General features: G+C 42.7%; 4 protein-coding genes and 1 long non-coding RNA gene across 12 annotated transcripts; 1 reads left to right on the forward strand and 4 right to left on the reverse strand.

Moving 5' to 3' along the window:
* Window positions 1–10,681: 10,681 nt before the first annotated feature.
* On the reverse strand, window positions 10,682–40,165 carry LOC110525604 (GTPase-activating protein and VPS9 domain-containing protein 1). 7 transcript variants are annotated; one of them, XM_036979728.1, is made up of 28 exons: window positions 39,972–40,165; window positions 34,470–34,681; window positions 33,705–33,972; window positions 32,921–33,496; window positions 32,692–32,775; window positions 32,429–32,563; window positions 31,641–31,830; window positions 30,923–30,997; window positions 28,650–28,807; window positions 28,330–28,459; window positions 27,969–28,094; window positions 25,406–25,579; window positions 22,665–22,802; window positions 21,317–21,451; window positions 20,553–20,663; window positions 20,115–20,195; window positions 19,097–19,443; window positions 18,816–18,903; window positions 17,155–17,226; window positions 16,914–17,033; window positions 16,705–16,834; window positions 16,397–16,509; window positions 15,908–16,067; window positions 15,427–15,614; window positions 15,029–15,242; window positions 14,740–14,812; window positions 14,423–14,620; window positions 10,682–14,056 (listed from the first exon to the last, which is right to left on the reverse strand). In XM_036979728.1, the coding sequence occupies exons 2-28, from the start codon at window positions 34,649–34,651 to the stop codon at window positions 13,916–13,918; spliced, it is 4,407 nt and encodes a 1,468-aa protein (XP_036835623.1). In that variant the 5' UTR covers window positions 34,652–34,681; window positions 39,972–40,165; the 3' UTR covers window positions 10,682–13,915. The 7 variants fall into 7 exon arrangements, with proteins under 7 accessions (XP_036835623.1, XP_036835625.1, XP_036835624.1 ...); XM_036979730.1 differs by lacking the exon at window positions 39,972–40,165 and adding an exon at window positions 39,700–39,921 and having other exon boundaries at window positions 21,317–21,448; XM_036979729.1 differs by lacking the exon at window positions 39,972–40,165 and adding an exon at window positions 39,700–39,920 and having other exon boundaries at window positions 28,650–28,804.
* Window positions 40,166–47,888: 7,723 nt separating this feature from the next.
* On the reverse strand, window positions 47,889–59,298 carry LOC110525606 (apical junction component 1 homolog). Its single transcript, XM_021605884.2, has 2 exons — window positions 59,116–59,298; window positions 47,889–53,104 (listed from the first exon to the last, which is right to left on the reverse strand). The coding sequence occupies exon 2, from the start codon at window positions 53,048–53,050 to the stop codon at window positions 49,784–49,786; it is 3,267 nt and encodes a 1,088-aa protein (XP_021461559.2). The 5' UTR covers window positions 53,051–53,104; window positions 59,116–59,298; the 3' UTR covers window positions 47,889–49,783.
* A 10,519-nt stretch (window positions 59,299–69,817) lies between these two features.
* Window positions 69,818–93,446, reverse strand: LOC110525607 (synapsin-1). Of its 2 annotated transcripts, none has more exons than XM_021605885.2 (13): window positions 92,577–93,446; window positions 89,846–89,903; window positions 88,611–88,702; window positions 87,820–87,976; window positions 87,614–87,703; window positions 85,502–85,564; window positions 85,237–85,379; window positions 84,990–85,064; window positions 84,800–84,902; window positions 79,749–79,898; window positions 79,510–79,579; window positions 78,775–79,366; window positions 69,818–73,308 (listed from the first exon to the last, which is right to left on the reverse strand). In XM_021605885.2, the coding sequence occupies exons 1-13, from the start codon at window positions 92,900–92,902 to the stop codon at window positions 73,173–73,175; spliced, it is 2,055 nt and encodes a 684-aa protein (XP_021461560.1). In that variant the 5' UTR covers window positions 92,903–93,446; the 3' UTR covers window positions 69,818–73,172. The 2 variants fall into 2 exon arrangements, with proteins under 2 accessions (XP_021461560.1, XP_021461561.1); XM_021605886.2 differs by having other exon boundaries at window positions 69,818–73,270; window positions 92,577–93,445.
* Window positions 93,447–106,208: 12,762 nt separating this feature from the next.
* LOC110525608 lies at window positions 106,209–110,963 on the reverse strand. Its single transcript, XR_002473782.2, has 3 exons — window positions 109,966–110,963; window positions 108,911–109,637; window positions 106,209–106,835 (listed from the first exon to the last, which is right to left on the reverse strand). It is a non-coding gene; the product is annotated as an uncharacterized LOC110525608 (long non-coding RNA).
* Window positions 110,964–115,299: 4,336 nt separating this feature from the next.
* Window positions 115,300–121,304, forward strand: LOC110525609 (transcription cofactor vestigial-like protein 4). Its single transcript, XM_021605887.2, has 5 exons — window positions 115,300–115,809; window positions 117,757–117,880; window positions 118,002–118,272; window positions 120,031–120,118; window positions 120,236–121,304. The coding sequence occupies exons 1-5, from the start codon at window positions 115,743–115,745 to the stop codon at window positions 120,544–120,546; spliced, it is 861 nt and encodes a 286-aa protein (XP_021461562.1). The 5' UTR covers window positions 115,300–115,742; the 3' UTR covers window positions 120,547–121,304.
* The last annotated feature ends 592 nt before the right edge of the window (window positions 121,305–121,896 follow it).

The following is a 121,896-nucleotide window of genomic DNA, read 5'->3' on the forward strand; positions in this document are numbered from 1 at the left end:
CCAAATGGAGGGCTAGGGAGAGCTTTGTATGCGTCTCTGTGTGTGGAGTAAAGGTGGTCTAGAGTTGTTCAGAGCTCCGGTGCACAACTGAGCAAGAGGACAAGTACATTAGAGTGTCTAGTTTGAGAAACAGATGCCTCACAAGTCCTCAACTGGCAGCTTCATTAAATAGTACCCACAAAACACCAGTCTCAATGTCAACAGTGAAAAGGCAACTCCGGGATACTGGCCTTCTAGGCAGAGTTGCAAAAAAAAGCCATATCTCAGACTGGCCAATAAAAAGAAAAGATTAAGATGGGCAAAAGAACACAGACACTGGACAGAGGAACTCTGCCTAGAGGGCAAGCATCCCGGAGTTGCCTCTTCACTGTTGATGTTGAGACTGGTGTTTTGCGGGTACTATTTAACCTTGGCACATGGATCCTGCTAGCGGGATCAAAATCGACAACATCCGGTGAAGCTGGAGAGCGCCAAATCCAAATGACAAAATTGTAATAATAAACATTCATGAACATTCAAGTGTTCTACATCATTTAAAAGTTTAACTTCTTGTTAATCCAACCGCTTTGTCAGATTTCAAAAAGGCTTTACAGCGAAAGCATACCATGCGATTATCTGAGGACAGCGCCCCACACAAAAATACTTTTCCAAACCAGCACAGGCGTCACAAAAGTAACAAATGGCGATAAAATAAATCACTTACCTTTGCAGATTTCCCTCTGTTTGCAATCCCAAGGGTACCAGCTACACAACAAATTGTTGTTTTGTTTGATAAAGTCCTTATTTATATCCCAAAAATGTCTGTGCGCTCGATTCAGTAATTCACTCATCCAATATGCATACAAACGAATCCAAAAAGTTACCAGTAATGTTCGTCCAAACACGTCAAACAATGTTTCTAATTAATCCTCAGGTACTCTAATATCTAAATAAATGATCCAATTTAAGACGGAGAATAGTATGTTCAATAGGGAAGATAAATAACGAACAGCGCGCACCTCATTCATGCGCGCAACAAGACTACATTTCTAATGAGACACCTTTGCAAAACTACAACTACTCAATCATTTTTCAAAAAACAAGCCTGAAACCCTTTCTAAAGACTGTTGACATCTAGTGGAAGCCATGGGAACTGCAATCTGGGAGTTATTTATTTGTATATCCCATAGACAAGTATTGAAATGGACTGTGACCTCAGAAAAACATTTTCCGGATGGTTTTTCCTCAGGTATTCGCCTGCCATATCAGTTCTGTTATACTCACAGACATTATTTTAACAATTTTAGACACGTCAGAGTGTTTTCTATCCAATGCTACCAATTATATGCATATCCTAGCTGAGTAACAGGCAGTTTACTTTGGGCATGTCATTCATCCAAACTTCCGAACACTGCCCCCTAGCCCTAAGAGGTTTTAATAAAGCTGTTAGTTGAGGTCTGTTTCTCAAACTAGAAACTCTAATGTACTTGTCCTCTTGCTTCTCTCCAATGACAGATCACTCCTGAAATGTGGCTTGAACCCTTACAAGATGAAGACATGACATGACATCTTCCGTTCACTTGATGTCAATGATAGGACAGCTCACTTTTAGATCAGGCATGTTGCCAGCCAGTCCACCCCGGGTCATGAGAGCCAGTCGTCGTCTCATACCAGAGGCCAATGACACAGACAACACCCAGAAAAGCCCATCACCTGTTGCTTATGGACAGCATAACCAAAGCAGGTCACACAAGTACAGGGGCAGTACCCAAGCCCTCCTCGGTGAGTGTGGGTGAGGTGATCATCTAACCAATTTGATGCTCCCAGTCAAGTACGTGCTCCAGCTCTGAACTTATCTATGATATCCAACCTGACAGAGATCAACATAATCAGTAGCAGCATCACATGCTCTGTCAGATCATACTCACTCTGAGGGCCAGTCATTGTCACTATGTCCTGCTGGACAGCATGTGTGCCGCAGTAGCTGATGTTTTTGTGTAAATGATTCAGTTAAAAATAGTATGTGGCACTTAGGAAGATAATGACAGTATTGTGGGACCATGCCTAGTTTCTGTAACTGATTAATGGTACAGTATGTAAAAAAATAAGTATCACTTTTTGACTGAACACACACACACACACACACACGTCATGTGTTCCCTTCCCTTGTTTTTCCCCCAATTGGAAACTCCCCTTGGCTGGTCTCCTTGGAGACAGGAGTTGTCCCAGGTCTGCCACACCTGAGCCTGATCAACTAACAAGCTATCTGGGCACCTTAAAAAGAAGCTTCCAGTTCACTCTGGAGTTGCTAGAGGAAGACCACATTAAAACGGCTGTCATCAGCGCCACACGGCGATGACTTTGCAACCAAAGGGTACTCATGCATGTGAGCGTGGTCGAATACGTCTGCTCAGAATGGCTCCCTGCTCATGCATGTCTTCTTCTCCCCCCTCTGTCGCCTGCACTGGACTGGACCATTGGCTGGATGCCACAGATGCTTTATGACAATCGACGATGAGGAACGACTGCCAACTGAATACCGACGAACAAACAAAACAACTGCAGATGAGAGACAAGGGTGGTGGTGGTGGCCATTTTAACAACCCTCCAGCAACATGGACTATCTCTGGGACTGAATGTATGGTTGGTGTGAACCCAGACATGTGTTACATTACAAACCCTTAACCTTACATTTGTCTGTGTTGGCCTGGGATCCAAAGAAACTGGTTTTTGACACACATTATTCACAACTGTATATTGTTACAAACGGGGTTTTCTCAAACATCAGTTCAATTAATTTAGAAGGATCAGAAATGTATGCTTCAGGAAATGCCTTGTGGTCTCTCTCTCCAGGGGATTTTTGTCTCCCTAACTATGCTGCTTAATTGCAAGAACAAAGGAAAGTGCCTGTACAGTAATGGCAGCACCTTACTGTTGCCATTTATGTGAATGCTATGTATGAAAAAGAGATTTGTGCACCTTTTAACTGTCAAGTCCAAAGGGTAATTTTATTTGTTTTCATTAACATAATGCTGGCTAAGCGCATCTAATTCTTGTTTCCATGGGTGATTACACATGCATAGAAAGCTTGCTTAAGAAACTAAGTTAAGTGCAACTTTGAACTTGCCCTATGCTCTAACCACACGGACAGCTGTACTTGACACAATTCCTAATACTATTCAGTGCACAAAGGAACCTACACTACATGACAAAGTATGTGAACACCTGCTCGTTGAACATCTCATTCCAAAATGATGCAACCCCCTTCGCTGTGATAACAGCCTCCACTCTTCTGGGAAGGTGGTCCACTAGATGTTGGAACATTGCTGCAGGGACTTACTTCCATTCAGCCACGAGCATTAGTGAGGCCGGGCACTGATATTGGGCGATTAGGCCTGGCTCAAAGACGGCATTTAAATTCATCCCAAAGGTGTTCGATGGGGTTGAGGTCAGGGCTCTGAAGGCCAGTCAAGTTTTTCCACAACGATCATGACAAACCATTTCTGTATTGACCTCGCTTGGTGCACGGGGGCATTGTCATGCTGAAACAGGAAAGGGAATAACCCCAAACTGTTGCCACAAAGTTGGAAGCACAGAATAGTCTAGAAAGTAATAAGATTTCCCTTCACTGGAACTAAGGGGCCTAGCACAAACCATGAAAAACAGACCCAGATCTTTTTTCCTCTTCCACCAAACTTTACAGTTGGCACTAGGATTTGGGCAGGTAGTGTTCTCCTGGCAATGGCCAAACCCAGATTTGTCTGTCTAACTGCCAGATGGTGAATCACTCCAGAGAGTCCAACGCGAGATTTACACCACTCCAGCCAATGCTTGGCATTGCGCATAGTGATCTTAGGCTTGTGTGTGGCTGCTCGCCATAGAAACCCATTTCATGAAGCTCCCAACAAACAGTTATTGTGTTGACGTTGCTTCAAGAGGCATTTTGGAACTCTGTAGTGAGTTTTTGCAACCGAGGACAGAATTTTTATGTGCTTCAGCACGGGGCGGTCCCATTCTGTGAGCTTGTTTGGCCTACCATTTCGCGTCTGAGCCTCTCTTGCTCCAGACATTTCCACTTCACAATAATGGCACTTAAAGTTGACCAGGCAGCTCTAGCAGGGTAGAAAACTGACTTGTTGGAAAGGTGGCATCCTATGACACTGCCACATTAAATCCCTGAGTTCTTCAGTATGGGCCATTCTACTGCCAATGTTTGTCTATGGAGATTGCATGGCTGTGTGCTCAATTTTATACACCTGTCAGCAACTATTGTGGCTGAAATGGCCAAATCCACTAATTTGAAGCGGGTGTCCACATACTTTTGTGTGTGTGTGTGTGTGTATCAGACATTGAATTTCTAAGTTATATAGGCTACAGCTTTATTTAAACATGAACTTGAACAACTCAAATACTATACAACTAACAACAACTAACAACTATACAACTAACAACAAATACTATACATTTTAATTATTTTCTTGATCATGTTGAAATAAATTTAAAATATTATGCCTCAATACCACAGGTTCTTTCATGATTTAGTAGTGAAATAGTATGTACCATGATTGAGTCTATTGACATGAGTGCTGAGCTTTCAACGGTATCCACATCACTAAGGCTCTATCATGGTCCATGCATACACATTGGTCTCGTCACACACACACATAACATGCACACACATGCATACTGACGCCACACAATTTCACCCTCAGCACATATTGTACGCTGCTGCTACTGACTATGATCTATCCTGTTGCCTAGTCACTTACCCCTGCCTATATGTACAGTACATAGATACCTCAATTACCTCGTACCCCTGCACATCGACTCAGTACGGGTATTCTCTGTATATAGCCATGTTATTTTCTACTCCCTATATACAGTATAGCCATGTTATTTTCTACTCCCTGTATACAGTATAGCCATGTTATTTTCTACTCCCTATATACAGTATAGCCATGTTATTTTCTACTCCCTATATACAGTATAGCCATGTTATTTTCTACTCCCTATATACAGTATAGCCATGTTATTTTTACTTATTTGATTATTTATTCACTGTGCATTTTTATTCCTTGTGTCACTATTTCTATATTTATTTTTTAAACATAATCTTTAACTCTGCATTGTTGGAAATGGACCCATAAGTAAGCATTTCACTGTTAGTCTACACTGGTTATCTACAAAGCATGTGACAAATAACATTTGATTTGATTTTATCATACCAGTGGGAGATCTCCATCACATTGCCGATACATTCCCAGTCTGTATATTTTGGGTGGGAATTATCTCAGAGAAGAAAGCTGAGTTTTATTATTTATGTCTGTTATCACCCCAGGCACAGAGACTGTATCCTCCTGAGTTTTAATCTGCTTGTCTCCAAGCATCCTCCTGGCTATTTCATTTAGGTTTTAATGTGTATTTGACATATTGACATCTAGGTTCCCCTTTCATTTAATTGATTTGCCGCTGCCTTTTGCTGTTTTCTCCTCAGTGAAAGGATTCCTCATGATCACCTGCCTACTTCTCATAGTGGGCATATTGCTTATTCAATTTCTCTTCACTACATCTCCAGATGTAGAAGCTAGTTTAGTATTAGAAAAGAGGGGATGAAAAGCTTGCATACAGGGTTTTGAACATTTTAACAAAAATATTAATGGCTACCATTTTGAAACCACACACACACTGTCCAATTTCCAATTTATTTGGACAGTGGTGTGCTATGATTTAAAAAAAATATAGAAATGTAAACTTCTGGAGTTAGATGGGGAGTTTCGCAATGCCACCGTCGACCGTTTGACCATTTGAATGCTTGAATGAAAAGTAGTTAGGAATATGGGAGACTTGCGAGACCGTGTCGACAACAAATGTAGACCTATGTGTATGCAAATGATTATTGATTATGTCTGTTCACCCAGTAATTTAAATGTACTGCTTGTGATGGTAATATGCATTAATTTGAAAATACTGTGGCGATTTTTGTGAGAGTGCAACGCTAATGGTGAGTTACCCAAATGAATGGGGACGCACACCTTTCATTATTACTATTAGATTAGGTGGCGCCAATTGATGGATTCACTTGTGACCAAACTAAAAGCCTTTCTGCGGTTCACATCAATTTGGTTTAAGACCAAATACAGGTTTTAATGTTATGGACACTTACTAAGTAGTTTTTTGTCTTTGTCGGTAGTCCATTACTTGTAATAAGTTTTCTTCTATCCTTAGGGACTTTGATAGAATCTTGAATAATTAGGCTACAAAAAAAAAAAACATTGGGCTACACAACAAAAGTAATGTTTTGTTTGTTTAATAAATGAAACCTATAAGTAGAGACAATAATATTAGTAGTAGTAATAAGAGGATTTCCAAATTTAGTTTAACTTTATAACACTTTTTTTATCCATGGTTTTTGTTTATTATTTTATATATATATATATATGTGTATAATCCTCATTCACTCTCAAGGATATAATTTACATTAACTAACATTCATGTGTCCATAGACTTTTAATGTGGTAATGTTCCATAGGTCTCTGGTGTTCTTTGTCTAAGCTCAGCTCAGGAGACCGTCGTCAAGAATGATGCGTCTGCCATCTGCAGGAGAGCGACGGCACGCCACATTAAATGGCCATTCCATTGGCCAGAGCCAACACATTCATGTAGCTCTGATTTATAGCATATTACACTGTGATAATAAAATATTTTCTTTGATACAGCTTCACGGCTATATGCACCTCTACTTTTCAGATTATTGATTTACCACGTCGTTAAAAGGCAAGTGCAGTAAGCATGTCCAGTATACAGTAAGAAAACATCCATTGCCCTAAGATCCCATAGTTTGGGTAGGCCTAATTTCCATTACAAAAGGTAAATGAGCACAGTGGATGCCTACAATACAGCATAAATGTGTCTGTCTTTCTCAAAGAGTGACTGGTGAGATATACTATTGATACCAAGCAAGTTGTAAAAGAAATAATCAAAAAGAGAGTCAGAATTAACCCTGATCAGAGTTCACTGTGTTCAGAGCTGCATGACAGACACTATTGAGCTAGGTAGCTAGCATTAGCTAGACTAGGGGTTAAGGTTAGGAGTCAGGTTAAAGAGTTATGGGAACAGTTAGCTAAAAGGGTTAAGGTTAGGGGAAGGGTTAGCTAACATGCTAAGTAGTTGCAAACTGGTGAAAAAGTAGGAAGTGGTTGAAAAGTTGCTAATTAGCTAAAATTGTCCATGATGAGATTTGAACCTGCAACCTCTGGGTTGCTGGACGTTCACATTATTAGCCCACCCGTTCACTCCAACCAACCACTGTACTTTTGTTTTTTCATTAAGTAACCATCTGTCTTATGTAACCATACCTAACATACACTGCTCAAAAAAATAAAGGGAACACTTAAACAACACAATGTAACTCCAAGTCAATCACACTTCTGTGAAATCAAACTGTCCACATAGGAAGCAACACTGATTGACAAATTTCACATGCTGTTGTGCAAATCGAATAGACAACAGGTGGAAATTATAGGCAATTAGCAAGACACCCCCAAAATAGTAGTTGTTCTGCAGGTGATAACCACACACCACTTCTCAGTTCCTATGCTTCCTGGCTGATGTTTTGGTCACTTTTGAATGCTGGCGGTGCTTTCACTCTAGTGGTAGCATGAGACAGAGTCTACAACCCACACAAGTGGCTCAGGGAGTGCAGCTCATCCAGGATGACACATCAATGCGAGCTGTGGCAAGAAGGTTTGCTGTGTCTGTCAGCGTAGTGTCCAGAGCATGGAGGCGCTACCAGGAGACAGGCCAGTATATCAGGAGACGTGGAGGAGGCCGTAGGAGGGCAACAACCCAGCAGCAGGACCGCTACCTCCGCCTTTGTGCAAGGAGGAGCAGGAGGAGCACTGCCAGAGCCCTGCAAAATGACCTCCAGCAGGCCACAAATGTGCATGTGTCTGCTCAAACGGTCAGAAACAGACTCCATGAGGGTGGTATGAGGGTCCGACGTCCACAGGTGGGGTTTGTGCTTACAGCCCAACACCGTGCAGGACGTTTGGCATTTGCCAGAGAACACCAAGATTGGCAAATTCGCCACTGGCGCCCTGTGCTCTTCACAGATGAAAGCAGGTTCACACTGAGCACATATAACAGACGTGAAAGTCTGGAGACGCCGTGGAGAACGTTCTGCTGCCTGCAACATCCTCCAGCATGACCGGTTTGGCGGTGGGTCAGTCATGGTGTGGGGTGGCATTTCTTTGGGGGGCCGCACAGCCCTCCATGTGCTCGCCAGAGGTAGCCTGACTGCCATTAGGTACCGAGATGAGATCCTCAGACCCCTTGTGAGACCATATGCTGGTGCGGTTGGCCCTGGGTTCCTCCTAATGCAAGACAATGCTAGACCTCATGTGGCTGGAGTGTGTCAGCAGTTCCTGCAAGAGGAAGGCATTGATGCTATGGACTGGCCCACCCGTTCCCCAGACCTGAATCCAATTGAGCACATCTGGGACATCATGTCTCGCTCCATCCACCAATGCCACGTTGCACCACAGACTGTCCAGGAGTTGGCGGATGCTTTAGTCCAGGACTGGGTGGAGATCCATCAGGAGACCATCCGCCACCTCATCAGGAGCATGCCCAGGTGTTGTAGGGAGGTCATACAGGCACGTGGAGGCCACACACACTACTGAGCCTCATTTTGACTTGTTTTAAGGACATTACATCAAAGTTGGATCAGCCTGTAGTGTGGTTTTCCACTTTGAGTGTGACTCCAGTGTGATTTTGTTGTCAGCACATTCAACTATGTAAAGAAAAAAGTATTTAATAAGAATATTTCATTAATTCAGATCTAGGATGTGTTATTTTAGTGTTCCCTTTATTTTTTTGAGTAGTGTATATTAATTTGAGTGTCCTGGATTTACATTTACTATGTTACGTCTCGTCCTTGAGACCAGGCTGGCTCTTTCCATGACAGACTGACCAGGTGAATCCAGGTGAAATCTATTATCCCTTATTGATGTTAAATCCACTTCAATCAGTGTAGATGAAGGGGAGGTGACAGGTTCAAGAAGTATTGTTAAGCCTTGAGACATGGATTGTGTGTGTGCCATTTAGAGGGTGAATGGGCAAGACAAAATACTTAAGTGTCTTTGAAAGGGGAATGGTAGTAGGTCAGGCACACCAGTTAAAGTGTCAAGAACTGCAACGTTGCTGTGTTTATGAAGCATGGTCCACCACCCAAAGGATATCCAGCCAACTTGACACAACTGTGTGTTGGAGTCAACATGGGCCAGCATCCCTGTGGAAAGCATTTGACACCTTGTTGAGTCCATACCCCAACGAATTGAGGCTGTTCTGAGGGCAAAAGGAAGGTCTTCCTAATGTTTTGTACGCTCTGTGTAGATTAATACATTCTGGTAATCAAATTTCAAATATATTTATCAAGCCATTTTTTACATCAGCAGATGTCACAAAGTGCTTATACAGAAACCAGCCTAAAACCCCAAACAGCATGCAATGCAGATGTAGAAGCACGGTCGTTAGGAAAACTCCATAGAAAGGCAGGAACACCGGAAGAAATCTAGAGAGGAACCAGGCTCTGAGGGGTGGCCAGTCCTCTTCTGGCTGTGCCGGGTGGAGATTATATGTACATGGCCATTAAGGCCAGATTGTTCTTCAAAATGTTCAAATGTTTATTGATGACCGGCGGGGTCAAATAATAATCACAGTGGTTATAGAGAGTGCAACTGGTCAGCATCTCAGGATTGTTTTCTATAGACCTAACACATTTAGCATTTAACTACTCAAGGTAATATAGTGGAGCGAGTGAGGGGAGATATATGGCATTCCACAGTTCCCCTAGTAGTCATGCACAAGCACCGCTGGACTGATCATCTGTTATTCCAGAGCCATCTGGGCCAGGCTCCAGGGCTGTTTATATCCTCATGCAACAATCTGACATCAATGTGAAACAAGAGTTGCGTCAGAGAAGCCAAGTCCACATTTTCTCCACTTCATCCCTCAAATAATAAAACAGCAAGCATTTTTTGCATCAAACTTTAACAAAAATATAGTATATAATGAAACGTAGCTGTTGCCCATACAGCCAGAGAGCTGTGTAATGCAGGATATGATCACATTGGGATCATGGGCAAGCAGTGATTGGGGAAACAAAGACCTCATTCTCAATGTATCGGAAATCAACCATGTATCACAAACAAAAAGACTCTAAACCAGGCCAATTTTGCCATTGGTTAATTAATCCAACTAATTAACTGCACAGAACATTTGAATTTAAATTAACAATTGAGAGATATTATCAGGAGATGCAAGCCACTCCGAGGACTTTTTTTTGTAAGAAAGATTACTATTAGAGAAGGCTGTGTGTGAAGCGACGCTTTTAGATGAGAAATCTCCAATTACAAATCTGCCGTACACTTGTCAGCAGTAATTAAATGTTTGGTTAGACGTTGCTATGTGGCGCTGCCGAGATAGGATGATCTTGCTCTGTTGCCCTCTCCAACAATTATGTTCCATGCAAAAATACGGTCAACATGCACCATTTATTGTGCAGCCTGAATGTCAGAATTTCTCTGAAGCTAAATCTGAATTACAAAGCCACAGAATATGAAACAAAAAAAACGAGACTACAACATCCCTCCATTAGAGCCTTCACACATTTTTGCATGCAAACAAATAACAGGATACTGAGTAACAGAAAAATGACTGTTTAATAGTTTAAGAAGTATATAATACATTAATCACATTAAAGACAGATCGCCTACCCCTCTGCATATGTCATAATTGTGCAAGCTTACAAATGTCAAATGTATTATTCTGCCTAAGCTTTGAAGACCAGATTTCATAGACAAGTGTCTCTTTGTCCACCAACGGTCTACTTGTACAATCAATGCTAAATCAGGCTATAGTACAGACTTCTTCTCAATGTTAGGATGTGTACTTGAACTTCACAATAAGAGGTATTCTGTCACTGTGTATGAACAGTATCACTCAGGTCAGACACTAAGGCTGGTTGTATTATTTTTTTTTAGCTATTAAAAAGAGTCACTGATATGTATAAGGGAACATTGAAACACTATTCAGGTCCAGATTGTTTCACATTTGGTCTGTACTGTACAGTACCTCTAAAGTGACACCACAAACACTTATAGATACAGTCTATCTGCATTTGGTGACATAGTACATGGTGTGTTTTCAAACAGGTTAGACAACAGTATCATCTATTTAGCAGAGGTGTATTTAAAACGGTAGATGCTGTACACACATATTCCTCAAAAACCAGGAAGAGAAGTCCGGGAATGGGGAGAAAACAAACATATCCCACCTTTAGAGATTGCTTATAAATGTGTGTCCTTATGACTAACAGTAAGACCTAGCTAAACTACCCATATAATCACCTCAATTAGAGTATTTTAATGTCAGAGGCATTAGTTCAAATGAGTGCAACTCATTACTAAAGAGCAGGGAAGTAGAAAACATGTCAAATGTTCTGCTTGTAGAATGTAGGGCTCAAGCGTCGCTAACCCCGTACAAAAACTCAAGAGTAATTTAGCTCTGAACTTTTAAAAATAAATGACATCAGGGTCACAGACTCAAAAGAAAACCAAGCCTCATTCTTCTCAACCCTTTCATACCTGGCCTGAGTTGGAAAATAGAAGTATTTATAGAGATTTTTTTTACCAGCAAGGACTACCTGCTCGTGTAGTACTGTAGCTACAGTAAGAAGACCATCCTATAAGACAGTGCAAGAGGAGACGGAGCAGATGCACTCGTTTAACAGACCAACCTCTCACACATTCAACATACGCCCTCTTACGCCCATCACAGCCTTTTTCCAGCGGTCAGTAACATGTCAGTATTCTGATTGTTTGTTCTTTTTGTTGTGCTGTCTATTCATGTGATATGAAAGCAGTCATTTAACACATCAAATAAGACAAAACACTTGGCACAATACTAAGCGCGCAAACAGTGTGTTCCTTCTTTTGTAGCTGCAATGAAAACAGAACAGGAGTTTGAGTTTTGATGACTTTGGCTGCAAGTGATTTTTAAAGTTTTTTTCCCCCTTCTTTTTTTTTAAACCTTTATTTAACTAGGCACGTCAGTTAAGAACAAATTCTTATTTACAATGCCGGCCTACACCGGCCACACCCTAACAACGCTAGGCCAATTGTGCGCCGCCCTATGGGACTCCCAATCATGGCCGGATGTGATACAGCCTGGAATTGGACCAGGGTCTGTAGTGACACCTCTAGCACTGAGATGCAGTGCTTTAGACCACTGACACTCGGGAGCCCCTGACACAGAACAGGCAGAGGAGCAACATGCCTGTAAGTGGAAGAAAATTATGAAACTGGAATATCCCTGCGCTCTAAAATTGTATAATAAATAAAATAATCCACGCGAGCATATGCGTGAAGAGTCCCTTTCTTGATCATGTGAGGTAGAGCTAATCCAATCACTAGTCTGTCTGCTCTATGCTGAAACATACATGCATTCAACTACAGAAATACCTAACTTTATTCGCTTGGAAATGCTTTACTACCTTGAATACTAAAGGTTACTTTGACCCGCCTAAAATAAAAATATTACATACTAGTATGCTTCATTGTAGCAGGGGAAGATGCTATAGAAGCCCCTTGAACAGTGAATACCTGTTCCATTATTCTTTCTATCCAACCAATGTTAAAGACTTGTGCCCAAAAATAAATTGCAGGTTCATTGGTTCTAACTGAGGTAGAATCTTGGATATTCAAGGGCATAACGGTAATGGGAAGGAAATGAGTGCAAAGGGAATTAACTGAAACAACCAGCGGTGCTCCACACACTGCCTGTCCTCCTCAGAGGTCACTCCCAGCATAGAGGTTGGACAGAGGTTTCTTAAAAAGAGGCTGTGGGGCTCATTGGTGATAATGGGGTGGGAGAGTAATGCCAATCGTTTATGGAAAATAAAGAGCAGAACCCTCATACTCAAGAATATATAGAAAATGAATAGACTTACACAAAACGCCCCTCAAGGCACTCATTTTCAGTATTTCCAAATAAGCAGTGCTACTGATATCTCATCCTGGGGGCTTTTCAGTCCAAGGACAACACTGCTCCTTGTCCTAACACTATATATTTTTTTGTTTTTTGTTTTTTGTTTAAAAGCATTAAATAGAATGAAATAAATACATACATTTTATTTCATATATAAATATGTGGTCCCTTGTGTCAAAATTGCCACATAAAAATAAGTATTTAGGAAAGGATGAACTGAAATGACTACATTTGTTTACATTTGATGAAAAAAAAGTTACCCTATTATCAATGTGGTAGCGTTAAAAATAGAAACATTAGTATATTGGATTGATCTTATAATGTATTGAGTCACGAATACTCAGTATCTATTGAGTTTTGTGATTCCCCAGGATACAATGCATAAGCATAAGTATTTCAGGGGAAAGATTGCACAATTTAACAAGGAAGAACTTCCATCACCTACTTGAAATCCCCTTCCACTACATTTATCTGAGATCATCTCTAGGAAACATGGTTCCCTTTCATCTGATTAGAAGCTTTATCAGTAAATTTAACATCAGAATCATAACTTAAGATAGAACACTTTGGATACAGACCCCCACACCTCACCATGACTAAGGAGACCCAAAAGATGAAAGGAAAAAACACCTAATTAGTTTAAGTTCAAAGTTAACATCTGCCATTTTTCCAAGGCCTTTTTCTCTACTGTAAAACCTGGATTTTGCCAGCTTAATAATCATATATACTCTCAGTCTCTGACTATGTACAGCTATACAAACAGACAGCAGACAGGGTGTGGTCCTGGTGGCTGTGGGGAGCAGAGAGAGAGGGAGCAGTTGGTTGGGAAGTCTCCCAGTCCAGTCTCCTTCACCACGGTCTGCCCATACAGGTGGCTGTTCGTTCTGCTTCACTTGCGATCGTCGATGGTCTTAATGAATTCCACTGCCGCGGTGAACTGCATCCACCAATAGCACTCCTCCCCACTCAGCCGGCTGGCGTAGAAATTATTGATGTACTGAATAGTGGACAGCAGGCAAGGCGGGTTTGCCTGGAGGGAGGGGGCTCACATTAACCACGGAGAGAGCCACACGTCCGCCATGTATAATACCGTAATGCCGTATGTAAATATGTCCATACAAGTTATCATACAGCAAGATCTTTATGCTACTACACATTTACTATGCAGTTGTCTAGGTGAGAAGGAATTGTCAGAAGTTCTGCTAAGGATTCAGTTTTACATTCTGCATTTTAGGGAGATGAGGGTCATACTTCAGGCAAAGCCTATCATTTTAATAACCATGTTTGTGAAATTAAAGATGTGGTTTAATGAGGTATCAATTTTCATTATCTAAAGTGAATATGTTGTTGTAAACATCTCAGAGTAACTTTATATCAGTTTGCGATGGATGCTCACCTTTATCAGGACAAAGACGAGCACAGGGACAAAATCGTCAGCTCCAGGGACAGAGTCCTCGTTGGCCAGACTCAGGAGATTCATGATGGTGGAACACATGCGTAAAATACATTGCACTTTGTCCCGAGGGGTCTTGTAGGCACTGATGGTCCGGATCTCTGACTGGGCAGACGGCCAGGGAGCCTCCCTCGCATACACCTGGAGCCACACAGGAAAAAGCATCCAGCATGTCAAATCTGTAAGAGCTCCAAAACATCAACACAAAACATCTCAGACTTTGACGGACAGTTGGGGGATACAAATCTGTGGGGCATTACCTCTGGGATTTGAAGAGCTTTGTGATTCGCTGTCACCACTTTTGAGAGACGTGCTATGTGTTCCTGAAGAAGCCTAGAGGGGGAAACATGGATGTAGAGAGCAATAGACACATAACATAGCAATACAGGGTATTGGTTATTCAAATATGTCAAAGATACTGCTGCTACAGTAGCATCAGAGGAGGAGGAGAGGATTCTGGGTCATTTGATAGCGTCAGGGGTTGCAGCTACACCGAGGCTGGGGCTGTGTGACGGAGGTGAGGTGGCGGCGGCGGTCACCGTTACTCACTGGTCTCTCAGGATGTCCCCGTCCTGGTTGGGGTAGAAGGCCAGCTTGAAGATGCGGTTCATGACGCTGCGCTCGATGGCCATCTGGGCATCCTGCAGCTGATCCTCGCTGGCGTACTGCCAGATGGCATCATGGGCCATGGCCCCGTACAGGTAGCGCAGGAAGTCCTCCACCGCCGCCGTCTTGTCGTCTGACGCTGTGCACCCCTGGAAGGCTGGGGGGGGGGGTTACAGATTGACTCACTGCAGTTTGGTGCAGGTAGTTAGGTTGAATATTAGTGTCTGTATTTTGAATTCCACTCTATGGCCATTCAGCAGACAATCAACTAGCAGAGACAACATGAGTAGATTAATGGTTACAATATCACAGTGATTGTGTCCGTAATAAGCGGCAAAGACCTTTGATGAAGTCCAGGGACTTCGCCTCCATGTGTTCCAGTAGGAGGCGAACACAGACTGTGGTGAAGTAGCGGTTAGCTACCTCCTTGTCCCTCAGCACCCTCTGCAGCAGCCTCTCCAGGTGGGCATGGGATGTCTGCAGACCCTGCCGACACCGCGTCAGATAAGCTATGTAGGGTGCCCGCTTCCTACCGGAGGGTACAACGGACACACACACACAGGCATTATGGATTATGCTTATTAACAGTTGTGTTCAGTGACAAAATTGTTGATCTGAGATAATACCAGTGAAATAAGACAGTACACGCAACATTCATTGATAGTCTACCAAAATGTTTCTTTTATCCTTTCAAATTACATACACACAGGTATTTCAAACAAAACAACACAACCAACTATGCCACAGAACTACGTCCTTGCAGTAGAAGAGGTGAATGTGCAGTGGTCCTTCGGCAGCATGTCTGTCTTCCTCCATAGTTACCTGTAATCCTCAGCAATGGCAGCCAGCAGCTTCTTGCAGGTGCGTGCGTCGAAGCGGCTGACGCAGCGCGTGGTCTCCTGGATCTGGGCCATCTGGTTCTTATCCTGCAGGTTGATGGCCTCCGCCAGCTGGACCTTCAGGAAGCACACGATCTCGTTGTCTGGGAAGGAGACGGGAGGGAGATGGCGGTGGGTCAGATACGCAGGCCCCTCAGTGGGAGAAGGGCTACTGCTGTAATCAGATCAGCCTTCCCTGCTCCCCCCTGACATGCGGATGTGACTGATGACTACAGAAGCTTGTCTCTTATGGATTTCAAATGTAATAATTTCAAAGGATTTCACTTTCTATTGTGTGTGGCCGTGCCCTGATGGTAAACGTGTAGTGGGATGGCTTACTTACAGGAATGAATGTGGTCAGATATAATATGAACAGTGATGATAGAATGTGCAAAACAGATTTAGTGATTTTTTACAGTAGCTCGTCTGGTACCTTCAAAGTCTGTGTGGTCAGGCAGCCCATTGCGTGTGGTGGCAGGAGCCATGAGAGGGAAGGCCACAGACTCTGCTGAACACAAGGCCAGCCTCAACTTCTTCTTTGCATCACTGCAAAATATGAGTAAAAAAAAATAGCCAAATGTAGATTTGGTTTGACAGTCTTATCACTCTGTCTTTTGCCTCTGAAGCACTTCTGGCTAATTAAGCATCACATGAAATCTGATGCATAAACAAAGATCTTATTATTACTATTATCAAAATCCTAGCTGTGTAATTCCTGTGAGTTGGTGAGCGTTGGCTGACCTGAATGAGAACTTGTTGGAATCGTGTTGCTGGGCTGTCTGGCTGGCTGAGTCTGGCAGGTCGTCTGTGGACATGTTCTGCAGAGCTTCGTCTCTGGGGGAGTTGTGCACACACTCCTCTCCACACAACTCTGTGTACAACACATTCACACGCTCAAATTGATTTAACGTGTGTGTGAGTGGGTGTACCTGAGCGAGAAAGACACTGACCTGTGGCGTCGTAGGCTGCAGCAGTGGCTCCTTCACTGGGACTGGTCCTCTTGATGTTCCTGTACTTGTCAAGGATGTCTTCTGCTGCCTGGGCCTGGGAGTTCCTGGACAGAGGGTCGTCTGACACACACAGGAGACACCACAGGCACATTTGGATTAAACCCACCATGGGAAACATGCCCAATTCCTTTCCCCGTGATTCAGCCATATCTGAGTGCAATGACAGTAAATCAGGACAGACCTTGTGGGACACGTTCATGGCCCATATTGTCTTTCTCCTGCTTGTCCCTTTTCCGTAAGGCTGCTATCGGAGCTGTGGAGAGGGCATAATGAGTGAGCTAGGAGAAGTGCAGCTACGCTCTCCTCTCACCATCTCTGGACCACAGTCCCATCATGACTCACTTCACACAGCAGTGTTTCATGACAGCATGTGTTTATACAAGGTATTTTCTGACTAACAATGCAGAGGAGAGATGCATACCGTAGCATAGCATCATATCACTGAACAAAACGAAGGAGATTTATCCATCTTTTTACTGCATGAAAATAGCAAAGGAAAAGAGTGGTAAATAAAACCAACATGGCTGAAATAATACGACTGCCAGACCGCAATGGAGAAATAAGATCATAGATATATACACATGATAAAATATCAATATATACAGTAAGTGTATATATATTTGTACAAATAAGCAGGTGAGGCTCATCCTAATAACGTGTCAACTAGACAAACGGGATGTGTCCAGATAACAGACGTATCCTACAGGACTGATATTTAAAGGGAAAGAATGTGAAGAGGACTAGCAATGATTAGACTAAATGGGTTGTCATTCTGCACGCTCCAATAACATTGGCTCACAATGTTGTATCGCAAACAGTACAGTGCAAAAAGAAAAATGGAGACAACCAAAACAAATGCATGAATGCTGAGCCAGAGACATCAACTCAGGTGGCACCATGTCACATCACAGCTTTATCACAAAGGGCCACGTCTACAAGCCTCATGACCTACAGAACTCAGGCACTGACTTCAGAGCCGCTAGCTCAATGGTGACAGTTACAGTGTCGGGACGTGTTACCTGGGACTTCACTCTCAGCCGTCCAATACAGCACTGTGTGAGGAACACAACAGACAAGGTTGGCCTTTCACACACTCAAGTCTGCCTGGCTGCCACTCTGTGTGAGGGGCTACACATCACCATGGTATTCACAGCACAGCAGCAGCAAGGCCAACAGCAGGGCCTTTATGTGGACTTCACAGGTTTACACTTCTCTTTGCAGATCTGGCTTTATTAATACAACTTCAATGTTCACTAAAGGAACATCATTATCTAAAAGAGTAATAGGCAGTCATCTCTTGTAGGCACAGCTCATTATTTCCCTGACACTTCCATGAGAGATGGTTTTGGAGTTTAACTGCAACAAGAGATGTGTAATCTATCCGCGGTGATGACAGCGAGGTCTATGTAATGACCATTAGGCTGGGGATGACAGGACTGCTTGGAGGGGTACCACCGCACAATCTACACCTGCTCAAGCCCCTCACATTAATGATTAGTTTCACAAACTAAAAATAAATCTAGCGCAAGTGAGACGTGAGGAAAAGACATGTCTGGTGTAACTTTCAACAACAAACAGTATTTGAAGTGGAGAGATCACGCATCATCACTCCCTTTCTCACATTACAAACAGTACAGGTCTGAAACACTCCATTTTCTAGAACAGATGTGATTAAGAGAAGATCGTGAAAGAGTGAAAATAATGTACGATACATAGGAACCATGCAATTCTCTAACGAATTGTAACAATTTTCAACCCACTAAAAGCATTTTTTGCAACAGACAGCATGCCAAAATGACACAGTGATGGAGGGGAAAGAGAGTAGTTGAAGTGACACTTTACCTTTGGGAATGGCTGACTGAAAGCGTTTCTTCCACCACGGTCTGTTGCGATCAGACTTTTCCTCATCACTGTCCTTTCTCTCCTCAACCTTTGGGAAAACAGACATTCAAGTATGTTTTAGAATCCGTAGTGACATACTGTACAGTAGGACAGGAAAGAAAGGCTTGCAGTAGAGTTCAAACTTAGACTATTGCTATAGAGCAGTAGGTCTAAAACTAGGCTTGGAGAGCAGCATACAGGACTAACGCGCGACACAGGCAGCGATGACCAGCAGCTCTCACCTCCCCTTTCAGGGAGTCCTTGCTAGGAGACGAGAACGGCCCCATAAAGAAGGCCCCGGCATGATCCCGCTCCTCGGCTGCAGCCCTGCGGTTCAGGCCCGGGTCGCTGGTGGGTCGGCGGCCTGGGCACACAATGTCAGAGCTGCGGCTGCGTACCAGCCTGTCTGTGTAGGAGTGGCGCTGCTTGGTGTGCTCCAGCTCGGCTTGGGCCAGGCAGTGGGGCGTGAACAGGGAGTAGCGGGGCTCCTGGCCCAGGGCACAGGTCTCTGGGATGGGAGGGTCAGGGGGAGGATGAAGGGGCCTGGCGTAGTGCACCTTGGGCCTCACAATGGTACCAGTGGAGGAATCTGTGGTGGGGGAAAACATGGCTTAGTTTGGTTATACAGCTTTATACATAGGGGTGTATCACACTCTCTCTATTACCCAGATTGTCCAGAAACAAAAGAAAAGCAATACAATTAGAAAGTAAGGGACAGTGCTAGAGAGAGGTTGGTGGGAGACAAGCCCTAGGTGTGGGTAGGCCACCTGTTCCAAGGGTAGATTGTCTCTCCTGAAAAGCTTCCAATGGCAGCCTGGTGCCATGAGCACAGTGGGACAAGGGGACTGTGCCAAAGTGCCTGGGGTGAGGTCTCTCAACCTGTCATCCCTTCACCTTGCCACAGACACACAGCCCTGCCACAGCTCCCCTCCCTCTCCAGCCATCTCCTCCTCCACTCACAACAACACTGAGCAAGACAGGGCCACAATTTACCAAGCGCAGAGAGAACAAAGAGCAAACCACAATGGAAATATTATACACCAAATTAGCTAATTGAAATGACATTCCCACACAGTAGACATTTTTATTGCACTAATGTTTTGTCCAGTAATTGGGGCGAGACTCTTTGGTTCATTTCTCAGAGCTCAAGCTGTTCTGTGAGCCCATGCCATTAGACACGACTTAATGATGCTCATTTCCGGGTTTGATTGGACACTCGACACAGCAAAGACCCCAGAGCATAGTGGAAGCAGAAATTACCTTCGCCGGAAGAGAGGGGATCAAACATGGCCAGTAAGGAGTCAGCCTGAGAGGGCGGAGAGGCCAAACTGTGATGTGCTCCTGAAACAACAAGCGGGGAAATAGAGAATTATGAATGACATTCATACACTAAACAGAGAGCCACTTTCTGCTATAATTGGTCATGTCACTGAAAAACGCATGGGCTATTCTGTGCTTCGTATTATACAAAGAAAGCCATCATCATGTACCTACACTTTGTATTTGAGAAATATAGTCTAAACATCTTATATGAAAACATAGCAGAAAGACTCCAACAGGGTCAGCAGCATTCTAGTGTAGTGGAGAGGTTGTGGCAGCTCAGCTGTAGAGCAGACAGGGATTGATAGGTCTTGCTGATGACAGTGTAGTGATGGCACAGCCAGGCCAGGGTTGAGGTGACTCTTCCCGCTCTCCTACCGTGGGATGACTCCTCCCCATCTGGACTGGTCACAGAGTCCTTCCCCCCAAAGTCCGAGCTGCACTCTGACCGCAGGTCCTCTGTCTTGTTGGGGATGTCTTCTGATGTCGCTGCAGAAGAAAAAATGTCTGTTCAAAAGTCTGTCATCCAGGAGATGTTTACATTTGGTGGAAGACTTGGTTTTGCTGACTAGCTCCTTTTCTGAGAGATTGAATGTGTGATATTTGAAAGGTAGCAGCATGACACCATACACACTGTATTGAGAGGATATGCCGAACAATCCCACTGGGACCTCTAAATATGGTAGCGGGAGATCCCATGGGTGGGATGGTGACACAAATAGCAGCAGCAAGAGTGATAATTAGACAGAGCCTATCCATCGGCCAGGCCCCTCTGGGACATGTTCCTATAGGGGCTCAGCCATGGGCACTAGCCCAGTCCTCTTAATCTGGGATGCTACGCCAAACATGTCAGCATGGCTTGTTCACCTGAGCTACCAGTACAGAGTGCCAGGGTTAACCTCTGTGCCCTTGCCAAACTCTCACACCAACCTGATTGTCCTGACTATTTAGCATTATTTGACGGTTTTCCTACTAACACAGACAACTCCCAACGTGGTTTTAAACTAGCCTGCATGTATTCTATGTAACTGACCAGCTAGGTTGCTTTTACTTGATTTCGCACTGTGTGTTTTATATGTAATGAAACCTGATGTATAGGGTGTAACCTCACAGCTTCAATGAGTGACATATTCGCAGGGTACCTGAGACAACGCTGAGCCCTGGGGTGCTGGGCCGAGAGCTGACCTCTCTGACCTCTGTGTCATCGGAGGTGCTGCCCACCCCGGAGCAGCTCTCTAGCTCCTGTAGACGCTCCTCCTGCTTCAGGTCTGGGGCTTCTGGAGGGGATTATGGGGAGACACACACACACACACACACACACATCCCGTTATAGTCATTGTGGTTTGTTCTTGCATACAGTAGGCAGCCTAAAATAGGCCTATGAATGCCAATGTAGACCTTGCTGTATGTTTGCTCTCCCTTCTCTGGGAGGACAAAGTAATAGCAAAGAAAAGCTCATATGCACGAAAGAAAACAAACCATTTACAACTGACAAAGAGAAAAACAGAAAGTCCAGCCCATTTTGTGGCTGCCCAATGGAGCTGTTCAGCTTAACCCAGAGGCTCCATAGTAACAGCCGTAGTCATTTGCATGCTCATTAGTAATAATGTGCTAGTGAAGTGCTCTTTGGAGTGCAGTTTTCTGCTGCCTAGCCATGAAACAAGCGCTCAACTCCAGGTGAGCATCAGATAGCCCTATTACAGAGGAGAACAGGGGCAGCAAACGGAACAAAAAGCAATCAAGACACTCATGCATGTCAATTTAACACTGCACATATTGCAATGGTGCACTTCAATTAACAGAGTCCGGGCTTTCCCAAGAAACCCTAGTTATGCTTTTATTAGCACTCAATTGATATTCATGAAACACTGACTTTCTAGGGGATTTACGTAATCTAACAAGGTTTAACCTGGTTTTTAACTAAATAACAGACAGTGCAAGATTGATATGATTCCTGCTGTTCATCATAAGGTATGGTTTGTAACTGCTGCAATGGGACCACATTCACACTGTGCTGGAACTGCTCAGCACATGTCCATACATAGAACATGGTCCGAAGAGGGTTGCAAAGCCTACAGATTTGTGAGAGGATGTCGCCAGCAGATAACAGCACTCGTTGCACATTTCCTCATGACTGTTCCTTCACTACAGGTGCAAACACACCTGGAGGTTCCTCTGGGGAAGCCCAGAGCTGCCTTATACTGTCACAGGCAGATGTGCCCTGATAGACAGGCTAGTGCACACAAACATGACAGATTGCACCCACTTCCTTGATTTGGAACTGGGGGACACCACACCTGGCATGTCCGCCCACACACAGAGATTCATACCGTGCACACACCTACTGGAGTGACTCATGCAGATGCAGCGCATGGAGGAAGACAAGAAAATGAATATACATAGAAACTCATGGAAAATGTGTAGAAAGTTGTGAAATAGACAGGAGACAGCATTCAGCCCCTATAATCCCCTTCTCCACACTGAACCCACCTGAGTCGCTGGGCAGGACCTCCACACTCCAGGCCTCGCTGGTGGTCTCGGAGATGGTGGATCCATATGGGTCTAGCAGCACTGAACCAGAGCCTGGTAGACACAGCAGGCTGCCCAGCATGTTCTCTACAGCCGCCCCTGAGAACACACGCAGACAGACAGAGAGAGAAAGCCTGGGGTCACGGGCATTTCATGCTGGGCCCAAAGGTATGCGCACACGCACACACACACAAACTGTGCCAAAGGTCAAAGGTTAATGGTAATATCTCACCCCACCGCCGCCCCCTGAGCCATGACTTTGAGCTGTTGATTAAGCCGGGCATTACTCACAACCAAATTACCCCTCACCCCCAACCCTCCCACAAAGTCCTCCACACGACATCCCTCCATTTCCATTTGGGATGCTGCGGCAGGTTAACAAGGCGGAAGAATGCGGAGGAGGGGAAAGAGCTAGCAGGTGTGAGTGGGAGTATGGTGGCCGGGGTGCGGATCATGAGTCGACCCGTGGCACCCACACTCCCAGGTACGCCATGTTTCCACTTCACAGCACACACACAGGCGCACGTGCGTGACAGTGCCCAGGCAACAGTCTGCAGGGCGGGGGCAGGGCCCTTCCTTGCGGCAGGAGAGCTCTACCCTGCTGTCCATGTTTACAGTCTTCAAGGTAGAGGCGCAGAGCACTTGTCTTTCAGGTGGATGATTAAATGAGTGGCACAACAAGAAGTGAAACAATTAGAATGTCTGCCTCATTATCATGGTAATCTTATCAGTGGGATAATGAGGTATTAATGGATATTTAATGTGCATCTCATAACCCAATCCCTTGGAGAAAACACATAAGGAAACCGTTGTAAATTCACTTAATGATGGAAAAGTCCCCCAACACCATATTCCGAGCAATGAAAAATGGTGGATGCAAATGAGAAGGAACCAAGGTCAATAAGACTGCAGAGACTGAGTGAATATATATGAGCGAGAGAGAGAGCGAGCTTTGCATGGAATAAAATGAAAAATTCTGATGTCTTAAGGCGTCAGCATGCTTCAGTTCAGCTGGTGCCAAGCTGAACTTGGCGAACCGAACAAGTGTGCTCGCAAACTCCCTTAAAAAGACCTTCTCTTGAAAACGAGAAAAAAAGCAGCAATAGTACTGTTTGGCCATCGGGACGCCGTAGCCACTCTCCAAAATAGTCAGAACTAATCTAAGTCAAGAAATCTGTCATTAATTGACATTTTTGCCAAATAAATCTTATTTGCATGATTTTACATCTAACTAAGATATTCAGTGCATTATTGTTCAACGAAAAAAAATGTGCATGAAAAAAAATGTGCATGAAAACATGTCGTCTCTCATTGAATGACAATACTTTATTTAAGAACCCCTACTGTTGACCAATCACCGATGAAGGGGCATAGACTTCGACCTTCAGCTTGCCTCCAGAAATGTTTTGGTGTACACAACCAACCCCCCCCAAAAAAACTCACCGAAGTCCAAAACGTCACAAAATGTCATCATAATATTTGCACGAATTCTACCGAACTGTTTCGGCTGGGATGTATGCGGACGCCATTAGAGAACATTAAAAAGGTACTCCTTACTTTAAAGAATTAGCTAAATAAAATGGGATACTCCAGAATAAATGTGACTTTAGGCTATATTGAGTGGAACTATTAAAAAAGAAAAAGTTAGAAATACAAGCTAGATGAATAGCCGATAATGAGCTGCACACATGAACTCATACTTTGATTGAAATCATGCATCGATGCTTCAATGGAAACATTCTAGTTATGCACAAGGATCTGAAGTTGGGATTCAGCCCGAAGTGCCCATTTTCTACCCACATATAACCATCTACCCATAGCTAAACTTAAAAAGGGCATTCAAGAGAGTGACCTCAATCAAGAACACACCCATCACTCGAAAAAAGTAAATTAAGAAATAGCAATGAAAAATCTGTCGTCCTTCCCTGAGCAAGGCACAACTGACTAGGTATCCTCACTTTCTCTTTCCTTTCAAAATGCCTCCGATAAAATGCAATTGCGTTCGTTGTCCGTAGCCTGTTGTGAGGCCGGTTGGATGTACTGCCAAATTCTCTAAAATGACATTTGAGGCAGCTTATGGTAGAGAAATTCATGTTAAATTCTCTGGAAATAACTTGTGGACATTCCTGCAGTTAGCATTCCAATTGGACGCTCCCTCAAAACATCTGTGGCACTGTGTTGTGTGACAAAACTGCACATCTCACAGTGGCCTTTTTTCCCCAGCACAATGGGTACCTGTGTAATGATCATGCTGTTTAATCAGTTTTTTGATATGCCACACCAGTCAGGTGAATGGATTATCTTGGCCAAAGAGAAATGCTCACTAACAGGGAGGCCCTTACTACACTGAACAATAAATAAAATAAATCATATAAATAAATAAATATATAAATAAATAAAACACACACATGGCATATGTTGGAACTCCTTCAAGACTGTTGGAAAAGCATTCCAGGTGAACCTGGTTGATAGAATACCAAGAGTGTGCAAAGCTGTCATCAAGGCAAAGGGTGGCTACTTTGAAGAATCTCAAATATAAAATAGATTGATTTGTTTAAAACTTTGTTTACTTCATAATTCCATAAGTGTTATTTCATAGTTTTGATGTCTTCATTATTATTCTACAATGTAGAAAGCAGTAAATAATAAAAACCCTAGAATGAGTCGGTGTACAAACTTTTGACTGGTACTGTATGTCTTACCAGCTATTTCCTGCAGTCTATCTTCGTCCATGTTGGGGTCAAAGTCGCTGCCCAGCACGTCTGTGCTCCAGGTCTCACTCACAGTCTCAGAGATATCCCGGTCATCCGTCAGGCCCATCATGTCTCGTATCTCAAACTTCCTCAGTTTGTCATCCAGGTTGTCCTGAGTGGTGGCTGGGGGTTAAAAATAGACAAAGTTATCACAGCTCAATTTAACAATCCCTGACATTGATATACACTACCGGTCAAAAGTATTAGAACACCTACTCATTCAAGGGTTTTTCTTTATTTTTATGATTTTCTATGCTGTACATCAAAATAATGAAATAACACATACGAAAACATGTAGTAACCACAAAAAAAAAAGTCTCCAATCAAAATATATTTTATATTCTTCAAAATAGCCACCCTTTGCCATGATGACAGCTTTGCACTCTTGGCACGCTCTCAACCAGCTTCATGAGGAACTTCTTTCCTTCTTCATGCATTTGAGCCAATCAGTTGTGTTGTGACAAGGTGGGGGGTGGGGGGGAAACAGCTCAAATAAGCAAAGAGAAACAACAGTCTATCACTACTTTAAGACATGAAGATCAGTCAACGCGGAAAATTAAGAACTTTGAACGTTTCTTCAAGTGCAGTTGTAGTAAGGACCTCTGGGGGGGGTGTATATGTATGTATGTATGTATGTATGTATGTATGTATGTATGTATGTATGTATGTGTATATAAACTCAGCAAAAAAAAGAAACGTCCTCTCACTGTCAACTGTGTTTATTTTCAGTAAACTTAACATGGGAAAGAAGATTCAACAGACAAACTGAACACGTTCTACAGACATGTGACTAACAGAAATTGAATAATGTGTCCCTGAACAAAGGGGGGGGGGGGGGGGGGGGGTCAAAATCAAAAGTAACAGTCAGTGTCTGGTGTGGCCACCAGCTGCATTAAGTACTGCAGTGCATCTCCTCCTCATGGACTGCACCAGATTTGCCAGTTCTTGCTGTGAGATATTACCCCACTCTTCCACCAAGGCACCTGCAAGTTCCCGGACATTTCTGGGGGGGGGGGGGGGGGGAATCGTACAGAACGAGCAGTATGGCTGGTGGCATTGTCATGATGGAGGGTCATGTCAGGATGAGCCTGCAGGAAGGGTCCCACGAGGGAGGAGGATGTCTTCCCTGTAACGCACGGCGTTGAGATTGCCTGCAATGACAACAAGCTCAGTCCGATGATGCTGTGACACACCACCCCAGACCATGACGGACCCTCCACCTCCAAAATCGATCCCGCTCCAGAGTACAGGGATCGGTGTAACGCTCATTCCTTTGACGATAAACGCAAATCCAACCATCACCCCTGGTGAGACAAAACCGCGACTCGTCAGTGAAGAGCACTTTTTGCCTGTCCTGTCCAGCGACAGTGGGGTTGTGCCCATAGGCGACGTTGTTGCCGGTGATGTCTGGTGAGGACCTGCCTTTCAACTGGCCTACAAGCCCTCAGTCCAGCCTCTCTCAGCCTATTGCAGACAGTCTGAGCATTGATGGAGGGATTGTGTGTTCCTGGTGTAACTCGGGCAGTTGTTGTTGCCATTCTGTACCTGTCCCACAGGTGTGATGTTCGGATGTGCCGATCCTGTGCAGGTGGTGTTACACGTGGTCTGCCACTGCGAGGACGATCAGCTGTCCATCCTGTCTCCCTGTAGCGCTGTCTTAGGCGTCTCACAGTAAGGACATTGCAATTTATTGCCCTGGCCACATCTGCAGTCCTCATGCCTCCTTGCAGCATGCCTAAGACACGTTCACGCAGATGAGCAGGGACTCTGGGCATATTTCTTTTGGTGTTTTTCAGAGTCAGTAGAAAGGCCTCTTTAGTGTCCTAAATTTTCATAACTGTGACCCTAATTGCATACCGTCTGTAAGCTGTTAGTGTCTTAACGACCGTTCCACAGGTGCATGTTCATTAATTATTCATGGTTCATTGAACAAACATGGGAAACAGTGTTTAAACCCTTTACAATGAAGATCTGTGAAGTTATTTGGATTTTTACAAATTATCTTTGAGAGGGGACTTTTCTTTTTTTGCAGATAGACAGAGGTCCTTACAACACTGAACACAAATATAAATGCAACATGTGAAGTGTTGGTTCCATGTTTCATGAACTGAAATAAAAGATCCCAGAAATGTTCCACACACATAAAAAGTTTCTCTCAAATTTGTTCACATTCATGTTAGTGAGCATTTATCTTTGGCCAAGATAATCCATTCACCTGACTGGTGTGGCATATCAAGAAACTGATTAAACAGCATGATCATTAGACAGGTGCACCTTGTGCTGGGGACAATAAAAGGCCACTCTAAAATGTGTAATTTTGTCACAACAATGCCACAGATGCCACAGTGCAATTGGCATGCTGACTCCAGGAATGTCCACCAGAGCTGTTGCCAGATAATTGAATGTTCATTTCTCTACCATAAGCCAAAGCAAAACAAATAAATAAACTGGAATGAGTAGGGTTTCTAAAACTTTTGACCGGTAGTGTAGCTGATGATTTCTCACAACACACCATGTTCATGCTCCAGCAGTTGTAGAGCCTCCACCCCATTGCTCCCTGATGGCCCAGCTCCCAGCTCTGACACAGACTCTCCCTCCAGGTCCAGAGACGACACAGAGTTAGACCGGTTGGACGGACCTGTGCAAAGAAAACAATTACAATGTGACATCTCTAACTACAATGCATCAGATTACAAAGTCCTCTTCTGAATCCTATTTTTGTGGTACATTAACAGTTACTGTGGTTTACAAAAGATACACTGTAATAACATCTATTATAAACTAAATTCCATGGTCAAACATTGAACACATTCTGTTGTGTTGCTGTAGTAACTACTGAGTTAGCAAGGCATGTGGGCTGTTAGCACACTGACCCTCTGAGATGCCCTCCAGGTTGTCACTACAGAGGGAGAAACGCAGGGTTTTGTCTGGTTTGCAATGGTGCTTGGTGTCGTCTGCAGGAGTGTACCCTTGTGCTCCATCAGTCTGCTGCACGGTCAACACCTGAGAGAGAACAGCACTGGTTACTGCCACCCTGGCTCTTGATATGGGCTTCCAATAATGACAAATACATCTGTTACTTAAAAGTATATATAAAAGTAACTGATCTTTGATTTCCACGATTGTGCGGAACTGTATTACAGCACATCTCCCTAATAAACTAATCTTCATGATCAAGGCTCCTTGTAGTTACCTCATTCTCTGACATCATGCCGGGGATGGTCTGCGGGCTGCTTCCGAGTGAGATCACCAGCACCTCTTCTGGCATCACCTCCTGCAGGGATTCCATGGAGCTGGCCTCTGCTTCCCCCTGCTGGGCCAGCTCAGTACGGCTGCGACTGCGGGAGGCTGCTGGGGGAGCAGGAAGACAGACGGGATGAGGCTAACTAAATAAGAGATTCAGGGTTAGCAGGGGACGAGTTACTCTAATATTTCATTAACAGAAATTCAGAGTGCGCAAAAGACTGGGATCGGTCTCAATTATAACAAAAGCAAAAAGTAGGCAATATACTATCTATACAACAACCGAACGTACAGACTCACCTACCTACACACAACTACATACAGACTGCTTTGCTAGTTAGATTACCTGTAAGTTGCTCCCAACCTGTTAGTTGCTCCCAGCCTTTCAGTTTTGCATTGTGAAAGAAGTATTGCAGTGAACAGAAATATTGGACTAATGAATATCTCACATTTAATCATTAAATCAATGAATCTCTCCTAATAGAGACTGAATATTTTGCTAGGCCCTGCTTAGATAACCTGTGCTGTATAACCCGTGCAGTGTAATACAGGTCAATGACTGCATCCAATCAGGTTCACAAAACATAAGTGCATGCCAAACACAATGAAGCAGTCACACTCATCACAATCTGCACATGGCATGCATACCATTCTAATGACCGACCTGATGGACTTCTACAGGATGACAATCTGTTCCTACATTGTGCTCTGTGTGGTTTTTTATTTATTTTATTTCATCTTTACTTAACCAGGTAGGCCAGTTGAGAACAAGTTCTCATTTACAAATGTGACCTGGCCAAGATAAAGCAAAACAGTGCGACAAAAACAACACATGGGATAAACAAATGTACAGTCAATAACACAATAAAATATATATATATATATATATATATATATATATATATATGTACAGTGTGTGCAAATGTAGTAAGGTTAGGGAGGTAAGGCAATAAATAGGCCAAAGTGGGGAAATAATTACAATGTAGCATTAACACTGAAGTGATAGATGTGCAAGTAGAGATAATGGAGTGCAAAAGAGCAACAACAAAAAATAACAATATGGGGATGAGGTAGTTGGGTGTGCTATTTACAGAAGTGCTGTGTACAGGCGCAGTGATCGGTAAGCTGTTCTGACAGCTGATGCTTACAGTTAGAGAGGGAGATGTAAGTTTCCAGCTTAAGTGATTTTTGCAATTCGTTAAAGTCATTGGCAGCAGAGAACTGGAAGGAAAGGCGGCCAAAGTAAGTGTTGGCTTTGGGGATGACCAGTGAAATATACCTGCTGGAGCGCGTGCTACGGGTGGGTGTTGTCACGGTGACCAGTGAGCTGAAATAAGGCGGGGCTTTACCTAGCAAAGACTTATAGATGACCTGAAGCCAGTGGGTTTGGCTACGAATATGTAGCGAGGTACAGTTAACGAGAGCATACAGGTCGCAGTGGTGGGTAGTATATGGGGCTTTGGTGACAAAACCGATGGCACTGTGATAAACTGCATCCAGTTTGCTGAGTAAAGTGCTGGGGGCTAGTCAGTTTTACGAGGGTATGTTTGGCAGCATGAGTGAAGGAGGCTTTGTCTGCAAAATAGGAAGCTGATTCTAGATGTAATTTTGGATTGGAGATGCTTGATGTGAGTCTGGAAGGATTGTTTACAGTCTAACCAGACACCTAGGTATTTGTAGTTGTCCACATATTCTAAGTCAGAACCGTCCAGAGAAGTGATGCTAGGCGGGCGAGCAGGTGCGGGCAGCAATCGGTTGAAGAGCATGCATTTAGTTTTACTAGCATTTAAGAGCAGTTGGAGGCCACAGAAGGAGTGTTGTATGGCATTGAAGCTTGTTTGGAGGTTTGTTAAGTGTCCAAGGAAGGGACAGATGTAAACAGAATGGTTATGGTGCAAGATCTTCAAACAGAGGGATGCACGATCCCAACATCAGCAACTTCAATATCTCTTTAGCCAAAAGCAAGTGTCTGAAAACATTCAGCAAACAACCGGGTATAAACGATGTTAACAAGACGAAAGCACAGGGCGAAGCAGGCATGGTCAAAACAACATGGACAAGAGCACATCTAGCGCTATCTGGTGGTGAAGCAGTGGGACTGCAGCTACATGGCTAAAAGCATGGCTGTTACTGTATGTTTATGACTGGCAGTGGTACATGACTGGCAGTGGTACAAACACACTTTAGTTCTAGTCAGCCTCACAGGGCTGCCAGGCTACCCACCAAAAGGTGTAACTAATGGAATGTGTGCAGACAGGGTGGTGGTTGTGGAATCCCAGGATGTTGCTAACTGTTGTCCTGATCGTTCATAGGCAGCAAAGGAGGAAGGAAGAAGGTTGAGGGTGAAAGAGCATACAGGGCAAATATTTAGTAGCAACAGTATAAAACAGTTTAAAATCTGACTAAAAGGTTCATATTTTAGGGCAGCTTGAAGTGGCTTGTTTCATGGCAGAGGATGTTGTGCCCTCACATTTAATGAATGTATTTCTAATGGAGGAAGGTATACATTTCTCCATCTATACCAATTAAAAAGGGTTCATTTATATTTGGTCATTTAATTGGTTGTCATTTCTGGAATTGAGCTCCAATCTAGAAGCTGCTAATTACCTGTAGAACAGTCCGGGAACCTCATTAGCTTCCTACATAACAGGGGATTTCTAAGGCAGCCATTACAACTCTAGCAACCTGGTTATTTATTATCATGAATGAAACAACCTATAGTTTGTACATAAATACAGCAAGGCTGGTTTCAGTGAAGATTCAAACTGAACTCTCCAACTGGTGCCATCAGTTACAGCAAAATACACTATTGAAAAGACATCCTATAATGGGAATGACAAGTACTGGAGATGAACAGCATACATCATTAAGCAGTATGTAATTATATCTGTCAGAGAGCCAGTGGCTGCACATGTACAGTAACAATAGCTGAGGTAGGTACCTAAGTTCCTGTTCTTCTTGTTGGCAGGGGTGGTGGTTGGGGAAAGCTGGGGGGTGTTGGAGGGGGTGAGCTCCAGACTGTTGCTCTTCACTGTGCGGGACTGGGGCACGTTGGCCATTAGGGTCTCCAGGAGTATGTGCTCCTCCTCCCGGAGGTAGTCCCCTGCCATCACACTCCGTACAAAGTCCACCTGAACACCATACGATTGATTTACTTCATTTAATACTCTCACATCCTAGTCTCTATGTGGAACCTAATTATGATGTTTTTAATAATGCATGAATAGCTAAGCTGGAGGAGAACTTATGCCACAGGTGATAAGTACAGGGCTCTGCTTTACAATTAAACTATAAGTGGTGCTTGAGACATGCTAATGTGCAGAATACAGCTAGAGTAATTGTTGATTATTGCACTGTTATAAGGAAAGGTTCCTGTAACTCCAGGAATATGTGAGACTATTTTGTATACTTGAGTATGGTATATCCCAGTTAGGGTTCCTGGTTATTCCCTCCTGATTCTTGGAATTTTACAAACAGGATTTCTGGAAAACCTGTAACTTTTGGGATAGTTACCAGAATTTTGTAACCCTAATACCAGTCCTTAAAACATAACAGCACTCTCAACAACCTGTGTGAAATGTCTCTTTCTGCTCTGACAAGTTTGGGCATGTCATGTAAATTTTCTGTAACATAGGAATCTCTACTGTTGCCTGTATAAAACATGGGGGTATACAATTCTTAGGCTAGGCTAACTATATAACAGTCAGACTCTGGGCTTCAGCAGCGTACCAGGCAGAGCAGCTGACTGTGTGTCATGTACGCCACAGTCCTGCTGAGGCCTTCAAGTAGGTTCATGGAGGACATGGGCGGCGTCTCCACAGCTCTCCCTCCGATTACCACATCCAGGAAGGCAGATACGCAGCTCTGAGGTGACACAACCAGACAGTCAACTTCAATAATAAGGCAAGAAGCAAAACAAGTATTCAGAATGTAATTAAAGCTACCCCATGGGCAAACCGGTCCATATTAAGATGTGTGTTTGAGGATATTACCTTATCGAACTTGGCCAAACTGTTTTTTCTCCTGGGGTCGCCATCACCGTCAGCCATTGCCAACTGTTGAAGAAGCTGCCCTACCTAGAGGACAAAGATAATGATTAGAATACATACAAAGGTAACAATATTTTGTCTTGTTATCTAACAGTTAAAACAAGATTTGTACTCTAAGCTGTCAATATAAAGACTAGTGTGGATGTATGAGTCTGTTGGCTCCTCCACTGACCTGCATGAGGTTGAAGCGAGCCACCTCGTTGATAGGGGCGTCTGAGATGATGCCGTACTGCTCAGGGTTGACTATGGCTGGGCAGATGAAGCAGGTGAGCAGCAGGTCCGTGCACATGGTCCGCACCTCGCCCACCTCCAGCCTCTCCACACACGACAGAGTCTTGTACATCTGAGACACAATCCAGCGCAGGTTGTGGGGGAAGCAGTAGGTGTTCTGCTTCAGGTAGCCGATGAACTTGTTGACCAGGGTCACCAGCTTGGCCTCATTGGCCTCCACAGCAGCCGCCACCTTCTGCCTGTAGCCCTCCGAGCCCTTCTCCCCAAACAGGCGCTCCTGCTGCGCCGGCGTGAAGCGCTCTGTCACCTTGGAGGGGTCCGTCTCCAGGTGGTCCTCGTCCTCCACCAGCAGCTGCATGATGGGCTCATGGAGGGTGGCGGTGAGGAAGAGCTTGGCGGAGTACAGCCCCTCAGAGAAGAGCTTGAAGAGGATGCTGAAGGCACACGTTCCTCGCCGCAGCAGCCGCCGAGGGTTGTCGCTCTCCTTCAGCTCAAACTCCACCAAGTATCGCAGGACCTGGAATTTATAGAAACAGCAGCACTGTTACCATCAGTTTTAGCAGTGCAGAGGTTAGAAACTAACTGCCTGATCACACTGCCTATGGGGATCTGTAATAGTAACATGTGGCTGCTTGGACTTTGTGAGTGCAACTGGCTATTGGCTGCGTGTGAACAGCATGTTTATAGTGTAAGTGTATAAATCAGAAGAGGTCTGGGCTGCTCACCTGCAACAGGTAGCTCTCATCCTCCTGCATGATACAGTTGCCATAGAGTGAGGTGAAGACAGTGTAAATGACCCCCTGTGTGTGCTCCTGGTTCAGCCTCTCCCCAGCCACCAGGCAGGAGGCCACCAGCCGTGGATTCTCCCGCACCCGGCCCAGGAACTCCCCATAGATGCTCTCCTGGAATCCCAGAGTCTTGTAACCATCCAGGAACTGTGTGTCCTCCAGCACTTTGGCATGCTGGCAGCATTCGGCCGGGGAAGCCTCAGCACTGTAGGAAAGAGAGCTTTAATTACAAGAGCAGAAGGCTCCACAAACCAGGAGCTGGAATTAGGCAATAGCGGGCCACAATGTTGATTAGTGGTTGGAGTGACATGTAATTGTATGACATTCTTGCTGATCACGGGACTCCTCTTATTCCTTGCAATTTCCCTTTTGACCTGCTAAACTAAATAATACTCAGCTGGGTCTGGCATGCACCATGTTTGTATTTGGCAGGATCTACCATAAACAAGATGATCACATCAGGAAGATAAGACAGTTAACACTGTGGAATCCTACTTCGGGACTACTAAGTTACTAGTTCATTAAAAGGTCACTTGGTGGTCACACATATACATGTACAATTTAAAATGCAGGACAATGGGCAGGACAATTTAAATTGCCCATTAATTGAGAGTTCCTATTAGAACTGTTTCTATTCTACAATTGGATCAGTGTCAATTAAGTGCACTGGTGTAACAGTAGCTGTGGAGGCACCATGCTGACCTGGTGAGGATGAGCCGGTCGAGGTTGATCCTCTGCTGCTTGGTGATCCAGGCAGCACGGTACAGCCTCTCAGCAGTCTTCAGCACGTCCCCATTGAGCCGCTGGATCAGCTGCTTCTCTGAGGCCACATACAGCCGCTCCTGCTTCAGGTGATGGGCCAGAGTGTGGATGTCTGGCTTCATCCTTACCAGCTCACACAGAAAGGCAAAGGACTGCAGAAGAGTGAGAGAAGAGAGGGATCAGTCACACTGGGAGAATGAGTCCTAGACATTCAGGGCAGAGCTACATACAGGGCCGTTTTGGAGTAGATTTATAAGCGTGGACAATGTAGCATTTCTATATCTGAGAGGAATTCAGATGAAGAGCCGGAAAGAACCCTGTGGATGCATAGCTGGCAGATAGCTGGCAGAATCCTAGCTCACACACGGACAGAGGAATTGGATTGTCAGTAGTCAAGAGAAGGTAGAAACACTACTTCCACTGGCTGAGAATGACAGCAAAGAGAGAAGAGGGGTGTGGGGGGTGGCTTCAAGCCATCTTCAGCAGCTGGCCCCATACTGGGACAGCCTTTAAAGAATTAACTCCTACTCTCACACACACAAGTGTTTGGTAGTATTATTCATAGCACAAAAGAATATGCAAATCCCTTTTTCTTCACACACATACACAAACCAGAAAGAACACATTAAATTTAAATGATTTCCTGGAGTATTCTATGACACAAAAGGCTCTTTGTGGATGGCTGCTCCCGAGGAAAACAGACAAGATTGTAAGGCTGGGAGGCCCGTGAAAACGGCCCAGAGAACCCTGCCTCAGACAGAAGGCTACGGCTATCAGAGGACACAGCCTGTTAGCTAGTAACAAGTGCAAATGCTTGATACTATTAAACAGAATCAATTAATGTGGTTTGAGGCATAAATAGTGGAGGCTTAGAAGCATTTATTTTAAACATGTCAAATAAGCAAGGTTATCATCATGGGTAATACACAAGGCAGTCTGTTTCTTTAGTATGCTAAATCCAATGATGGACAGGCCACTGTGGAGTTTTCTAGAAACATGAACACTGTGGGATCTCTGCTAAATCAAATTCTGTCAAATGTATATAAGGTTAATCAATAGATTATTGAACGACTAGTATACTTGCCCATGAGATGATGCATGTGCCGTATTCTCTTGAGAGAGAGGACTACATTTGTCATAGTCCTGCGGGGAAGAGAAAGGGTGTAGGCCTAGGGCAGACAGACAGGTGGTACTGTAGGAACTGTGGCCTGGTACTGGTATTAAAGCCATTTCTGCGTTAGAGATTTGTTGAGTAGACCTACAGTGCATTCGGAAAGTATTCAGAACCCTTGACTTTATCCAAACTTACGTTACAGCCTTCATCTAAATGTATTAAAAATAAGAACCTGAAAAATCACATTTATATAAGCATTCAGACCCTTTACTCAGTACTTTGTTGAAGCACGTTTGGCAGCTTCGAGAATGACGCTACAAGCTGGGCACACCTGTATTTGGGGAGTTTCTCCCATTCTTCTCTGCAGATCTTCTCGGTCAGGTTGGATGGGGAGCATTGCTGCACAGCTATTTTCAGGTCTTCCCAGGGATGTTCGATCAGGTTCAAGTCCGGGCTCTGGCTGGGCCTCTCAAGGACACTCAGAGACTTGTCCCGAAGCCACTACTGTGTTGTCTTGGCTGTGTGCTTAGGGTCGTCGTCCTGTTGGAAGGTGCACCTTTGTCCCAGTCTGATGTCCTGAACGCTCTGGATTAGGTTATCAAATATCTCTGTACTTTGCTCCGTTCATCTTTCTCTCGATCCTGACTAGTCTCCCAGTCCCTGCCGCTGAAAATCAACCCGACATCATGATCCTGCTGCCACCACCACCATGCTTCACTGTAGAGATGGTGCCATATTTCCTCCAGACTTGACATTCATACCAAAGAGTTCAACCCTGATTTCAGCAGACCAGAAAATCTTGTTTCTCATGGCCAAAGTCCTTTAGGTGCCTTTTTGGCAAACTCGGGCTGTCATGAGGCTTTTACTGAGGAGTGGCTCCCGCCTACCACAAAGGCCTGATTAGTGGAGTGCTGCAGAGATGGTTGTCCTTCTGGAAGGTTCTCCCATCTCCGCAGAGGAACTCTGGAGCTCTGTCAGAGTGACCAATCGTGTTCTTGGTCACCTCCCTGACCAAGGCCCTTCTGCTCAGATTGCTCAGTTTGACCAGGCAGCCATCTCTAGGAAGTGTCGCACTTGAGCTCAATTTCAAGTCTCATAGCAAAGGGTCTGAATAGTTATGTAAATAAGGAATTCCTATTTTAATAAATGTGCAAAAAAAATCTAAAAACCTGTTTTCGCTTCGTCATTATAGGGTTGTGTGTGTAGATTGAGAAAAATTGTATCCATTTTAGAATAAGGCTTTAACGTAACAGAATGTGGAAAAAGTCAAGGGGTCTGAATACTTCCCAAATGCGCTGTACCCAATGAGTAAGTAATGGAAAAGGAAGGGGAACTTGAAAGCAGAAGAACACTAGGTGGTGGGGAAAGGCGCAGGTTGGAATCTGTGAGACAGAATGACTGTAGTTACAGGTAGGTAGGCAGGCTAGAAATATAATTCTCAGTCCAAAGCCACCCCAACCCTCTATACATCATCCTTAGGCTCAGAACAAGGACCATCCATCTGATCAAAACACCATAACAGCACCTGAACCAGTGATGTAGAGTCGTGGTGTTTAGAACACAACCCAAACATTCCCTCAGTTGAACATACAACACAAGCCAAGAGAACAAAGCACTTTCTAAAGGCACTGGAAACTCAGCCAAGGTCCCTTTTTCACTTCCCCTCCACATCACATCAGATCAAGTAGGACTGTATGCATGAGTAAGTTACCAACTCCAGTACACCATAATCTATGGTCCCCGCCACACCACTGCTGAGCCGCAGCATCTCCCTTTGAAACTCGTCAGGCCTCCTTCCATTGGACTGCAGACATTTACCAGCTCCTGTGTGCAATGCCTTGGGTTGCACACTGCATCTCCCTACAATCACCTCCTCTAAGAATGAGCTCACAACAGAGACACAGCAAAACTCTACCTAGCCTATTCCAGCAATCTGGGCCCACCACTCCCCATATCCAATTGACAACATAGGACAGTCATATATTCTGTATTAGATGATTAGGAAACTAAAAATATGAAATTAAAACCAGGGTGAGCAGGGTAGCTGAGAGTGTACTGCAGTCAGAACAGAGATCTGATAAAAATGGCTACATCACAGAAGCTCAGGCATACAGCACTCTTTCACTCATGAGATCCCCACAGAGGTTGTCTGTCACATCTAGTAGGCCTAGGCCTATGTCTGTCCTACAACAAGTTTCATTATTGAGCAAAGCCTCCTGCATATGTCCCTGTTTAACAGTACATGTGCCATACACACAATATACTCAACTGCTGTACCCTTAGGAGGCTCAGCATGTTTATGTTCAGATTATTGATTCTGGGATGGAGAGGTAGAGGGAATCACACTGACACTGGTGTCTCCCTGGCCACTGAGAAGAGGGGCAATGTTGGGGGAGAATATGCTGTGTGGCATTACAAGCCCAATTGATGTTTTCAGTGAGTAGTTTCACTTTGAGAGTAATTTCAATGCTTGGCTAGCTCTTCTGCTTTCCCAACCATGTTCAGAATAATCCAGTGCAGTACTGTCATAAATACCTAGAAACTTAAATTAGGCTATCTGAGCCCAGAGATGACAAATTAGTAAATGCTTCCTCTTACAAACACCATAACCAAGGTAAGTAGGTAAGAGGAGTGCTGGCAGGAAATATTTAGAGACTTCAAGTTCAAAGGTGGGAGCAAAGGAGTAGCATCCAAATACAGGAAAAGGAGAAATGATATAGGCCTAAAACAACACCTTTACTGACATATTCATGCTCCAAATTCTATTTAGCAAAATGTAGTTTGAAATGCTGCCTGCCAGGAAGACAAAGCCTGGCAGTGCACTTCAACGCTGAATGAAACATCCTCTGGAGTGTTCAACTTCCTAACTTCTGACCTTGCCGAAACACTAGTATTAGTATTGCATGGGCAGAGGCAGTTGAGATTAAATGGAACCAGAATTATATCCAATTTCTGGTAGATCACTACAACTAAATAATAAATTAAAGAAGCTAGGAGCACACTTCTTATTTGCAGGGATTGGGGTGTATGTGTGTTTTGGCTCAAACAATGAACCTAATCAAAATGTCAAGTGCATCCCTGAATCAACATAAATAGTGACCATCCGGTTTTAAAAAAAAGACTGAGCCCCTCTTGATACACACATGCCTTTTTCTATGGTTCATCATACTGCACTACATTCATGGCCCCTGCAGTGGGTGGGGCTCAACTGTACACCTAACTAAGGGATCGGGTGGGTAATGAAAGGGGTGACCACCGTTTGTGTGCCAGCCATGCAGCTGTCTGAAGAGAGAAAAAACTGTAGTTGCCCAGCAGCCCAGAACCATATAACAACCCCTCTTTGTCATCCTTAACTTGGAAAATAGCTACAGACCATTTCGGAATTTCTAATTTAAAATATCTATATGATAGCTGACATTGAGGTAGTTACAAACTAGCCAGTCCTATGATTTGTCAAGGCCCTAGCTTGTTCACTCTGGTGCAGCATTTGCAAGCATTATGATAACAAGCGATAGTAGCTGTTTACAACAGCCCGACCGTACCACCTAGTTAACGTTAGTTGTTGTAAACAGCTAGTTTTCTATCATGATGCTGGCAAACCTTAGTAGTGAGATAGCAAGCATTGGTTAGGTAGGTAGCTATCTAATTATTAGCGTTATATCCTAAACAACAAAATATCAAGCTATTGAAGAGAGAATGGCTAACGCGCTAGCTATCAACAACGATAGCTAGCTAACGTTATCTAGTTAGGGTAACTAACGTTAGCGACCTAACGTAAGTTAGCTAACCTTAAATGTTGGCAGTACTAGTACTGTACGAGCCAAACATCGAGTTACTGTGGGACAATTTTATGGGAATACCTACGCCAATGTTGCCGTGGTAGGCCAGTTGCAGCAGCAAACCGGTACAATCACAGAGGACCGACCGTTCGTGTTCAAACATCAAGAAGTAGCTAACAGCTACTACTAGCTAGCCTGCTATCTGTGCAAACTAGCATGGAGGCGGCCTGCGAGGAAAACATGCAAACATAACTATAACACTAATTCAATGACTTACCAAACAAGTTGATTAGTATAACAGTTGTTTACGGATTCCCAATAACCGTGAAATAATTGCAGTAAGCAATAATTCGTTAGCTCAATACGTCTATCCCACAGCGTTTCTGAACTCCCTCTTTCGGGTTACAGCGCTTGCTAACGTTAGCTGTCATAATGAGAAGACGCGCTCCACCCGCATGCGCACTGGGCATAGAATGCTCTTGGACGCGGTCAGCGCTTTCTTGCGTCCTTGGAATGTCTCTACCCTAAAACCTTAACCTTAACCCTTACCTTAACTCTTTTACATTTCAACTTCAATGAGGGTGACGTCCGAGTTTGGACTTCCCAATGATGCCGTTTAGACGTTTTCCTCTTGGAGACTCAAGGCTGTTGAGGTCAGAAATAATTTAAGAAATTAGCAGGTCAACTCTATTTGATCTGTATGAATGCCCATTACATACTTTGCCCGTGAGTTGTGGGCCATGCGGTGCATTCTGGGTAATTCTGGGACAAGGTAACCAGGGCCTTTTCTCATTTAGAAAAGTCTGTTCTTCACTCTCTCTCCTTTGTCTGCTCTCTTCCATGACCTGGAAACCAATAAGTAGTCAAGGAGATATCAATTCTTTAGTAGGCAAAATGAAGTGTCCTCCCCTCCTCGATAGCCACCTTTCAAATACATTACGTATTTGATACCATTCCATTGATTCCGCTCCAGCCATTACCACAAGCCCATCCTCCCCAATTAAGGTGTCACCAACCTCCTGTGATCCTACATGAGTCTGCAGAAAAGTTTTGAAATCAGCCACACCCCCATTAAATTAGTTTTTGTTTTGTCGGAGTAGAAAAGCATGCACGTTTCAAAACAATATGCTAATTATCAATGTATCTATAAAATGTTTTGCACAACTAACTTAGTTAGTTTTTATCACTTTACACACTTATTTTGAGATCCCTGTAAACATCATTTGCCTGATGACGTACGGGTGGAGTAGATTTCATACAAGCACATTTTCGTCCACATTCCCTCTCCTCACCGCCTCTTGTCGATAACCTTTGACCTTCTTTAAAAAAGGAGGCGAGAGAAGACAGAGGATGCAGGAGTTGAGCAAACCCATAGAGAAAATGCCCATGACAGGAAACTTATGGGGGGTGATAAAGGCCATATTTAAGCCTCGTGAAGCTTCTCATACCTCTCACGAAGTCACCTAATGTCTTCCTAACTCCATAAAATACCGCCATGAATTAACATTGTTAATGGAGACAAGTTTTTTTCTAAGGCGTCAAACTGCCGACGAGTTCACGTCACTTGACACGTACACGTCATGTAGACGTAGCGTTCACGTCGTGTAACGTGGCACTGACACGTCATGTGTCAGTTTGCTTATAAGTTTATTATGTTTAGTTTATTATTAAAGATCTCACCATGAACGCCTTACAGACGTCGACATGTACATGATTTTGTAAAAAAATATATTTAATTGCCAGAGTAATCAATTCAATTTCATTTGTCGATTTAGCTAAAATAGGCTTATCTCCTCAATACAAAATATATTAGGCTAGTTGATATCGCAGCCAGCCACCATTACTGTGTAGTTACTGTATGCCTCTTTCTCACATCAATACAGCCACAGGGGCTTCTTTGTTGGAGATAGCCCTATTCAGAAATAAGAGGTAACCTAGGTCTCTAGTGGCACATTCAAAAGAACTCGTAATTCGGCAATCTCTGACTTTCGACTTCAGTGTGTTCAAGACAACTGGAAACAACTGGCGGGGGGGCAATTCAGTAAGCCTCTATTACGATTTTTTTTAAACACGTGTACCTCATTAGTAAACCCTTGTGGTTGAATATATACAGTGGGGGGGGGGGGGGGGGGGGGGGGGGAGTATTTAGTCAGTCACCAATTGTGCAAGTTCTCCCACTTAAAAAGATGAGAGAGGCCTGTAATTTTCACCATAGGTACACTTCAACTATGACAGACAAAATTAGATTTTTTTTTTTTAATCACAATGAATTTCTTTGCAAATTATGGTGGAAAATAAGTATTTGGTCAATAACAAAAGCTTATCTCAATACTTTGTTATATACCCTTTGTTGACAATGACAGAGGTCAAACGTTTTCTATAAGTCTTCACAAGGTTTTCACACACTGTTGCTGGTATTTTGGCCCATTCCTCCATGCATATCTCCTCTAGAGCAGTGATGTTTTGGGGCTGTTGCTGGGCAACACGGACTTTCAACTCCCTCCAAAGATTTTCTATGGGGCTGAGATCTGGAGACTGGCTAGGCCACTCCAGGACCTTGAAATGCTTCTTACGAAGCCACTCCTTCGTTGCCTGGGCGGTGTGTTTGGGATCATTGTCATGCTGAAAGACCCAGCCACGTTTCATCTTCAATGCCCTTGCTGATGGAAGGAGGTTTTCACTCAAAATCTCACGATACATGGCCCCATTCATTATTTTATTTACACGGATCAGTCGTCCTGGTCCCTTTGCAGAAAAACATCCCCAAAGCATGATATTTCCACCCCCATGCTTCACAGTAGGTATGGTGTTCTTTGGATGCAACTCAGCATTCTTTGTCCTCCAAACACGACGAGTTGAGTTTTTACCAAAAAGTTCTATTTTGGTTTCATCTGACCATATGACATTCTCCCAATCTTCTTCTGGATCATCCAAATGCTCTCTAGCAAACTTCAGATGGGCCTGGACATGTACTGGCTTAAGCAGGGGGACACGTCTGGCACTGCAGGATTTGAGTCCCTGGCGGCGTAGTGTGTTACTGATGGTAGGCTTTGTTACTTTGGTCCCAGCTCTCTGCAGGTCATTCACTAGGTCCCCGTGTGGTTCTGGGATTTTTGCTCACCGTTCTTATGATCATTTTGACCCCACGGGGTGAGATCTTGCGTGGAGCCCCAGATCGAGGGAGATTATCAGTGGTCTTGTATGTCTTCCATTTCCTAATAATTGCTCCCACAGTTGATTTCTTCAAACCAAGCGGCTTACCTATTGCAGATTCAGTCTTCCCAGCCTGGTGCAGGTCTACAATTTTGTTTCTGGTGTCCTTTGACAGCTCTTTGCTTAGGTGACCAAATATTTATTTTCCACCATCATTTGTAAATAAATTCATTAAAAATCCTACAATGTGATTTTCTGGATTTTTTTTCTCATTTTGTCTGTCATAGTTGAAGTGTACCTATGATGAAAATTATTACTTTTTAATTGGGAGAACTTGCACAATTGGTGGCAGACCAAATACTTTTTTGCCCCACTGTATGTAGTGTAGGTCCTAGGATACAACAACGAATAATGTTGAACTAACAAATACCATCAAGGGATACCTTACAATTTACAATAATGAACACCTTGTGAAACAGCTGTGAAAACCAACCTGCCAATATTAAAGATTGAAATATATAAACTTAGATATTTGTTTTGGTACAGGTGTGTCAATTTACTTTCAATTTACTTTCACAGATTTTCTCTACACTCACATAGCAATAATAGCCTGAAATACTTAACTCTGGTGGGTGGAGTCCAGGCACTGCTGCTCTGTTTGCTCTGAGTGTTTGCAACGCTAGTGTTTTTAGTTCATTTGTGTATCTCACATTATGTGCCCAGTATGATAGAGCAAGAACATTTCTAATACATTTCTCATTTCTGATAATGACAACAGTAGCTGTAGATGATGTAATGACTTCAGGTGGATTCATTTCTGGGTGTTAGGCAGAATCCTTAAGTCCTGGAGAACAAGAGCAAAGTAAAGGGAACAGGGCATGAGACAGAGAAGTAAACAAGCAAACACACAGGTTACAGGTTGATCAGGTTGATATGTAAAAATACAGTTATTGAATTATTGAATTTAAATGTTTGACTAGACATGCAATATTGTTAATGTCAGATAGATAATAAAGGATACCCGTCTGTAATTTTTTATGTCAGTGGGGTGGATGAGGGAGGTAAGGGATGGTCCCTGGAAAAGATGAGAGAGGTGAGTAGTGAGCGAAACTCTGGGGTGGTGTCATAACCACTTGAGTCATACACCTTAACAGTACCTACCTGGCCTCAGAGGTTACTCATTGTGACCCAGCAGTTAGCCTTGAGATTGACTATTTGGAGAACCCCTTGGCCAGTGTTGGTACTGTTGACAGCATGACGATGCCGCACACTGCGAGGAGGCAAATGCAAATAGTTATCAGAGATTTTAATATTCACCTTAACGGATGGTGGCCCCAGCTAGGAGCAAAAGAGCAGCATAGTTTCCCAGGTCTCGCCTTGCTTTCGTCCTTCTTCCAAACCAAATAATTTGCCCGCATGTCAAAGCTCTTGGTTCTCTTACATATTTCTTTGAGGGCCAGAAAATAAATTAACAGTGGACAATAGTTTTTACCTGATCAAAAACCTTGCAGTGGACTTTCATTAACACGCAGGAGTCACGCAGATGTTAGTAAGGCGTTGGTATCACAATTTTTTTAAATGTATTTTATTTCACCTTTATTTAACCAGGTAGGCAAGTTGAGAACAAGTTCTAATTTACAATTGCGACCTGGCCAAGATAAAGTAAAGCAGTTCGACACATACAACAACACAGAGTTACACATGGAGAAAAACAAACATACAGTCAATAATACAGTAGAAAAATAAGTCGATATACAATGTGAGCAAATGAGGTGAGACAAGGGAGGTAAAGGCAAAAAATGCCATGGTGGCGAAGTAAATACAATATAGCAAGTAAAACACTGGAATGGTAGATTTGCAGTGGAAGAATGTGCAAGGTAGAGATAGAAATAACGGGGTGCAATTGAGGAAAATAAATAAATAAATACAGTAGAGTAGAGGTAGTTGTTTGGGCTAAATTATAGATGGGCTATGTACAGGTGCAGTAATATGTGAGCTTCTCTGACAGCTGGTGCTTAAAGCTAGTGAGGGAGATAAGTGTTTCCAGTTTCAGAGATTTTTGTAGTTTGTTCCAGTCATTGGCAGCAGAGAACTGGAAGGAGAGGCGGCCAAAGGAAGAATTGGTTTTGGGGGTGACCAGAGAGATATACCTGCTGGAGCGCGTGCTACAGGTGGGTGCTGCTATGGTGACCAGCGAGCTGAGATGAGGCGGGACTTTACCTAGCAGTGTCTTGGAGATGACCTGGAGCCAGTGGGTTTGGCGACGAGTATGAAGCGAGATCCAGCCAAAGAGAGTGTACAGGTCGCAGTGGTGGGTAGTACATGGGGCTTTGGTGACGAAACGGATGAAACTGTGATAGACTGCATCCAATTTACGTAATTTTATGACTGCATCCAATTTATGATATTTTGTAAATGACATCGCCAAAGTCGAGGATCAGTAGGATGGTCAGTTTTACAAGGGTATGTTTGGCAGCATGAGTGAAGGATGCTTTATTGCGAAATAGGAAGCCAATTCTAGATTTAACTTTGGATTTGAGATGTTTGATGTGAGTCTGGAAAGAGAGTTTACAGTCTAACCAGACACCTAGGAATTTGTAGTTGTCCACATATTCTAAGTCAGAACCGTCCAGAGTAGTGATGCTGGGCGGGCGGGCAGGTGCAGGCAGCGATCGGTTGAAGAGCATGCATTTAGTTTTACTTGTATTTAAGAGCAGTTGGAGGCCATGGAAGGAGAGTTGTATGGCATTGAAGCTTCATCTGGAGGGTTGTTAACACAGTGTCCAAAGAAGGGCCAGAAATGTACAGAATGGTGTCGTCTGCGTAGAGGTGGATCAGAGACTCACAAGCAGCAAGTGCGACATCATTGATGTATACAGAGAAGAGAGTCGGCCCAAGAATTGAACCCCGTGGCACCCCATAGAGACTGCCAGAGGCCCGGACAACAGGCCCTCCGATTTGACACACTGAAGCCTATCAGAGAAGTAGTTGGTGAACCAGGTGAGGCAATCATTTGAGAAACCAAGGCTATCGAGTCTACCGATGAGGATGTGGTGTCGAAAGCCGGTGGTGACAGAGTTTCCTATCCTCAGTGCTGTGGGCAGCTGGGAGGAGGTGTTCTTATTCTCCATGGACTTCATAGAGTCCCAGAACGTTTTGAGTTTGTGTTGTGTTGCTTTTCTACCTGCCTGTGTATATTGGTTTTCAGCTTCCCTGAAAAGTTGCATATCACGGGGGCTGTTCAATGCTAATGCAGAACGCATAGGATGTTTTTGTCTTGGTTAAGGGCAGTCAGGTCTGGAGAGAACCAAGGGCTATATCTGTGGAATGGGGCATGCTTATTTAAGATGGTGAGGAAGGCATTTAAAAAAAAAACAGGCATCCTCTGACGGGAGTTAACGTAACATGTTAACGTAACATGCAGGTGACATGCAGACGTTAGTAAGGCAGCCACACAGTGGTACAGTTTCCTGGGCTTAATTATGGCCATTATCACCCCCCATAGAGACTCCTTCAAGGGGTTAATGGGAGTGAATTGAGCGCTCGCTCAAAAATCCAACATTAGAATGAATTACGTGAACAACAAGGACAACATTACTTATAATTTCCGAGATCTTAGATATTTTACTTGTTATTTGTAATATCGTATCGTTTTGAAATCGTGACAAAGCGTACTTTTGAGGAAAATAAGCACTACCCTGTCTTTTTACAAGGGATTTCGTGACGATTAGTTTAGCAACCGCGTGACCTGATTGGTCGACAGTCTGCTGGGTTGGCCGTTATACATTTCTACATTCATTGACTAATGAGATACCTATCTCCTTATTTCTTAAAGTATTAATGTTAAAGTGAGTCCCTAAAAGTTTCATCTCAAGGCTAAGGCTGGAGAAGCAGAATCTAGAAAATCTTTGTTTATGACAAGCACACCTCATTTATTTATGTTTTTTCACTGTATATATGTTGGAGGCATCTCTATGGTTCAAATTATGTATACTCCTTGCACAATTAAATAAAGGGGCCAATTGCCTAGTCTAGTCCACCATCTATCTCTCTCTCTCTCTCTCTCTCTCTCTCTCTCTCTCTCTCTCTCTCTCTCTCTCTCTCTCTCTCTCTCTCCCTCTCGCTCTCTCTCTGTTGTGTGTTAATTGACAAAATAGACACGTTTACTTTCTTAATTATGACTGAGAGAATAACTATGATCATAATTTCTCCTGATGCGTTCTGCAGGCAATCTTGACTCAGAGTGAAATATGGGTGTGAAAGAAATGTAATATTTCCCCCCCACCTTGTTGAGAACTCCCCTGGGACACCCTCAAGGACCCATAGGGGACCCTGGACTCCAATTTGGGCCATAGTTGCAGTCTGTGAAGTTCATAAACAATCTGTTTTCAAATGTTAGGATAATAGACCTAGAGTGGCAAAGATACCTCCTGGAGAAAATATAGTGTGTATCTAGTCATAGAATATTTCTCAATATAGACTGAGTATGAATAAAACAGATTTGTAGGCTATAAGCTACAAACTTTGTTTTCAAATAATATGAAGGGACAGTTTTTGACTTTTCTGATTTGCCACTTTAGCAATGTCTAGATTTCATCAATAGGTGGTGCTCAAGTTCTACAATTTCATATACACTCTTCAAAATGGCTTTCCTACAGGTTTTTCTCTCCATCCAGCTCCATTTGTATAGAAAAACAAAGATACAGCACTCTCTAACATAATAATATTGAGATGTCTATTTTAGGAGCAGCAGTAGTGCTGTAGTGCTGGTTTCTCACATGTGCCTGCATATTGCAGGGTGATGCACTATCGTGATGGGATAGTGTCTGTTGGCAAATTCAGTCACTATCAACATTTAAGTAATATTGAGATACCATTTAAATGATTATCTACATTGTCTTGGTCTGTTTAATGGGCTGTAGGCTTTCTGGAGTTCTAGCTTGCAGTGCAGAGAATGTTCTTTAACGTGTCATGGCTGATTTGATTTACAGTTTGTCAATGCATCAGTTAGACGAGGATGTTCAATTTATTCAGTCTTCAAGTAATTCCGACTGTCCTTCAGGGCTATCTGATAGAAGTGTGAATAACTACAGACTTTCCATATACATAGTGTTTATTTTGGTCCTAAATTGTAAGACCAACAAAAATAAAGGGGAAAGACTAAATACCAAGTTGTTAATGTGTCCTTCAACTTAGTCTATGTATCACATTGTATGATCATTGTTTTTAGTGATTTGTACAGTTTACTCGAGAGCCTTGATATGTCTGAATATAAGGCTCTGCATGGTTTACTCTAGAAGAGAAATGCAAAGAGAAAGGTCAATCTTTATTTTCGGTTTATTATACATGGGTTATAAACGTCACAAATAGAAAATTGGGTGACATCTTGCAGGAGGAAAAAATAGCAACTTTAGATTTGTCAGGCTCTATCAATGGAAACATAACATGCTTGTTTCAGTGCTGTGTAGATGCATTAGGAGACATTCTGTATAATGTATGTTCAAGTGCAAAAGAAGCTCATAGCAGCTCAAAGCTCCAACTTATCATTACCAATATGTCCTGTTTAAATGTTAAGTTGCTCTTTTGTTTCTTCTTTTTATTGCATTTGTGTGTTCATTTACAGGTATGAAATACATTGGGCGGAATAGGATATTAATAGATATTCTTCAACAAATGTGTTAGTTAAAACATTTTTTCATCAACCAAAAATAGTAGTACTAATATTTCATATATCTTCGAAAATAATATTCAATTCCCAAGCATTGAATGTCAGTTTATTATAACCATTGTCAGTCTTATCATGAGCATAATCAATATTAAAATACCTGAATATAAATAACGTGCTTTAGGCAAAATAAATGTTCATTTGCAATGTCAAGCAAATGCACCACATTAATTTACAGTCAAGAGTCAAGCCTTACAAAACAAATCCACACATTGCTTTCTGTCAAATGCATTTTCTACTGAAGGCCACTATCAAACAAGTTATCAAGCGTGTTACAATGAATTTAGCAGTGTAGAATCAGTACAAAATCTAAACAAAGTGATGAAAGAGGGTGCAATTCAAATGCCTGAAACAAAATCAACAACTGGGAAACTCAAGGGGTGAGAGGATTCAGAGCCTAGATGTAGACACCTGATTTTTTTTATCCATATGTAGCCATAATGAAAGTATTATTATCAGCAGTGATATTAAGAGTATTAACTAAGATTTCTACCCAGACCCTGGCACAACACAGCAATTTCAAGAGATTCTTGATATTCAAATTAGAATCATTTCTGGATATATTGAAGCATCTGCAGAAATACAACGGTCAGTATTTTAAAAATATATTCCAGCTGCTGAGAAAAGCTTCAACAAGTAGAACACTAGTGGAGATTATGCTTTGAAGCTTTAATCTAGTTTACTTTAGAAATGCTCTTAATAGTAGTGCCTCCCTCAGTTATATTCAGTTATATTTTTTATTATTTGTGCTTGTTCCAACCCAGTTCATATGGTATCAACACAGACAGTACCTTGTCTAAACAGGGATTAAAACTAAATAATGACTTGTAAATACAGTATGACCATTTTACATGCAGATCAAACTATTTCAGTGTAACAGGATCAAAACAATGCTACTTCAACCAAAAACGACAATGATAAAGTGTTACATTATAGTTTGTTTGTGTGTGCAACATCAGTCAACCTTTCCTGCACATTGTTTGCATGAATCACTTCTAAATGATATCTAATTCTTAGTGATTCATATGCAAACATTACTACTGGTAGTCTTATTAAAGGGATACTTCAGGATTTTGGCAATTAAGCCCTTTTTCTACTTCCCCAGAGTCAGATGAACTCATGGATACCATTTCTATGTCTCTGCATCCAGTTTGAAGGAAGTTAGAGGTAGTTTCGCGAGCCAATGCTAACTAACGTTAGCACGAAGAGTGGAAGTCTATGGTATCTACTAGCATGCTGGCAGTTACCATAGACATCCAGTCATTGCGCTAACGCTAGTTAGTAATTGTGCTAGTTAGAGACATAAAATAGTATCCACGAGTTCATGTGATAATGGGGAAATAGATAAAGGGCTTCACTGCTAAAATCCTGAAGTATCCCTTTAACAATCTTCCTTTCTGATGTAAAATACATCATAAATATCTGTTAAATCACATGTACATACATGTACATATAGGTGACATCAGAGGTGCACAGGTCAGTACTATATAATATCATCCAGGAGATGGGGGGTACCCACCCAGTCTAGCGTTCTGGGATCAGAAGCAGCCATGATCATACACATGAACTGCTTCCCTGTTCTCTTATCTATGGGGTAAATGGTAGTGGGCGTGAATCTCTTGTTGCTCTCCACAAATTCACAGAGTTGACGGTATATTTTGGGATACTCATGACGCAGGAAGACTCCCCTGGTCCTGAGCTCACGTTGGATATTGATAAAGCAGATCTCTCTGGCTTTCATACCCTCCTTTCCCTCTTTGTCAATATCAGGTGTGCCTGGTGGCGGGGTGAGAATGAGTGTCTCCATGTCACTTTCCTTCTTGAAGACCTTTTTATCTGGGCTGGAGGAGGCCAACGAAATCTTTGCATATTTTCGGACTGTTGGTGTTTGGACTCTTGGTGAAGGTCTGTTAGGCACTAGTTCACCAACAGCTATGGATACATTCAAGAGAAAACATTCATTGGGGTCATACTCATTGCCAGCCTGCTGCAGGTCCTTACAGTAATCCCCCAGGTTGTCTTTGAAGCTGTCCAGCTCTCTTAGAGACAGATATGTTGGGGACATGACAAGGCTCTCAAGCCCAACCTTCAGGAAGTTGTCAGCAGTCCCTGGGCTAGCAAAGCCCAGGAAAAGAATGCCTCTCCCTCTGGAAAGGTAGCCAGCTTTGGCAATGCGAGAGAAGGCTTTATGGATCTCAGATTTCTCTCTGCAGTACTTCAGCATGTGCCTGCACACACTACTGATACGCCCATATAGACAGTTCTCTTTATGGCTGTCCCAGTCATCCCGACGGCAGTTCCGGGAGCAGTAGAAGGTGTAGCAACTATGACAGGATTTGAAGTAAAGACAGGCATTGAACAGGGTCTCTGTCCGCTTGCACTTCTTGTTGGCACACATCATGGTGTCATCGTCGTCTGTGCTGTGGTCTGGGGAGATCTCCTCTGGACTCCTTTGTATGCTCTGTAAGCCATCACACCCACTGTCTGGGTCTTTGATTGTGTCAGGGCTGGTTTTAGTGGAGGCGATTGGTGAGCTCAGAGTTCCTAGACTCTCTAGGCCTCCTAGACTCTCTAGGCCTGAAGATATTAGCTTTCCTTTTTCATCATCCTCACTAATCAACTGTTTTAGTTGGTCCATTAGATCCTGACTAGGCCGCCTGCTGGTCGAGGGTTTGTAGTCAGTGACAAGATCAGCTAGCAGCTCGTCCAGTTGCTCTAGGCTCTGCTGCAGGGAATAATCTTTGTGTTGTCTGTCTTTGGTCAGCTCCGCTGACTCAGATGGCTGCTCTTGATGACGAAGAACATTTAGAGTTGGCACCTTTTCACAATCCAGTGCATCCCAGGTGGCTGAACGCACATCTTGCAGTTTGTGGTTGCGTGCGCGTATGTCATTGTCGGTTATCGTGATCTCAGGAGTTACAAACCATAGCCCAGCCTTAGTGTTCCTTCCAGGATTGTTTGGACCTTTCTCTAAGGAGTTTTCAGAGAGGGACAGGGCAGCATAGCGCCTTGGTGAACTAGATAGATTGAGTATAACTGGCTTTGGTGTATCATTAGGAAACAGAGCATGTCTCCCCTGGTATAACAGATTATCATAGCTGCGTCCACACGGCACTGCTTGCTCCCTGTCATGACGAGGATAAAGAATATTGTCCCAGGACTTTGAGTGTTTTCTGACTTCTGCTCCCAGTCTGTTTGGCTCCACATAACTGTTTTCAAACCAGGGGGACATTACTGGCTCTTGTCTTACTCTCTGTGGTGTCAGCTGAGTGGACTGGTTAGAGTATCCAGATATACTTGAACAATACCAGTCATCTGCATAGGCCTGGGACATTTGTGTACGTCGACGGCCCTCCGTGTGATATGCCCTGTAAGGAATATACTGTTCTGCTGGAGGGTTGTACGGCTTGCTGTATAACATCCTGGAGCCATTAGACTGACAGGGATAGCCCCTGGGTTCTTCCCCATAGTATGCTCTTGCCTGTTGTGTTTGAGCAAAGTATGGCCCTGCCTCGCTTGTGGAGTAAGGTCTGGTATAGACAGCCTGCACAGGGTCTCTGCTGGACATGTGTTGCTCTGTGTAATATGGCCGGACTGGGAGAGTGTGAACCCAGCGAGTCCGTGGATCATGCACATACTGACCATTAAGAGTACTGTCTTGGCTGGTGAGGCTGGAATTATCATCCTGATAGTACGCTCTAGCAGAGGGGTGGACAGGGTATCTGGTCGGATCCTCAGTGTAGAAGAATTTAGTGGGTATATTGGGGTTTGAAAGAGTCCTCTGCTCCCTTGACAAGTATTCCCTTGGCATTATAGTGGAGGGCACCCTTCGCATGTCTACTGGCTGGATGTAGCTGGGGGGCCCGCAGGTAGTGTACTGATATGTTTGTCGATAATCGCCACTGTAACAGTCGTTTGGTGTGGGTGTCCGTACCTGCCGTGGCACAGACAGACCTCTGCTTTGACTGAAGTAGGAGTATCTCTGCCAGGGATGTTCAGTCCTCATGCTCTGAGACCTCCTGGATGTGTGCTGCAGGACCGCTGCATCTGGCTTGATATCCACACGACACCTGACATGAGGAGTGATGGCTGGCTCATCCTGTTTACTCTCCTCAGAGAAACAGTCTGAGACGTAGAGGGGAGAGTGTGGTTGCAGTTTTATAGGGTGTACCTCGTTCGAAAAAGCCTGGTTAGAGGAGTAAGAGTCCCGGTGTGGTTCAGATGTCCTTAGAGGGGCGTCTGGTACAGCCTGTGGGACACCTCGTCCTCTCCTGGTTACCGGTGAAGAGACTGACATGGGCACAGGGGTAAGGGTGGTCTTGACTCTGGGAGCACTTTTTGATCTTGTCCTTTTCTTTGAATCTGACCTCGTGGTGGTTTTGTCTGGGTTGGCATGCTGTGGTGGGGGTAGTCTAATGTTGAACAGATCAGGGGACGAGAAACGGAGGTGTCCTGGATGATCCAGGCCATTCCAGGTCACCTCTTTATGCATCCTCTGATGCTCAGTCCTCTTGTAAGGATACTCCATTGAGGCAGAAACGGGCTGTGGGTCGTCCAATGACTCAAGGTAGTCAAAGCTACGGCAGTGTCTTTTGTTAATGGTTTCCGTGTGTCGCTCCAGTTTGTCAATCATTTGCGAGTCACATTGTTGGAAGGGGCTGAGCGAAATGGAGTGCCCAGTGATGGGATTTAGTTTGATGTCCCGACACAGAGTAGATACCAGTATATCAGGGGGATCTGTGCGTGTCATCTTATAGGGACTCCTCCGATCTCCCCATTCAGATTGATTCAAGATCAATATGGCCTGAGAAAAGAAAGAGAAAAGCATTTTATATCCATATTAAAACATACACAGAAGTGGTTTTACACAGACATTAACATGTTATGATGACAGAGATTAACAAAATAAATAATCAAATGATTATTTAATTCAGCACTTTTATCTTCCATACGGTAGGCCTATTTCATTCCAGATCCAATGAAAAGAAGGAAAAGTTCACATCTAGTAAAGCATCTTAAACTTGAAGCCTGTAATCTGTGGATTTTCACACAGCTTGAGAAGAAACAGATGAAGGATTTAATTGTATCATGTTGCGGTGTGCTTTTCTGCAGTGTCCCGCACAAGGTTGTTCTAATTTTAGGAGAGTGGGAAATCTCGATTTTACTGCCCATCATATTGCCAAGATGCTTTACACAGCATCTAAATCTAAGACTAATATCTTGGACAAGATCAACACTTGAGAAACATACTCTTAGAAGTACGTGCTATCTAGAACCTAAAAGGGTTCTTCATCTGTCCCCATAGGAGAACCCTTTGAAGAACACTATTTGGATCCAGCTAGAACCCTTTGGTTCCAGGTAGAACCCTTTTGGGTTCCATGTAAAAGCCTTTCCATCAAGGGTTTTACATGGAACCCAAAAGAGTTCTACCTGGAACCAAAAAGGGTTCTATCTGGAACCAAAAAGTGTTCTCTTATGTGAACAACCGAAGAACCCCTTCGGAACCCGCTTTTCTAAGAGTGTACTAATATAGACAAGGCCCAAAAATTGACATTTAAATAGAGAGAAACAATTAAAGTAACAAATACTGAAACTGTGGATGTTCCCCTCAAAAAAAGAACTGCATTTCTAAGAGGTCGTAAATTATCAGTATTGTATTGTAATGGCAAATCAGACTTAGTCTTAGTGGGATCTTACATACAAAGTCTGGTCATGAAAATAGTGCAAAACTGTATCTGTACAGATATCTGTATCTGTAATCATTCACTCTAGAGAAAAAGAGTCACTAAACCATAATTCAATGGTTTGTTTCAAGCACTTTGGGAATGATTGTGTAAGGATCCAAACCAACAGTAGCCTGCAAAAGTATTCACCCCCTTGGCATTTTTCCCATTTTGTTGCCTTACAACCTGGAATTAAAATAGATTTTTGGGAGTTTTGTATCATTTGATTTACACAACATGCCTACCACTTTGAAGATGCAAAATATTTTTTATTGTGAAGCAAACAAGAAATATGACAAAAAAACAGAAAACTTGAGCGTGCATAACTATTCACGCCCATGAAAGTCAATACTTTGTAGAGACACCTTTTGCAGCAATTACAGCTGCAAGTCTCTTGGGGTATGTCTCTATAAGCTTGGCACATCTAGCCACTGGGATTTCTGCCCATTCTTCAAGGCAAAACTGCTCCAGCTCCTTCAAGTTGGATGGGTTCCGCTGGTGTACAGCAATCTTTAAGTCATACCACAGATTCTCAATTGGACTGAGGTCTGGGCTTTGACTAGGCCATTCCAAGACATTTAAATGCTTCCTCTTAAACCACTTGAGTCTTGCTTTATCAGTATGCTTAGGGTCATTGTCCTGCTGGAAGGTGAACCTCTGTCCCAGTCTCAAATCTCTAGAAGACTGAAACAGGTTTCCCTCAAGAATTTCCCTGTATTTAGCACCATCCATCATTACTTCAATTCTGACCAGTTTCCCAGACCCTGCCAATGATAAACATCCCCACAGCATGATGCTGCCACCACCATGCTTCATTGTGGGGATGGTATTCTCAGGGTGATGAGAGGTGTTGGGTTTGCACCAGACATAGCGCTTTCCTTGATGGCCAACAAGCTACATTTTTGTCTCGTCTAACCAGAGTAATTTCTTCCATATTTTTTTTTACACCTTTATTTTACTAGGCAAGTCAGTTAAGAACACTTCTTATTTTCAATGACAGCCTAGTGGGCAAACTGCCTTGTTCAGGGGCAGAATGACAGATTTGTACCTTGTCAGCTCGGGGATTCGATCTTGCAACCTTTTGGTAACTAGTCCAACACTCTAACCACTAGGCTACGCTGCCACCCCACATGCCTTTTGGCGAACACCAAACGTGTTTGCATATTTCTTTCTTTAAACAATGGCTTTTTTTGTGGCCACTCTTCCATAAAGCCCAGCTCTGTGGAGTGTACAGCTTAAAGTGGTCCTATGGACAGATACTCCAATCTCCGCTGTGGAGGTTTGCAGCTCCTTCAGGGTTATCTTTGGTCTCTTTGTTGCGTCTCTGATTAATGCCCTCCTTGCCTGGGCCATGATTTTTGGTGGGCGGCCATCTTTATTTAACTAATTATGCGACTTCTGAAGGTAATTGGTTGCACCAGATCTTATTTAGGGGCTTCATAGCAAAGGGGGTGAATAGATTGGCACGCAACACTTTTCAGTTTTAAAACATATATTTTATCTTTGAAACAAGTTATTTTTTTCATTGCACTTCACCAATTTTGACTATTTTGTGTATGTCCATTACATTAAATTAAATTTCAGCTTGTAATACAACAAAATGGAAAATGTATATATGTAACAATCGACGCCGGAGATGACAAGCAGGTACGGGGAGTCAAAGTGTATTCAGGAACAGACAGGTAACAAAACAGGAACAGCGTCAGCACACGGGTAAATAACGACAAATGACAATTAATGCTGAAGCAGAGAACAGTGCGGGGAACCAGACAGATATAGTTAAGGTAATGACAGAGGTGATTGAGTCCAGGTGAGTCCAATAATTGCTGAAGCGCATGGCGGGGGGATGGCAGGTGTGTGTAACGATGGTGGCAGGAGTGCATAATGCTGGGGAGCCTGGCGCCTTTGAGCACCAGGGAGGGGGAGCGGGAGCAGGTGTGACAGTACCCCCCCTCTAGGGGTGCCACCTGGCGTCCCACCTGGGCGAGTCTGACGTGCCGGCTGAGGCACGGGCGCTGAACAAGCCGGCTGGGTGTAAACTCCCGACGAACCGGCAGAGGCATGGGAGCCTGGCGAGCCGGCTGAGGCATAGGAGCCCGACGATCCGGCTGGGGCGTGAAAGCCTGTCGATCCTGCTGAGGCGTGGGAGCCCGGTGATCCGGCGGAGGCGTAGCAGCCTGATGAGCTGGCTAGGCGTAAAAATCTGACGATCCGGCTGAGGCCCGATGTGGGATGGATGGCTTCGAGCCAACCGAGGCAAGAACATCTCGCACCAGCTAGGGCGACAGCTCGACGAGCTGGCTTAGACACCCCCTGTTCCATCGGCAGCACTCCCCGATGCTTCGTATGAAGGCTTCAGCATTCTGTAACAACCGACGCCGGAGATGAGAAGCAGATACGGAGAGTCAATATTTATTCAGGAACAGACAGATAACAAAAGAGGAACAGCGTCAGCACACAGGTAAACAACTACAAATTACAATTAATGCTGAAGAAGGGAACAGAGCGGGGAACCAGACAGATATAGGAGAGGTAATGACAGAGGTGATTGAGTCCAGGTGAGTCCAATAATCGCTGATGCACGTGACGGGGGAAGGCAGGTGTGCGTAATGCTGGGGAGCCTGGCACCTTCGAGCGCCAGTGAGGGGGAGCGGGAGCAGTCGTGACAATATATACAAAAAGTATAACAGTGACTGGCAACTCCTCAGTAAATAACTCCCTTTCCATTGATTGTAGACAACAGTCAATCCCCTCCCACCCAAAAATAAAGGCTATATAAGATGCCAATGGTTTGTTTTCAAGAGTCAAGATCACTGACTCTTTGTTTCACACAATAAATAGATTTTCAACAGAATAGATTCAGTGGAATAGTGGCTTTCAGTATACACAGAGTATTTCACAAGTACATAGCTTGCTATTCATATCTTATACAACAGTACATTGTAATAAACAAAGGGGTATAGTTGACCACTATTTATATGAAGAAATGGAATATAAATAATGTGTCTCTGTTTAAAACCAAGAATAAGGGAGTATCTGAGTATCCATGTTTCAAATAGTGCAAACATTTCAATATTTTTGCACATAGACCTTGCTTGCAATGCTTTTTCGTTTGACTTTTAAAGCATATTTTCATGACAGAGAGACAAACATAGAGGCTCCCTTGTTGGCTCTCGCCCATGAGCTAACCCTGAGATACCATCTGTTCATCCTGAGGAGAGAGGTCTGACCCCGTCTCCACAACACACCTAAATATAATCTACACACAGCCATCATAACCTTACCAGACCTACAGATACTATTAAATAATGTACCATGGTTACAGTCACTGACTCATCTTGTAATTGCAATTTTCAAACCCGATTTCAACATACAGCAAATATGTCCTTTTTTAATATTACACCATATAACACAATTGGTAACTAACAACCTGGTATCAAACTATTTAAATGGTGTGTTTGTTTAAATTAATGTCAACAATATCATTATTGGATTATTATTATGTTACTACTATTTTACAATGTTATTTCTAAGGAAATACACAGTAAATATTGTGGCAGACTGTAAGATGAAGCATAACCAAATATTATTTGACAAGATAAATGTTTTTAATTATGGCTATTTATTTTTCATTACATTGGTCGCTGTCTAATTGATGGCCACCACTGAAATGCCACTGAAGCATGAATATTCTCTAATCAATCTGACATCTGTGTAAGCCATGCTACCCAAAATAGCAAAGATGCTGGAATTAATTAATAATATACAGTATTACTCAGAAAGTGGGTAAATTGACAACACTGACATTGAAGTGCAGACGTATGTGTGTTTGTGTGTGTATGTGTGTGTGTGTGTGTGTGTGTGTGTGTGTGTGTGTACAATCATACCCTCTTTCCACCATTATGCAATCCATAATAATCCATATCGCCCAACAAAACAAAGTCGCCTGATTTGCTCTCATGCTAATAAAGGCATTGAATGTCCTTTTAGATGGTAAGTCATCAGTGACAGCATTTTTTAAATAAACGGTCACAGAGGATGCAGATTTATTGCCTTGGTACTGTATGTCCTTTGGTTAAAGAAGGCTATTTATCCTGAGGCTAATAAAATAAGAAAACACACCTTTGAGCTAAACTATGGTGGATCTCTGAAATGTGTAACTTTTTGTCTCTTCTGATGTTGCTGAAATAAAGGATATCAGAATTAACATTATATGGCTGAATCGTGATAGCCCTACTCTGTTCGCATTGTCTCATTTGAAAATTAGGAAATCATTGCAATCTGGAGAAAATAGCCATTTACCTGACAGTAATGTCTTCAGTATACAGAGTAGGCGACAGACATCGTTTATTTGGTTTATGCATAGGCCTATACACAATATAATACTTGCCCATGATTATGTAGGCCTATATAATCGATGGAAGAGAAAAATATATATATTTTTCCATAGGCTACAGAAGTGCATCAGGGGCAAGCAAGCGGGACCACTTTCACTTTAACACTGTAAACTATTACAAATAACATTGGCTACACTCACATACCACATGCCATGTCGCCTGGATACACTCAGCACACACTGAAACATTCAAATAGGCTAGTTTTCAATAGATGTTCGACGGGCCAGTTATGCACTCTCTCTACGTGAAACGAATCCAACTTAACCTACATAGGCAACCTGTCCGTGTCGCAAATTGTCAAATTCCCTCAAAACAATAATAAGAAAGTAAACAGTTTATCCACAGAAACAACTGTTGGGAAAATGCATTGATACAATAGGTCTAATATGCGCTATTGTAACAGTGTCATGATTGGATCCGATGTCTGCATTTGAAAGGACAGTGATCATTGAGATTTTCTATTTTCAAAGGTGTGATTTTGGCACACCAAGATCTGAAGCACACTTTGTCCTCGTTTATTGATGCGGCACGGCATTGCTGACCCAATGTATTTGAGCATCGAAGACATCATCGGAGGAGAGGTAATCACACGCTCAAATAGACCAAAATGTTGTGTCCGTACTCAGAGGAAAAAAGGAGAATTTTGAAACCCGTCCTTTCATTCCATCATCAAATAGGAGTGGATATCATCTTACCCTTCACGCCAATGATCCGCTTCCATCATATGTAGGCTACATGATCAATCCTTAGCTCCTGTTAGGTGCAGTTTTACTACATGTCTTATACAGTCTTTATAACAATCATGCCATCTTCGCATTTAGTGCTACATGTTGTCCACAACACAGTCAACAGTGATTTAGTGCGCCCTCATGGTTTATCTGAAGCATTCGTAGCAATAAGGGGGTGTGTCTGAGTCTGCGCTTATGGGTATTAAATGACGCACTCGCGTGCATTAGCATGTGAGTTTGTATGCTTGCGTGCTGACGAGCGTTTATGAGGGACTTTGTCGTGTTTATTAAATACATGTCTCTGAGGAGAATTGCATACTATCTGTGTTCATGAAAGTAGCTGCAGACACAAAAATTAAGGGTAATTTTTCATCACTGTTCATATGGGAAGATAATTCCCCAATCATTTTCGCTGAGCTCTCACAGGTATCCTGTCAATGAAAATTAACTCTTCATTATTTGCTTAATTTATTATTAATAATTAATTTATTAAACTGACATTATTTCCTAATCAAAATGTACTATGTGATATGAGGCATGGCAGCATGTTCAAATGTACACCTAAAAAGCTCCCTGCTGTGTTCACACAAGTTCTTCACTCATTTTGTCACATATGATTAACTCACAATAGTCTCTTGCACAACAGTAGAAAGACTACTGATGATAAAATGGTGGATACATGTCAAAAGTATTTGGGGCTCTTCAGTGAAGTAAAAAACAAGATAGCAAAGCAAAATCTCTGAAACAGTGACCTCTCATCAGCACAGGGTAATGACTCCAGCTCCCCGCACCTGCTCCTCAATCTCACCTAGACACAGTTTCTGCATTAGTTGAATTGATGATGGTGACAGCACAATGTGGGCCCCAAAGCAGTAGTCACCAGCTGCTGCAGTAAACCTGCTTACTAAAGCAGTCTTACACAGAGAGAGGAGAGAAACAAGGTACAGATAGTGCTCACGAAGATTGAAATGATGGCCTCTACATCTCTTTGGACATATAACATACAGTACAGCACCAGACCAGACCAGTTTCCCATAGCAGTAGAATAGGGAGCATTAACACTGTACTTGCATTTCTTCTCATGCCTGAGCTTACAGTTCTATTGGCAGAACAAAAACAAATCCTATTGGTGAGCCAGACTCCTCCATCTGTCTCATTCCACATGCATAGTACCAGTTAAAAGTTTGGACATACCTACTCATTCAATGACTTTTCTTTATTTTTACTATTTTCTACATTGTAGAATAATAGTTAAGACATCTATACTACTAAATAACATATATGGAATCATGTAGTAACCAAAAAAGTGGTAAACAAATCAAAATATATTTTATATTTGAGATTCTTCAAAGTAGCCACTCTTTGCCTTGATGACAGCTTTGCACACTCCTGGCATTCTCTTAACCAGCTTCACCTGGAATGCTTTTCCAACAATCTTGAAGTCGTTCCCACATATGCTGAGCACTTGTTGGCTGATTTTCCTTCACTCTGCGGTCCAACTCATCCCAAACCATCTCAACTGGGTTAAGGTTGAGTGAATGTGGAGGCCAGGTCATCTGATGCAGCAATCCATCACTGTCCTTCTTGGTGAAATAGCCCTTACACAGCCTGGATGTGTGTTGGGTCATTGTCCTGTTGAAAATTATATTTTTAGACACATTAGACCAAAGGACAGATTTCCACCGGTTTAATGTCCATTGCTCTTGTTTCTTGGCCCAAGCAAGTCTCTTCTTATTATTGGTGTCCTTTGCAGAAATTGAACCATGAAGGCCTGATTCACGTAGTCTCCGCTGAACAGCTGATGCTGAGATGTGTCTGCTACTTGAACTCTGTGAAGCTTTTATTTGGGCTGCAATTTCTGAGGTTGGTAACTCTAATGAACTTATCCTCTGCAGCAGAGATAACTCTGGGTCTTCCTTTGCTGTGGTGGTCCTCACGAGAGCCAGTTTCATCATTGCGCATTATGGTTTTTGCAACTGCACTTGAAGAAACTTTCAAAGTTATTGACATTTTCCGGATTGATTGACCATGTCTTAAAGTAATGATGGACTGTCGTTTCTCTTTGCTTATTTGAGCTGTTCTTGCCATAATATGGACTTGGTCTTTTACCAAATAGGGCTATCTTCTGTATACCACCCCTACCTTGCCACAACACAACTGATTGGCTCAAACGCATTAAGAAGGAAAGAAATTCCACAAATGAACTTTTAATAAGGCACACCTGTTAATTGAAATGCATTCCAGGTGACTACCTGATGAAGCTGGTTGAGAGAATGCCAAGAATGTACAAAGCTGTCATCAAGGCTAAGGGTGGGTACTTTGAAGAATCTCAAATATAAAATATATTTTGATTTGTTTAAGACTTTTTTGGTTACTACATGATTCCATATGTGTTATTTCATCGGTGTCACGCCCTGACGTGACAATCGATTTGATGTTTTCACTATTATTCTACAATGTAGTATAAAAAAAATTACAACTAAAGAAAAACCTTGGAATGAGAAGGTGTGTCCAAACTTTTTACTGATACTGTATAAGATATGATTTAGAATGATAGCACTGAGAATCTCACTCTGTGATGTGTTTTAGCATCCAATATCCCTGAGAGTGGGATCTAACGGCGCATGGTTGACTCACCTTCTCCTGCCCCACACTCTGGCATCAGATACTCTCAGCTGTTTGTTAGTAGGCAATAATATCTATCAGCTGTGATAAGAGGTGTCTCTGCCTCTTCAGGAGGCCCTTGGGGGAGGAAATCAATGTCCTTGTGTTAATTAGAGCCCCCTGCCAAAGGGATCAATCAGACTAACACCATATAGTAGCAAAATGGAACTGCAAAAAGAGCTTGACTCCTGTCCTCTGTATGTAAACTGGGTCTTGACTTAACTACTTTCAACCTATGCTCTCCAAAGAGCCAAATTGCCAAAGTCATCGAGGAAACCTTTATATAAGTCTCTGAGTTGATTATGTGCTGCTGGTGGATGAATGGCCCCCAACATGAACATGTTGATAAGTCTCTGTGTTTCTTATGTAAGAGGGTTAGTTATGTTTCCACTTGCCTCTGCAGAAATGTATATTTGATGTTTAGCTATTCCTATTGGTTGGATGAATTTACATATCAATAAGGTGTTAGGCCATTGGTTACATTTGCAGATAGGGGAGATGGTGATCATCAAATCTTCCCAGTATAACATTGATATGCAAGCGTTAGGTCACGTTCTGAAATACTATATTCTATTTTGATATTTACAATGTGTACGAGTTCATTATGTACATTTCCTTATATGTATACAGTATATGTGTACAGTACCTGTTAGATATCGAGGGCATCCTGGAATGTGCAATTGTATGTTATTGCTGTAAGAGCGAGATAGCTATCATGCTCGAGATGTGACGGTCATATTAGTCCCTGCTAATTCACTGTTTTTTCTATGCTAATCACGAAACTTCCTTGTGTCTATCATCAGATACAGTGTACTTACGTTTATTGTATTTTGTACTATCTCTGTCTGTAAAGGGGTGCGTAACTGGTGGCAGGGAAGTCAGACGCAGGAGAGCAGAACTAGGTAGTAGCCGGAACAGTTTAATCCAAAAACCAACGGCATAAAAATACAACAGAATATGGGTACAAAAAACCCGACGCGCACCAGTAAACAAGAGCACAAGCACTTACAACAAACAGTTCCACACAAAGACATGGGGGAACAGAGGGTTAAATACACAACAAATAATGAGGGAAATGGAAACTAGGTGTGTTGGAAAACAAGACAAAACAAATGGAAAATGAAAAGTGGATCGACGATGGCTAGAAGACCGGTGACGCCAACCGCCGAACGCTGCCCGAACAAGGAGAGGAAACGACTTCGGTGGAAGTCGTGACACTGTCAATGTTATGATATTGTCTGATATTGACATGTAAGCGACAAATTATTAATCTACAGCCATCAACATACAGTTGTCCTGCACATCTAATGTGCTCCCTTGTGTCTATCGTCAGAAAATAAACTACCGATCAACTGGGACCGCCACATCTGTTACACTGGTGTCGAGACCAGCCTTCTTGTCTTTGTGGGACATCTGTTACACTGGTGTCGAGACCAGTCTTCTTGTCTTCGTGGGACATCTGTTACACTGGTGTCGAGACCAGCCTTCTTGTCTTCGTGGGACATCTGTTACACTTACATTTTTATTTCTATATCCACCATAGATTGTTATACAATTATATAAGAGACAGCAGCTCTGAAAGACATTCAGACCTATTCTTTACAACATTGCCAGCCAATAATAGAAGATTCAGCAGCCCATCAAAAGTTAAGTCTTTCACCTTGGAGTAAAAATAAAGGAAAAAGGAAAATACGTTAGAGGGGGTTGTTGGGGGTAAATGTAAGCCTATGTGCTTGTAAAAAAATTTATGCAGTTTGAATGTTTCAAGGGAAATTCTCCAGGGAATCTCAAGATGTTGTGTGTGCTCCCCTTGGTGGTTAATATTTTACATACAGATCACAGTCTTGGGTCTTGAATTATGTTTGGATTTTTTTTATTACTGTATGTGTGCTATCTAACAGTTCTTACAGTCCATGAAAGTTCATTATAACATATGTAGATGTTTTAAATCAGGCCAGGCTTTACCCTAAGCTGAGACTCTAGGGATTGAGTGAAGAACAGTGTTGTGAATCTGAGGAATCCTTTGGAGAGTCTTTCTTTAAATCCATTGGTCAAGACTGGGATGATTAAAAAGTCAACAAATTAAACTAAACTACTCTAAGGCCCATATATCCATCAGCTTTTCCCAAACAGACCTGAGCAACCACGCTGCAATGGGGCACCAGCCTCTTGGCTCAAATGATCCATGAGTATGCGATGAGGATTTAGACAAGTGCAGTAGTGTTAAGTCTTCTGACTAATAGGGATCTGAAGCCCCCACCCTGACACAGAATGTGGTCAGGCCTGGAGGGGAGTGAGCCAGGCTGGCTCATATGCAGACAGGATGATTGGGCTTTTTCATGAGTGACAAACATTATAAACTATTAAATCCCCTGAGCTGCTGACTCTTTGACATCTTTGTATCTTTTATCCTCATCACCCTGAATTTTCTTAGGCATTTCGTATGGTGTAGCAGAGATGTTCTTATGTATCCCTAATTGAAGCATATCCCTAATTGAAGCAGTTTGAAGTGCTATTGAGTATCACAGTGAGTATCACAGTATTACACATGCATTCACAACATAGGCTACATGTTAACATCAACGACAGTTGGTTTATTGCATTTATGTTTTGTAGTTTTGAGAGATATACAGTATATACCAAGAAACTGTACAGTCATAAACAAATGCATGAAGCTAGTTAACAGTTGGGAGCAGTATCCATGGTAACCCATATTGAGTAGGAGCAAAATAAAAGGCTGAATTGATTTCAAAGGGAATGAAGTAAAGTGCTGATGGGAGCTGCCCATAGAGACCATCAAAATCTACTTCAGAATCCGGAGATGAATGAAGGTGAAAATTGGTTGTAAATATGAAACAGTCTGTGAGTGGATCCAGGGGGTAAAGCGTTCTACCAACATTTTGAATGCAATGAGGTAAACAAAATCCAATCACTTCCCAATCCATTCCATATTATCAAGAGGGATCAATGAGAGGTTTATATTATGCCGGATGCTGTGCAATAAGGGGAATAATATGGAACCATACGGTATACTTCCAAACTGGATGAAGCCTACCAACCAGACCCTTAGAGCAGATCCTCAAAGCAGTCTGTAGGGCATACTGTACACTGCTCGTATTGTCAATTCTTATATAATGTAAGAATAGACAATACTATCTGCTACTGTGTTCGGCAAACAGTAACTCTTCTCTGCTAGTCTCCTGAGCGGCAGAGAGACATCCTGGGGAGCGGTTTAATTAAATCTGTGCCACACACTTCAGTCTCTCATTCTTCATCATCTGTCGTGTTGGCCAGGGAGACTGAGTGGGCTTAGACCATGAGTGTAAATATGACCCAGGCCATCATTTGAAGACTACCCGTGTAAACTTCTGACTTCTAGAAAATGATGTATGTAATTAGAGCTTTTAGAGGACACGTAGTCATTTGTTAATTTATTGATTGATTTTTGAAGAGTAAGGATGTCAATGGGAGGTCATTCATGCCGTGCTGTTAAAAAGGCCTAACATGACTTGACAGACAACAAATCTTCAGTGCTTCAGTTAATAGCTTTCTAATTATGCTTTGGCTCTGCCGTCCACAATAGGACAGCTCCCATCAGTGCTAAAACCACCTCAACAAAGGATTGTACAAGCCTAAGATAGGCCTACATGGTTGAAGAAAGTAAAAAGCAATCACAACTTATGAGATCAAAAAAATATATATTTTCACAGCTGACAAAATATGCAATCACTCTACTTGCAAAATACTATCACATCTCCAGATTTACTTTCAGTGTTTTTATTTCAACAATAACTGAGTTAAACCATGACAGCTAATCTCCCTAAATACAACCGTGAATACTTCGTAGCTTTGACTGAATTTCTAATTTCATTACTGTAAAGTCTTGTAAATATCCTAAGGTCTCAAAACATGCCCAGCCGTCAGTCATTCCCTAATGTGATATGTCAGCTGATGAGCTGTGCTGTTTGAGGTTGTCATTTTCCATTCTTATCATGTGAATCCTGCTAATTATTGTGTCTGTCTGGGTTTCAGAGACAGTCAGAACCAGATGCACCTGTGCCCACAGCATCTCAGGGCTGTTTAAGTAGGTCAGCTCTAGAAATATCTCTGTTCAGTGAGAGAAAGAGACATCACGGACCCCATCTCTGCCATCTCCCTCGCTCCCAGTCGGTGACAATGCAAGGCTAATGTTATCACAAAGATGCCTCAATCCTTTATTCATCTCCAGCAAGATAATGAGAGCTGAACTCATTAAGGACATTTCCCTCGATACTGCATGGCAGACTAACAGTACCAGTCAGGGCTTGTGTGGAGCTGTAGACCTGAACTACTTCCGAAAAGCTTTTAAATAGGTTTTCTGTACTTGCTCCCTGAACTAATACACAAAGTTGCAGTGGATTTTGTCATATTAGAACACTTTTCTTCCTTCTGACAGATTGACAACATCTCATATGTCACTGTCATCATGGGGTTGTCAGTGGCTGTCAGTGCGATTCTCATGTCATATCAACTCGCGACGTGGCTGGGTAGCAGTAAATGACACTAAGCCATTTGTATGCCAGGAGATCCGGGAGTGATTTCGTGCAAGTACATCACTGTCTAGAAGGTCTCTATTGGTCATCCGATATTTATGAAAATGTATGGTCAGGTTGAAAACAGCTGCACTCTTAAAATCTAGATAAGAAATGCAGGCAGACATAGCTTTAAATTCAAGTGTGACCTTTCAGAACATTTAGCAGCGTTGAAACCATATAACATCCTGTGCAAATTGGATTGTGCACTCCAGACACAGTAGAGTATAATGACAACTTTCTGGAGAAACTGGGAAAGTGATCGACTGCAAATAAAATATCGAACTCTTCTCCCTCACTCATCCTTCGCTAAGTATGTCCTTCTGCTGTTTGGCCAACTATGGAGTTTTGACAGTGCTCAGGGACTTTTCTTTTACAAGACAGCTGTGCAACACATCCATGCTCAGTGCAGTCAAATACGTGATTTTCCTGTGTTTTCTATACACTGAGTGTACAAAACATTATGAACACCTGCTCTTTCCATGACATACAGTGCCTTGCGAAAGTATTCGGCCCCCTTGAACTTTGCGACCTTTTGCCACATTTCAGGCTTCAAACATAAAGATATAAAACTGTATTTTTTTGTGAAGAATCAACAACAAGTGGGACACAATCATGAAGTGGAACGGCATTTATTGGATATTTCAAACTTTTTTAACAAATCAAAAACTGAAAAATTGGGCGTGCAAAATTATTCAGCCCCCTTAAGTTAATACTTTGTAGCGCCACCTTTTGCTGCGATTACAGCTGTAAGTCGCTTGGAGTATGTCTCTATCAGTTTTGCACATCGAGAGACTGAAATTTTTTCCCATTCCTCCTTGCAAAACAGCTCGAGCTCAGTGAGGTTGGATGGAGAGCATTTGTGAACAGCAGTTTTCAGTTCTTTCCACAGATTCTCGATTGGATTCAGGTCTGGACTTTGACTTGGCCATTCTAACACCTGGATATGTTTATTTTTGAACCATTCCATTGTAGATTTTGCTTTATGTTTTGGATCATTGTCTTGTTGGAAGACAAATCTCCGTCCCAGCCTCAGGTCTTTTGCAGACTCCATCAGGTTTTCTTCCAGTATGGTCCTGTATTTGGCTCCATCCATCTTCCCATCAATTTTAACCATCTTCCCTGTCCCTGCTGAAGAAAAGCAGGCCCAAACCATGATGCTGCCACCACCATGTTTGACAGTGGGGATGGTGTGTTCAGGGTGATGAGCTGTGTTGCTTTTACGCCAAACATAACGTTTTGCATTGTTGCCAAAAAGTTCAATTTTGGTTTCATCTGACCAGAGCACCTTCTTCCACATGTTTGGTGTGTCTCCCAGGTGGCTTGTGGCAAACTTTAAACAACACTTTTTTATGGATATCATTAAGAAATGGCTTTCTTCTTGCCACTCTTCCATAAAGGCCAGATTTGTGCAATATACAACTGATTGTTGTCCTATGGACAGAGTCTCCCACCTCAGCTGTAGATCTCTACGCCCAATTTTTCAGTTTTTGATTTGTTAAAAAAGTTTGAAATATCCAATAAATGTCGTTCCACTTCATGATTGTGTCCCACTTGTTGTTGATTCTTCACAAAAAAATACAGTTTTATATCTTTATGTTTGAAGCCTGAAATGTGGCAGAAGATCGCAAAGTTCAAGGGGGCCGAATACTTTCGCAAGGCACTGTAGACTGACCAGACGAATCCAGTTTCCCCCTCCTCACTCAGACAACTCCCCGACAGTTCTAGCAACATTCTTGCTTGAGATATGGCTCTTTGCTAAGAAACTCTTTTGTTTTCAATTAAAATGGTGAAAAAAATCACAGTAAGGTACTTAATTGTTACCCATAAATAATTTGATATTGAGATAAAAACAGCTGCATTGGACCTTTAACAACCTTTTCTTCAGGCCAAGTCACAGCAAGAGAACTCTAGGGAGGCAGCAGATATTTGGGTGCAAAACCAATACTGGCACTCTTTGTGTTAGTTTATATTCTCAGAGAGCATACTTAGATTATTCATACACAAAATAAAGCTAGAAACAGACAAGCAAACAAAACAAATGTTGGGCTATGAAGCAAATCCTTTGACGAAAGTAAAGAGACCAAGATGGGGAAGGAGTAGTAACAGTTTCCTCTGTATCTCTTTGGCTGGATGGGGTAGATACTGCCTTTGTCTGGTACAATAGTTCCAACACAATAGTTCCAACAGTGACAAGTAGTTTCTATTAACTTTACAGGGCTTGTGTGTTTGGCTGTTGTACTGTATATAAACCTTGAATGAACACATTTGTTGCACAAAAAATAAGATTAAAAAAAGGCTTGATCATCTTTGGATATTTTATATGCGTGCTCTGTTTAAATTAATGGGATCACTTCAACATTGCCATTTGTGTGTAGTATTTTGTAGTAATGCTGGCAGTAAATCTTATTCACCGGATTTTTCCACCTCATGCCATGTTCATTATCCCTTTTGCATAGCTGGCATATAATGCATGAAAGTAGGTACAATCTTAAAAGATTACCAGACATTTCTAATCTACTCTGTCGCACTTTTGTTACTGCCACGGCTCACTTGAAAAATTATGTAAATCTCAATGTGACTACTCTGACTTCTCAATCCTTTTAAGGTTGCTCACACCTGTTGTATAATTAGGGCCCTGTGTTCTGTAGAATCATGTGACCATTTTATCCTGTTTAAGCCTTACACAGAAACAAGAATTATACAAGAAAGTTAAGCAATTGTCTGAGGATGGTGCTGGACTATCTGACATAAAATGAAAAGGGTTCAAATCCTTTTCATGTCACATGTCACATGATCACGCACAACACCGGGCCCTAGGTATAATATGCTGTATCTCTGTAGCTCTTATTACATGTTCTCCAAGCATTAAAACATTATATCTGTCCTTAAAACAATATGATAACAAAGACATCCGAAAATACACCAATAATTTAGGTCACTCCCCTCTACAGTATCCCAAGTTAGGATCTCATGTTGGTGCATTGGTTGCTAGATCGAATCCCGAGCTGACAAGGTAAAATCTGTCGTTCTGCCCCTGAACAAGGCACTTAACTCACTGTTCCTAGGCTGACATTGAAAATAAGAATTTGTTCTTAACTGACTTGCCTAGTTAAATAAAGGTCAAATAAAATAATACAAATTGGTGGTTGTGATGTGATAAAGTTCACAGTAAAGTGGCCTTTGAGTCTCCAACTAGTTGGTCAGACTTTAACCCTGCACCACCTTGTGGTCACATTGGTAGAGCTAAACCTTATTACACCAATAAAGCATGATATGACAGTCGTTCGACTGAATAGCTCTTCTACAACTCCACAGAGGAAATGAGCCATTGGCCATTCACAGTTTTCCACTGAGCTTGCTGTTATCATGTCTACTCAGAATGTTATTTTTGATCATCATTTGAACATTATGAAGAAAATGGTTCCTCATTGTTTACGAATGGTCTTGAACTTTATTGAATATGTGCACATGTTGATAGCATAATTATGAAGGTACATTGCAAATAACATCAAAATAACATCACATATACTTTTCTACATTTATTTGAATACTCCACAATGATTTACAATATATGTAATATTTATACTTTTTGTCTATTTTAGATACATATAGGTTTCTTGTTTTATACATCTGGGAGGCATCAATATTGACCATCAATTTCACAGAAATTCATAGTGCAGATAACAAAATAAATAAATAATCACATCTGCATTTAGGAAAACTACTTAAGCAAAGAAAAAAGGCATACAAATTGTAAACATACATTCAAATCTATCCATCAAAAGAATGTAAACAAAATACAATTTTTAACCCATGTCTATGAATATCAACAAACAGGATTCATATAGATTGATTCAATTATGATGACACTCCAATGTATACTCCACCGGAGGATTTGAACTCCAAACACAGCTAAGATGTTCTCTGATGGATGTTCTCTGTTACAGGCAGTAGCAGAGAGCCGAGTAAAACAATACAAATGTATACCAATCACGTGTTCATCCAGACAAGTCATTTTTTTGTAGCAGGTATCATTTGAGGCTTCTCTGATCCATTCATTCAATGGTATACCCTGACAATTATGTTTGCTGAGTTATGATTTCCATTGAGTCCCATGATAAGATGTGTAATATACATTTTCAAACGTAGACAACATGTAATCCTGAATACAAGAGAAACTAAGATACAAAAAAGATTTTTCAAAAAGTAGAAATAATGCATAATTCATGATAGTGAATGCCAGTACTGAAAAAGGGCTTACAAATTATATAAATGCCAAAAATCCAAAACCAAAATCCACAAGTATTCATTGCACAAAATATCAACAAGCACAGCGTGACAAACGTGACAAATCTGCATCATTCATAGGTCACGATCTGTACAACACTTCTATTTGGTTTTACAAAACAACATTTACACGTTTATGCACCACTTATCACAAGGGTTCACTGTGGATACACTAAGGGTCGATGCGTAGAGGAAGCAGACGGGTTCTGTAGGGAGATTGGGACTTTTCCGAATTAGCTCCAAAAAACAGATGGCCTGGAACACACTCTTTTTGGAAGACATATTCAGTGCCCTAGAAACAGAAGGTTTCAGCTTTGGGCTCAGGGAATATCTAGGGATTGTTTTCTGACCAATGATCAAAGGGGTAAAAAGTATTACATGTAGAAAACCAAACAGAAGTATACTGCAGTGGTACTGTATATCCCACAGGGGACATACCAGTACATTTATTTTACACTGCCTACATGACCCATGGTACATTCCTTGGCTGAGCATTTACTTGGACTAGGTCCCTTGCTCACAAGCTGTGACCCTGCTGGGAGCCAGGGGACAGACAGGATAGGCACCCAAACTCTCCACTCACAGAAACAGCAGCATCCCAGGCCCTTGTGATGGCAGGTAAAATAGAGCACTGAGATGGCTGTGTCTCTACAATCTGACATTAAAATCTCAAAAATATCGCTTGACTCATGTCTTCAAGTATGATTTTGTTATATTTCATGTGCAAATACATTTGAAAGAACAAATACATTCTACCTCAATAAACACACATGCTTTCATTTGCAGTGCTCATCATCCTCATTTCAGTGCAACGTTTGGAAGACCTGACCCCTGACACCAGTGTGTCACTTACCAGGACATCCCTGAGACAATACTATCTGACTGAACTTTGTGCCTGTGTAAGGCATGTTTTCCAAATTGAGAGCTATTGAGATTTTGTCTTAATCTAACAGAAGAAGGGAGAGGGAGGCAGCAACGGCATTCTCACAAAAACAACACATACTTTTGTTATGCTAATTACGCTAGCTAATTACATGTGACAACACGGTTACAAGCGGCGATGTGAGTGATTGAAATTGCAACCATATCTCCTTTATTGACATGCATCTAAAAAAAAATCATAATTTAGAATGAATGAGCAACTCAAACAGCTGTGGTGTTGCTTTACTGTAACACTGAACTGACCTACTGTAGTGTGAACAACACTGTGCCGACAAGTTTAATTTAGCGATGGATCATTTCAGAGCCAACCAAAACTTGGTCAAATGTGTCACTATGATCTGACAGTAACAGAAAAGTGTGAACACTATCATGACGATTACCAGTGTATTGTTTCCAGTATACTAGCATAAAAGCAATTTCAAATGATCAAATCGTGACCAAGTACATATCTCCCAATACATAAAAACTGTAGCAACATAGGCCACCTACTGAAATTTAATATATAATAACACCATTTAAAAAGGGACTGATGATTGATGGGGTAAGAATCTTCACCCTTACTTTTATCTGAAATTTAAACACACGTGCAACAACAAGAGAAGTGAATGTGTACTGTATGTGTGTGTGTTTGTAGGAATCATTTGGAATGTGAAGGTGATGGGGAATGTTTCAGACTGAGAGCAACAAACCTCCCACTGGGCACATCTAGTTTTGATTTTCATTTGGTCGAGTTTTAAAAAAAAATACATGTAATTGGATTTAAGTTCAAAGTTGGGTGAAAGAAGACAAAATGCCCTTACATTGATGACTTTTTTGCAAATCCAATCAGTTTTCCACATTGATTCAACATCATCTCGTAGATTTTTCTGGTTGAAATAAAGTGGAAACAACATGATTTGACCAGTTTTTGTCCAGTGGGCTATCTATATTATATTCTATGTGTGGTCTTCAAATGTACAGATGTAGGATCTTAATTTGATCACTCTTTTGTTGTGGAGAATTTTCCTGCACCACAGGAAATGCAGATGAGCTTTGTGATTTAAATAAATGCACTGAAAACCCACACTAACACACGGTTTTTAATATTTGACATTTATTTAACCTTTATTTAACTAGGCATGTCAGTTAAGAACAAATTCTTATTTACAATGACGGCCTACACCTGCCAAACCTGGATGACGCTGGGCCAATTGTGCGCCGCCCCATGGGACTCCCAATCACGGCCGGTTGTGATACAGCCTGGGTTATATTAACAGTATTGCACTTTTCACATAGCCTAATTTTGGCCAGCTTAACCATCGATCAAGCAATATTATGGATTTAATGTAAAAATCCTTTTGCTGCACGATTATTTTTCTACGACAATACTGGTCAAATTAAGATCCTATGTCTGTATAGGCAGTAGATGTTTTATATGTGCATTTTCACATCAATGTACATCAATATCCATGATAGGGAGGTGTTAGTTCTATTGGTCCATTGTGTGTTGGGGAGGGGAAGAGGGAGGGACTGCCTTTCAGTCTGTCTGTCGGCGTAGGAGGGGGCTTACTCCATCTCTCAGTCTGAGAAGAGACTAGCAAAAGACTTGCGTAGGTTGCGTATGGTCTCAGCCTTCACCTCATCCTGGCTAAGGCTGGCCCGTGGCGTTGGAGTTTCTGGAATGTTGAAGGCATTGGTAAGAGACTGGGATTTGCTATAAAGAGAGGAAATGGCAATAGAGGAGAGGAAGAGGCTATTAAAGTCATGCAGCAAACCCATGTAATGGTAAGAAGTGTAGGGTGTAATGGTAAGAAGTGTAGAGCATGGCTGGAGAAAGAAAGAGAGAGACCATACATAGGGGATACACAGAGTTCCTTCAGTATGTATGGACATTCCTTACATAACTGATTCAGTGCACTGACCAGCTCAACTTTATATTTATACTGAATGATTGATCTGGATGCAAAGGCATGCTTTTTAATCATCCCCCATCCCTCCCGACTAGTGTTCCTAGTTCCATGTTCTGGACTCGACGGCACAAAGATAAATTCATTGAAGAAATTGCTTGCAGTTGTCTTTCAGTCAGTCAACTTGGTTACAACATACTATGGCGAGTCGCACTCTCACGACTTCAGTTGGAGGAGCTACAATCCACGCCAGATTGGAAGCCCTGTCTTCCACAGGTGATACATGTGAGGTTCGGATTCATTCCTTCAGTTATTCCACTATTTACCTCAGTGTGAACAGGAACAATTCACGCTACTAAAACAAACACGAGACTATCTTGGAACACGAGACTGTCTTGAGTCACGTCAACTAAACTGTCTGTTAATGGTAGAGCGTGCTCACCCCCTGCATGTTGTGTGCTGAAGTTTGTACTTTGTTCTCATAAGTTTCCTAATCACAAACAATGAATTATTCTTCAAATGGATTAGCCTGGCTATAGCAATAACTAACTACTAACAAGCCGGGTTCGCGACCATGCCCCAGTATATTAATGTTTGTTGTCTTGTATGTCTCGGCTCGGTGCATGCTCAGGATGCTCTCGCTTAAATCAGTTTGTGTGCGAGACTAAGAGACAGCTGCCACTGTTCCCCAACTAGTCCATGGCTCAGGTTCTCTTGACAATCATGTAGCATTCCTTACAGAGCTTGGTGTTTCCAATAGTGACTTCCTTCCTCTTCCTCTGTCAATGTTTAAAGGGACATTTAAAAAAAAGTTCTACTTCATATTCAGCATCTCCAGCACCAGTAAACAAGAAAGAGGAAGATAAGTGTTTCCAATGACATCGTCAACCAATTAGTAGACAATTAGTTAGCAATGCCTACGCATAATTGGTTAAAAATCACACAATACACACCAATGATGTCATTGGAAACACGTATTTCTTCCTCTCTTTTTTACTACAAAACATACATTACCGGTCAAAAGTTTTAGAACACCTACTCAATCAAGGGTTTTTCTTTATTTTTTACTATTTTCATCAAAACTATGAAATAAGACATATGGAATCATGTAGTAACCACAAAAAGAGTTAAACAAATCAAAATACATTATATATTTGAGGTTCTTCAAATAGCCATCCTTTGGCAAACTACCTGCCCTCCAGGACATCTACACCACTCGATGTCACAGGAAGGCCAAAAAGATAATCAAGGACAACAACCACCCGAGCCATTGCCTGTTCACCCCGTTAACATGCAGAAGGCGAGGTGAGTACAGGTGCATCAAAGCTGGGACCGAGAGACTGAAAAACAGCTTCTATCTCAAGGCCATCAGACTGTTAAACAGTCATCACTAACATTGAGTGGCTGCTGCTAACATACTGACTCAACTCCAGCCACTTTAATAATGGAAAAATTTATCATTAGCCACTTTAAACAATGCCACTTAATATAATGTTTACATACCCTACATTACTCATCTCATATGTATATACCGTACTCTATACCATCTACTGCATCTTTGCCTATGCTGTTCGGCCAGCGCTCATCCATATATTTATATGTACATATTCTTATTTATTCCTTTACACTTGTGTGTATAAGGTAGTTGTTGTGAAATTGTTAGATTACTTGTTAGATATTACTACATGGTCATAACTAGAAGCACAAGCATTTCCCTACACTCGCATTAACATCTGCTAACCATGTGTATGTGACCAATACAATTTGATTTGATTTGCCTTAATGACAGCTTTGCACACTCTTGGCATTCTCTCAACCAGCTTAATGAGGTAGTCACCTGGAATGCATTTCAATTAACAGGTGTGCCTTCTTAAAAGTTAATTTGTGGAATTTCTTTCCTTCCTAATGCGTTTTAGCCAATCAGTTGTGTTGTGACACGGTAGGGGTGGTATACAGAACATAGCACTATTTGGTAAAAGACCATACTATGGAAAGAACAGCTCAAACAAGCAGATAGAAACGACAGTCCATCATTACTTTAAGACTTGAAGGTCAGTCAATCCGGAAAATGTCAAGAACTGAAAGTTTCTTCAAGTGCAGTCGTAAAAACCATCAAGCGCTATGATGAAACTGGCTCTCATGAGGACCGCCACAGGAATGGAAGACCTAGAGTTACCAGCCTCAGAAATGCACAGTGATGTCTATTTTTCTCGATGAGGGACCCGTGCCCTGTTGGGAATGGACGCTCTGGCGCACCAGTGTCTTCGGACCCTCCTTTACACGTTCTGCCAGTTGTTCTGATTCAGCCCACGCTGGAGAGGGTGTGCCAGGGGGGCTTACTGTTGGTTCTTGTGGCTCCTCGTTGGCCCAGCCTTTGTTCGTGGAGATCATTTGCCTTTTAGGCAGGGAACTGTGGCAACTCCCGTTGCGTAGCAACCTGTTGTCCCAGGCACACGGGCCGGTTTGGAATGCAAGGACGGAGATTTAGTTCCTATGGGCCTGGCCTCTGAGAGGGCCGATCTGATGGCGAGAGGTTTACCTCTGAATGTTATTTAGACCATTCAGTCCGCAAGGGTGCCCTCTACAAGAGGGTTGTATACGTATAAGTGGTTGAGCTCTGGTGCCAAGATAAAGGGCTGGTTCCTTTTCAGTGCGGGCATTCTTTTATTTTTTCATTTTACCCCGTTTTCTCCCTAATTACGTGGTATCCAATTGTTTTAGTAGCTACTATCTTGCCTCATCGCTACAACTCCCGTACGGGCTCGGGAGAGACGAAGGTTGAAAGTCATGCGTCCTCCGATACACAACCCAACCAAGCCGCATTGCTTCTTAACACAGCGAGCATCCAACCCAGAAGCCAGCCGCACCAATGTGTCGGAGGAAACACCGTGCACCTGGCAACCTTGGTTAGCGCGCACTGCGCCCGGCCCGCCACAGGTGTCGCTGGTGCGCGAAGAGACAAGGATATCCCTACCGGCCAACCCCTCCCTTACCCGGACGACGCTAGGCCAATTGTGCGTCGCCCCACGGACCTCCCGGTCACGACAGAGCCTGGGCGCAAACCCAGAGTCTCTGGTGGCACAGCTGGCGCTGCAGTACAGCGCCCTTTAACCACTGCGCCACCCAGGAGGCCCAGTGCAGGCATTCTCCACTTTAAACGTGTACATGGCCGCTATCCCTGATTGTGCGGTTCCTGGAAAGTGTACTTTTTGGGGGCTTGACGCTGGTTTTGGAGGCAACCCCTTTGAGCCTCTGGAGTCAATGGATCTGAAGATCCTCTCCCACAAAACCTCCCTGCTCATGGCTTTTGCATTAGCTAAACATGTTGAGGACCTCCACGCGTTATCCTTCCTGTACTCAATTCACCCAGTGCGACTCTACGGTGATGTTATGTCCAAATACGTCCTTCGCCCTGAAAGTCATGACTGTGTCCTACAGGTCCTTAGCTTTGAGCAATTTCCATTTTCGCCTCCTCCTTTTGCTTCTGAAGAGCAACAGCGGTTACATGCCGTGTGTCCGGTGCAAGCTTTTCCCATGTACATTGAACTGACCTGGGAAATCCGGTTATGTGACCAGCTTTTTGTCTGTTTGCTAATCCAGCTCAAAGCAGGACGCTCTCAAAGCAGTGTCTCTTCCAGTGGATTGCGGAGGCTATCACGTTGGCATATAGCAGAAAGTGGTAAGGGTTACCTACCAGGGGTGTGGCTGCATCTTGGCCATTGTTTAAAGGGTTGACCGTAGGAGATATTTGTCCTGCGGCAAGTTGGGCATCACCACACACTTTTGTGAGGTTTTATCGCTTTAATGTTCCTGCTCCCAGTAAAGCCCATAGGGTGCTCACCGCTGGGACAGGGGAAAGTCACTATGCAGCACACCGTTTGCACAATACCCAGACTGCCACAGACTGTAGCAGACCTGGCAGGGTCAGGTCTGGGTGGTCTGCCATGGACCATTTCATTTAGTATCCATCAGGATCAACTTAGGGCGTGATTATATTTCCACATAGTATGTTGAACCGAAGTTGACTGATTGAAAGGGAACATAACGTTAGGATTATAACTACTGTTCCCTGAAGGGGGGAAACGAGGTACAACACCTGTTTGGCCCCGTGCTACCCGTTCCTGGGCTCAGTGAAGAGTAGTATTCATTTGAAGGAATTAATCCGAGCCTCACGCTTATCACCTGTGGAGGCGGTGCTTCCAACGAGGCGCAAATTTCATTGTCAGGCGTGATTGTAGATCCGCGAAAGTGCAACTGCCCATAGTATGTTGTACCTCATTTCCCTCCTTCAGGGAACAGTAGTTAAATTGATAACATTACATTTAGACTGTTAATAGCTTGTTAAAGCCATATTTTCTATGCAATATACACTAGAAGCGTACATAATTTACAACATAAAGAAACCTGCATAACCCTATCCTTGACCCTTTCCACATTGCCCCTCTATCACATGTTTTAAGGAACACTGCATTAGTTGTAAATTATGTAGTGTTATTTAAACTTTCCTTTCCATGAGTCACTAGACAATTATCAGGACATTAAACATGGTCAATAGTACTTTGTACATTGTACTCAATACAATGTCAACCAGCTTTTTGTTGGAAAATTGCACCTTGTGTATTCTACTATTCTAATGCTCATCAGTAAGTTGAGACCCTGACTGAGTTACAAAAATATATATTATAATAATTATTTTTGGGTGGTTGGGACACCCTAGCAGCCGTGGGGCCCTAAACGGTTGTTTATGTTGCATATGCCATAAAATCTAGCTTTATCCAAAATAAGTCCTTGTAATTTCAAGTGCAACATGAAAATTAATAATGAGCAGGACACAAAAAGAGTGAACATTCCATTGGAATCGTTTTGAAAAATCTTGTTCATGCACACTCAGTCCAAATATTTGGATCAAATAACAAATCGCACTGTAAACATCTGATAACATATCCCATGACAAACTATAGCGATATTGATTTGCAAACTCAATATCTAGCCTACAGTACAGATATAACACCATCATGCACATCAATCCCCTTGATGAGATAAAAATAAATGAAAGCTAAATCTAGAACACAGAATCCTCTCGTCGGTTAATTACTCATCCTTATCTAGAATGAGATAGACAGAGCATCGTGTGTGGCTCACAAAAACTGCCAAAAACAATAGGAGGATGTTACATCCAATATTGAGCTATTGAGTAATACAGTTGGGATACACTGAGCAAAAAGTATATTGGCATTGAATGTTTTGGGAAACTTTATGAAAGCTTTTCTTACTTCAGTGGAGGGATGGCTCCCATAGCAGGAGGGTCCTGGTTGGGCTTCTGTGGGGGCTGGGGCTTCTGCTGCAGAGGAGGTTTCCCTCCCGGGCCTCCCTGGCCCTGGGCGCTAAGGCGGGGCTGCTGAGTGGTGGGGGCCCCAGGGTGACCTTGTTGGGCTGGAGCCCTCTGCTGCTGGGGGCCCTGGGGGCCTCCTCCCTGGGACTGCTGCCTGGCAGGCTGGCCTGGCTTCTGCTGGGGCCTCTGCTGTGGCTGGCCCCCTGTGGACGTCTGGCCCATGCCTCCAAGGGGGGGGCTCTGCTGCAGCTGGGGACCTGACTGCTGTGGCCTCTGGTTTTGAGGGGAGCCCCCCTGGCTCATGGATCGCTGGGGGGATCCCTGACCAGAGGGGGGTTTCTGCCCCTGACCTGGGGGACGCTGCTGGGCCCCAGCTCCTGGGTTGGCCTGTCTATCTTTCTGTGATGTCTGGGCAGGGGGGTTCTGTGTGTTGGGGCCTGGGGAAGGGGGCTGGCCTTGGGGAGAGGGGCGCTGCTGGGAGGGGGATCCTTGGCGAGGGGTGGCAGTGCCGGTTGGTGTCTGTTGTGGGCCACCTGAAGGAGACAGAGCACTGTTTATCCTGTCCCTATTAAGCAATCATTAAAAAACAATTTAGCTATCATATTACCAGCTAATGAACAAAAGCAACTGTCCATTGGGTTTTTTGGGCCTTAATATTACAGAGCCATCTTCTTACCTTGTGGAGAAGGGCGTTGCTGAGCCTGTGGCACTTTGGGTTGTGAGATAGGCTGAGAGGATGCAGCTTTCTGCATGGCCAACATGTTACAATGAGACATAAAGTGAATGGGTTATAAATACAAACCAAATATACTGGCCAATTAACAATAAAGACCACTCATCTAAACATACTCCTTTTGACAAATATTGACTCATCTTAAGTTTATTAGACTGAGTGGTGGTTAGCAATAGTGTCACCTGTACAGGCTGTGCAGCTATGGGACGGACAGGAGAGGGACTTGCAGTGCGTGGGACTGTTTGGTTCATTTTGGAGATGACCAGGTCTGCAATTTGAGCACGGTCTTCACCCTGCTGGTCTCCAATCAGAGGCATAGAGCAACCCACCACCTGAGAGAACGAGATGGGGAAACACAAATCAAATTGTATTAGTCACATGCGCCGAATACATCAGGTGAAATGCTTACTTACAAGCCCATAACCAACAATGCTGTTTAAAAAATACGAATAAGAAATAAAAAATAACAAGTAGTTAAAGAGCAGCAGTAAAATAACAAGAGTAACAAGAGTAACAAGACTATATACAAGGGGTACTGGTACAGAGTCAATGTGCGGGGCACTGGTTAGTCGAGGTAACATGTACATGTAGGTAGAGTTATTAAAGGGACTATGCATAGATAATAAGAGTGTATCAGCGACGTAAAAGAGAGAGAGGGGGGGCAATGCAAATAGTCTGGGTAGCCACAAGGTATTACAATGTTGTTACCAGTGTAATTACTGTGTTACTACACAGTTTAAGAATGCTTAAATTGCGAGCCTTTCCCAATAATGCAGTACTCAATATCAAAATAGTATGGAAGCCATGAAGCCAAAGGCAAAAAAATACAACTTAGCCTCTTGGAATTCTCATTTGAATGACTTAGTGTCTTGTTTCAACAACTTAGTCTCTCATTTGAATTACTTCATTGTTATTTTGCCTAATTAGACCTATTTTGTTATGCAGCTTGTCAGACTGTGTAATGGTTGGTGCAGCCATTCCTTCATGATTCTATCCATTGATATGATTATTCATTGACAGTTCTTTGATAGCCTAAAGCAGGGCTGCTTTTGAATGCCAGAGCATGTAAGTGGGTGAGTGTTGAGTGTGGAGCAGCGCAAAAAAAATGGTGCCTTCTTCTCCCGCTCCAATTTCGCTCTGGTACTGCTCAGCCACAAGCTCTGGGCCTGCCCTGCTTAGCATTTTTTATTTCCTTTATCACTAGTCTTTTAATTCTGCCTATTCGGTTGTAATTATTTTGCCCCCCCATCCACAGTAGCCTATATCTAGTTTATATTCTACTTTCTAACATTAGGAAATGTCATTTCTATTTTGAAGGAAATGTATTCACGTATGTTTTTAGGTAGGCAATACATAGACTACTGTGAAATATGTTTGAGATTTTCTTGGAATAGAATCAATTTAATTAAGCTAAAACATCTTAAATAAATCGTAAGTAATAAAGGCCGGTATCAACTTCTTTTCATTAATAAAATGGAAAAAATACACATGTAAAAGCTTAATTACATAAAGGAATATTAGTGGGAATATAACCATAACATAAACAAGAGAAAGGAGAATGGAATACATTTGAAAAGCCTAAAATGTACAAATACAATTAGCTTTTGTGCTACTTAAAAAATAAAAATAAATTTGATTGGAGAAAGAAAATAAGTAGGCGGCCAGTATGGTGCAATAAACTTTAGTGAACTATTTACAGAAAAGATATACAAAATAATACATAGGGGAAGATCAGCCTGAATAGCAGGACGCGCAACAGCAATGCGTTTTGACTACTAATTCATATGCACATTGCATCTGAAACTGTTCTTTTTAGGGGTCCATCTACATTCATTCCACCTGGGCCTATTGACCCAGCTTTGGATATGTGCTACAGACTGGTGCATAAAGACATATCCAAGCTACAGGTCTTAAATGTCCAGAATGCCCCCTCTATAGTCATCCACCTAGTGGACAAGGGAGGCGCTGTTACTGTACAAGACTGAAGTACTCACGCAACTGAATGATCAGACGTTCTGTAAAATATTCACTACAAAACCCCACAAAAAAGCTTCTGTCATTGAGGGCATGCACAATGGTGATATCACCAAAAGAGAACACAGATTGGTGCGTAAAAACAGCTCCACACTGGTAATCTGCAGTCCCTAAAATACTCTTTAATTATCTTAATTCCCAAAGGGACAGGATGAATCTTCTTTGCAATGTCAGACCAGTGGCAGCAGGCCTGAATATCTCTACTCAACGTCAAATTCTCTGATTGATAATTATGCCCCTATGTATTGTGACACTTTCGTTTACCAAATACTCCACAATTAGACATTAGTTCAACTTCTTCCTGCTAATAAAAACACCAAATCCATCACGCACAGATCTCCCTCTCAAGCGCTCCTTCTCAGGAGCTTTGCATTATCACCAAATGAATAGGTTGTTGTCATCGGTGATATTGAAAATTGGATAGCTTATTTATGTAAACCATTAGCCAACAATTCAAAGATTAAATGAATTGTCATCATGATAAAATGTTTATTTTTTGTTATTGTGAACTGTAGTCTATAACAAGTTACTCCTTTCAATTAAAGCCCTATCAGAGGAGATTCTGATAGGCTAATAAAAGCATGTTGTTCGCAGCATAAACCAGCCTATAATTTCTGAAGTTTGTTCATTTATTGGTGATGGATACTTTAACTGTAAGTTTAGTCATTCTATTGATGGAAAAATAGTTTACCTCGTGTCGCACACATTTAATTCAACATTTGATTATAGCTCACAATCAAGCATAGCCGCAGGAAATAGGGGTGCTGAAGGTGCTGCATCACCCCCTGCAAAATCAGAATAAAAAATATGGCTTTCTTTGAGACTGTGGTCCCAGCTCTCTTCAGGTCATTGACCAGGTCCTGCCGTGTAGTTCTGGGCTGATCCCTCACCTTCCTCATGAACATTGATGCCCCACTAGGTGAGATCTTGCATGGAGCCCCACACTGAGGGTGATTGACCGTCATCTTGAACTGGGATGGGATGGGCTAAAGGACAATAGGCAAGCAGCTTGGTGAGAAGGCAACAACTGTTGGCACAATTATTAGAAATTGTAAGAAGTTCAAGATGACGGTCAATCACCCTTGGTGTGGGGCTCCATGCAAGATCTCACCTCGTGGGGCATCAATGATCATGAGGAAGGTGAGGGATCAGCCCAGAACTACACGGCAGGACCTGGTCAATGACCTGAAGAGAGCTGGGACCACAGTCTCAAAGAAAGCCATTAGTAACACACTACGCCGTCATGGATTAAAATCCTGCAGCGCACGCAAGGTCCCCCTGCTCAAGCCAGCGCATGTCCAGGCCCGTCTGAAGTTTGCCAATGACCATCTGGATGATCCAGAGAAGGAATGGGAGAAGGTCATGTGGTCTGATGAGACAAAAATAGAGCTTTTTGGTCTAAACTCCACTCGCCGTGTTTGGAGGAAGAAGAAGGATGAGTACAACCCCAAGAACACCATCCCAACCGTGAAGCATGGAGGTGGAAACATCATTATTTGGGGATGCTTTTCTGCAAAGGGGACAGGACGACTGCACCGTATTGAGGGGAGGATGGATGGGCCATGTATCGCGAGATCTTGGCCAACAACCTCCTTCCCTCAGTAAGAGAATTGAAGATGGGTCGTGGCTGGGTCTTCCAGCATGACAACGACCCGAAACACGCAGCCAAGGCAACTAAGGAGTGGCTCCGTAAGAAGCATCTCAAGGTCCTGGAGTGGCCTAGCCAGTCTCCAGACCTGAACCCAATAGAAAATCTTTGGAGGGAGCTGAAAGTCCGTATTGCCCAGCGACAGCCCCGAAACCTGAAGGATCTGGAGAAGGTCTGTATGGAGGAGTGGGCCAAAATCCCTGCTGTAGTGTGTGCAAACCTGGTCAAGAACTATAGGAAACGTATGATCTCTGTAATTGCAAATAAAGGTGTCTGTACCAAATATTAAGTTCTGCTTTTCTGATGTATCAAATACTTATGTCATGCAATAAAATGCAAATTAATTACTTAAAAATCATACAATGTGATTTTCTGGATTTTTGTTTTAGATTCCGTCTCTCACAGTTGAAGTGTACCTATGATAAAAAATTACAGAACTCTACATGCTTTGTAAGTAGGAAAACCTGCAAAATCGGCAGTGTTTCAAATACTTGTTCTCCCCACTGTAGATAAGTTGTTGCCTGTCCCTTCCCCTGCGATTGTCATTCTAATGGTATCCAGAAAGACTAAAACCCTTTCCTCAAACATTTACATCAAAAGGTGAAAAGTTATGGGCAAAGCCACAAAATATCCAAATCAAATTAAATATTTTTCTTGATCAAATAACAGGGAAAACAGTATTAATTGTTTTCTTTCTCCAATCAAACCTAATTCTAAACTCTTCAAATATATTCCATTCTTCCTCTTGTTTATATTGTGGCTTTATTCCCACTAATATTTATTCATGTAATTAAGCTTTCGCATGCATATTTTTCTGTCTTTATAATAATAATAATTCATTTGTAGAGCACATTTCCCACGCTCAATGCACATGCCAAGTTTATCAGTGTTTGAGATGATTTATTCCCATTATTTCATAAAAATAAACTGATACTGGACTTTATTATTTATTTTAGCTTACCTAAATGGATTTATAATGTGGTGTTTCTATTCCAAGAAAAATGTAAATACATTGTACAGTAGCCTATGTATTGCCCACCTAAAACATCTGTTTATACGTTAGAAGTTCTTTAAAATGGAAACTACATATCCTAATGTTAGAAAGTAGAATATAAACTAGATATAGGCTACTCTGGGTGGGGTAGGCTAAATAATTACAACCAAATAGACCTAATTAAAAGAACAGTGATAAAGGAAACTAAAAATGCTAGACAGAGCACGCCCAGAGTTTGTGGCTGAGCAGTACCAGAGTGAAATAGGAGCAGGAGAGAAGCTGCTCAATTACTCTCTGCTCCTTGCTCCACATTCGCCCACTTACATGCGAATTACATACTAAGATGTTCAAATAAGATATTCTCTCATTCAAACGAGATAATTCCAAGAGTCTACGTATTATTATTTTGGGGGGTCTTGGGCTTCAGGGCTTCTGTAAAATAGTAGAAATATTTTTTTAAATAAAAAAACATGCGAAATAAGAAAGAAAACTGGAGAGTGTAAGCTATATAATAAGTATAAGAGCAAAATTGTTAACAATGCTTCTAATCCTTTTACCTCTATAATGTAATCCTTGCCATCTTTTCCATGCAGAGCCTCCACAGCGCACATATCCAAACCGCCAAACACCTCAGAGCAGGAGTCCACCCACATCCGATACCTACGATGTTGGAGAACACTGCTAGTAACTACTAAACACACGGCTGTCTGTCTGATGCACAAAAGCCCAGTCTGTGTTAACACTCACCTGTCTGACATGGCTATCTGTTCCAGCATAGCTGAACCAGTGTTGGTTTTCCAGTTCCCTGAAATTGATGTGCGCCTGATAAACAGACAAGATCTACCGTTTAGCATGTTCTCTTTTGATCATATTATACACATCAATGTTGGAATATGCAGAATAAATTATCTGTAGCCTGTGCTGAATATCTTGGGGATTTGTAGAATGGATTGACCTCAGTCACCACAACAAGGAGCTTATTTTTTTAACTTACATGTAGGCCTTGTAATTGTCTCCAATCTTCTGGATGCGAACATCATACTTTGCATCGATGAAAGGTTCAGATGTGGCATAGGTCTTGGTCAGGGCAACAACACTGGCAATATCTTGGAAGTCGTATTGATTGTCCACTTTCACCTGCAGGGTAAAATCATGATTGAATAAGATTATGTCAATAGTATTGATTTGTGAAGCATAAACACTAATCCAGGCCTACTTTGTATTATTTAAAATAAGTAACAAGAGCAGTCCAGTCCTACCTTCCCTATCCCTGAGTGGGCGTGGCCCATTTTCACCACCACAGGGAAACCAGGAGTCGTAATCTGCAGCAAAAGACAACACAACATCCCCATTGGAAAACGTCATACTACACAGGCTCCAGACATGCAGGTAGGTTTGTTTGACTAAAGAGAATGTATAGCACAGCATTTCTTAGTAAATTGCTAACTGAGTAAACTGTAAACTCAAATTGAGCTGCTGTTATTTGCTAAATGTGCCAGAATGCAGTTAAATAACAAAGTATCATCACGTTTTAATGTGCATTCGGAAAGCATTAAGACCCCTTCCCTTTTTTCCAAGTTTTGTTACGTTACACCCTTATTCTAAAAAGGATTAAATTACTTATTTTTCTCATCAATCTACACACAACACCCAGTATTCACAAATTGAAAGCAGTTTTTCACAAATTTTTGCAAATGATTACAAATAAAAAACAGAAATACCATATTTACATAAGTATTCAGACCCTTTGCTATTTTGAGACTCGAAATTGAGCTCAGTTGCATTCTGTTTCCATTGATCATCCTTGAGATGTTTCTACAACTTGATTGGAGTCCACCTGTGGTAAATTCAATTGATTGGGCATGATTTGGAAAGGCACACACCTGTCTGTATAAGGTCAAACAGTTGCATGTCAGAGCAAAAACCAAGCCATGAGGTCGTAGCTCTGAGACAGGATTTTGTCGAGGCAGAGATCTGGGGAAGGGTACCAAAAAAATGTTTGCAGTAAAATGTTTGCAGTTCCCATTCTTAAATGGAAGAAGTTAAGAACCACCATGACTCTTCCTAGAGCTGGCCGCCAGGACAAACTGAGCAAACGGGGGAGAAGGGCTCTGGTCAGTTAGGTGACTAAGAACCTGATGGTGACTCTAACGGAGCTCCAGAGTTCCTCTGTGGCGGGAGAATCGTCCAGAAGGACAACCATCTCTGCAGCACTCCACCAATCAGGCCTTTATGGTAGAGTGGCCAGACTGAAGCCACTCCTCAGTAAAAGGCACATGACAGCCCGCTTGGAGTACTCTCAGACCATGAGAAACAGAATTCTCTGGTCTGATGAAACCAAGATTGAACTCTTTGGTCCTGAATGCCAAGTGTCACGTCTGGAGGAAACCTGGCACCATCCCTAGGATGAAGCATGGTGGTGGCAACATCATGCTGTGGGGATGTTTTTCAGCTACAGGGACTAGGAGACTAGTCAGGATCGAGGAAAAGATGAACGGAGCAAAGTACAGCGAGATCCTTGATGAAACCTGCTCCAGAGTGCTCAGGACCTCAGACTGGGGGTAAACATTCACCTTCCAACAGGAGAACAACCTTAAGCACACAGCCAAGACAACACAGGAGTGGCTTCGGGACTAGTCTCTGAATGTTCTTGAGTGGCCCAGCCAGAGCCCGGACATGAACCCGATCAAACATCTCTGGAGAGACCAGAAAATAGCTGTGTAGCGACGCTCCCCATCCAACCTGACAGCGCTTAAGAGGATCTTTCGAGAATGGGATAAACTCCCCAAATACAGGTGTGCCAAGCTTGTAGCGTCATACCCGAGGCTGTAATCGCTGCAAAAGGTGCTTCAACAAAGTGCTGCGTAAAGGGTATGAATACCTATGTAAATGTATGAATATGTGTGAATATGCTGAGGACATCATGAGCCCAAACAGCAGCAGTAAAACTTTCAGAGTAATGGAGCAATTCATGTTGATCATTGAGGCGAGCTGCGCCGAGAGCAGGCCAGCGACTGCAGGTGTGGAGGGGGGCAGCACTGCGGCAGCACAGACACTGATCTCATTGCAGCGCTACTGAGGGGATCCATAGGGCGCAGGAATAATCAAACCCACTCTGGCTCTACTGCGACCTGTACACATGAACCCTCAGTCTGATCAAAGACAATATTAAGATTGATTGTTGTGATAGATCTGAGATGGATTATTGATGTGTGCTAGCTACTCCTTTGCCCTTTTCTTACTGGACACGGAAATATGTTTTTCAAACAGAAGGGCCACCTAATAGTCTTTGCTTAGGTCTGTTTAGTGTGAAAACATGGCCATGTCGTGGTGGGGGAGGAGTAGAGGGACGCAGATGGCAGAACACCCACCATTTCTCTGTGGTTGGGATAGTAAACCTGCTCGATCAGTGGGAATTCCTCTGGTCCAAGTTGCTTGTACAATCTCACCATATTAGCAAACTGAAACGAGACACGATAATACACAAGAGGTGACTTTTTCAGTTAAATCAAAAATTAGATTAGGCTCAGAAAGCAAATAACAAACAATTGAATCTGCTTTATATTGCCACGCTTACCACCCATGGTTTGTCACAGAAGTTGTAGACAGAGTGTAGAGAGTTTACACCTGCGAGACCAGCATACTGTAACCCAATCACTATGTGTCGGTGGTCTCCATTCTTGGCCATACTGAAGGCATGCTGCCTAACCAGCACAAAGTCTGGCCTGAAACACCTTGGAAAATTTTTAAATCACACATTACCAATACATTATATTCAAACAGACATGTCAACATTTTATTCTGGCTTTTGCACTTGAAAATTACAAGAAATCATGCATATCTTGTAACATAAGCAATCAGGACACACTTATGATATTGTTGCGCCCTGATCTGTTTCACCTGTTCCTGTGATTGTCTCCACCCCCTCCAGGTGTCGCTTATTTTCCCCAGTGTATTTATCCCTGTGTTTCCTGTCTCTCTGTGCCAGTTCGTCTTGTATGTTAGTCAAGTCAACCAGCGTGTTTTTCCCGTTCTCCTTTTGCTATTCTCTAGTTTATAGTCCTCCTGGTTCTGACCCCTGCCTGACTCTGGACTACTTTCCCACCTGCTTGATCATCCTGCCTGCCCTGACCTTGATTCTGCCTGCCCTCTGGTACCTTTTGGACTCTGAACTGGTTTTGACCCATTTGACTGTCCACAACCATTCTCTTGCCTTACCCTTTTGGATTAATAAATAATGTAAGACTCCAACAATCTGCCTCCTGTGTCTGCATCTGGGTCTAGCCTTGTGTCATGATAGATATTTGTGTCTGATTATCTTAAACATCATGTAGAACACTGTATTCAAAGGATGTACAGTAGACTTACTTGGTGACCTTGGTTCCATTCCGGATTGCTTCGATATCAACACTATAGCCCCCTGTAGCATGCGCTATTAGGTTGATTTCAGAGAAGTCAGCCTGAGTGGACAACATCCGTGTCAATCCCAGTCAAACCTCAATGTGATCATAACAGGGACATATTAAAGTTATAGTTCACTGCAAAAATCAATGTTTTCCAGGCGTGATGAAATTAGATTTTTTCCATTTCTTTGGAGTTGAGACAGGTGGCTCTACAAAATAGATGGTGTGGAACATTGATTCATCTTCACATTAGCCCACTTAAGAGATCAGATTTGTCTGACAGACTTTGATTTTGGAGTGAACTACTGTATTACTTCAATGGCTTTGTCCCCAAAAACTGAGGCAGAAGGTAGCCATTATCACCTCCACAGATAATGAGACATTCATTGCACAGGGCTCTTCCTGCTGAGACTCATGGGGTGCATAGTGGAAACACTCTAATGCAACATAAAAGGAGCGGACAGAAATAGGAGACATTGAAAATGCCGGTAGAGAAAATAATCCAGAAGCATTTTCAAGTCTTCTTTTACAAAGCACAGAGGGTGGCATTAACTTCATTGTTCTATTAAGCCACCACAGGGTATAAATGTTTTGGGGTCCATGAGATCATTTTATTTTCCATGGATATTGTTAGCAGATTCAGAGTGACCTATTTCCTTAATATATTTGACAAATATGACAACATTATTATCTCACTTGATAATTATCCAACTGTCAGTCCACTTAACATAGTTCAACTATACAGTATGTGCATGTCTTGGGATTTCTTTGATTCATTGTTTATTGCATACAGTAAGTGCAGGTCTGCAGCACCCATGTACACTCCTAGAAAAAACGGTTTCAAACGGGTTCTTCAGCTGTTCCCTTTGAAAAAAACGTTATGGTTCCGGGTATAACTATTTTGGGTTCCATGCAGAAACCTCTGTGTATAGGGTTTTTACATGGAACCCAAAATAGTTTTTAAAAGGGTTCCCCTATGGCGACAGCTGAAGAAGCGTTTTAGGTTCTAGATAGCACCTTTTTTTCTAAGAGTGTAGATGCAGGGGTTGTCTTTCTGTCTGCTTCAAGCCCTGTACTCAATAAAACCCATCATGAGATGACCTGTGAGTTTCATTGGCTGTTCTATAACCTCAAATCTCCTCTCTCCATCTCTGATATAAAATAGACAATTAAAATAACAAAGGTGAACGAGCAACCCACCTGTTCCACCTTAATGTCGAATTCACCATGAACCTTTTTACCTTTGAAGACCTTTACCCTAGAGAAGAAAGGCAAGAGAAAATATTTGAATTGCATAAAAACTAGGACTACTTTGGAGAGTAGTTTTGTAATGCTATTTCACAAGCATACTCGATGTACAGTGCCTTCAGAAAGTATTCACAACCCTTGACCTTTTTTCACATTTTGTTGCCTGTTTACAAATTAATACAAAAATGACAAGCTGAAATGTCTTGAGTCAATAAGTATTCAACCCAATTTTTATGGCAAGCCTAAATAACTTCTGGAGTAAAAATGTGCTTAACAAGTCACATAATAAGTTGCATGGACTCCCTCTGTATGAAATAATAAAGTTTGACATCATTTTTTAATGACTACCTCTTCTCTGTACCCTACACAAACAATTACAGTATGTTCGGAAAGTATTCAGACCCCTTGACTTTTTCCACATTTTGTTACGTTACTGCCTTGTTCTAAAATAGATCAAATAGATCAATCTACACACATTATCCCAAAATGACAAAGCGAAAACAGGTTTTTAAAAATCTTTGCAAATGTTTTTAAAAAAAACAGTGGCCTCCATTCTTAAATGGAAGAAGTTTCAGACCACCAAGACTCTTCCTTGAGCTGAGCAACTGAGCAATTGGAGGAGAAGGGCCTTGGTCAGGGTGGTGACCAAGAACCTGATGGTCACTCTGACAGAGTCCTAGAGTTCCTATGTGGAGATGGGAGAAACTTCCAGAAGGACAACCATCTCTGCAGCACTCTACCAATGAGGCCTTTATGGTAGAGTGGCCAGACAGAAGCCACTCCTCAGTAAAAGGCACATGACAGCCCGCTTAGTGTTTGCCAAAAGGCACCTAAAGGACTCTCAGACCATGAGTAACAAAATTCTCTGGTCTGATGAAACCAATATTGAACTCTGGCCTGAAAGCCAAGTGTCACGTCTGAAGGAAATCTGGCACCATCCCTACGGTGAAGCATGGTGGTGGCAGGATCATGCTGTGGGGGGGAGTGGCCTAGTCATAGTTTTGACTTAAATCGTCTTGAAAATCTATCAAGACTTGAAAATGGCTGTCTAGCAATGATCAACAAACAACTGAACAGAGTTTGAAGAATTTTTTAAAGAATAATGAACAAATATTGTACAATCCAGGTGTGCAAAACTCTTAGACTTACCCAGAAAAACTCACAGCTGTAATCACCGCGAAAGATGATTCTAACATGTATTGAGTCAGGGGTGTGAATACTTATGTAAATGAGATATTTTTCTATTTCATTTTCAATATATTTTCTAAAATTTCTAATAACATGTTTTCACTTTGTTATTATGGTGTTTTGTGTGTAGATGGGTGAAAATCTACTTTATCGATTTTGAATTCAGGCTGTAACACAACAAGAAGTAAAATAAGTCAAGGGGTATGAATACTTTCTGAAGTAACTGTAGGTATACATGTATTATCAAATAAAATGGACCCAGTTTAATACACTGGAAAGGAACATGAACTATCATGGACCAAGAAATCATCATGGTATCTTACACCTTTGGCCTAAGGTAAATACTTAATCAGTGGGGCTCTCATATGGGCTGATAAGCAGACCAAAAAACATTACATTCTGAATGCGTCATAATTTGGTCTGACAGGATAGCATTGATCAACACTGATTGTACAAAACATCAGGATCACCTGCTCTTTCCATGACATAGACTGAACAGGTGAATCAGGGTAATCCTGGTGAAGCTATGATCCCTTATTGATGTCACTCATTAAATCCACTTCAATCAGTGTAGATGAAGGGGAGCAGACAGGTTAAAGAATGATTTTTAAGCCTTGAGATAGTTGCGACATGGATTGTGTATGTGTGCCATTCAAACAGTGAATGGGCAAGACAAAATATTTAAGTGCCTTTGAACGGGGTATGGTAGTAGGTGCCAGGCGCACCGGTTGAAGTGTGTCAAGAACTGCAACCCTGCTGGATTTTCACGCTCAACAGTTTCCCGTATGTATCAAAAATGGCCACCACCCAAAGGACATCCACAACTGTGGGAAGCATTGGAGTCAACATGGGCCAGCATCCCTGAGGAATGCTTTTGACACCTTGTAGAGCCCATCCCCCAACAAATTGAGGTTATTCTGATTGCAAAAGGGGGTGCAACTCAATATTAGGAAGGTGTTCCTAATGTTTAATTCACTCAGTGTACACTGTAGTATGCAGCAGTTGGGCGGCAGGTAGCCTGGCGGTTAAGAGTGTTGGGACAGTAACCGAAAGGTCGCTGGTTTGAATCCCGGAGCCGACTAGGTGAAAGGCACTTAACTCGAATTGCTCCTGTAAATAAGAGCGTCTGCTAAATTAGTAAAATGTGGTCTCGTTGTGTGTGTGTTACTATCCTTGTGGGGACCAAACAATTGATTTGCATTCAAAATCCTAACCCATAACGCCTAACCTAACCACACATTCTAACCTAATGGTATCCCTAAACTTAACCCCTTAGCCTAAAATAACTTTTTTCCTTGTGGGGACTGGCGAAATGTCCCCACTTGTCAGAATATTCCTTGTTTTACTATCCTTGTGAGGATATGTGTGTGTGTGTTATGACCATAGTAAAGATGAATTATATCCTAATGACGTTATGTTTCTTGGTAGCATACTGACACCCATTTGAGTCTAGACAGGGGCCATAACGTGTAACCTTACACAGTACTCTCCTTACCAGTCTGTTTGTTGGTCATCAATTACCAGGAGTATCTTGGCACCAGAGGCAACGCCTGCTTTGTCTGCTACCTCGGTGACTTTCTCAGCAACAGCAGCAGTGGTTTGTTTGACAGCTTTAGTAAAGGAAGATAAAAATCCAGCTCCGGCTCCGCTGCCAGTGCCCTCCGACTGCTGGTTGGTAGACAGACGCCTCTCCGGTGGTCCAGGCGACACTACTGCAGGGTCTTGCTGCGGCAGGTCAGGGCGTTGTAGATCAGTCATGTACCCATTGGGCAAATTGGACATAAAATTGCTGTCCGACAGCCGACGACGCAGGTAATTCATGTTGAAAATGTTTGGCTACGAAAAGGTGTATGGTGAATCCTCCTTTCTGATGCAAATGTATGAATTATTTTATTTCCAAATCTATAGATGGATTGGCCTGTATCCCCTTCAAGGTTTAGACCTCTTCAATTGACTCGAATAAGGATTATCGGTCACGATGAGAAACACACAGTCAACACGAATATCTAAGCTTCGCCTACCTCCAATTGTCCAACTTCGAGCCGTATCCAACAAAACATTAGTGGGTGGCTGCGTAAAATAGATAACATGTGAGTCTGGCATCCACGTTCACTGACCAAACAGGCCGTGCTTCGATCTCTTTTCTAGGGAACGGAGGTTCCGTGATTTACATTTGGGTTTCCAGAATTTGTCTTACTGCATCACCCCTATCCAATCTTTCCTTCGAGGTTCGGCGCAGTATTCCCGTCTATCCTGCGTCACTCCCTTGCATCCCTTTGAGAGGAGAGGAGCAGGTTCGGATGAGGGGTGGTGCTGAGGAGATACGATTGAGGGGCGTTGCTTTCGGGTCGGGAGAAGGACTGCGGGTACCCCCTCATACAGGAAATGCGCCATATGTTGCCTATGCTCGTGATGAATTAAAAAAAAGTTAATGAAGAAATAATAGCCTAATAGCCATAGGTTTAGGCAGCTGTTCAGATTATGATATTCAAGGATAGTAGTGGATTTTAGAGAATTGTGTGATACATTATCATAGGCTGCACATTTATAGACAAAGCAAAGAGTGATTGTTGCTGAGAGCTGGACTTTTCTAAATTGCCTGGTCCCATAGACTAGACGTAACATAGTAAACGTAATTCCGGGACTACCAAATTAGTATGTCATGTTACTATTGGTAATGTTAATTAAGCCAGTAGGGTGGTTGGTCTGGGCGGATGGGTAGGCCTATAACATGAATGTCTAGCAACCCAATTTAGAATTTCATCACAGATAACTTTAGAATTTTAGCTAATTAGCAACTTTTCAACTACTTACTACATTTGAGATACTTTTTAACTACTTAGCGTGTTAGCTAACCCTTCCCCTAAACCTAACCTTAACCCTTTCAGCTAACCCTTTCCCTAACCCTTTAACCTTATTCCTGAACTTAATCCTAACCCTAACCCCTAGCCTAGCTAACGTTAGCCAGCTAGGTAACATAGCCACCTAGCTAGAATTCGTAACGTATCATACATTTAGAAAATGGATAACATACAGCTGAAGTCAGAAGTTTAAATGTATTTGGCTAAGGTGTGTGTAAACTCCGTTTTCACATTTAATCCTAGTAAAAATCCCCTGTTTTAGGTCATTAAGGATCACCACTTTATTTTAAGAATGTGAAATGTCAGAATAATAGTAGAGAGGATGATTTATTTCAGATTTTATTTCTTTCATCACATTCCCAGTGGGTCAGAAGTTTACATACACTCAATTAGTATTTGGTAGCATCACCTTTAAATTGTTTAACTTGGGTCAAACATTTCGGGTAGCCTTCCACAAGCTTCCCACAATAAGTTGGGTGAATTTTGGCCCATTCCTCCTGACAGAGCTGGTGTAACTGAGTCAGGTTTGTAGGCCTCCTTGCTCGCACATGCCTTTTCAGTTCTGCCCACACATTTTCTATAGGATTGAGGTCAGGGCTTTGTGATGGCCATTCCAATACCTTGACTTTGTTGTCCTTAAGCCATTTTGCCACAACTTTGGAAGTATGCTTGGGTCATTGTCCATTTGGAAGACCCATTTGCGACCAAGCTTTAACTTCCTGACTGATGTCTTTAGATGTTGCTTCAATATATCCACATCATTTCCCCTCCTCATGAAGCCATCCTTTTTGTGAAGTGCACAAGGCCCTCCTGCAGCAAAGCACCCCCACAACATGATGCTGCCACCCCAGTGCTTCACGGTTGGAATGATGTTCTTTGGCTTGCAAGCATCCCCCTTTTTCATCCAAACATAACGATGGTCATTATCGCCAAACAGTTCTTTTTTAGTTTTATCAGATCAGAGGACATTTCTCCAAAACGTACGATCTTTGACCTCATGTGCAGTTGCAAAATGTAGTCTGGCTTTTTTATGGCGGTTTTGGAGCAGTGGCTTCTTCCTTGCTGAGTGGCCTTTCAGGTTATGTCGATATAGGACTCGTTTTACTGTGGATATAGTTACTTTTGTACCTGTTTCCTCCAGCATCTTCACAAGGTCCTTTTCTGTTGTTCTGGGATTGATTTGCACTTTTTGCACCAAAGTACGTTAATCTCTAGGAGACAGAACTCATCTCCTTCCTGAGTGATATGACGGCTGTGTTGTCCCATGGTGTTTATATTTGCGTACTATTGTTTGTACAGATGAACGTGGTACCTTCAGGCATTTGGAAATTGCTCCCAAGGATGAAGCAGACTTGTGGAGGTCTACAATTGTTTTTCTGAGGTCTTGGCTGAGTTATTTTGATTTTCCCATGATGTCAAGCAAAGAGGCACTGAGTTTGAAGCTAAGCCTTGAAATGCATCCACAGGTACACCTCCAATTGACTCAAAATATGTCAATTAGCCTATCAGAAACTTCTAAAGCCATGACATAATTTTATGGAATTTTCCAAGCTGTTTAAAGGCACAGTCAACTTAGTGTATTTAAACCTCTGAACCACTGGAATTGTGATACAATGAATTATAGGTGAAATAATCTGTCTATAAACAATTGTTGGAAAAATTACTTGTGTCATGCACAAACTAGATGTCCTAACCAACTTGCCAAAACTATAGTTTGTTAACAACAAGAAATTTGTGGTTGAAAAACTAGTTTTAATGACTCCAAGTGTATGTAAACTTCCGACTTCAACTCTATTTTACGTTTTGCTAATTCATAACATATAGTACAACTTGTAATTTGTTAAATATTGTACAAAATGGGTGATGGATAGTCACAAATTAATACATACCATACAAAACAAATTATACTAAATGGATTGTCACAGATTTACATACAGAATAATACGAAATGCGCTGAGACCATGTTGCTCTGAGTTAAATTATTGCCAGCTCAGAACCCTGTACAGCACCCTCACTGCTTCTATTATACTGAGTTCACTGGTTGAACTTCTTAGTTGTGGATTCATGTTATATAAATACAGGTCCAGCAAAGCACTCATTTCCCCGATGTAGTTACTTTCAATTACAGTATTTACTGCGATGCAGCCTCTGCAGATGTCAGGACTTTCATACTTCTTGCGCCTAGTGGAGCAGAGCAGAGGTGTTGTGAAGGAAGTTGTCAAGGAAGTGAGTATATGTTTATACTGGACCTCCCGCCCCCACCTACTGTCAACCAATCATATCAATGCGGAGCTATATGGAACCCTCAGCATTGTTACAAAATGAGGCAGGCGCATGCCATACCGTACATAGCTCAATTTGGCCTTTGCATGCCTCTGGAGGCTCCGCAATTACATCACACCATCCATATGACAATTCCGACCACATTTTAGGATCAAACATACATTGTCTTTTATACTAGTCACCCAGAACACTCATAGGTTGTGTCTAAACTTGATACTTACATGCAGACTTCTGCTATCAAAAGCGCATACAGTGGGCAACTTAATCAGCAGTCCTCCCACATGTCTACAGAAAATGTGTGTTTTGGGACCGAGAGGCACCTTTTCATTATAATGTTGGTGGAAATACGTTCCTAGCGTCCCTTACAAAAAATGTACCATGGTACTACAATGGTACTTTCACTTATATTATGGTATAGTATGAATCATGGAAATGTACCATAGTTTTAGCCTTGAAGTATAATGGTACTCTCATATACCTAAATTATACCATGGTATTGCCTCGTTTTTACCAAGGTATAGATGTGGATCACAAAAATACCATGGTTTTGACCTGTATTATACATTCTACCATGGTAAATCACAATTATCTATATTAATTGTGTGTTACCATAGTACAATGCCAGTATAATGTATTTCATAAATAAACCCCCGTAAGGTCAAAATAGGTTGGTTGGTATTATATTGATTAATTTATTTATAGTTTCTGATAAAGTCAGAGGCAGGCTACAATGGAGGGTCCTAGTTTGTACGTAACCTCAAAGTTAAAGGGAAATAGTTTCTGTGAAAAAGGGATAATACTTTCTGTATTAATAGTACAGTTTTTTGTTCATGTTTAGGTTCCCAGTGTTGCCAACCTGAAATGTGGGGTAATGTGAGAGATATGGTAGCCTAGTCTTTGGCATTTTGTAATCATTTATAGTATTTTTAGTAAAGGGGTGTTGTGCTTGTTTCGGCCCACAGAGGGAGTCGCTTGCTCTAGTGGTTGCTTCACACTCTATCACTCTACAGTCAGTGGCTCTCGCACTAGCCTGCCTAGTCAGTGAGACAGTTGAATGAGAGAGCCAAGCCATCTCAAAACTGAATAGAGAAGTGCCAAATGAGCAAAATATTTTAAACTTTATCATCACGGTGAGCGAGTTATAAAGCATAGGTTATGAAACACCAAGTTAAACGGAGTGTAATTATATCATTGTTGTTATGTATTGATGACGTTTTGATAGTTTAATTAATTTATAAATGTCTGTTAGCATAGAAGCTAACATTGGCTAAAGTTAGCTCCAGTCAAGCTAGCTTGTCCTCATGACCAATGAACGTTCACGCGGTGTAAACAAAGGGAAACATTGTAACTTGCTGTTTTGAGGGATATGTTGATAATTATATGATGAAAATGTATCTATGCAATATTCATACTTTAAAAAATGTTTTGTAGTATGTTGGTTATTTAGAATAGTATAAGATTGGCCAAGTCAGTCTAATGAGTGAGAGCCAGCTAAAAAATGCACTGAAGAGAAAAGCACCACATAAACTAACTATTTTAAATCTTCAAGGTTTCAGACTCCCTTCATTCTTCTCACCATACCCTATCCAGGTCCCAAGGTTTAAGAAGGTACACTACACTACTAGACCATGGACTTGGGGCTCCCGAGTGGCGCAGTGGTCTAAAGCACTGCATCTCAGTGCTAGGGGGTTCACCACAGTTCACCACAGTTCAATTCCAGGTTGTATTACAACTCGTTGTGATTGGGAGTCCCATAGGATGGCACACAATTGGCCCAGTATCCTCCGGGTTATGGTTTGGCTAGTGTAGGCTGTCATTGTGAATAAGAGTTTGTTCTTAACAGGCTTAAAGGTTCATTATAAATACATGTGTAGTGTGGTTTTTCACTATGAGCTAAAGGGGTTTAAGAGGATACTAGGCCTATGCTTTGCCATTGCAGAGCGAGTAGTTAATGTTGCATTATGCGAGTACCATAAATTACTATGCTTTTGGTCACTTTACCCAAAAAACGGTGGGACACAGACCATCATAATACATTGGAAACAACTACCATGTTTTCATGTTTAACTACATGCTGCTAGTACAAAACCAAAGTATTTCATTAATTGTACTACATGGTTCATTTTTGTACCATGGTAGCTAGTACAAATGAAAAAACATCATGTTTTTTTGGTCACTACCATGGCAGGAAAACACCATGGTATTTGCACCAGTACCATGGCATTTTCCTGCCATGGTAATTGTATAAACGAAATAAGATCACGCCAATCATCATTATTTTATTAGCTAATCAGCAGCCTTTTTTCGCGGGACTTAACATATGACCTGATCAGGCAGGGCCTCAGTCAGTCTGTAGTTTTCATTCTGATGACCAACCATTTTCTTCCCTCCTGCTTGTTCTACCTCCTTAAAAAAAAATGCCTTTCTTTCTGATGTTAATTGTGTGTGCAGCTAAATGTAAGTGGCAAAATCCTGATGTCTTGTTGTTTGGAGCTAAATAGTGTCTGTTGTGAATATGTACCATTTGTGTTAAACTTGCTAGCTAGCTTGTGTACACCCCCGCTAGCATTAGCATTGTCATCCGGAGTGCATTACTAGTTAACATGCTTATTCGTGATTAGCATTTGTTTGCATTTCTCTGTGGTGCTAAGCTATTTTCGGTTGTAGATTTCTCATGCTTATTATCTTTTGTAACATATATATATTTCTACATTTCTCTATTTTTTTTATTTGTGCATCCAGCATGTCTTTGGGTCCACATAGCCTGTTTAGTTTGTTGACATTCAAATAGGCATATTTATGCATATTTTCCCATACTGTGCTATAGCCTAAGTTCTTCCCTTTTCTTTACAGAACCACAATTAGTATCAGAGAGAGTAGTGTTGTGTGTGTGTTGATCTTCATTAAACCCTTGAACTGGAACTACAGCTTCCTCATATTCTGAACAGACACCCTGTGGTGGTTGCTACCGGCCTAAAATCCAGAAGCTACATTTTTTATCCCTTTTTATTGATCCTTCGAATTCATAAACAACCCATATGTTTCATGGTCCTTCGAGCCGGATGCAGTAACTGCCAGATCCTAAGGATGCCAGTCACCAGAGAGGATCCTCCACAAGTTGTGGTTTGTCCCCGCCGTCAGACTCGCCCCCCACATTGTCTGGTCGACTATGAGGTAAGGTACGAGTCAAGGCAGACAACACCACACACAACAACATACCACTCCAACGAGGGACCACAAGCAGAGGGCGCTGATTGAATTCCTCTCACAACAAGGTCAGCAGCAGCTAGCCTCCTGTACGAGATGAGAGAGAAACCTGTTATTCTTCCAGAACATTCATAATGTGCCTGAAGCTGATAGGAGAGGAAACTGAGAAGTTGACACAGGAGATACTTTAGCTCTCATTATTGATACTGGAGCCCCGCTATTGTTATTTCGGGCTGCTCTTTCATTATTTGCTATTCTTATCCCTTACTTATTGGGGGGATTTTCTTTAAACTGCATTGTTGGTTAAGGACTTGTAAGTAAGCATATCACTGTATTTCACGTGTTGTATTCGGTGCATGTGACTGACAATATTTAATTTGATTTGAGCTTTAGGAAGAGCTAAATTCATCTGCTTCAATGGGTCTTGAACAGTTCAAGTCACTACCCAGGCTGACCCGCAACTGTGAGGATAGAGCCTCACCTGATCGCCGATGTCAGCCCTCACCTGACCGTTACGGTCAGCCTACACAAGATTTCTGTTGTCAGGTCACACCGCCGCAGCGACTACTCACTTGATCCTCACTGCCACGACTCTTGACCTGACCGCCGTCGTCAGCCAGCATCGGACTGTCGCTGCCGCGACTACTCACCTGGCCATTGTCGTCAGCCCTCACCTGACCATCACCGCTGCGAGTACTCGCCTGACCATCGCCGCCGAGCCTACTCACCTGATCGTCGTTGGCACTCACTTGTCCGCTACACAGACCTTCTCCACCCAGCCGGGAGCATTCCTACTGTGGACCAACTCCTACCATCCCCAACTTCAACTGTGGCCCTTGACAATGTGCTGCCTGTAGATGCAACAGTCCTTCAAGTTTCAGATATTGGTGGACAACCTGAAGTTGTAAGAGGCTTTGCTAATTGCTGACTCCTACAGCAACAGCAGCACCCATACAGTGACACCATGCAATCCCTTGCCAGACTCAACAGCTTGCCCTCCAACACATTGCAGAATTAATGGATGGCCCCAACATCAAGAGTGGTGACACCAAGGCATTCCGAAGATTCGCTCTGAGAGTGTGTGCCTTGCTTGGCATGTTGGATGAGCCAGGGAGTAATGGACAGACAGAAGTGAGGTGTGTCTCACACATCTCCCACCTCTTAGCTACAGTAAGTTACCACACAACATAAGAGCCAGCTTCATGAGATGTGTGAGCCCCATCAAGACACCCATTCCAACCCTCCTTCACCTGGCAGATTGGCTCGAGTATGAGGTGAGAGTGCAAGTAGATGGCACGCAATTCAGTAGCGACCAAAGCAGGGACCACCCTAGCTCACACCGAGATCAGCATAAAGACAATTCATTCCCCAAGATCACCACCATCCTCAATGGAGGTGAGCAGAGAAAGGACAAAGCCAAAGTCTCTCCACACAACCAGTCTCAAGAGGAAAGGTCACAGAAGAAGCCAAATAAATATTGTCCGTTCTGTAACACCACACAGCATTACGTGAACCAAAGAACAGAAAGAATCCTGGATCAAGACAAATGAAAGATGTTGGAAGTGTGGATGCGAACACCAAGCAGCTCAGTGTACTCTCAAGCCTAAGTGCAAGTAGAAGCATTGTGAGATTCTCCACGAGGTCAACACTAGCCCGACTGCTATGAAGAACGCTAGCATAAACGCTATGAAGACCTCCATCACAAAGGTGCCAGTAGAGAGTATTTGCCTGGTAAGCTCCACTGCAGAGACCTTCTATGTTGCTCAACCTCCGGGCAGCAGCAAGGTGTTGCTGAAGATGAGTTGAGTCATCCTGCGGAGCGGCAACAAGTCACTTGACACGTACGCCCAGTTGGAAGACGGGTCTGAGAACACTACTTCTACACGAAGCAGCAGAGCAGTGAGTCCTCCTCGGCAATCCTGAGGACTTGGCACTTCGTACGGTGCGTCAAGATATCAGATTCATCCATGGAGCTTCTGTGTCATTCTCTGTTGCCCCTGTTACCCAACAGGTCCTTTGACATCCACAGAGCCTTAACAGCTAACAAGTTGGGCCTTGCAATGCATAGCTACCCTGTTGAAGCCCTTCAGAAAAAGTATCGGCACATCAAGGCCTTCCCCTTCAACTGCTGGATCAGACGCAGCCACTACTGCGCATCAGGTCAGACATCCCCATCTTATCACCTCGACAGAGCCAGTGCATTTGGGTCCCCCTGGAGGACCTGCCGCCATCAAGTCTCAGCTCGGATGGATCCTTCAAGACCGTTCCTGCACTCCAGTCTTGCTCCACAACAGTGCCTTCAAGCATTTCGATACACCCGCAATAACATCTGCTAAATATGTGTGACCAACAAAATTTGATTTGATTTTGATTTGATTCATACATCCCTCGTCTCTCCATCTGCAGAGCTCTTCAGTCATCTAGAGAAGCTCTGGTGGTTGGATACGCTACCACACAGGATTGCGTAGCTCATCACACAGTCCAGACAAGATGTAGAAGCCAATGATATACTGGAGGAGAAGACAGCCAGGGTCGAAGTGGGCGGGGTTCAAAGGTACGTCACTCCCCTCTTGTGGAAGAAGAACATTCCTCTTTTGGAAGCTCCGAAGGAGGTAGTACTGGCTCATCTGTGAGAGACAGATAAGCATCTGTCCAAGGATCCAGAGAAAGCAGCAGTGTACAGCGCAGAGGTTCACAAGTTGGTGGAGTCCGGCCACATCAAGAAGGTACCCCTAGTAGCAGCCGAAGATTACCAAGGTTGGTACATTCCCCATCATATGGTCCATCACAATGGGAAAAACAAAGTCGTCTTCAACTGTTTTTAGTGGAAATTCTAATCAATAATGAGAAGAGACAAGGTCGGTACATTCCCCATTATATGGCCCATCACAATGGGAAAAACAAAGTCGTCTTCAAATGTTTTTAGTGGAAATTCTAATCAATAATGAGAAGAGACAAGGTCAATCACCAATCAGGATATGACTTTATTCAAACCTTATTAATAAGGGAGCATAGAGTAATTGCTTCTACAATAATGAGGCTGGTCGACTCAACACTCCCAAGGAAGTGCAACTGCCAACACCAGAGTCTGAAGGGATACATTCTTATAACAAGAGTTCAACAGTTGAATCATATAAGCATGTTATGCAGATAAGACATCTTTATTATCTATGTTACCAAGCTAATTCTGATTCTTCCTCCACATGCCCCTCTCAAGGGACTCCGTCCCTTCCAGAGACATCAGAACAGTAACATGGTATCTTACTAACATTTGTTGCAGAATATATGAATAAAAAAATAAATAAATAGAGAATCAAATCCCTTCAATGTTGTGCACCATGTAAGCTTTCTCCATTGGGAAACTGAGTTTACAACCTTTATTCCTCAAGACATACTTGCACATGTTTAATTATACAGAATAATACACTGCTCAAAAAAATAAAGGGAACACTAAAATAACACATCCGAGATCTGAATTCTTTACATAGTTGAATGTGCTGACAACAAAATCACACAACAATTATCAATGGAAATCAAATTTATCAACCCATGGAGGTCTGGATTTGGAGTCACATTCAAAATTAAAGTGGAAAACCACACTACAGGCTGATCCAACTTTGATGTAATGTCCTTAAAACAAGTCAAAATGAGACTCAGTAGTGTGTGTGGCCTCCACGGGCCTGTATGACATCCCTACAATGCCTGGGCATGCTCCTGATGAGGTGGCGGATGGTCTCCTGGGGGATCTCCTCCCAGCCCTGGACTAAAGCATCCTCCCATTCCTGGACAGTCTGTGGTACAACGTGGTTGGTGGATGGAGCGAGACATGATGTCCCAGATGTGCTCAATTGGATTCAGGTCTGGGGAACGGGCGGGCCAGTCCATAGCATCAATGCCTTCATCGTGCAGGAACTACTGACACACTCCAGCCACATGAGGTCTAGCATTGTCTTGCATTAGGAGGAACCCAGGGGCAACCACATCAGCATATGGTCTCACAAGGGGTCTGAGGATCTCATCTCGGTACCTAATGGCAGTCAGGCTACCTCTGGCGAGCATATGGAGGGCTGTGCGGCCCCCCAAAGAAATGCCACCCCACACCATGACTGACCCACCGCCAAACCCGTCATGCTGGAGGACGTCTGTCACATGTGCTCAGTGTGAACCTGCTTTCATCTGTGAAGAGCACAGGGCGCCAGTGGCGAATTTGCCAATCATGGTGTTCTCTGGCAAATGCCAAACGTCTGTAAGCACAACCCCCACCTGTGGACGTCGGGCCCTCATACCATGGAGTCTGTTTCTCATGGAGTCTGTTTCTGACCGTTTGAGCAGACACATGCACATTTGTGGCCTGCTGGGGGTCATTTTGCAGGGCTCTGGCAGTGCTCCTCCTGCTCTTCCTTGCACAAAGGCGGAGGTAGCGGTCCTGCTGCTGGGTTGTTGCCCTCCTACGCCCTCCTCCACATCTCCTGATGTACTGGCCTGTCTCCTGGTAGCACCTCCATGCTCTGGACACTACACTGACAGACACAGCAAACCTTCTTGCCACAGCTCACATTGATGTGCCATCCTGGATGAGCTGCACTACCTGAGCCACTTGTGTGGGTTGTAGACTCTGTCTCATGCTACCACTAGAGTGAAAGCACCGCCAGCATTCAAAAGTGACCAAAATATCAGCCAGGAAGCATAGGAACTGAGAAGTGGTCTGTGGTCCCCACCTACAGAACCACTCCTTTATTGGGGGTGTCTTGCTAAATGCCTATAATTTCCACCTGTTGTCTATACCATTTGCACAACAGCATGTGAAATGTATTGTCAATCAGTGTTGCTTCCTAAGTGGACAGTTTGATTTCACAGAAGTTGTGAATGACTTGGAGTTACATTTGGTTGTTTAAGTGTTCCCTTTATTTTTTTGAGCAGTGTACATTGTTGAGGAAAATACAGAAATTAGACATGCTCCCTGCTACAGGAGAACCAGTGTCTAAACACAGGCCTCATCACAACAGATAGGACAGTCATCCCTCTGACAGCGGGCACAGTGATACGGATCAACATGATGGAAATGCCCATCAGTTCCCCTGGCCCACCCCTTCCCACACCAATGACAGAGACCCCCCCTGGGCACTTTGTACACACAGTGTGGAACATGAGCTCCACATCTGGGTTCCCATGGTCAGGATTGGGGTCCCCACCGTCAGAGATGTAGTCAGGAATAGAGAATAGGTCAGGGAAATCGTTAATATACTGTGAACCCTCTCTATCTACACTGGCCAATGAGGATACTTCACTAGGTTCATCTGATTGTTGTCCATCAATCTCAGATTCTTCATCTACACCTTCTTCATTTGCAATCAAGGGCATAGTAAGACCAACATCAACCACTTTACTACACAATATCTTCACACATGTGATAATCAGCAACTGAGCAATCAGCAAATTAAACCATGTATGAGCCAGTGGAAGATGGTCGCACCCCAAGCACCAAACAATGACTGACCCCACCCAAATGGATTCCAGTCATTGTCAGGCTGGTTTTCCCTTTCGAGAACACCGCTAAGCTCCTTCAAATGTTCCACTACAATAGTCAAATTTTCGTCTCCCTGGGTTTAAATGTACAGCAGTGATCTTCTAGAACTTGACCCCTCCCCTTAACGTGGTGGCAACATGTCAAGTGCCACCCTATTTTGTGTGGCCATGAGTTGAGTGCCTTGCAACTCTGGTCTTATAATTGAAAACCCTGAAGTGGTTAAATTTACCAGGGATTCCAAATTATATCCTAGCCGATCCAACTCATAGGCGTTCTCCGATGCTCCATACCAGGGGATTAACCCGCACCATTAACTTTTCCAATTTCAAGGATCGTCGCGAGTCACTGGGGACATCATTTGATTGCGAGATGCCCCTTTTAACTCGTCTTAACCTGCTTGGAATGGAGGAGTTTGTTTTATGCATTACCACAAGAGAGATGTTTAGTTTACCAAAAATACAGCACCCTGTCCAATTTGTTGGTGGGTAGAAGTAGGCTTTATCACCACAAATCCAATAAACATTGTCGAAGCAAATTGATGAGGAGAGCGATTGTCAGTTTTTCGTCAACAATGGTGTGCCCCACCTTCAGTCTAACGGGTCTCCAGCTGCATGTTCCATTTTTCCAGCTACATCCTATTGGGAAGACACTATAATTGACACATGTTGACATTCCCAGATAGGATTCATTAAATTGTGGTATGGAAATATTGCTTGGGTTGTGACAATGACAGGTTCGGAATTGGGTTCACCGGGGTTGGATTAGAATAGGTTCTGGTACACGGGATCTAGGTTCTAAGATGATTCTACCGCACCAATGTGAACAATCAAATCTGTCATGCCCTGATCTGTTTCACCTGTTTTTGTGATTGTCTCCACCCACCTGCAGGTGTCTCCTGTTTTCCCCATTGTTTTATCCTAGCTCTTATTATTCCCAGTCTCTGTTTTTCCTAGCCCTCCTGGCTTTGACCTTTGCCTGCCCTGACGCCGAATCCGCCTGTCTGACCACTCTGCCTGTCCTGACCTCGAGCGTGCCTATCCCCTGGTACTGTTTGGACTCTGACCTGGTTTATGAACTCTCGCCTGTTCTCAACCTGCCTTTTGCCTACCCCTTTTGGTACAATAAATATCGGAACTCAACCATCTGCCTCCTGTGTCTGCATTTGGGTCTCGCCCTAATAAAATCCCCCTCGTAAATTCTTTGTTGATGACAAAGTACCATTAATGCATTTATCCCTCAGTGTTTTATCTCTCAGTGTTTTATCTAGTGAGGGTTGACCCCATGTGATCTCATTTGACAAACAGCAGTTCACATAGTGTCATTAATGCTGACCTCCACTGAATACTGTGAGAATGGAGAGATCGCTGAGTGTGGAAACAAACTACATACATAACAGAAAATATTTTTCTACCATCAGTTCAGTCTTTACTGTATAGTTAAGCAGCGACCACCAGGTGTTTCCCTCATGATTCCTACTGTGATGCTCATCCAGTGGATGCATAGACCTTGTGCTTCTTCCAGTACTGGAGCGGCCATTGTTTGCTGGACTCCTGTCGAGCTGGAGTGGCTGTTATATAAGTCCCACCATGGGACTGAGCGGTCATCAGTCAAGTCCATACCATTTTGTACTTCTTCCAGGACCGGTTGTCCTTGAGTCACTGCCCATATGGCAACTGTGAGGCACCTTCCGGATGTGGCTGGCGTGGATCCAAGTAGACCTCTCAGCTACACAGCCGTGCGGCTCTTCATCGTCTTCGGTAGGCAACAAAGTATCAAGATTTAACTCAGTGCACCTCTTCAGGGTCACATGAGACATTGTCAGAAGAACATTCTGATAATGGAGCAGTTGAGCTGGTGTTAGATGGGCCGTCTTTGCCTGTGAAATAAGAGCATGTACAGCATGAGGCACTTACGTGTACAGTGAGTTCACACATGGCAACAATGTCTGCACAAGCCAGCACAGCTTCAGTAGCAGCAGCCACAGCTCTCAAACAAAAAAACAGGCCTCTTGACAAACTGTCCAGCTGTTTGGAAAAATACCCAACAGGGCGCTGCTTTACTCCACGATCCTGTGTTAGAACAGATGACATGAAGCCATTTTTCTCACAAACAAAGAGGTTAAAAGGTTTAGAATGGTCAAGGAGCCCCAAACAGGTAGAGGTCAGGTCAGAGCAGTCAGTCCCTCTGGTGTCCACTTAATTGTGTCATTCATAGCCATTTTGTGGCAATAAATAAGGTCAGAAAGCGGATGCACCACCTCAGCATAGTTAGGTAACCACGTCCTACAATACCCTATCATATCAGTCAATGACATCATGTGTTGTTTAGTAACCAGCTGTGCGACGGAGAGAATAGCCTGTATCCTCTCTGTACCCAGCTGCCTGCCATTGGGAGTGATGTCATGACCTAGATACTTGACTGTCTGTGAAACCAACTGTAACTTCTTTGAAACCTTGTGGCCATTCTCAGCTAGAAATATCAACACGAGCACGAGTATCAGTTTCACAAGCTTCCATTGAGCTGGAGCACAACAACAAATCATCCACATACTGAATCAGAGTGCTGCCCTCAGGGGCTATAAAGCCCTCCAGATTTTGCACTAAAGCCGCTGAAAACATTGGGGGAGATAGCATATAGGCGCCACCGCCCACGTAAATCTTTTACTAAGAAACGTGAAGGCGAACCATAACTGAGATTCTGGTGCCACAGGAATACTGAAAAAACACATTAGCCAAATCAATCACAGAGAACCACTCTGCTGTGGGTGGTACCGCCCCAACAGAATAGTAACATTGGGAACCACAGGGGCACGGGCAAAAACTGCGTCATTCAAAAGCCTTAAATCCTGGACAAATCTCCAATCACCTGAAGGCTTTTTAACCGGCAAGATAGGGGTGTTACAGGGTGATTCTGTACAGGGAATTAAAGCGCCATTAGCTAACAGGGATGGATGAACAGGTGTAATACCTGCTATTGCCTCCCTACTGAGTGGATACTGTGCTCTAGATGGACGCCTGGTATCTTTAGGAGTGACCACCATTGGCCCTGCTCCCTTCATTCTCCCAAAATCATACTTGTCCATTGCCCATAGGCATTCAGGGACCCCTCTCAGGAGGGGTGAGTCTTCACTCAACAATATATTGGTAGAAAAACAAACCTGATCAACATCATGCACACCCCTCTCAGTTGGCGTTTCCCAACTGAATGGGTAACAACTTGTTATTGTGCTGTGTGAATACGTTGACCCATCAGGGTGCATCTCCCAGTCAATAGCATCAATATCCGCCCATTCTACTCTATCTGATTTTGCCAGGGACACATGTGGTGTGCTATCCTCAGGTAGCACTCTTTCTGTGCAGGGGTTAGATTAACTCCTAAAGCACAGAAATCACTGCTACAGTATAAACCCTCACACTGCACTGCACTGCACTCATCCTGTAATGTAGCACACAGCCATTGCTTCTCATAATGGAGATCTCTTGTCAATGGTGAAAATGGGAGGTGCAATGTAAGCCTGCTTCAGACATGAAACTGCCCTCGTGGCCCCAATGGGTTTTAGTCATTGAGAAAACACAAACAATATTGGGCACCTCATTATCAATGTCCCATGTGTAATACCAGTCAGACATTAACAGACATTACCATCAATTGCTCCCCCCCTTTCTCCTCCTCATGAATAACGGTTAAACCAGTTTGGCCACATCTTATGTTGATGCCCAGTTTATGCAGGATGTCCCTGCCCAACAGTTTGACAGGACAGTGGCCAGAGTAGAGAAATTGATGTTGACACTTCTCCTCACAAAAGGAGACAGGCTACATGCTCTCTGAACGGGAGGCCTGAAGCCCCTGCAGTTTTAACTGTTTCACTAGACATGGGAGGTTTTGTCATAGCCTTGCAGTTAATGACAGACATGACAGCCCCAGTATCAACAATAAATATTATTGACTCACCATTGACGCAAGCCTCCACTGTTGGCTCTACTCTGGTAAGGGTGTGACTCTTTAAACAAATGCTCGGGTTGCTCTGACGATTCTACCTCATCTGTCCCTGTCTCTTCATCATGTCAATATTCTTCCTCCTGTTCTTGTCCAGGATTGTACATGCCCTCCTTGGGGCTCCTCTGCCTCTCGATCCGCCCCTGGCTCTTCCCCTCGGCTGCTGGGCTTGATTGCATTGTGCAGCGAAATGGCCTGCCTTGCCACTAGGGAAGCAACTTCCAAGTTTGGATTTTCCTCCACTTCCACCACCTCCAACTCCAGCAGGCACCTGCCAGTGGTAGAATGTTAACTGGGCAGCTTGCAATTTCTGAGGCTTCACTTTAAAAACAAAAAAAATCTTCCTTCTGAGCACGTTGCTGTCGCTCAGCATGTTTGCAAAGTTGTACCACAGTGGCCAGGGGTTCAGTTTCCCAACTGATACAGGTGGTTCTCACCACTTTCTCCAGGTCTGGTGTCAGGCCCCTTACCAGGGAGTCCTTCAACAGAGCTCCATATTTCAATTCATTAGGTCTGATGCCGCTGTGCAGCCTGAAACAGGTTTCCAGTCTCCATCTATACCCTTCCAAGCTCTCATCCTTCGTCATGGTGTATTCTCTGATGGTCGTCCAGTCAGTCTTGGTGGGATATAGTGCTCCTGTTCTTCCCAACACGACCACCGCAGCCACAGGCACTGGCAGCACTGGATAGACATTGTGAGGAGAAGAATAAGTAGGGGGAAATCTCTCTCATCGTCTTTCCTATTCTTCCTTACTGTCTCATCTTTGTCTGTTTTCCCTTCTTCCTCAGTCTGTATTACCATGTTCTGGCGGGGCTTTCCCCTAAAGGGGTCCTGCCTTTGTGTGCGCCTGTCTGCCTCTCTTACCCATTTCTGAAATTTAACCATCTACCTTATCTTTCTTACTTTTCTCAGTTCTGTTAATCTTTTAACCTCTCCCTAACCTCATCCAACAGTGTCACACTCAGTGTCCCTGTCAAAGGAAACATCCTTCGATATGTCACAATTTCACCTGGTCCGAAATCCCCTGGAATTCCGTGTCCTTTGCTCCTGTGTGGTCCCATGGTTTCTGCTACTTCACTCATACACACTCACAGAAAACACAAACACCGACACACAGGGGATGAGACAGACGAGGAAAAACCGGTTAGCTCTGTTTTTAGATTTCAAACCCTGTCTATATGAACAGGGTAACCCATACCATTATCAAAATGATTGCCTAATTAGTGGTCTCAAAACGGGGTGTTGTCTCCACACTGGGATATTGCCTACTGCGATTACTGTGGTATGGATTATCTTATGTCTATCCAAATGTACAAAACTACCTACAGAGTACCTGCTTCTTCTATCTAATTGTGTAACACGATCCTCAAAAATCCAATCTTACCTCTTATATTCTAACCTCCAGCTCCGGAGAAGTGCCGGGAATAACAAACACAATAATATCTAACAATAGTAACCTGGGGCATACCTGTTAACTTGGTTTATCAAAACATTTCATAAAAACATTACACGTTATTATTTGAACTTCACCAAGCCAGATGCCCTCACAAGGAGTCACCTGCACTCAAGTTCCTCTTTCAATACATTAACCTCACCAGTCCTACTGTGATCAACCCAGTACCACGGATCTGGACTTTTAGTAGCGCGCAACTGGCTAATTAACAATCATGTCGAAGGATACCTCACTTAAAAACACTCTTATCAACCCAACTCAGTCCTGCTAGCTACCTCAGCTGTGGCCCTCTTTAGGAAGACCTCGCTCTGAGCGTATCCTCAACAGGGAATTTTGTAATTTTATATCTATAAATTTAAACAATTTATTTTTCTTATCTTTCATCACTTATTGATAGATTGTCCAAGCTTAGGCGGGTCCAGCTGCTCCTTCGGAGTGTGGTTTCCCTGAGATCCCAATTTCAGATCCCCTGTGCACAATTTACCACTTGTCTTCAGGAGCGGTCAGCAGGTGAAGTTGCAGATCACCTCCTTGTCGCCAAAATTGTTGTGGAAATTCTAATGAACAATGAGGAGAGACCAGGTCAATCACCAATCAGGATATTACTTTATTCAAACCTTATTAATAAGGGAGCATAGAGTAATTGCTTCTACAATAATGAGGCTGGTTGACTCAACACTTCCAAGTGTTGTGGCGAGCAGCTCTGACATACAAAGTATACAAAATATGACATACAAAGATACACCCTCGTAGTCTACATGACAAACAACTGATGTATGGAATGAGTCACAAGGTGAAACTTGATATATGAGAATGGAGTATCTCCCAGCCAGATAGCATTTGCTATGAAGACTGTTCTTATTGTACAGAGTTTGGCCCCTAAGAAGAGGCTCTGATCTCATCCCTAGCACTTCACAGTACAGAGATACCAACTCATTCTATGGCATAAATCAATTGTAAAGTCCTGAGGGGAATGAGCCTCTCGGTCATACACTATCCCAGGATAGTGTCTCAGACCTTATCTCCCCGAAGTCCAAAGGAGGGAGTGACTGGCACATAGACATTGTGGAGACAAATAATTGGTTCCCCATTAATCACGCCATCCCTTCACATGCTTTAAAATGGGTAAAGACACACATTCACATATGAAGACAATGTTCCCTGCTGTCCTATTCTCTTTCGGATATTCTGCATAGCACCAGGGACATGTGATAGACAAGCGTGACTTCTCCCCTCTCTGGGCCCCAGGTGACGAAGGCCAATATGAGGGAGGAAATGCATCTGCCAACACCAGAGTCCGAAGGGATGCATTCTAATAACAAGAGTTCAACAGTTCAATCATATAAGCATATTATGCAGATAAGACATCTTAATTATCTATGTTACCGAGCTAATTCTGATTCTTGTGTTCTTACACCTGATTGAGCTGCGGTGATCAGCTATGTGTTGTTTTAATTGTCTCTTCATTTGTACTACGTAGGCTTTCCCAAGTGTACAGGTGATGAGATAGATTACTCCCTTTCTTGCATGAGATGATACCCCTGAACAGGAACTTTTCGACCTGTATGTGGGTGACTTGCCTAGTTAAATAAAGGTTCAATTAAAATAAAGAAAATACAGTCTGAAGAAGGATGTTTCAGTAGTGCTATCGCACTGTGCGCATGAGCCACATTTGTAGTTCCCATTTGGAGTGGGTGTCAAGAGTGTCTGAGTGGGCTCGTGGCATGTCAGATCTTACTAAGCTGTTTTTTGTCTGATTGCAGAGTATGCCAGTGCTTTTTCAGGATTGCTTTCATTTTCTCCGAACACTTGATGTACTTAGTGCAAAACACTTTTGCATTGTTTTTCTTCTTTAGTTTAATTTTGAGCAATTCCTCTCTTTGTTTTTCAGATATTTTCATCATTGCAGCATTAAGAGTCTTGTCCTTGTAGCCTCTCATTTTGAATGTATCTGTCATTTTCTTAGCATTGCTGTCAAAATCTGACTAGTGGCCACAGATTCGTTTAACTCTTCTAATTCATAAACACCACATGTTTTTCAGAAGTGACCAAACAAACATTATAGTACCATCGTCTTTTTTTCATTGTACTACCATGATACAGTTTTTTGTAAGGGATGTGAGGAACGTGTTTACTGGCCTCATAAATGCTAACCAACTAGCTAATATTTAGAAAAATGATTTAGCCAGCAAACAAGGCTAGCTACAGATGTTATCTGGCTAGTTCGCTACAGTAGTTAGCTACTGCCATCAGTTGTTCTAGTGATATCATATTTTGCTTATTCCACCATTTATAGAATGCATACTGTCATTTGAATATAGTGGGAAAAGGGAATCCGTACACACTGTGGACACGGTAGACCCATTTAAATGTAGGTGTAGATGCATGATGCGTTCAGAATTCCATGATCAGAAATTCATGATTAGAATACTAAAGCTGCATGAACTGTCAAGTCTAGACACGGCCATTGAGAACCGTTGGTCTACTAAGTACTAGCCCATAGAATCCAATGAATGTTTCCTGAGTGTCAACTACTCACAATGTTGTTTCTATTATCCACACTAAATTATAAGACCTTGTGCATGTTGATTGGTTGACATTATGGCAGGAAATACTCATAAGAAGAAAAAAAAACACTCTGAATACTCTGAACATCCTTATATGTCCAGTTAAAATTCATCCAATCATATCATCCTATCAAATTTTGATAAACCCATGAATTCCTCCTGATCATGAAGGAATGTCAATTTTACTCTGCACCATCAGTAGGGGACATTCTGCATCAATCTGTCAAGGAAAATATAATATTCTTTCTAAGAAAGATATCTACATATGTTTCAGGATGTTATGTCTCCCAGGAAATAATTAGAATTAATGTTAACATTACAGTTTTGAAAACATAGCTTGTTAAAAAAAAGTGCTGTCTTGCCACAACTTGGGTTAAGTTGAGCTGATGGACAGGGTAAGTTAACCCACCTACAAATATAAGGGCACAAGGTGAGACCCAGATGCAGACACGGGAGGTAGATGGTTTGAGTCTTTGATATGTATTAGAATCCAAAAGGGTAGTCAAGAGAATGGTTGTGGACAGGCAAAAGGTCTAAACCAGTTCAGAGTCCAGGAGGTCAAGGCAGGCAGAATGGTCAGGCAGATAGGTACAGAGTCCAGGAGCAGGCAAGGATCAAAACCGGGAGGACTAGGCAAAAAGAGAAGAGAAAAGGCAGGCGCACGGGAAAAACACGCTGGTTGACTTGAACATACAAGACGAACTGGCACAGAGAGACAGGAAACACAGGGATAAATACACTGGGGAAAATAAGCGACACTTTGAGGGGGTGGATACAATCACAGGAACAGGTGAAACAGATCAGGGCGTGACAACAAATGTATGTGCTGAATTAAATATGACCACTTCCTTTTTTAAACCATGTCTATCAAACACAATTCAATACAATCACAAGCGCTTTTTTGTTTTTCATAATTTTAAGCATATTTTAACACAGGCTCAAACACCTAACAAACACTGTACATTTTAAACACTTTTAAAAGGCCAGGCCCTGTTGTTACTGCATATCCCAGCAATAATTCCTTGCATATACACAATTTGCTAAACTTTCCATTGGCTCAACCATTGGCTCAACTTACCCCAAGGCAAAGATTTTGACTATATTGGCCCACACAGCTATAAGGATGCACTTTCAGGCTAGGTTTAGGACCTCATATTGAAGCTAATAAATACCCCAACTGATTGTTTAGAACAATCTTAAAATTGTCGACTTTGGTTTAGATACAAGCATCATGAAAATAAATTAATTAGACTTTGTGAAAATCATTTGATTTTTTTCTTCCTTCACAGACTCCATGAAATTATAACCTCTTCCCAAATATTTTGTCAAATGATTAATTGTGTGTATGGTTTCCCAGAAACAACGTTGGCTCAACCCACCCTTTTGGCTCAAATTACCCCACTCTCCCCTATTCATGAAGTTTAGATAAGTCATAATCAACTCAATTCAAAGAATAAAATGTTAGAAATGCCAGTGTGTGCCCCAAGGGGTCACTGTTGAGCTTGATTTGCTTCAAAGCGGCACCTATCCTATTTTGACAGTAGTCTCCATATTTGTTGAGGCTTTCCCAGAGCTGGGTCACACACACACACACAAAAAAATATATATAAATATATATATATATATATATATATATATATATATATATATATATATATATATATATATATATATATATATACAACAGGTATATACAGAATATAGGCCTATCAATAACTCCAGAGGGCATTCTTAAAACATAAACCAGCTAAGATATTTAAATAATTTATTTTACCCTTTAATCATGTTACAAAAGGAACATAAGTAGGCTATAACCACATTTTTAAGAAAGTCAGCAACTATAGATAAGTCCCTCTAGTCCTTCAAAAGCATATCAGTCACCACACATTCTAAATGTTGTCATTTTTTATGTATTTTATAAGTGCCTGTAAATGTGTCAGGTCCCGAGTGTTGTTGTGGTCACTTGTGTGCTGAGAGTATGCTCATGTGCGTACAGACTCTTCAGCATGCTCAGACTAGATTGTTTCTCAGTGCAGAAGTTTTTCCAGGATTTAGGGGCCTTTGTCTGGCCATCAACAATAGCCTTTTCATTAATGGTTAGGCTGGCTCACAGTACAGCTGTGTGCATGTATGGGCAGGTCAGTGGAATGACTGGAGCTCTGGTGGGCTAAGCACTTGAAGAAATGCAGTTTGGTGAGATTGTAGATTATGAGTGAGGGAAGGGCAGAGGACAGGTGCTGACTTCCAGAGTGGAGACAACAGATACACCTGAAGTTCGCAGTGGATTCTGGGAGAGGTACAAAACATGGAAAAAAGTGCTTTGTGACATTATCAGTGTTTTCTTGTTTTGAGTCTCCGTTGAATTGAATGTAAAGTAATCTATGTTACATTCCTGTTTATGCCTGAAAGTGAGGTAAACGTATGGTTGGGTGGTGCAGGGACAGTCAGGGAACAGTTTAATATAATTTTTCCTATTTGAAGTATCTACCTGTGAACCCACTCTTCCTGCAACAATAACATAAACATCTAAAAGCGATGAGGTTGTGATTGGCTTGAGAGCGACCAATGACATTGCAGCAATAGGGTTTCCTGGAAGACACAGCAGCTCTGCGCAGCCTCCTGATACGTTACCTTGCAGAGATCAAGCCCAGCATCTCGTTGACTTTCCATTTCCAACCAGAGTTTAGGCTCATTGTGTCTTTTTAGCTCGAACAGTCAAGGTGGTCCTCTGCAGTTTGCTTTATTCACAGACAAAGACAAGGAAACATGGCTGTTGCAAACTTGCAATACATAACTCGGATGAGCAGTGGCTTCAAAGTCTACATCTTGGAAGGTAACATATCTTATTTATTTTCTTATAGGCCTACTATTGTTTCACAAAATAGAATTGTGCTGCTGTGATCCCTGCTACTTTAAATAGTAGTATTTATTGCTGCAACATGCATTGTTATCATGTATGATGACACAGTTGTTATTAGATCATTATTACTTCGTAATTAGCTTAGCTAGTTCAACTAAAGTCATTAGAAATGCAAATGTTTAGGGTCATTATAAAATAACTTTGACTAAGTCCGAGTAAATGTCTTTGAGTACATTTTAGCTAACTGTTTGTATTGTATAAAAACAATATGTAATCCAGCAACTTTAACAATCTCATTTAAGAAACCAATACATATTTTTACTTTTTTGGGGAGGGGGTTGAGTTTAAGATAATGTTGAGGAATGTGACAATAAAGCCTCACTATATCCACTTAAGGCTATAACAACATTTAAGAATAGTTAGCAACTATAAATTAGTCCCTCCATTGGTAAAATGTCAACTTGCTTCTAAATGTCTTGCTCTCAAGCATTACTTCAGAGAGGTTTATGTCAGATGATGGGAATAACTGTGGCAGATGGAGAGGATCTGAAGATACTGCCCTCTTGTTTCTTCTACTGATACAAATAACCACTAACAAATAACCATGCCTCAGGCATCATAACGTCAGTCGGGCAAGGTGTGGTTTTCTCCCTGTCACCCTCCACGGGCATCCACTGTGACACTATGTTGTCTGAGGGACAGAATGGGAGGTCATAGGTGAGAGGTTGGGGTTGAGGGACATGACTGTTTGAGATGTGGATTGGACTGACGATTGTGGATAGGGGGAGTATTTGAGATTAAGGGGACCATTCATGTACAGTACTAACATGACCTAATCATTCAGCATTGTATCTCAATGTGGTAGTGGAGCATTGCATGCTAATGTGGTGCATTTCTTTTGGTATATTGACAATGCCAATTTGAATATAGTTCAAGGAATTTAGCTTTAAAGAAACAACATAATGTGAGGTGTGAAGAGGACTGGTGTCAGCTTTATAAAAAACAAATGCCAGTGTACTGACGTTGGTAAACGTCACATTCTGCCACCTCTGGTCTCTTGGCCCTCCCACCTCTATGGGAGGGCAGCCCCTGCTCAGCCCAGTCCAAGCTCTTCTCTCTCATGGCAACCCAATGGTGAAAACATCTGGACCCTTCCTCTTCAAATAGTATCTTAAATAATCCCACAGCCCCTTGCACCTGCTCCTCACCTCCTCCGCATTTCCCCCCCTTACTAGCTCTGATAGCTACTTTATTGAGGAAAAATGTACTTACTATGAGTGTGATATGTGGTTGTCCCACCTAGCTATCTTAAGATGAATGCACTAACTGTAAGTCGCTCTGGATAAGGGTGTCTGATAAATGACTAAAATGTAATGTAAATAACACAAAGGATGTTAGCACCTGTTGATGTTTCTGTTAGTTTCTCACAATGAAGAGAATGCTTCTGTGTGATGTGTGTATTGTAATGATGGTTGTGAGACATTAGTTATCTTAAGTTTGTCCAGCTCAATCCACATTTTGCATATAAACGAATCTTACTCTCTTAGATATGTAAATAAGATAGGTGTCATCATCACTGTATGTTGAAATACAACAATTACAGTTGACATTGAATCAAGAAGAATTGTAACACTCACCAATCTGGTATGTCTAGTTTCACAGCTTAACAGAGTTTACAATTAACGGTGGCATGAAAGCTTTCCCACGGCCACAAACTACTCATACAGGTGATGAACCGTATGTCACAGTTCCACGGATCAAAACAACCCGTCACCTATTTACTCATTGCCACACCTAATGACTGGTTAGTTAGGTGTAAGCCATCCTTATCTGTGCCAATATCTTTGCCAATAAGTGTAGTGTATATTATTTCAAATAGTAACCATTAGCTTTATGTGTGCCTGATCTTTCCTCTTGTAGGTCAGCCCAACCTAAGAAGTGAAGATAGATACAGGCATATGACAAATGAGAGAGTTCGAGTACCACCAGTGCATCCAGTCAAGCGCAAACACAGCTCTGAGCGCGGCCTAACATTGGAAGAAAGGTTTGTGAAACCTGCACATGCCTTAATCCCCCTCTATAACTTCATAATTGACAACCATTTGTTTCATAACGCCATGTCCAGTGTGTGATTCCATGTTTCAGCATGTGATTTTGTGTTTCAGGCGAGAGAGGGCACAGAGCAAAAGCAACATGAGAAGTGCTCAGAGGCCAGCTGTGTTTAGTGTTCCCCAGAGCCCCACATCCTCCTGGAGCCCAACCCCAAGCCCCACATCCTCCTGGAGCCCAACCCCCAGCCCCACAGGTCATCTTCCCCATCATGTGTATCCCACACCACCTATGGATGAACCACTGGACCTAATTAAGAAACCAAGGAAAGAGCCTGAGAGGACAGAGAAGAAAACCAAAAGCACTACATCCACCAATCAGATACAGGTAATTTCAAGAGGAACAATTATAATAGTGGGTCCAGGTGCTAACAACATGAAGGATGGGTTTTCTGGTTTGTCTCAGTCAAGAGTGCCTCAGTAATCTCTCAGTGTAGCCCTAGGCAGTCAGAGCCTACGTACACTACATGACCAAAAGTAAGTGGATACCTGTCGAACATCTCCTTCCAAAATCATGGGCATTAATATGGAGATGGCCCCCCCTTTGCTTCTATAACAGCCTCCACTCTTCTGGGAAGGTGTTTCACTAGATGTTGGAACATTGCTGCGGGGACTTGCTTCCATTCAGCCACAAGATCATTAGTGAGGTCGGGCATTAAGGTTGGGCGATTAGGCCTGGCTTGCAGTCGGCGTTCCAATTCATCCCAAAGGTGTTTGATGGTGTTGAGGTCAGGGCTCTGTGCAGGCCAGTCAAGTTCTTCCACACCGATCTCTACAAACCATTTCTGTATGGACCTCGCTTTGTGCAAGGGGGCCTTGTCATGCTGAAACAGGAAAGGGCCTTCCCCAAACTGTTGCCACAAAGTTGGAAGCACAGAATCGTCTAGAATGTAATTGTATGCTGTAGTGTAAACATTTTCCTTCACTGCAATTAAGTGGCCTAGCCCAAACCATGAAAAACAGCCTCAGACCATCCTCCTCCACCAAACTTTACCGTTGGCAGGTAATGTTCTCTTGGCATCCTCCAAACCCAGATTTGTCCATCAGACTGCCAGATGGTGAAGCGTGATTCATCACTCTAGAGAACATGTTTCCACTGCTCCAGAGTCCAATGGCAGCAAGCTTTTCACTACTCCAGCCGAAGCTTGACATTGCGCATAGGATGGTGATCTTAGACTTGCTCGGCCATGGAAACCCAGTTCATTAAGCTCCCAATGAACAGTTATTGTGCTGACGTTGCTTCCAGAGGCAGTTTGGAACTCGGTAGTGAGTGTTGCAACCGAGGGCAGATGATTTTTTACATGGTACGCACTTCAGCACTTGGCAGTCCCATTCTGTGAGCTTGTATGGCCTACCATTTCACGGCTGAGCCATTGTTGCTCCTAGACATTCCCACTTCACAATAACAGCACTTACAGTGGACCAAGGCATCTGTCTAGCAGGGCAGACATTAGACTAACTGACTTGTTAGAAAGGTGGCATCCTATGAAGGTGCCACGTTGAAAGTCACTGAGCTCATCAGTAAGGCCATTCTACTGCCAATATATGTCTATGGAGATTGCATGGCTGTGTGTTCGATTTTATACACCTGTCAACTACGTGCGTGGCTGAAATAGTCGAATCCACTCATTTGAAGGTGTGTCCACGTACTTTTGTATATATAGTGTATCTCTGCGATCTCTGTAGTGATTATAAACGCTCAGGCACATTCTATTCCCAAGAGCCTTTACAGGCTTATGCTTGTCCAAGATATGCAATCCAGCCGGATTCGGGGAGAAAATGTGAGCAATGGTGGGAGGAATGTCCTCAACATGACTAAACAGACATCTCTTTCATTGACCTGTTTGTGCCAACCTGATGAGGGTGAACAGCTTTCAGGCCCCATCCTATAACCAAATAAATGTTCTATCCTAAAGTCATACTGAGCCTTCAACAAAAAGTTAGTGATGGCTTAATGTGCTATGTTTACATTGACATGTTCATCCTATTGTTCTGGAGGGGAATTAGGTTTTCGATAACATTGTTCTGTACGGAATCTTATAATGTTTAAACACTTTTTAAAATGTAATTGTTTTGCCTCTTTCAGATGCGTCCTTCTGTGATCACCTGTGTCTCCTCTACAAGAAAGCCCACCTGCAGATCTGAGTTCCGGAGCAGCAACCACTCCTCCAGAGGTCAGTATCATTCTCCTTTATCTCAATAAAAACTGTAGTGCTACAATGCTGTTGTTGTATTGCAGACTTGTTAAGAATTATGCCTCTGACCTTTGTTTGGTATTCTCTCCATTGCAGTGCTATATAAGCACAGCTATGACCATGTGGTGGAGGAGCATTTCAAGAGAAGCCTGGGGATGGACTACCAAAGGGCCAGCTCCCGCCAGCTCTCCATCAGCGTCTCTGTGGATGACCACTTTGCCAAAGCCTTGGGAGGGAAGTGGCTTGAGATCAAATCTAAATCCTCCTCGTGCTCCTCGTCTACATCCTCACCATCCAGCAGCCCAAGTGTCACTCACTCCCCCAGCTACAGCCACAGCCCAAGCCAAGCTCCCAAAGAGTCTCCAAGTACCACTACTCCCACCTCCAGCTTCTGGTCAGTCAAATAAAACTACAGAGACCTTTCCTGAAGAAAGAATTAACTTTGAGTAGTTTTTTATGCAATACAACAGCAGGTCCATGCTTTTCAACAAATGAAAGCACAAAGGAAACAGTTATTGAGCAAGGGTAGACTAGAGAACAGGAATGCAGGAATACTTACCTACTCTATGGTTGAACCATTGAGAGCATCTCTATGAGTCTATGCCCTGTTTGTGGAAAGGGGGTTTATTGGTCTAATATCAAGGGACAAGCAAATGTTACAGTGATGTGATGTCTTTATTTCTCTTAATTTCTGTCCCAGACTTTTTAATATCACATCTATCTCTGAAATAGATGGCCATTATATTTCAGTAAATGTGTCATATTTCATGCGGTGAAGATGCCACAACTTTCATGATTGTGTATTTATACTGTATGCTTTTAACGATCCTAGATCCTATTTTCTCATACTAAACTACTGTGCTAATCTACTGTACAAATTTGTTTACCAAACCTGTTCAATACAGTAACATTGTGTTTTTGTATAAAATCAACTTAAAAAGAACAACTCAAAAGGAAAAACCTATTTGTGACTGGATATTACAAGTTGAGGTTTTATTAAATAAAATATACTTAACTTAAATTAACAATATTCTTGTATGAAAAGCAACCTGGTGATTTACGAAAACATTTTGAGTGTGCAATTTTTATACGATGTACTTTGAAAAATATGGAGTATTTTGAACACTGATAAAATGCATTATATAAATTCAATATAATTACCTCCCTGGAGCCTATGACTGTGATTGTCCATACTGTAAAACAAAAATGCAAGTACCACTGACTTACAATTACAAATACTGGTATGCTTTATGACCTTACATTAAAGAAGACAAGGTCAGAAAGGTCCGTGGGGCGACGCACAATTGGCCTAGCGTCGTCCGGGTTAGGGAGGGTTTGACAGGTAGGGATATCCTTGTCTCATCGCGCACCAGCGACTCCTGTGGCGCACTACACGCTAACCAAGGTTGCCAGGTGCATGGTGTTTCCTCCGACACATTGGTGCGGCTGGCTTCCGGGTTGGATGCGCGCTGTGTTAAGAAGCAGTGCGGCTTGGTTGAGTTGTGTATCGGAGGACGCATGACTTTCAACCTTCGTCTCTCCCGAGCCCGTACGGGAGTTGTAGCGATGAGACAAGATAGTAGCTAATAACAATTGGATACCACGAATTTGGGGAGATAAAGGGGTAAAATTAAATTTAAAAAAATATTTTTTAAAAGGTCAGAAAGGTTGGTTATGTGTCACTTCCACGTCTCAGTAAAGAAGTCAGATTCTCATGTGAATACTACTCCTGTAGACATTCAAGGTAGCGTTCCAGA

This window comes from Oncorhynchus mykiss, chromosome 6, assembly GCF_013265735.2.
Source record: "Oncorhynchus mykiss isolate Arlee chromosome 6, USDA_OmykA_1.1, whole genome shotgun sequence".
NCBI lineage: Eukaryota > Metazoa > Chordata > Actinopteri > Salmoniformes > Salmonidae > Oncorhynchus > Oncorhynchus mykiss.

What these genes read in the sequence shown, in the direction of transcription:
- LOC110525604 (XM_036979728.1), bottom strand. Translation starts at nt 34,651, where the DNA reads ATGAAGCCAGACATCCACACTCTGGCCCATCACCTGAAGCAGGAGCGG. An exon ending in ACTGCTGGAGCATGAACATG is followed by an intron (nt 25,580 to 27,968) that starts GTGTGTTGTGAG and finishes TTTAACCCCCAG; the next exon opens with CCACCACTCAGGACAACCTG. An exon ending in GCCATTGCTGAGGATTACAG is followed by an intron (nt 15,615 to 15,907) that starts GTAACTATGGAG and finishes ACCCTCCGGTAG; the next exon opens with GAAGCGGGCACCCTACATAG.
- LOC110525606 (XM_021605884.2), bottom strand. Translation starts at nt 53,050, where the DNA reads ATGACACGCACAGATCCCCCTGATATACTGGTATCTACTCTGTGTCGG.
- LOC110525607 (XM_021605885.2), bottom strand. Translation starts at nt 92,902, where the DNA reads ATGAATTACCTGCGTCGTCGGCTGTCGGACAGCAATTTTATGTCCAAT. An exon ending in ATCCCAACCACAGAGAAATG is followed by an intron (nt 85,565 to 87,613) that starts GTGGGTGTTCTG and finishes CTTTTGCTGCAG; the next exon opens with ATTACGACTCCTGGTTTCCC. An exon ending in GACAATTACAAGGCCTACAT is followed by an intron (nt 85,065 to 85,236) that starts GTAAGTTAAAAA and finishes TCTGTTTATCAG; the next exon opens with GCGCACATCAATTTCAGGGA.
- LOC110525609 (XM_021605887.2), top strand. Translation starts at nt 115,743, where the DNA reads ATGGCTGTTGCAAACTTGCAATACATAACTCGGATGAGCAGTGGCTTC. An exon ending in CATCCACCAATCAGATACAG is followed by an intron (nt 118,273 to 120,030) that starts GTAATTTCAAGA and finishes TGCCTCTTTCAG; the next exon opens with ATGCGTCCTTCTGTGATCAC. An exon ending in CAGCAACCACTCCTCCAGAG is followed by an intron (nt 120,119 to 120,235) that starts GTCAGTATCATT and finishes TCTCCATTGCAG; the next exon opens with TGCTATATAAGCACAGCTAT.